Below are 133035 nucleotides of genomic sequence, written 5' to 3' on the forward strand. Positions count from 1 at the left end.
AGTCCAGGCCACACGGCCGCTGAGCGACACGCCCACGCGGTGCGCGTCTCCGGTACTGGGACAGCGACCGTTTTAAAAACTTTAATGCATGCAAAGCGGAGCAGGCTGGATGAGGGACGATGCGCCGTTTCGCGCACGCCTACGGTCCACGGATTAGCCAGGCACGATAGCGAGCTTTCCATTTCCTTTCTTTTTTTTTCGGCGAACACCACCGCTAACCGATAAGTGGGAGTGCTCATTTAAAGCGACGCCCAAAAAAAGAGCACGCGGTCGAGAAGCAGGAGCGATGTACGCGACCGCCTACCCGAAAAGTTGACGCGAATATACATCACACGGGGAGCTGCGATTACTTAACTTAGCTCGCGAGACAGGACTAACCTGCCCGGCATGCATCCGTCCCGAACGTCTCCACTTAGAGCGTCGCTAGTTTCGTCGTGGTCGTCTGGCAACATGCGGTACGATTCTCCAGAAAGCAGTTCAAATTAACTGACCACCTAACTCGCGCCCTACGCATGGAACACCCAACCCTACGCTTGGAAATTCCTTCGTGCAGCATATAGGGCCGTCTTTTCGTTGCGGCTTTCCTACGGGAGCTCCTTCAGAAGGAACAGGCATAGGCGATCTTATTCGCTTGCCATTACTTCCTCTCCATCTCCAAAGCTCGTAAAGGCAGCACGGGTAGCAAACCTTCAACGTGTACATTTACAGCTAGGAGCACTGCTATCCAGGAGAGCAGTCCACTCGCAAACGGACCGACGAATTGTGGGCAGAGGCAAAACAGAAATTGGCAAAGCAGGCACGGGGAAATGAAAACGTCGACGTCAAATGCATTTTATGCATTGAAAGAAGTAAAAGCCCAAAATGAAGCAATAGGTGCGTCTAATTTTTGGCCTCGTATAAAAAAAAAAACATCACTTGCACTCTTCACGACATTGTGCTGTTTTTATAGCACACAAGCTGCTAAGCTTATGCGCGAAACAGTTAAAAGGGGGCGAACTTTTTCTCTACATCCCAGTTTGTTTAGAACATTTCCCTTCCTTCAGAATTTCGATGGAGGCGATACTCTAGAGGCCCGTGTACTGTGCGATGTCAGTGCACGTTAAACATCTACAGGTGGTCGAAATTACCGGAGCCCTCCACTACGGCGTTTCTCATAGCCTGAGTCGCTTTGGGACGTTAAACCTCCATAAACCATAAGCCTTCCTTCAAAGACCAAGAAACACAGGACAAGAGCGTAGGGTGAGAAAGAATGTAAACTTTTTTTTCTCCTAGTTTTCCAGTTTTGCACATGAGAAAAAAAATGTGGTTTACTGTCAGCACGCCTGGAATGTTTAGACTTCACTTTTTTTTTTGTTCCGTGAGTCTGTGAGCAGGCGCGAGCGGGGCGCAGATATCTGTGCATGTCAGATATCGGCGCGTGGGCACGTGCATTAGCGCGCGCGTCGGAAGCGGGGCCCGGTTTACAACAATGGGCTCTAGGCGACTCTTTTCTTCATGGCTGGAAGCTCTTCCAGGTTCCCTCAAAAATTTCTTGGCATCACTGAAGCTTGACATTGACACGTCAAGCTTGACGTGTCAATGTCAAGCTTGACACGGCTTGACATTTTTTTCAGACGGCTCGCGAGGGAGAGCCAGCATGGAGCATGGAGGTGCATGCCACTTTTCGACGCCCGCCGCGGTGTCGATCGAGGTGGGGCTTAAGATGCCGGGTACACGACAGCAATTGTCAAAATGGAATGTCAGGCGGTCGGCATGGCAGGCACTGGCGACACATCAACGGTGTGTTCGGTGAAGGGTCATGGCAGGGAAGACGGTACACGCGGATGGCCACGCATCAAGGCGGAGCGAAACCGGAACGTATCGCTCCCCCCCCCCCCCCCCCCAGCTCCACCGTGGGAATTCCCGAGCGTAGTGATGAGAGGAGAGGGAAAAGGCTGAAATTCACAATTCGACTATAGACCTTTCCAAGAAGGGCTCCCTGGGCACTGCCATATTGTTGCCTGGACTGCAGTGGGCACCTCGCGCTAGCATGGTGGAAGCGGCGAAATGCCTCCTCTCTGGACTGCTGGAAACCGGTTCCGCCGCCGCTGGAAACCGTGAAGCTCTGCCCACATTCAGCCTCCGCGCACCGAATTCCTCCACGACGAAAAAGTAGCCCGCTGCTTACACGTTCCTCGTTACGTAAACAAGAAGCTTGTCACAAGAAAAAAATTATGAGCTCTAGAATTTTGATACGTGGATTGTTTGATATAGTCAGACGTTAAAGAGTTCTTTTCGTTTACAGTAGCGATTGGCCGGCGGAGTAACACAAGACGCCGCGGACCGCGGCCCAGTGTTAGCAACTGCTATTTTTTAAGTTTATACTACTGTAGAGGTAACTCAACCACCGCGGTGGCTCAGTGATTAAGGCGCTCGTCTACCGAGCCGGAGTACCCGGGTTCAAACCGACAGCGGCGGCCGCGCTTCGATGGAAGGCGAAATGCAAGAGGCGTCCGTGTGCTGTGCCATGTCAGTGCACGTTAAAGATTCCCAGGTGGTCAAAGTTATTCCGGAGACCTCCACTAAGGCACCTATTTCTTTCTTCTTTCACTCCTACCTTCCTCGCTTACGGCGCGACACAGGTGTCCGCCGAGATATCTGAGACAGATACTGCGCCCCTTTGTTTCCTCAAAAACCAATTTACCAATTTATAGAGGCAACTCAGCTTTGACAAGGCGCATTAGATTGGAAAACTTTTATTAGCGGCTTTAGTTGCAACACGGTTTGTTGATCTTGATAGGTGGCCGTCAGTGGAGACTGGCGCGACCCCTTGGGCTCTTGTCACGACCTGCACTTGGGTTTCCAGGTAGGAGCTGAGTAGCAAGGTCTCAAAAAAATTCTTCGCTGGACGATAATCGTGAAGCGGCGTCCTTTAACATCCCAGGCATACGGAAACTTTATCAGAGCCCCTTTAAAGACCCGTTCAAGTATGACGGTAACAAAATTGCGCAGAAGATTCAAAAGTTATCAAGCAATAGATAGCTTGAGAATCATAACTGCGGCATAAACTTAACCCCCTTTTGTCAGATGGGAAACGTCATAGTAAGCGTACAACGGCAAACGCATTGGGGGAAAACAAATCAGACGAGGCTTAAAATACTCAATGAACTCACAAAAAAAAATTTAAAAATTGGTGGAGCCCCAATGAGGTGAATGAAATTTAGGCAGATCAATTTTTCGGACACCAAATTCCCAGCGCCAGACAAGAAAACGCACAGGCAACGCACGCGTGTAATACAAGCGGCAACTCGGTCGCTCCAATCGCATGTGACAGTCACGGGCCTCTCTGGTGCAGTATCCGTTTAAAGTAGGTCAGCATCCGACTGCATGGATAATCAAAGGCACGGTCGACGCACAAAAACGACCTAACAGTGGCCACATGTACAGCTTGCGACACGCTGGGCAGGGCATGTAATTCAAAGGCAAAATAACCACTAGTCCTTAAAGGGGCTGCGAAACACTGCTTGGGGGGATACTGGCTATACTGCAGGTGGATTCTTTATGTCACACAGATGCTGACTTAAAAAGAATTACAGGAACGGGAGTTATTCAATGAAGAAATTTCAAAATACAAGCAAACAAAACGCTGCCCTCAACTCGATTTTGGCGGGGCTTCCCACTCCTATTTCGCTCTCCCTATGACGGCACCTGGCGCAACCAATCAAAACAGCCAGCCAGAGCACGTCGCGGAAGTTTGCACTCCATGGTTGCCTGCTCTCTGTAACTCGTTCTAGCTGAGAGGCAGCGTTGTTTCCATGCCAGAGCCCCTGGTGGCGTATATTTATTTTACTTGCTTTGCAGGGCTTTTATCTAAGACGAACAAGTTGTTTTTGTTGATCTAATATAAAACATCAACAGGTGAGAAAATGTGTCTATTTATTCACACAATTTGCAGTATATTTACTGTTTGTTTAATCATCAAGTTCGCGCCAGATGATGTCATATCCGCTGCTAAAACCCGCCACTGTGTGGGGACACCATCAGAGCAATGAATTTGTTTTTTGGGGGACATTAAAATATTAAAAAACGGAATATAAGCAGTATTACCGACGCTAATAGCACCATTGTAACTCACTGTATGCGATCAACAGAAAAAACAGTCAACTAAGATTGTGTTTCTGGGCCCCTTTAAGGGTAACGGAGTGGATTCCAAGAGAAGGCAAGCGTAGCAGGGGTATCATTAAGCAAGGACGCGATCTAGGAGCCTTAAGCGGAAACGACCAGTTCCGCGATCCTTCTTACACCGCAACCAAACCTCCGAGAAGGCCTACTCGATTTCATCAATCTACAATGGCAGCGAGCCCACCGTCTCCCACCGGGCTGGGTTCACCTGCGAAAGAAGTCGACGCTCAAATACGGTCCCGCGCAACCTCCCGTACATTCTGGACAGATCGTGCAAACAGACCCGGCCTCCGTCCTTCATTCGTCTCTGGGCCGCAGAAATGCCTTCCCGGTGACACCTGCAGCCACGTAGAAGAGCTACCCAATCCTCCGCGCGTGCAGCCGACTCCGCCCGCGTAAGGCATCCGCCCAACGGAGCTTGCTCTCGAATAACGATCACGACGGCAGGATAAAAGAAAGAGAGAGAGAAAGAGACAACGGTGACGACGACCGATGCGCTGGGCAGCACCGTTACGCGCGCGGGCCGAGAGCCGAGAATGATACGCCCACCACAGCACAACTACCACCGCGGCTCGCTTAGCAACGCGTGGTATAAAAGAGGAGAAAAAGAAAGGAAGGGGGGGGGGGGGGGGGGGACGGCCGTCGTTGGGAATGCAAAGCGCATCCCAAATCACCGATCGTGGGACGTCGCGTGGCTCGGCTGCGGTCAGCAGCGCGGATGAAACCCGTGGGCGGCGGCGGCGGAGGACTCGAGCTCCATCCACTTCGCCCAATTGCACCGACCGGAAGAGCGCGGTGAACCACCAGGCGGCGGCGTCGATTTCCGGTTGCGATAGCGACACTACCTCCCCATCGACCCCTTCGGTATCGCGTCATGGGATGAAATCGGCGCACGACCCGAGGTCACGCACGCACGCAGCACACTGCGAAATAAAATGCCGCAGAAAAGGCCGACGAGCAGCTTGCGTTTTCTAGGGCTTGCCCAATGTAGAATCGTCGCGAGAACAGGAGTCGAAGGCACTCGTGAACATACTTCGTAATTTCTTGACGGCAGGCCTTCGTCAACCGTAATGGTGGTGAACTCTCCGCCTGCCGTGGGATCTTCACAGTGCTAACGATTGCGCTGCACTATACGGATCGTGATGAGGAGAGCACACGGGATGACAATCTCATATTTATTACCATCGTTATTACCATGCAAAATGTACATCAGGAAGCGTGATTTAAGTCTCAAGCTGCGTGCTTAACCGAGCGATACGCTTCGGAGGAAAAGCGACGTCAGCATGAGCTCCCCAAAGGTAATTAGGCACCCTGACAATGAAAAAATAAGAAAAATGTTGTTTTCAAACCCTCGAACAGCCACCCTCTCGCATCACATTCACTCACTCTCACTCGCACACACGCGGGCGCGCCGAGAAAAAAAAAAAAGAAAAATCGGAGAGCAGTGAAGTCACGTTGCACCCTGCATAACAATAATACCCCCGTGCAGATAGGAGGAAGCGACTCGTGTCGGACACGAGCCGGAAAAGGTCAAAGACCCCGAATCATTTCCGCGACTGCAGAGCGCGCCGCAACGCGAGTGCGCACATGCGCCACGCCAAAACAGTGCGGGAGAATTAAAAAAAGTAGCCCCCCCCCCCCCCCCCCCCTTTTCCCATACTGTGTGGCTGTCCCAGCGTGGCATGTTTACGCGCCCTTGCGAGCGCGAGCCGCACTCGTCGATTCCCGACGGCACGCTAGTCTTGACGGTGAGCGCGCCGGCGATCGCTTCGAGGTCGACGGCGTACTGGCGAGCTCAGAAATCTTGGGGAACATTAGCGAGAGCAAATCCGAGAACAGCCATCAAAGGCCAGGAAGAGGTAAAAACATGTGAGAAAAACCGTCAAGGCCATCAAAAAGAAATCGCTAACAGGTACTACATCCTCCAGCCATCCCAAGCTTTATGGTTTTCTTTTTTAGTGACTTCAATAAAAGTTGTGCTCTAGTGACCATCAATGGTACCAGTCGAAGTAAAACCGACGCAGATACGCGGCCGAGGCGATGGCGCGGAGTAGTAGTGGTAGGCCCACGATCGTTGCTCAATGCTCGGAACGAAACGACGCAAGAGGATGCTCAGAATTAAAAAAGCGGAGATAACTGGTGACCTAAGCTTTTTCTCTTTTTCATTTTCCAACCAAACCCGAAACGATATAAATGCGCAGAAAACGTCACACCCATAGGTGCGCTGCCATGGGGGGGCTTCCATTTTTCCTTCTAAACGCACCTGCGCCCCATCGGCGGCCAGGGCACAAACAAACAAAAAAAAACGGCGGAGAGATAAAAGCCGCGCATCCTGGCGGCTTGCTAGCGAGACGCGCTTCGACGAGCAGTTTACGTGAACCCCCCCCCCCCCTCTCTCTCACAATAGCTTCTTTTGTATTTTTATTCTCCCTACCTGTTCCGAGGTCGGGAACACTACTCCCCGCGCCATAGATACAGCAGCAGATCGTGGTTCGGCGCACCAGCAAAAAACGCCGGTCTACGGCGCAGGTGACTCTTGTCTTATTTATATTTAATTCCCGGTGGCGCATCACTGGGGCGTACGACGAAAACGCGTCGCAAAAAAAAAAAAGAAACGCGAACGCCGGTGACAAAGCACGGTTGCAAACGTGATCGGAAAGTCGTCGCGACCCGATCGCCGCCTAATCGAAATACTTTGTGCTCCGCGCAAAAACCACCTGCACCTACTACCTGCCAATCGAGACAGAAAAATGCCCCCAAACAAGGCACGCGCGCAGTGTGCAGCTCTGAAAACACTGGGGCGACTCGCGAAGCAGTGCGTAGGCCCCTTGATTCCGCATTTCCCTTTTCTCCTCTTCTTGAGGCCTGTCACTGCGAAGCACGATGGAATAACACCCGTTTTGTGAACGGACACAGCTTAACTTCACGAAACGAAAAACGAAACAAAAGTCGTGAGATAAAGGAGGTATGAGTGCCGGACTTGCCCCAAACAGGCCGGAAAACTTTTACTTTTTTTTTAGCCTACCTGTCCGGGCATATCACCTCTCGCCACTACAGAACTAATTAAGAATCCAGTCAGCAAATAAAAAAAAATCCAGCGCAAAAAACGGAACGGACCCAAGAAGATCACGGCCGCGCTAACCCATTATCGCCAACTGGCCAACTCGGAATCGAGAGCAGCCCCAGCGGGAGGGGTGCGAGTACTCGGCGGCGAGATCCAGACAGCGGTGACGTCCAGACAAAGGTGACGTCACTTTATTCCAAATGCAGCGAACCCAAGCGCCGGAAACGGGAGGGAGGGAGGGAGGGAGGGGGGGGGGGGGGGCGACCCGCGAACGACACTACTCTCAGGGGTTGAGGAGTGTGAAGGATGGAAGAAATAATAAGTGAAATGAGGGCGGCACTGCGCGCACAGTGTATCGTGTAACGAGGCTCGGCAGGCAGCAAGCAGCGGCGGCACAAGTGCGCCCAGAGCGAGAACCGCCGGGAAAGGGAGGCGAGCGCCATAGAATAAAGGGGAGGGGGGGGGGGTGGAATGGGAGGCGACATGGAGGGCGCTCGTTGGCGTCGAGGCATTACACACCGCTCGGCTATTCACCTCCCTCTTCCATACTCAGATGTCTGTATTAAAGAACAAAGCGACGCATGCGCAAAAAGCAAAGCAGTGGGGCGCGGAGACGGTAGGTGCCCGTCGGAACAGAAGAGAGCGCGGCGCTGAATACACGCACCGACCTTAAAATGCGCGCAGCTACGCATCATCCGCCCTCGCCCCAAAACACACCGCCGCACTGACATAAGCTGAGGGGAAGAAAAACACAACACGCCATAAAGAAACCTAAGGGGGTTATACGGGGGGCCGAAATAACGAGGGCCATTCTGCTCGGCTCCCCGGAAAGAAACGCGCGAGCCACAGACACGCACCGCGGCTAGACAAGAGGGACGACGACATCAAAAAGCGCGCGTGCGGGTACACAGAGCGGCCGGGAAATCACACAGCGCGCGAGGCAAAGAAAAAAAAAAGCCGGGGCGTAGGGGGAGGGAGGGGGGGGGGAGCGAACACAGCCGGCGGCAGTCGACAGAGTACCGAGCACGCGGGGCTCGCCACGCCGCCGACGAGCACCGGGCTCAAAACCCGCGCCGCGCTAGAGCGCTCCGGGCGAATAGAAAGGAGGTCATCACGCACCCTCCTCATCCCGCACCCACTTTCAGAGAGACTGCCGCCCGAAAAGTGCGCTCCCCGCGGAACTGGCGAAAAAGCGGGCAAAGCGAAATCCAAAGCGCGCGCGCGCTCTTCAGTCGCCGCCGCGAGGTCAATCCCTGCGAGCCACTCTGGGGAGAGAGAAGAGCACGGGAAGAGTAGCGGAGGGAGAACAGCAGCAGCAAGCACTACAGAGCAGCGGCGCGCGGTGCTCGTACGCGGTGCCGATCCTCCCCCTACTCCGACGCCCACGAAATCACGCTTTCTCATTGAAAAATATCGAATCGCCAAGCGGCAGCGCTCTTCACGCACGAACAACACGAGAGAGACGGCCGGTGGAGAGGTTAAGGGTGGGGGGGAGGGGGGGGGGGGGGGGAGCAGCGTCGGCGTCGTGCTTCTCCCCCGCCACCGAGCGAGGGGCGCGCACGCGCTCATGGAAATTAGGGGGTGGCCGCTCGGGCCCGCGCGTTCTATCCATCCTCTTTCGCGACTAGAAGGCTGCAGCGCGCGGCTCAATATACGAGCGGAGCGCGGCTCGGCCGCTATTTATATCGCCGCGCACGCAGGGCCGGGGGGAACGGGGCCCAAACTCCGCGGAATTAAATAAAGCGAGGGCGGGTGACTGCCGAGGGGATGGAGACAGACAAGAGAGGGAGAGGAGGAGGAGACCGAAAACAAGGGACGAACGGGCCGAACCCATAGCTGGCGGGCTGCGCGCACAAAAGCCGCGCCCGCCAAAAAGCGGGACCGAGCACCCGAAGCGAACGAGTGTGGCGCAGAAATGGGGGGGGAGGGGGGTGCATGAACGAGGTCGTGCGCGCAGAAATTGCCGGACCCGCGGTGGCAACCGTAGCGACACCCGATTAGGAGACGCCCCCCCCCCCCCCCCCCCCCCCCCCTAGCCCGGGCCACACGGAGGCGAACAATGACAGCAAACCGAGCCTGGCTCCGAGCCCACTGCCGACGACGACTCCGGGTGGGGTGTCACGTAGGGAAAGGGAACGCCGGTCCCGCACCCTGGCGTCCAACTCGCCCATGAGAACACTATTAGCGCGGAGGGAAATGGAAAGAGGGAAGGGGGGCAGTCAAGGAGGAGGAGGACGCGAAGCCACCTGTCTTCAGCGCGGATCAGTATCTCAGTCGCGTGTGCGACATAATCCCGTCTCGAGCACCGATCTGTCAGAGCAACGCGCCGATCACGCTGCTCCGCCGGTAATCCGTACGAGATACGCCAGAGTTTGTTGACCGGGGAGGATGTCTCTCTCTTCCACCTCGATGACCCGCTCGTGCCCAAACATGTGACCAACTAGCGTAGACCGCGCAATACATCGTGTCAATCCGGGACTGTATAACGATGAAAGGTAAAGAGAACCGCTGAAAGCGGCTCGCCAACCAAGTTTTATTAACCTAGAACGTTTCGCTAGTAAGCCTGCCAGCAGCCTACAGCGAAATTCGACGCGCGAACCCTGTAGCGTCTCCAAGCAGGTCGGTTGTTGATGCACGCAACTCGCAGCGAAGCATCGCGGCGACGAACACAGGTTTTGAACCCTCGACAGATTTTCCGTCACGTGCGGAATGGAACTGAGAGAGTCAAGCGATTATCACGAGAACAATGATTCACGATGCTCGCCTCTAAAGCCACGGTCATTAAGAAATGCTTTGGCGCAACGCACAGGGTCACAGAAAAATGAGAGCATTCATCACGGCGTGCGGCAATGGCGCGCACACCAAGAACATTACTCAAAAGTAACGCTATACAGGTAAAAAAAAAGGAACAAAAGTACGCACGTCGCGCTAGACGCATTCATTCACCACCAGCACGCAGGCATTAAAACCAGCCTAGCGCCACAAGGATCACGCCCATGCAGATGCGACGCTCGAGGAAGAACAGCGCAACGAGGTCTTCCGCAAAAGTAACTTTCCACCGCGCCACTCCTCCCACGCTGCTACTCCTTTCGCGAGTCCTCGAAACACCCCAGGGAACGACGATTTCGCGCAGCCAACGCTCTTACCAACCCCCCCCCCCCCCTTTCCTCCTCCTCTCCTCTGTTTCTCTGCGGCCAAAGCATTAATTACACGCGCAACCCACGCCGCCGAACACGCCGCTCCAGTGGCCCGCAGCGGACTCCTCTACACCACACGGCGCCCCATTTACGTTCGCTATACAATGACCGATTTAACACACACGCCGTGTTCTTTCGGGACGAAGGAGACTGAGAAAGGGTAAAAAAAAAATAAATAGCAGATCCTCGCGCGGAGAAAACTGCAAATGCGCATCCGCTTTTGTGTGCATTAATGAGGCGCTCGCTCGTTTTCCTTTACCATTTTTTTTTTGTTGTTGTTGTGGTAGCGGCGAGACAGTGTGGACACCTTTGGACGCATCGTGTTCGTGTATAAGTACTCCCCACCCCCCTTCCGAAAAAAAAAACACGAAAGGGAGTATGTTACGAGCCCCTTAGGACTTCCCGCACAAGTGGCCAAGGAGACGTCCAACGACACCATGCACTTTGTATCCCGACGTAGTCTGGCGTTATACCGAACGCATCGGCTAAATTAAAGGACGCATTTTACCTGCCCGTTCGCGCCCGCTAACTACACTCGTAAATCAAACAAACAAACAAACAAAAGCCTCGTGCGCGCACCGGCACAAAATTTTAAAAAGCCGACGACGAAGCTCGCCCTAAGTGGCCAAGCTAAGTAAGAGGAAAATTCTGCATCGCCTGAAAGTCGAAGCTGCGTACGAGCGTGTTCGCGCCGTGACGGGACATTCAGACTGCAAGTCAGATTTCAATGGTCACAACTCCGGATTAATTCTGACATCCCGGAGTCGATTAACGCGCACCGTAATTCCAATACACGGACGTGCTGGCATCGTCGTCTTCCACAGAAACGCAGCAGGAGATCGAAACGGTTCTTGCCATGGCTGGCAGCTGGCGTAGTATACGCTGCTAGCCACCTATTGTCCATTCCTTCGCTCTCACCGCGGAAGGTGGCGTTCCGCTCTGCTACTACCTGCCATCTGCCCGGTGGCGTGTTACGCCGACTAGGCTGACAAGACTAAAACGTGGAATCCATAAACGGGCGCCTAAGAGCTGCGCTCTAAAAGGTCGGCATGTCGCTTCATCCGCCGGGCAGGCTCTGCTGTGATGCAACGACGATTAACGGGACACTCAGCACAAAATGAAGTCTGTCTATAGCCTCGTTTACATGAACCCGATAGCGGCGGATCGAGTCAGGGGATCGAGTTGAGCAAGGTCAGCCCAACTCTGCGCGTTTACATCAACTCGGTTTGAGCGAGTCGAGACCGGTTCAACTGCAGCGGCACCAAGCGTCGAGCAGCACAGCGCGAGAGGGCAGTGGCAGCCTCAAAGATTGCGGCGCGGAACCGCTGTCTCGGAAGCGCGACGGCGCAGGAGAAAGAGAGGTTAGCGTTTATCACCTCCCCTCTCATTAACCCGACTCTTCGACTCGATCCGGTTTACATGCCATCTGCCGTTGGGGTCGAGCGAGTCAACCCACCTCCTGCAACGGAGTTGACTGGACTCGCTCCCTCGACTACCGGACCCGACTTTGCCGTGTTTACTAGAACCCAGTAACTGGTTTTCAATTCAACTCCTCAACTCAAACCCGTCAAGTAAACGCCGCTAATAACGTTAGAATACCGCTTCCTAACAAGTATCTGGACCGCGCGACCGGCAAGTGAACCCGATAGCTTTATTATTAGCCGCCGACCGGAGTCCACACGGGAGGAGGTGAAAGAAGAGGAGTTCGACTTCCACCTCCACAAGTGTGGTCTCCAACTGGCGGCTAGTAATAAAGCTGTCGACTTCGTTCGCCGATCACGCGGTCCAGAGACTTTTGACCCTGACTGTACATGCCAAGAGAGTGCCACTGAATTGTTTTTTTTTTTTTTTTTCAAGAAAGAAAACTGGACGGAGCTGTCCTCGGTGATCCTCAAGTGCAAGCTTCCGCGCTTCTCTCTACCACTCGCGTTCATTCCGCCGGGGGCGGGGGGGGGGGGGGGGGGGGGGAGTTCTCAGGGTACCCGTGCCTCAGGCAAAACAGAAGAAAAAGCAAAGATGGGGGAGAAACAAAGCCACGCGAAAAACTTTGCGCAATTCTCGAACGGCCCAAAACGGCAGCACGACCATAGCAGTCGCAACTTCTCGTCGTAGAACGTCATAAAGGCTAAAGAAAGAGAAACTAAATACGATGGGGAGGAGTAAAAAAAAGTGGAAGAACAAGAGAGACGATAGGAGGACTGCCGACGAGTGCCTTCAACGGCCCGGCCCAACGCCGGCACGTTCAGCGAACAGGAGGAGACAATCGGGCAAAAAGAAGGGAACTAGAGGAAACGCGCACTTTAAAGGGCGCCGAGGCAAATAAACATCACACGCACCGAGGAAGATGCGGGCAGGGCAGAGAGAGGAGAGGAAAAGAGGCGGAGATGGAGTCGTGAGCGATCTCCCCTTCCCTCCGCGTCCCGGGCAAATAAATGATCAAAAGGAGGAGACGAGACAGGCCGCCCCGCGGCCGATTCAAAACGGCGGAACCTTGAAACGCGCAGCAAGGCGGCTTTTCTTCGTTCCTGTACATATTTTATTTTTCTTTCTTCCACCAATCCCAGCGACCATCCCTTCTTCGCTTCTTTCTTGCTGACTTTTTTTTAGCTGCGAAGTTGCGAAGGGACTTCAGCCAGACCGGCGCTCAGCTTATTTATTTTTTTATTTGTGTACGCACACGCAAAACCGGAAGTTGGGTGGTGCCGGCTCGAGGGAGGCAGGAAAGTAAATAAACAAAGCGTCGTCGGAAAGCGCGGCACCGCAAAACGAAAAGAACAGAGGCGGTCCGGGCGTCAATAAGAGAAGGGCGAAGGGCGAGGTGCTGCACTAACTAGCGCCCACTGCTACCCCACGGGAGCGCGTGAAAACAGTGAATCGTTGAGTTCACGATCCGCTGAGACTACATTCGTACGCTATACGGCCTGCACGGCGAGAATCGCAACTCAAATCTGGATCGCTCGGAAAGTCGGAAAATACGGGAGCGCCTCACGGTGCATAGCACGTTTCCCCTATGGCCATTTCCCGGGAATTTCGAAATCCATCTAAGGCAACCGGAATACTCGCATGGCTTCCCACTTGCGTTAACCACCCTTGCTCGTACAACCGTTCGCACCACCCCAACCGTCAGCGTCCCATTTCCCTCTTGTTCGTGGCAGAGGGCCTGCACTTCCTACAATCGGACCAATACTTCTAGCCTGCTACAATCACCTCCTTCTTTCCTTTCTACGTCTTTGCGAACTTCACGTCCACGACGACAGCGCGGACACCGAACGCTGCTAGACGACACGAGCGCTTACTAAACGGGTGACAATTTATTCCACACGCAGCGATATTATACACGGTGTGTGAGGATCGCGGGGGGGGGGGGGGGGGGGGGGGGGGGACAAAAACATAGAAAAGGACTGAAAAAAAAAAAAGGTGAACACTCGCGACACAAACGAAAGACGGGGAACAAACAGGATGCTTCGAGGCAAAACTCAATATTCTGGCGCCTTTGACAAGGACCTTAGTTTCGCGACCGACAACGAATTTAACATGCTGCGATAGCTTCCCCACTGCGCGCGCGCGAACCGCTTCCCACACATGCCATAGTGAGTCGGTCGGTCGGTCTCCATGAGCCACGTCGCGCTCGACTTCACACTGCCCGGCAAAAGGCGCGCGCTCGGACAACAACAAAGGTAAAGCAACCACTCCAAACAATTCGCAGAAGCGCGCGTCGGGCTATTCCCGGCAAAGAAACACCGGCTTCGCAGTCTATAGCAATCAAACTTTCACCTGCCACCGATGGCTCGCCGCCGTACACAGCATAGTACGCTGCGCGGAACACTCGGCCACGGTCCCTCCGGCACGCATTGGGGCATCCGGGATGCAACGGACGACGCAACACAAAAACAACGCCAGCACGGGCACAGGGTTTCAACCGACGAGCGCGCCGCGCTGTCCCTGCTGCCAGAGACGGATTTGCGCCCGACTGTCCTCTCTGCGCATGCGCAGTAGCATTCCCTCGAGCAAGGCAAAGCGCTTCGTCGCCAGCGTAGCGGCAGCCGAGGCGGCGCCACAGCTTCCGGGGCACGAGGTAGTACGTACGCCGGTATACGAAGTACGTACGCCCACGCGCGGCTCCAACGCCAGCGATGCCCGTGCGCACGAGCTGCAAGCGAGAGCGGACACATCGTGGCTCGAAGGGCTGCTAAAGCAGTCCTCGTCTGTGTCTGTACGTACGACGTTCGCGCGGGTATAATTGGCTCACAACATTAACAGGTCCCTATACCCTCAATCGTGACCCGACCTGTCGGAGACATGCAGACTTAGATATCGAATAATTTTTTTTTCGAGACTCCACATCTTCCTGTTGTACACAAAAAACAATTGCAGCAGCAGTTTGCGCCCGCTGAACGCCAAGGTCTGCTCCTCCGGCGCCATTGGCCGTCGGCTAATTATCCCGACGGAAGCACAGATCTAATAAAAAGAACGTTCGGAATGACGCCAAATTTCTCCGGGAAAGTGTCTGATCTCAAAAGAAACTTGGGTTTAATTTGTGTGGGAATCGAACCCAGGACCTACGGATTGCGAAAAGGGCACGCTACCCATAAGCTGAATGCGTCGTGGTCTCTGACTTGGTGCAATTGTCAGAGACATGGACTGATGCATACATGATTAATTACGAGTTAACTAATAAGGAATCAGAACTCAGGATAGAAAGACCGAGAAGGATGAGGGGGGGGGGGGGGGGGGGGGTCGAATAATGAGAAGGTAAATGCGGTATACGCGAGTTCTAGCCCTGACGCACGGTGACGCTAATACCGATCGCCTGTTACTACGAGCGCCAGAGGCCCAAAAGAAGCGCGAACGAGTGCCCCCAGTTGATAACAGTGCAATCCAAAATGAACAAGGAGAGTGGAGGGGGCAAAGCAGGAAAGAAGGGGTTACTGCTTAAGAGGGTTCACCAGTGGCAGTGTCCATAGGAAATACATGGGAACTTTCAGAAGCTATACCGTGTCTAAACATCGCTCGATTTTCATGAGGTTTGTGGCAGCTTTTTTTTCTTTAGTGAATAGGGGAAATGTTGCGGGCAGATTTTATTGTTTAAGTTTCATTTTTTAACCAATTACACGCAAAGTTCCAGAAAAATGGTGCTTTTAGATATGTCGAACTTTCCTGTCATCTCGGGAAAAAAACTAAGCCAAATATCAAAATTTCGTCTGCAACATTTCCTCCCTTTTTCTTTCTTGATTGTTAAGCCGCAATTTTCATCCATATCAAACCTATTGTTTGCGTTTTACAGGCTCTGAAAGTTGTGTATGTATGTTCTGCGGGAATTTGAATTTCGCGCTAAAATTTTACTAGTGCGACGTGGCTCCACCTGGCGACAAATTATTTTGTCGCTACTACACTCTACCACCAACTTCTTGCTTGTCTGTGTTCGTGCGCACACTTTTTTCTTAGAACCTGGACGATATTGATTTCTTTCTTTCCTTTTTTTCTTGTTTGGGCTGTATTTCGAAAGGATTTCTGCTTTTCTTTTTTTCTCGAGCTTGTGGTGCGAAAAGGAAGCGGGTTGCAAGGCCGCACCCAAAAGCGCCACCCTCTGCCCCCGCAGCACACACAGTAAGGCATTGTTGCCCCTGAAATGTTGCCCCTGGAGCGTGGCGTTGCTACTGCGCGTGTGTGAGTTGAGATGTCTTATATTGATTGTTTTTCGAATAAACGGCAGTCTGTCCTGTGTATTTGTGTTCTGGTCCCGTGTGTTCACTAAGCGCTAGCAAATATGATTCCAAACGCTTTCCAACTAGCCCAAGTTTCCGCTCAACCTGACGTTATTGGTTCATGTAAACAGAGCTAAGGACAGGACATGCTTCTGTAGCTATGTAAAGAAGGCTGCGCGGGAAAGGGAAGAAAACCAGTTATAAGGCCTTGTGCTAGGAGCTCCTTTCTTTCCTTTTATTTGGAGACTGACTACATAGGTGTTCAACACAATGGAACCTTTCTGGGGTAATGTCCTGCGGATGCACCAAGCCTCTCTTCCGCCATTTTAACCGACCGCACCTGTCTGCTCAGGCGAAACCAGTAACCCCACCCCACCCTACCATTGTAAAAGAATTTTTGCAGAACAGCCCAGAGGAAACTTAGGCGACCCAAACCGGAAACGCTAAATTGGTGGGTTACTGGGAAATGGTCCATTGTCTGAACCCCACATCGTTCTTCGCTCTATGGCTTGAGAGGGGTTAACTTTTGTGTGCTTCGGTCCCGGAAACCTTGGCCGCATATCTAGAGAAAGTTCTGGGCTCTACTTTTTGTACCCGGAAGAACGAATATTTTCGTGTCGCGGTGTAGTTTACACACCTGGAGGAGGAATAGAACTTACCGTATCCTTTTTAGGGTACTCAGGTGCTGCCATCTATCGACAGAAAAAGTTCAAATCTGAGTTGCCTTGTAGCTGGTGAGCCCTCTTAACGCCTACGCGCATATCAAATGCGCCGCCACGCACTAAAAAAAAAAAAAGAACAATAAACAGCGCACACGCGAGCGACATTTACTAGATACATTATACACATACGGACCGCTACGGACAGAAAGCGTAAAGGGAGCTTAAGCGCCGGCTAACCGAGATCGCGGCCGAAGCAAATGAGAGGGGATATCTCTGGTGTAATCGAGCCGCCAGCAAAAACGTGTCAATGGCACCGAACGTGGGCAGGGCGAGGCAAGCCCAGCAAGTGCGAGAGACCCCCCGGCTCAAAGCGGCAGTAGTCAAGACTGGCGCCCACGAATTGAGCTAATCCTCCTCGCCCCCCCCCCCCCCGGCAGCAGTGCTTGGCGACTACAGAAAGGAATGAGAGAGAACCACACAAGAAACTAAGCCATCGAATCTAATTTAACCAGCAAGTTAACGGGGGAACAGGACGAAAAATGGCGCGCAGAAACTGGCTCAGGAGGAGGAGGAGGAGGCACACGGGGCGCTAGCTGACAGCTGGACATTCACTCCGCAAACGACAATTTTTAAGCAGCCAAGGTGGAACGGAAAAAGAGGAAACAGGACTGAAAAACATATTTACAGAAAGTGAACAAACACCCACAGGGCCTAGAGGCACGAGACACCAGCCGACCCCACTCGGGCAGTGACCGGCTTGCTTAAAGGGACACTGGAGACAGATTGATTTGATTTGACTTATTTGGGGTTTAACGTCCCAAAGCAACTACGGCTCTGAGGGACGCCGTAGTGGAGGGCTCCGGAAATTTCGACCACCTGGGACTCTTTAACGTGCACTGATATTGCACAGTACATGGGCCTCTGGAATTTCGCCTCCGTCGAAATTCTACAGCCGTGGCCGGGATCGAACCTTCGTCTTTCGGGTCAGCAGCCGAGCTGCCAGAAATAACCACTCAGTCACCGCGGCGGGATGGCTGGAACTGTCCTCAGGTAAAAGCAACGCCGATGATGGCAACGTGCATAGAGGATGGACGCGGGAGGGGTATCTAGAAGCGAGCAGGAAAAAAAAAAAACGGGGGGGAGAGAGGCAGGCTGTTTGTATAGCAGCGGAAAAGTTTTTTTTTTTTTTGTACCTTTCCACGAAGGGCCACAACGAATCAAGGGGGAAGGAGTTGCACGAAAGGAAGCGTGGTTGGACTGGGGTGAAAAATAACAAGGCAGGTGTTTGGAGGGGGAAAAATCAGCAGAAAAAAAGAAAAGAAGAGAGAGAGAGAGAGACACAGAGGCCGCTTCCTGCTACCTGTCAATAACGTGAATTTCTTCACGTCATCTTTCTTGATTAGGGAGTCTTCCTCCCGGCTCTCCTCTCACGTTTTACAAGCGCCCTTTTCCGCCGAGACTCTCCTGAAGGAATGCATGCTTTACGCGCGGTGCAGCCACGTGGGCCGCAAGTGGTGGTGGTAGTGGTTTATTTAAAAATAAAAAAAGTGAAGCAAAAGAGTGTTGCCGGCCGCGAACTTGATTACTTTTGTATTTTGTAAATAGTGTACAAAGCTCTCCCCTGTCCTTTCTTGCTGTCGCTCCCGTCTATACTTCTCACTATTATCTCCCTTTCCTTTTCATTTCCGCCGGCTGCAGCTCGGGTGCTTAAGATATTAGATAGCAATTGCCGCGGCCGGCAACACTCTTTTGCTTCACTTTATTTCTTTTAAAAATAAACCACTACCACCACCGGCCGCGGCAATTGCTAGCTAATATCTTAAGCACCCGAGCTGCAGCCGGCGGAAATGGAAGGGAAAGGATAGTGAGGAGAAGTATAGACGGGAGCGACAGCATAATTCTGTACAAGTGGTTTTCAGTTGTGTTGTTCCTTCTTGGTTCCCTAAAGGGCTACTCCGGCGTTTTCTCTACCTCCTCAGATTTTACTGAAATTCTGATAGCAGGCTCTCCGCAGTTGCCTGGAGCTTTGTGCCAAATTGCGCAACGGGGCGGTGTTTTGTTGCATCCGAAATCATTTTTAAAATTACCCATTTCGTGGCCTCAATAGGGGAGGTTTCTACGGGCAACCTTGAGTTTTTCACGTCACTGGATGCAGGGCTTTCGATATTCGCTACGAGTTTACTGAACAACAGTTTTCTAGCTTGCTTTTGACGATTTCGGAGAAATAATGTCCCATATGTCACTTACAGTCGTCAGTTTAGCCAATCAACGCGCACACAATAGGTTTCGTGAGAGCATTCGCGATACCATAAGGCGTGGTCTGACATCACCGTTTGGTCGAAACCCAGTTTCGGCATCCTGGTTTTTGCCGTTTTGAAATACATAGTGTTTGTATAAAGAACTGCTTTCCGCAGCCGAGAAAACCGCGGCAAGTAACGGCGCAGTGTGGGAATACGGCCTGAATATTTCAGTGTAGGTAACCTCACGATGGGCTGTGACAATCACTGCCTAGGGCTTAGGACGCAAAGCACACAGCGGGCATGCGGACCCACTACGTCTTCAACAACAGAAAAATCGACGCCACCATGTCGGCGGTAACGCTCCGTAATAGCCGCGGTGCAATCGCGTCACAATCAGGCTTCTGCCGGCCGCAGAAAGCACGCTGCCACGGAGAATGTCGCCAGTCGCTGGCCGAAGCGAGGTCCGCTTTCGGTTCTGCTGTCTGTTCGGCGGCTGACCCACGATCACGCAGCAACATCGCCAAGACGGCGGGCACCAATTGCCACGAATTAAACAGCTCGCGGAATGTTTGGGCGGACGTCTTTATTCACAGAGAATGTGGACGCTTACGATCAACAAGACCGCGAAGCAGTGCCACCCGCTGGCGGCAACACTCCATCCTCTGTGAACACGCTTGCTCCCGCCGCCTCACGTGTCTGCCCATCGGCAAACACCCAGACGGAATCACCTATCGTTACCGCGCTCCAGACTCGCATTCTTCGCCGAACTGTCGGAGACTGACCGCGTCGCAACGACCTCCGCAGGACGACGACGCCTCCTCTGTCCGCGGGCGTCGCCACCTCTATTGTTCGGCAGCCACCTTGGAAACACGAGGCGGCGGTGGAAGCCGCGTAATGGGCGTCCGTCGTCGAGGATGAGGAGACGCGTCATCCGCCTTCGGCCAAGGGAAGGCGAAGAGAGTGGATGACGGCCGAGCAAAAGCGTGAACGTGTGTGGGCATTGGCGCGCGCCAAGGTCTTCCGGTGTGTCTGACGGGCTGGCAGGCACGGGGGCGGAGGAGGTGGCGCCTCGTCTCGTCTCGCTATGTCCGCGGACAACAAGCCACTACGCTCCACGGTGGTCTCGCCGGCGGCGTACATCGCGGTAAGCGAAGCCAGGTGAAGAAACCACTCTAGTGACTGACGAGACGCCGCCCCAACAACCACGACGGCGAAGACGACTCGACACTCGAAACTTAACGGCGCAGACCGCCACGACGAGGCTGAACGACCATCGGCGGCTCCAACATTCCAATCGGTAATGTCGTCGGCCACTTTAACATACAAAAAGAGCTAATCAAACAGAGCCCAGGTAAAAGTGGTTAAGTGCGTGTTGCCCGACAGCGGCAACGCCAAGGATCGCAGCGTGCGCGGTGGAGTGTGACAACTTTTGACGTGGCTTCTAGATGAGGTAGGGTTGGCTCGCGAGAGCATGGGCAAAACACCTCTGGAAGCTCTCGCATCATGCTCCTAGCTTCCATTTTTGTGCAAAAACTGGTGGGAAGTGTAGCTCGAGCCACAACCAAGCGGCGGCGGCGGCAATTCGAACTGTTGGCAGACGTGCCAGTCTCCGTATTAAGCGCACGATACGCCACGCTTCCTCCCAGAACTGGCACGAACGAATAGGCGATGTTCACAACGAAAAAGGTAAAGAGAAAAAACACAACCTGCAAATAAAAAACCGGATAAAGGAGCTTTATATTTTGTGCTCTCATGGGATAGCAGCAACACGAAGACTAAACCAAAGACCTTGAAAATAACGGTGGCCACACAATAATGCGCCTCGTGAATCTGACAGGCAAGGAAGGGGCAGAAAGGTTGGGGCGAATCAAATGGCAGTTACAAAAAACCGGGTAGGAAACAAACCGGAGCAATTAATATCAGGTATTCCTTTGGAAGTAAGGGAGGGGGGGGGGGGGGGGTGCATGTCATGACACTTGCGTACACGACGCAGATGCAATGGCAGTGGTGACATATGTGCTAAAATTTACACACGTGCAAAATGGGACTGGAGGAAGGCCAAGTGATGCTAACGAGCCGCAAACTGTCCGGCTGCCTCACCCAAACAAAAAACTTCGTAGAACAGCTTGCTATTTCAATATCTTGTAATTGTACATAGTGCACATTGCCGCCCTACCCCTATCTATGCTTTCTTCTATCGCTCCCCTTCTTTCCCTCTCCCTCTCCTTTCATTACCGCTAGCCGCAGCTCAGGTGCTTCAGGTTTCGATGGCAGATGCCGCGGCTGGCAATACCTTTTCCTTTCACTTTTATTTTTATTCACAATAAATAGCCACTAAAAACAACATCAGCAGCAGTTTTCATATGTAAAGTAAATAGCCTAAGGCAATATGACGGTTTCTGTCAACGCTGACGCCGCTCGCTTCACCAAGTCGTCGTCGTCACCGCTGAATGAACAGATATTAGTGTGGGCTTAAAAAATAAATAAGAAAAAAGTGCCCTGCCCGCACCGTCTTACGACACAACGGGCCGCTGAATGAACAGCGAACGAAGCTTTGTTAGCACGACTAGGCCCCAGGTTTAAAGCGTCGCCCACCCACAAGACTGATTCTGGATATTCCGAGAGTTGCTAGGGGGCGGGATGCTCTGTTCGGCCCCCATAGCGGTACAGCTCCAGGAAGTGGACGCTGCTAGATGAATCGCCGACTCCACGAAATGAATCGCCTCAACAAGTTACTACGGCTGCTCCGTTTATGCAGCACAAAGGCGGGCTAAATTTGCGAGAAATAATTAGGCGTATCGCTTTTCAGCCGCAATGGCGCTACGGGCGGTTAACGAGCCCCTCCCTGATTGGGTCAACCCCATATAACGCTCTACTCAAAACCGGCGTACGCAAGTGCAAAAATTGCGAGGGACTTTAGCGGCTAAAGTGCTGAAAGGCGAAAGCCTGAGTGCTGCATTCTGCTACGCGATTGTTCACTGCACATTTTGTTGGTGCATTAATTAACTGCCAATTAATGACGCTTAAGCTTCGCCTTTAGGAGTGGAACGCGACAGCGTGTTGTAGCGCTGCCACGGAGTCCATTGAACGCCACCACCCGTTCGGCGCGATGCCTTGTCCTTTGAACGCAACGCTTTTTAAGGAAAGTAAATGGCGCAGTAATTCTCTCTCATCTTGGTGGACACCTGAGCCGCACTGTACAGGAAGGGAGGAAGTGGAGTGAAAGAAGAAAGAGGGGCCGCAATGAAGAAAATGAAAATTGTATTTGAGGAAAGGAAATTATGCATTAACTGTCTCGCATATCTCAGCAGCACTAGTCGAAAATTGTATTTGACGAAAGAAAGTTGCGCAGTAACTGTCTCACTTATTTCGGTGGACACCCGTCAAAATTCGCGCGTGGTGACATCACGACAATTTGGACCAATCTGAAACTCGGAAAAATGCGCCTTGCTCGTCAGTAAATTGTTTTTTGAGGAAAGGAAATGTATCTTTCTCGCATATCTCGGTGCACACCTGAACCTCGCCGTAACGGGAAGGGAGGAAGATGGGAGTGAACGAAGACACCGTATTCACTAGACGCACCTTTGTTCATTCCAAACCATCGAGCTGGCATAGCGGAGTGGTAGCGTGCTCGACTCGCACTCCAGAGACCGGGGTTCGATTCCCAAGCTCGGCCGATTTCTTACTCGGTTTTATTTATTTATCTGGTCTGACTAGAAAGGTTAATTGGACTAATTGGTTAAGTAAGCAATTAACTAAACTCAAACTTACTTGGAGCCTCACTATACGATCCCTTTAATTGGTTGCATGGTTAGTAGCCAAAGTACAATTGGCCCCGTTTGAAATTCGCGCACTGTGACGTTACGACCGTTTCGACCAACTGAAAAGCGTGACATTTCTTGTCGACAGCTCCTGCTTACAACGATGAGGCATTAAAGGCTTCCGCCTTAAAAAGAAACCTACTAAGCTCGGGCAAATCATTCTCAATCTAACAGTACTGAGGAGAAAGAAAAAAGCGTTCGCACGTTCAAGGTCGCAGGAACCCCTTAGCCTCAGTCCCTATATCTCCTCCGAAGACGAATAGGCCTCCTAAGCCCAACGCGCGGTCCTGCCAGGATAAATGACCCGCCGCAGATACGAATCGCCTCGACCCAAGAGCAAGAACGCGGCTGGCCAGCGAAAGGGCTAGGCCACGGGGCGACAGTAGAGAGATGGAGAGGGTGCCGCGGGGCGTGTGCCGTAAGAAGCGTGGGCCGTTCAGAAATGCAGCGGCAGGGACGAACGGACACGCAAGGCGCGCGTAGAGAGGGGGGGGGGGTCACGCACATGGGCCCGGTCTCGGAGGCGCCGCCGCCAGCGACGGTAGCGGCGGTGAGCAACCCCGAGGAGAAGGCATGCCAGCGGGAGCGGGGCTTCAGCAGGAGCGGCGCCGCCCCTCGCGGCATCACGGAGAAGAGGAGAGGCACCCAGAGCTGAGGGGGGGGGGGGGGGGGGGGGGGGGGGGAGTGTCGGTGGAACAAGCGCGAAAAACGAGCGCCGCCAACCTCGTTTCCGCCTCGAAGCGGAGCCAAGGTACACACGCGGGGCAGGGCAGCCCTCGGGAGGAGGAAGGGGGAAAGCGTAGGCCGAGGCCGCCGGAGGCACAGTGCTACCTGCGCGCAACGCGAGCGAGCCGAATCAAGTACACACACACACACACCGAGAGGAGAGCGGAAGGGAGAGATCAAAGCAGGTCGCAATGATCACACACGATACTACGCGCGCGCGGGAAATCGGCCGATACACCTCACTCACCCCCCTCTTACACCCCTTAAAGCGCCTCAGCCTTTTTCCCTGGAAGGTAGGGGGGGGGGGGGGGGGGGGGGGGCAAGCAAACATGAAAATAAAATACGAATCACGGCGCGGTGAAGGACGCGGCGTGAATGCGGTTCCGAGCGACCGTCTTCCAGCGAGCGCAGCAGCTCTGGATGAATGAAAACTCGCTCGTAGTAGGGTGAGGGGAGGAGGAGACGGGGGCCCGGCCAAGGCCGAGCGCGCCGCTGCACTGCGAGACAGGCCGACGTGTTCGCGAGTGAAAAACGGAGTATTTGCCCACCGCCGACACTTGCCGTCCGCTGTAACCGCCGCCGACGATGGTACGGGACGTAGCGGCCAGCTTTGGAGAACCAGGCCAGTGGGTGTCGCCACACCCGCGCAAAAAAGAGACAAAGACAAATTTTTCTAAACGCACCAAGAAAGACTGTAGGCGAACAAACAGTGGCAGCCTTGGACCCGGCTATGCAAGCGCGTCTTCCTTGGATGCGCACACAGCGATTAGGCGCAGATTAATCGCACACAGCAGCGGAGCGCACGAGAGCGAGCCGATCACGAGAAGGCCGGAAGTAACAAACAACGTGTGCGTGGGCCCAGACCAATCACGTGGGCCCAAAACAAGTGAGTCGGGAACAAAGCTGGAAGCCAGCAGACCGATTTGATTTGCGCGAACGAATTCGAATCAGACACCAAGACCTAAAGAGAATGGCGCATGTTCACAAATCGTTCGCGGACTACGGGACATTTGCAAAGGCCTAAAGATACGCGGAGTACGGCACGTTATTCTTCAACTCTTAAAACTGTCGAATTCAGACGCTCAAAAAGTGCTGAAAGGTCACTGAAGCGCTATCGTGGAAGTCCAGCCAGTGGGCAATCAACGCCTTGCGGGCGACTCCAAATATTTTGAGCCGTTTATATCTAGTTGTCGTCCGTAAGTTCGAAAAATTGCGCGAAAAGACAAGAACTGATAAAAGAGCAAAGCAACAAAAACCAATACACAGCATATGCGCTTTTATCGTCGCCCGTCCTCGCCTCATTGCACCCTTTTTTATCGAAATTTATATCTAATTATATCTACTTTGGCCTCACACTTATAGACATTGTTTCTCAGTTATTGGCACATCGTACAACATCTTTAGTGGTACACACATTAAATGCGTTCGAAACTCACAACAGGGAACACACGTAGCTCAGCAGGAGTCCAATAATAATAATAATAATACCTGACGCCCAACACCACGGCACTGTGGGCTGCTACAACCCCCCCCCCTCCCCTCAACTTTCTGTGGTCACATGACCATAGAAGGTGCATTCTCAACAGCACACACATCCCAAACTGATACCTGCGCGGAGCATCTGAACCTCGCAGCTACCGCCATCTCCCCCCTCTTTTCCATCTTCGTGAACACTCCATAAGGCCTACGCTGTGTTGAAAACTGCAAAAGTGGCCGAAAAAATTGCGAGGACACTTTTGCAACTAAAGTGTTGAGAGACGAAAGCCGAGGACACTATGCCGTGACGACTTCCGGTGGCTATATCGATACCCAAGGTATACATCTTTCGGGGATCTTAAGTGTTAATCACGCTTAATTACACATTTTTCTATCTAATTTGACACAAATCCGACGTTCTTCCGACCATTCTGCGGCAATTTTCACTATGCCGTGACGACTTCCGGTGGACGTGACGTCACAACGTTCCCGTGGTTATATCGACGTCCGCGCTATTTCGACGCAATTTTGACATTTTTTATTGTAATTATTTAACTAATTATTCTACAGTCATCAAACGCTGCTTCTAGGTTCATTTTTTCCTCCTCTATCTGAAGCAACCATTCCTTTTCTCCTATCTTCTTTAGTTTCCGAGTTAACACGCTGCCAAAGGTGTGACACCCTCTGCTAACGGAAGACAGTATGAGCTCCATTGAAGACTTTCGACTTAAAGCACCTCCCACGCAAACGACACGGCCGCTAGCCGACGGCATGTGCGAACGAGGCATGGGACACCGGCCGGCGTGCACCTGCGGACAGGAAGCGGGCCGCGGCCGGTGGACGTCCGGCCCGCGGCACCGGAGGGTCGCTGCGTGCACAGGCCGACTGCGGTTCCTGCACGGCCCGCTGCGGGCGGACGTCCGCCTCGGAGAGGCGGGGGCGGCGGCCACTCGCCCATCTAGTGGTGGTGGCTGACGGTTCACCACGTCCACCGTCGCCTCTCGCGCGGACGGGCCGGACTCACGGGTACCCCACCGCGCGGACAAGCAAGGCGTGTGCGGAGGCACAAAAAAGAAAAGGAGCAGGGAGGGGTCACCCAAATCCTCAGAGGAGTAGGAGCAGGCGGCGTTTTACAACAGTTTCCTTTCAAATACAACTCAAACAAATTCCCAATCCAACATCTGATACAATTCCTATCCTTGCCGGCCGATCCCAGCAATGACGACGACTCGACTACACCAAAGAGCGAAAAGCATCGGGTAGAGGGAGCCGGAACAGGATGGCGAAACAAGAGGGCCCGCTTCGAGCTTTCCGACTTGCGTAGGAGCTCCCTAAAGATCACTCGGAAAAGATATTGCAACCCGCCCAAAGTGCAAATTCGAACAATGATTCCCTAATTACCGTGATTTAAGTGCCACGCCAGAATAGTGAGAAACAAAACTGACACTTTGAGCCCCCAGCTGGCTGTACAAGAATATGCCGATGCATACTAGGAGCCAGTGCCCATGATCCCGGAATCGGTGCAACTAAGAAACTGTACTAGAGCAAATAATAAAAAAAGGATATATATATATATATTTTTTTTTTTTTCACAGAGGCTCCACAGGGACGCTCCATGCGCCCACCCACCGTCACACACACGCACACAAAGCGAAAAAAAAAATAAAGTTCATTCGGACGATCTACGAGGCGTCGTTGTGAGTGCCGCCGGGTTACCAATAAAGCTCCGTGAAAAACGAGGCACTAGTAGCGCACCAAATACACACCCTGCGGTGGTAGTGCTAGTGGGGAGAGGCGAAAAAAAAAACCGAGTAGCGACTTCATCCTGTACTTTCACTCCTCGTCGCCCAAACACCCACGACGAGCGCAGTCGTCACGCGCTGCGGGGCCCGCGCGCACACAGGAAGGCGTTTTACATTCCAGCCGGCCTCCGTCACGCGATCCGCAACAAGCTGGAGCTGCAGGGCTACGACTACAGCGTCGCCCCGCTCTCTTCGGTAGTAGCGGGTGGTGAAGCTCTCGCCCCCCCCCCCCCCCCCCCCCCCCTCTCCCCTCCCCAACCCAGTGGCAGGCTTCCCTCTCTCAAAGGGCAGCCACGTCAGTGCGCATGGTCCCCGACTTCGTTCGCCGCCACAAGCCGTCATCACAACTGCACCCCCAGCCACATGCGTCAAGGGCAAGCACACCAAACAAGCTCTATCCGCTACCTGCACGATTTGTTACGAGTGGTGACCGCTCCTGCAGCTACGCACGTCAAAAAAAGACGCACGACCGCGAAACGCGTGGCTATACTTCGTGCCTCCGCATCAACGGCCCTTCGAAAGCCGGACAGTTCGAAGCGAATTTCTCCACAAGCGCGACCATCGCGAAAGGCATCCCCGCCTCAGCCAGCAGCAACATCTGTCACGATCGGCGAAAACGCGCACTGAGCCAAGCCTCCCTCCCTCGAAACGCCAGCTACACAGCTTGCGATCGCAATCGAAAAGAGCAAGCGCGGTCCCTATCTTAAACACCCGGAGAATGAATGCAAAGTAACTTTTGATGAGCGCATCAAGATTTGGCCGAACGCCCATCACAGCCGGGGGGGCCAGCCCGTTTCACGCCATCTCCAAACGGCAGGCAGGCAACTCGTTTCCAAGGTTCGCCAAGACGCCTGGCGACCTCAGCAGCCGAGGCGCCGCGGCGATATACTACGGCCCGTATACGATAGACCTATAGCTGGGACGAAATACACACGGAAGGCAAGCACGGCTTCTTCGGGTGCCGTCTGCCTCGCTTCTCGTGAGTTCATCCGCCGTTCAAAAAGAAAAAAAAAAAGAGCCTGTTCCCGAGCGCAACTCCTCACTCAAGGCCACGAAACCTTCGCTCAATTTCGGTTCCTTCTTCCCTTACGCACAGCCGCGGCGTGTGTCACTCAAAAGGGTGATCGAAAGGGCGCGCACATCGGAGACACGAGGTGAAGGAGCAGCGAGCACGACGGCTTCGCCCGCGGGGAAAGACAAAGAAGCCCGACGGTGGCAATTAAAACAAGAGGCTTCCCGCACACGCGCGTGCCCCGGGAGGAGAAGATGGGCTGACGCGCATCACCGAGAGATCAAGGGCAGTCGATCGAATACGCGGGAGGTGCGCGAACCCTTGACCTCCACGGTGCCCCCTTCTCGCGGCGGCGAGGTCGGCCCCCACAGCTTGGGGCACCACCACTGCCGGTGGGGGGGGGTGTAGGGACACCCCAGGGGCGCCGATGGGTGAGCAGCAGCTGCCGTGTCGGATCGCGGCCTGGCCAGCTGTTAGGCCGATGAGGAGGGGGAGGGGGGTCGCAATAGGGCGTTCGTATAATCTACAAGGCCGCTGGCGTACGCGCTGCAACAACCGGTCGACTGGCGCGACCACACCGGCTTCGACGAGGAGGTGGCCTGCCTGCCGCGGCTGCCGACATTGGTAGCGCTTCTCCCAAGGCGGAAAGCGGCGACCCCCGTGAACATTTAGAAAGCGTCGCGGCTCAGAATAATAACTCTGGTAATTTTTCTAGGAAGTTTCGATGAGGAACGAATCCAGCTTCATAAAGAAAGGCATGATATACACAGCGATGGATGTGCTGTATGCGACGGCCCAGTAGGCATACGCACGCCTCTCCCAAGCACATGAGGGACGCGATCAAATCACGGGTCAAAGCAGGACATCCAAAGAATGAGTCTAAACACTGGTTGATGGATTTCAAACCTTGCAATCTCGTGAGTGGCCCAGTGGTCAGGGTTCAAATACAGAGCTATCATAGAGTGCCTAATGCATGCCGAAATGTGAGAGCCCAGAGTGGTTTCTTCTCTTCTTCGGAACAGTATGCACTGTGGTGCACAGTAATGAGGCCCATTATCTGTTAAGATAGATGACTACAGATCTATGCCACTTGCATGACTGGAGGAAAAATAACCCAGCAAATAACCCTTGCGCTGGTTCTGACCTAATACAGTGACCACTTCGCAAGGCGGCACACAACTCTGGTGAAAGTGCAATGAGTGCAGTGCATTCACCCCGCGAGTACAAAAAAAAATCACCGGGCAACTGGCCATGAAAGAAAAAGCTTCAGCACATGGACACAGTGCTGCACCAGTGATAGATTGTACACAAATGTGACATGACCATTTTTATGTTACTCATTACCACACAAGACTGAAATTTTAAAAGGACACGGTCTCATCCTTTGTATGCACCTTATACACATCCATGTTAATCTTTGGGGTGCCCAACAAGAGTGCCACGCAAAGTACAAGCACACCACAACGCGGGCTGGTATAATATAACTTGTACAAGTGATTCCACGTCATTTCTGAATCTCCCACCACCACCACCGGAAAGTGATGCGTAGGGCATGACGTTGTTTCAGCAAATGGCGAAGGGCAGGAAATTAAGAAATGGAATCATTCGGGAAGGAATCGGTACATTACATCAACCCTACGCGCTTCCGAAGCCGAAAGGCACAAGCACAAGGCTAAGGCGGATGAGAAATCATGCAATTCCATGCAGCACTCACCCAGTGGACGTCCAAATCATCTGGCTCTATGACCTGTCCGCAAAACAAACGTCACAAAGCGGTCAAACACCCACATTGGCACCACTCAGGAAGCAAGGGAATGTTTCCAAAATGCTTTGCAGAGCGGCTTATGACAGACTGTGATTGATTTCAGTTTTCAGGTGTGTGTCCTGTTTGCCCAGATTAACCTGTGAAAAATTAGTGAAGTGCAGTAACTGGCCATAGAATGACACATTCATGGAATGCAAAGTGGAAAATAGGGGCAACCCAGAGAAGTGGTGCCAAACTGCCTGGCCAAAAGACAACATCCAACTGGCACAACGGAGCAGACAGCTGCCTCTTAATACAGAATTACAAGGCATTATGGGTAGGCATCGCTACTGTTCGTGGAAAAGCCAGTGACAGCACTACCACCATTTGTGTCAATATGCATTAGGAAATGACTAAAACACCCTAAGCACAATTGAATTCCTGTTTTTGGAAATATTTTTGAGCACACAACATAATGTAGAAGTAGTATCTTCACTGGTACAGTAGTTTTTAGCCTCAATACTTAGGAAAAGAAAGAAAGAAACAAAGGCTCAAAGGAAGCCCTTCACAGTTATGCAGTTCTACACACATGGCACTGTTACAATAAGGGGTAAAAATGCATGCTTTAACAAAGGCCACGGAAGTAATTAGGTATATGAAATAAGTCAACAAATCTTAAATTCTTAAAAAAAAAACGAACTTCACAACCAATCTGAGCCAATGGCGTCTGCAAACAGGAGCGTAAGTGCAAGCCCTTAGGCAACACAACTACTCGGCACTCGAGCCAAATAAGAAAGTATACTGGTTATAGGACAGTGAACAAAAAAGAAACAGAAAACTGTGAATGATGAGCTCCAAGGGTGAAGCTTTATGTCTGGTAAGTTTCAGCACAAAGAACCACTTCATGGATTCAAAGTACTAGACACTCCCGTGCCAAATGAAGTAGCACCTTAGCACTTAACGCTGAATACATGCACTGAAGCTATAGTATTGCTTAGCACTTGCATTACAATTAAAAGTATAACCCACAAGATGCAAAGCCTACTGAAAGAAATTTTTTAAAAAAGAAAAATATTTGCGTATGGAAAAACGCAAGCATATGTATGCCAAAACAACTTCAATGTAGAAGGTCAACCTTTTCCTGCATCCACTTTGTGCCAATAGTGCATGTATTTAACATGCTTGCTGTGCTAGTTCAGAGATGACACCCACTAGAACTGGACTTGCTTACATTATCGTCATGAGGTTATCAAGTCAGCATTATTGGTGTGTCAAAATGTCTTTCATCAGATAGCAATTATTGCACAAGTTGCGCTCGAACACAAAGAGGAGGGTACATCACTAATGGCACTGCCTAATTCTTTCTAGACGGCTCTATGATTTAACAACAGCTAGTTCAGAGCACCTGAGGTACCAACGTGATATGGTACATCATTAAGGTCTACTTCCAACCAACACAGGTGTACCAAGTGATAAGAAAACAACACACTGATGTTGCCTTCGTGAGTACTCCTTACAATGACAGTTACAAGGCTTACAGGGTGCCAGAACAACATGCCATCGATAGGTGCCTTTACATCTAAGGACCTAAAATCTGAACATGTTAACATATTGACTGTTCACATTCTTCATTTTTCACACTAGTCAATTCAAGCAGGGAGAGCTCCACCAGGAACTAACTATAAGTCTGAATGCCCAATGAAAAAAAAAAATTATGGACAGTGCATTGAAAGAATTAAAATTCGGAATTCCATGACACGACACTCACTAAAACACAAGTAGGTCCAGGTAAAAAAAAAAGCTATTTGCAAAGTGGTGCCCTAGCTTCAAACCTCTACAAACCACCCGAATAAGTGTATGCTACCGAAGATCGAAAGTGCACATGGCAATTATCAACCTAGTCAAAATTTCAAGATGAAAAAATTAGACATTCTGCAATATCAAAAGATACAAACATATTCAAGAATAAAGAGTTTCTTAGAGCACAGGGAACAGCTTGGTGGGGTTGAAAATATGTGCACAAGCCAATTACCAAAAAGTAAATCAACAGAGCTAATAAACGTGGACCTCTACAAACAGTATGAAAAAACTTACCCTTCTATAATACCAAAGTTAAATAAAAGATTCAGTAAAGCAGCTTCAGGTTTAGAAAGGCATGTAAAGCAAGTACTGCCACTGCCTAGATCATGCCCCAACAGCGCACACGTAAACCAGATCTAAAGCATCGGCAAATGGAATTGCAGACCAATTTTCCCGTGGGATAGAGGAAAGTAGCATACAAGCAAATTTTTCAGTTCGTATTCTCTTTTTCCTTTCGCAAAGAATGGCTCATATCTGCGACACCTTTCCCGTAAAATGCTGTTCTCAGCTGCGTTCCGAGACATGGGTGTGTGGAGCCCTTTTATGACCTATATAAGAGGGAGCGTGCATGTCAATCAAAATCGATGAGTGCATGCCTTTTCAAATTGTACCCTTGCACGGTTTCATCTTAAAAGGACACTGGGAAGAAGTTAACCAGGCCTGTAACAATAGTTTACTGCGTTCTAATTAAAAACAGGCTGCATTCACTCAAAGCAGCACACAAATATTACAGGCTGTGGGTCTCACAACACACATTCTTCACAGGCCTTTTCGGAATCAAATGTGATAGCCATGCCTAATACGATTTACAACAACAAAACTCTTACTCTCAAATTTCGGCCCTTGCTAGGGTCACTAGAAATCAGTCTCCTCCTTTGTTCGCAGGTACGTACACTTCGCCGCGTTTGGAGGAGGCCACACGAAAACGTGCGAAAGATCCCAAAGTGGTCAAAATGGAGCCCTCCACTACAGCACCTCTTCTGCTCTTTCTTTCACTCCCACCTTCCTCTCTTCCCTTAGGGTGCTATTCAGGTGTCCATCAAGATGCCAGACAATTACTTAGCCATTTCCTTTCCTCGAAAACCATTTTTCCACAGCAAATTGCTACATCATGCTGTTCTGCACACAAGAATGACACAAATTTTGACAGACCAATCCCAGCATTAAAACAAAATGTATTTTGCTGTTTCCAGTCAAAAATGTTACCTGGAAGTGATTCTTTCGTGCACAAACTCACAGAGCCAAAAAAAAAATTGTGTCCACACTTTTTGTAGCACCTAAAGTAGAATAAACTGGAGGTTTACTCACGTCTCTTTTCCTTTTGTTCGCTATACCTGAAAATGAACAGAAGAACAGTGAGACAGTGCTCAGCATAAAGCTTGGCGTCAAAGCTGAAGAACAATACTTACAATGGACTAAAAGAATAAAGCTAGAAAAAGGAGGGAAACAAACAAAAAAATGTTGGAACACGCTGTCTTCCCTTCCCTTTTTTCTTGTACAGCCATTCTTCACCTCATTCTATTGCCTTTCTTGCTTTTGATTCTATGGCTGTTCGCACTTAACGATGTTTTTCAAGCTTCAAAACAAAGAATATTGCGTGACAAAAAAAAAATGGCCAATTCTGAGAAGCTATCTTCTCAATAAAAGCAGCTGCACTTAGAGGCTGGCAATGAGACGTCGAGATTGCCAAGTTTTACTTCTAAATGTTTTCATTGTTTGTTAGGTTACTGGTATGCCCTAGTAATAAATACAAATTTGCATTATGAATACTTGCATAGCAATAGCTACAAATTACCTTAAGCAGCATTAAAACTTGTGTTTGCAACACAATCACAACAACCGTTAAGCACGGACCAGATGTAGCTCCCTCCAAGCTCCATTTTGGCCTTCTAACAGAACATCAAATATTGCACAAAGCACAGATAACAGTTATTGAGCACTACACTTGTCTATTTCAAGGTGATCACACTAAGTGCTAGTTATGCATGGCAGTAAGAAATATGATGCTAACCATGCCACCACATGCATTATTTTTAATAGCAGCAAGAGGAATAAAAAGCGAAAGGACATCTCTAGCTCAAAAGAGTGCTAGTAATAATACAATAAGAACTGATGATAGTGAATTTTTATGGTGCAAGGGAGTCTGTGGCCAAACAGCGCCATGACAAGGTATTTTTTTTTTTTCAAGCCGCCGCGGTGGCTCAGTGGTTATGGTGCTCGGCTGCTGACCCGAAAGACGCGGGTTCGATCCCGGCTGCGGCGGTTGAATTTCTTTGGGGGAGAAATTCTAGAGGCCCGTGTACTGTGCGATGTCAGTGCACGTTAAAGAACCCCAGGTGGTCGAAATTTCCGGAGCCCTCCACTACGGCGTCTCTCATAGCCTTAGTCGCTTTGGGACGTTAAACCCCATAAACCAAACCAAACCAAACCAAACAAGGTATTTTCGTTTTGCTCAAGGTGGGGTCAAAGACCCATTTCCCAAGCATTTCACCCTGATTAAACCGAGTACAAGGCCAGGGGAAGCTGGTACCCATTGTATCACCGGTGGGTACCCGACGGCACAATGTGAATCGTGCAATACAGTATTGTATTACACCATCCCTCACACTTTTCCCTCTGCCTGTCAGGTACAGTTCTCCCAACCCACTCGAATGCCAAGCAAGAACCACATGGAGAAAGAGCAACGAAGTGGTTCGCCTAGCTTTCACTCACTGCCCGTGAACAGTACACGGAAGAACAAGAGGGCCCTCACAATTTTGCCTGTGTTAGCTCACAAACTACACTTCCTGAAAAAAAAACTTGTTTTGCTTCATTCTTATGCCGTTTGCACACACTTCAGACAGATATTACCCACTGCATTACCATAGTGGTTAGGACACCTTGGTGCTGAGAGCAAAGTCTCGGGACTGAATCCCAGATGCATTTTAAAGAGACACAAGTAGCCGAAATTAATCGGAGCCCTTCACTACGGAGACTTTAGCGACCCACATGCAAGCTTCAAAACCTTAAACCTCGCATACCATGCAATCGCAGACATATTCCTCACACGCAAACTAATCAAGGTAGCGAGAAAACCCCCCTAGTCTCCGAAAACAAACAAGTGAGAAGTGAGAGATACGGGTATCGCCTGTTTTAGTGTGCCCACCAGCTTAGAATGTGCAGCTTTTCATATACCATATTTTCAGGGACTATAGTCCGCACCCAATGTATACAGTCTGCGGGGATGAATTTCGAGTCAAAAGTTTTTTTTGACTGTCAGCAAGCACTATACAGCCGGTAAGCAAAAATTTTGTAAAGCCGTAAAGCTCTGGGACTTTCATAAACGACATAGAAATCAGTTCTAAAATCTATCAAAATCAGTTTCACCTGGGGCAATACGAATTAAGCATGTAGGAATCGACGAACAGCTCATCTGAGTCCTCGGTGCCTTCAGAATCCGACACCGCTGTTGTAGCTGTTTCTTGTACGACTTTTGTGCTGTTGACGACAACTTGGATATGTTCTTTTGCAGCAATAGTACTAGGCATTAATACGCCACCCCTGGTGTCTTTGAACGAGGTTTTGCCCATCTGCTCAAAAATCCAAGCAGTGAAAAGCATCCACCACGAGCAGCATTCACTTGCACATCGAAATTGACTGTATATGGGACCTAATTTCACTATTTGATATATCACTGCAAAATGCCGCAGGTGGAATCAGATCATGTATTTTTTTTTTACTTTGACAGTCAAGATAGTCTTCTCTGGCTGTGAAAAACTGTCTTAAAAAATTAAACCATATATAGCAAGTCTGCTCCTACATATACTCCAGACCACATGAAATTTCAATGTTGACACATACACAGTCCGCTGATTACAGTCAGGAAAATACGGTACCGGTAGCTGCAACGTGAAAAGCAACCCTCAGTTTGCACAGAACGAATTCTATTATTTCCGCAACGAAGTCAAAACTTTCTTGTGGGTATTATCCATAGCAAAGGACCCTATTCAGGACAAAATAAAAAGCCTGTGTCTCACTCCCACTTATGGAGTAAGTAATGGTTAAATGTGCATCTCAAGTTCCCTTTCATATCGCTGCATTGCACTTCTGTGTGATCTCTGTTGTGCATGTGTGTGCTTCTATACGATCTGCAGTGAAACATTCGGCGAAGACAACATGAGGCTATGAGCCACATACACTGCGCACAATTAAAGAAAAAAAAACATTTACGGAAAGTTTTGGTATTGTTATACAGACAACTACAATTATTTTGACAGCACTAGGCACAAGCGGGTTCTTCCTGGATACAACAAACAAACAAAAAAATCAAATCATCACCTCTGCTTGTGTCCGGTGGTAGTAACCGCTGCTGAGCTGCATTGCCATATTGGAAGTAGGCGGGGTCATTCGATGCTATCGGTTCTGTACCAGGAAAGTTGCCGAGACCATCCTGCATCGCAAAAGAAAAGAGCATGTGGATGGTCGAGTAAAAAAAAAAAACCGAAAAACAACAGTTCAGAATCAGTGCGGATGAATTTGTGTTGAGAAAGCCAGGCACTTTTTCATGAGGAGGAAGGGTCCAAAGGATTCTGCAATACTTTATCCACCTTTCATGACAAAGCTGGAGAATTGGAGAGCATTTCAGTGCACATAAACGCCTCAAGTAAGACAGAAATCACAACTACAAATTTAGTTCTGCACTGCAAATGGCAAGGCAAGAGGTGAATGAACTCCTGAGCATCTCATGAAATATCACTGAGATGGAGACAACATGAACTAACACATTCAAGTGGCAGTAAAATGACATGTGGCCACAATAATCTGTCCACACATGTGCATGACGTTGAGAACCGTAGGGCACAACAATAACCGCAACACATTAGTGGCCTATATTCAGGTGTCAGTTTCTTCGTCGGCTTTGTCCTCATCAATCACCGCCTGCACTTTTATACTCAAAGGTTTTGCCATTTTAATGAGTCTGTCCCCACCTTTATAAGCACAACAAGCAAGTCAACGCAAAGAATTTTTTCTTCCATATCAAAATAAGACCCCCCATAACAGAAAGAATTAGCTTCTCCCCAGTTTATTCAACAACATATTATAGAGGAAGGTGCGTATCATACCAGCAATAAAAAAAAAATGATGCCTGCATTATGGCAACTACAACACAGAGCCATGGTTGTGCTGACATAATATAAACTTTTAGGGAACTGTCTGGCTCCAAATGCTTGAACAATTAAATAAAAAAACAGCTGCACTAATTTTACTCACTTGTGAGAGTAAGCTATAGTAGTTTGCCAAGCACACCTTCTACAGTGCCAGGACAATCCCGATCATTTCCACAGAGAGCTTGTGCTCTCAACAGAACCTTCGACAGCCCACAAGACCTACGGTAACACGGCAATTTCCGCAGTGATCAAACAATTCGTTACCGTCTATGAATAACTAGGAAGTAACCTACGCTAATCATCTAGTCGGGGGTGGGCCTAAGTCATTATCAATCGTAATTTTGTTCCGCAAGTTGTAAAGCTGAAGTGTTTTTCTTTTGAAGCTACCAGCACAGACAACGGGTCGCACTTTTCACGAGCACGACGTTTTAAACTTGCTATAATGCGCAGCAAAGATTGCAAAAACGAAAGGAAAACACTCACCGGTTGTAGCGCGTCTTCCCCTTGTGTGGCGTAAGGCATTCCATAAGGCATTTCTCGACTTTTTTCTGAAAAAGCAATTGCGGAACGGTTTCGAGTACGTACTCGTAAAGGCTAGACAGACGTCTACGGATGTTGGTGCAACTACAAAGCAAATTCGAAGCTATGCGCAGTGACCGAGAATGTTAATACATGATGCACTTTTCATTCACACAAAAATTTGCGCTCCGATCGCAGCGAATGCAACACCGTGCAAACGCATGTACCACTGCGAGCACGAGGCGTGTTTGTAGGACGCCGCGAGAAATCGGCCAAGCGGGCAATTGACAAACAATAACGCCCACTCTTTTGATGCGATCCTACTACTCTAACAAAAAAGAGTCAGCATGCGACACACAGGCGCATCCGTACGGTTGCGATCAACGCCGAACGGCTAGAAAAGTAAAGTCTACGGACTGTCAAGTGTAAACAACAAAACCCTGCACCAAACACGCCATCCACGCGCACAAAAGATGCACCAAAACAAAACAACGCGATCAGTAACACGCACACGAAAGCATTTTCCTTTACACGCCTAGCTAATGCGAACCGATCAGAAAGCTCCGCGCCAAATAAAAAAAAAAGTGTGTTTCGCTATCCACTGTCTCCTCCAAGCGGTGTTGGGAGATCCCGACACGAACAGCCGACCTGACCGCGTATCTACCGAGACAACGTCACCAGATGACCCGTTCTTTGGCTGAAGCCCGCTTTTCTAGACAAAACCCCACCTAACGCACCGATTCGCGATGGTTTTCTGCGTCAATTAACAGGTTTTCCTTCGCTAATACGTTCGTTAAGCCTCACTGGTGATGCTTTTGTCCGCAGAGAGCGTCTTCCTAGCAGGCACCGTCCCTCCATCTCTACAGCGGGTTGCGCTCATCCGTTAAGGCATGCCACGGAAATATGAAACATTCGGCTACTCACCAGGCTGTTTATTCGCTATCTTATTGAAACAATTTTGAAATACTTCATACAAATGCATTGGCTCATCGTCGTTTGTCGCCATGATAACACCAACATTGACACTCTCGACCTAAACAAGTGCGAGAACCGTAGTAGAGGTCGCTGCTGATGGAAAAACGTTCAAAATGGCGTCAGAAGGTTTTATTTAGTTTCTATTTGTAATGCGGTTTCGGTTCAGCACATATTCAATAACATTGTTCGCAAATTCAGTTTTAATTGCAATAACATCACTTTATTGTAATTATAAGTTCATTATTTTTTTACTTTCACAAAACACATGCAGTGTAATGAACGTTCTAAAAATTTGCAAAACCTATAAACACTTCAAATAAGCAACTACCCAATAATTTCAATACATACAAATTAAATTGTGTTATAATATAGTTAAAAATGATAATAAAATTTTCACTCAAAGAGTAAGTAAGGCACAAGCTGTTTGAGGACACTGCTCACCACACTACTTGATGGACATGGAGGTAGGACAAAACTCTGGAAAGTTTACTAGCACGCGAGACAGTCCAGAATTACATATTCAGCACTTAAGAATTCTTTTAAAATTCTCAATTCTTACCTCCTTTCTCACTATTCTTTTTTCTTTAGCTGGATACAGACATTTGAGATCGTGATGCACAAGATAAGAACCACTACTACTATCAGCATCATCATGTTGCTTCAGTCTTTTGCATTGCGTCGTTGGTCTAGGAGCATCGGTGCGATCGGTGCATGGGGCAGCGGACTTCCAAGACATTTTTATCGTGCAGGCGATTTGCCACTGTGGTGTCTTCGGGATGCCTTTCTCTGATGGATATGAATTTCCAAGCGACAGCGATCTAACTGTTGAAGAAGTCAACATATCGACGCCTGCACTACGTGCAGGAGCATATCACTTTGGGAAGTACTGCGATGAGCAGAGCAAGGTAGTGTCGTGCACCAGCGGTTTCGCGTACGGTTATTAATCGCTAGAATTCTCATAATATAACCTCAAAAATCAAGCACTTTATTTTGCGCACTCTGTAGGTTTTATGGAACCTTACAATTCTAGTCGTGCAATCCACGAATACATAGTTTGCATTAAACGTGCCATAACGGCCTTATGTGACCTTCCGCTTTACGAAGGCCGAAACCGGTATATTGGTACTACGTCTAGGGCTTTTATAACAGGCAGAAGCGTTGAAAATATGGTTTTTAACAGAGCAAAAAACTAAGCTTAAGCATGTTCGAACCTTGGCGAACGATTAGTGGTCTTGCCGAAGCGCATGAGGGGATGTTTTTTGAACTGCCATTACCTGAAGTGCTCTTCTGCGAATGAAAATGCCGATGTGTTCATTTTTTGAGCAAGTGTTGTGTGACGACACGTGCGAATGCACCGAATAGTCATGTTTCGCTTACATCTCCGCACATAACCAATTCTGTTCATTTCCAGGCTCACCACAAACCTGAGGAAGTGAAGCGATCTTGATAAAACTACGCATGCTGTTAACGCTAACCAAATGTGCTATGTATTATGCCATTCTCTGTTTGTGCATGCAAATGTTCCATAATATTCTTTCTTTCATGCCACGCCGACAAAGAAAAAATTAACTTCTAATGTTATTTCAGTGATGGCACTTGAAAAAAAAAATTGTGTTTGCTTGGATAACATGTTCTTGCCATCATCCCCAAAACTCATTCAGTTTCAAGAAATGTACTTAAAAACTGTTAACTGTTGCGCTAGTTTGTATTTTTTACTTTGTTTGTCTTCTTGTTGTGTTGACCTTTGCTTTAAGATAAATAAGATGAATTTCAAGGAATATATGATGTTAGGAAATCAGTTTTTACTCATTTGTATCCATGGGAACAGCATGCAGAATGCATGCCTGTAGTAGCCAGTTTTGAGCTTATACATTTACAGGACAGGGTTAATCTGAGAGATGTGGAAGAGGCCCTTGTCCTGCAGTGGGCACAGTCAAGCTGATGATGACATTTATTAGCCTTTACAAAACACATGCCAATCCTTGTAAAATATCTGTGGCATGGCGTTCCACCTCTGTTGAAGATATTCGGAATGCTTTCGTTATATTCTTATTTTTAATTCTATTCGAAATGCTTGCAGGGCAGCGGACTTGGTGATAACTATAATGCACATGTTTGGTTTTGGCTGAAAGAATTAAATGCAAGACATAAATGATAGCTGTTGAAAATGGAAGTCTTCGTGTGTGACATGGTTACAGAAGTTTATTTTGGTAAGGTGATGTCAACAAGCTTATAGTTGTTCTTGTGTTGTCTTCTTTAGGAGTTTATGCTTTGCCGGAGGGAGGAGAATGATCCACGAAAGTGTCTTGCCGAAGGTCGGGAGGTCACCAAGTGCGCCCTGGATTTCTTTCGCAAGGTGAAGAAAGCTTGCCGCCAGCAGTTCGATGACTATGCACACTGCCTCGAATGGAGCAGCAGTGAAATGGAATACCGCCAGTAAGTTGATCTGTACCAAACTTTTGAATAGAGAAACCTTGAACAGCCACCGCAGTGGCTCAGTGGTTATGGCGCTTGGCTGCTAACCCGAAAAATGCCGGTTCCATCCCAGCCGCGGCATTTGAATTTTGATGAAGGCAAAATTCTAGAGGCCCATGTACTGTGCAATGTCGGTGCACGTTACAAAACAGCAGGTGGTCGAAATTGCACAGTGCACTGTAGTGCAGTGAACACTGCACTGTAGAACAGTGAACAGTGCACTGTAGAACGCTGCGCGCTGGAAAGTATATGTGGTGGGGAGGCAAGACGAAGACAGAACGAGCGTTCCGGCGACGGCGCCACCAGCAACAACAGAGCAGCCACCGACGCGCGTCACGCCGTGCATCCGCGGCTCCATGAATTCGGCCACCCCTCAACCGGGGACAGGTGCACATGTCAAAGTCTCGCTCCGTGCACTGTGCTGGAGACCGGATGGTGCCACAGAAAGTTCAGCGAACTTCACAGTGAGGTCTGGTCATCTTGCACCAATGGTGCATGGGCACCTGCATATATCTGTCATCAGTCTATCATTTAAATGTCATCAGCATGAAATCTCGTTTTATTCAAATTACAACCAAAATTTATTAAGGCAAGCAAAAGCAGTGCTCCTAGTTCCTTTAAAAACAGCTTACTTTCAATGGAGAGTTTGTCTTTTGCTCAACCTACACTTCTGCTCTTATGCTGCCTCCCTCGCACCACACACACTGAAACTTTATAGTTCTGTATGACCTGTAAGGGTTGTGAGTGCACTAAGGGAAGCTAGTGGACGCTGAATAATTATCACAGGTACAGAACTGCCAATGTAATGTTAGCGGGAACCTGGGAATAAGGGCAAGAGCAGGGTTGCTTGGGCAGTGTGACTGTACTAGAATATGCTTCAGTGGAGTCATACTTGCAAGTGCTAAGGTGAGGCTGGCATACTAGTTTGTTGGACAGTTAACCAACCACAACATTGAAGAATGAAATTCTGGAGACACAGAAGCAGCGTGGTCTCTGTGGACTTTTCTTCTTGGCACTGCAAGGTTGCTTAGTCATCCGTGTTATTGGTTAGCCTGGCATGTGCTGCTGATACCTGCACACTGCACTTCCTTCTCTGTCTTGCCTGCTTATTCACTCAGATACATGAAATGCACATGAAGCACCTGCTGTGCCAAAAAGTTCGACATGTCGCACATGCCAGTAGTTATTGCAGAATACCTGCTCGAGCAACTGATGTTTTTGTCAGAAAACTGTAGCCTTGTGCAGAATATGGTACAGTCTTTGTCGAAAGTTTAGAGCCCAGGAGGTTTGCTTCTAAGCCTTGTAGTGTGACTCCTGAAGCATTCGTGGCAGCCCTACCCATTGGAGAAGACAGGACCAGAAATCTTTTTACCTTCAGGAAATTTGGAGCGCTGGAGATGCATTACGAACCACACAGTGTGGCTCAGAAGCAAACCCCCTGGGCTCCAAACTTTTGACAAAGGCTGTACCACCCTTTCTACATCATGGGGAATGTGTGTCAAGGCTCTCCGTTTTTCCACATGATTTGTTCTTTCCATTGTGTTCCGTTAACAGGTGTACTGAAGGGAAGATGAGATGGTGGCTGTGTCGTCAAGGTTATGCTTGTGCGTACCCTAGCCTGGAGGATGTAACCACCCGATGCAGTGCAGAAATAAGACAAGGCAGCTTTGCATTGCTAGTCAGTGCATGTAGAAGAAACCACCATTCCATTGAATTCATGCGGTTTATGTGTGTTTGGTTGAGCATTCTTTGACCTTTGAGCCCGACGGCCTAACTTGGGTGGGAGGTGCTCTGTCATGTCATCTGTGATACACTGACAGACAACCCATGTTCAGTGGGCCACTTCGATCTGCAACACCGCTGTTACTCAGCACATCAACCACCATCACTGAATGTGCGCTACACTGGAAGTGCCAATGTCTCTGAAAGAGACCCTCCGGCATTTTTGGACTTGCAGACTATTTGTTGCAGTGCCCGAAAAACACTGCCTATGTTGCTATTTTTCTGTTGCTGTATTAGAATGATCGATTATGTTTACACTGTTTCTCCATGTGTTTAAACTTCTCTCTGGCACAGCTTCGGCATGTGTACTTGACCATGGCCATGTTCTGGCTGAAACAAAGGTTCATTTCTCCAGACATTCAAGCCCTGTTTAGCATTGTCACACCTTTCTGGCGACAAGCTAAGAGGGTGTGCGACATCTCGAAAAACAAACAATGGACATAAGTTTTGGGTGCCCCACTGTTGGCTATGGGTCCCAATTCAGAAAGAGCCCAAGTCCCTGGAAGGCATCGGACATCTTGAGCATTTGAAGATGTTTGGCATGTGGTCGTTAGAATTCGTGTGACAGAGAACTTTACGCAGTCTACTTCACAAGAAGCTGCTGATTGCCACATTTGACAATACTATCACTGCCAGGGGAATGTTGGCCTTCCATCAGGAATTCCGGAGTGTTTTTTAAAGGACCCAAGTACTCGTACAAGCCACCATATGAAGACACCAGCTTCAAGCTTTGGTTCACCAGACATTGAAAATTGCGAGTGTGCCTCAATAATCATGACCGACAGCATTGGAGTACCCATTGGAGTAACCAGCAGACACTGGTTATTATTTTCACATGTGCTTGTCAGCATTGTATTGCCCTGAAAGTAGCAGCATTGCGTTGTGTGGCTTACGAACATTATCCAAGAAAAATCACAGTTTTGATGGCAGGTCCATCTTTTGTTGCTCAGCACATTGGCATATTGAGATTAAATGTGCAGTGACCAGAACTTGGCCACCCTTGAGACTACAGAGCTGACAGTACAGCATACCACTATCATGTGCGGGAACTTTATCACTCAACGCATTGCTAAATGAATAAAGTCACCAGCACTCCGGTTTCTGTGCTTTTAGGGCTTGCTTTGAAGCCACAGTGTTCATAGTATCCTGCTGTGCTTTTATATTGCATGTGCCCCTCTCTTCATCAGCTGTGAGCTCTAAATTTGTGTGCTACCTCAACTTACTTGTCCACAACTTTGAAAAGAACACTAGCCTATGTTCTCAATTTGAAGTGGTGAAATGGTGATTGTAGGTGCTGTCTAGCACAGTACAGATCGAAAGAGTCAAATGCTCAGTGATGTGATAGCTGCGCCAATTGCGCCGATGTGCGCCAAAAGGCAAAACCTGCTACATCCTGCTACATTTTTGTTATTCTGCGCCAAAGCTGCGCCAAACGCGTATTTTCACATTCCGAAAGCGAAACTAATATCTCGAGGTTGAAACGTCCATGTGCCCCACAATTGCGAGTGACATCAATCCTCACGTCGACATCGATCTTCATCGCCATTGCACACTTCGTGTGTAGGGCAAGTCGAACTACCGGACAATGACGTGCTTGGAAGGCTGCAGCACAACAAGTGGGCAGACCTTGCTTGCTGAAGGGAAAACAAGGCTTTCAGCTGCTGTTGACAAAATGTCGCCTAAGGCAGCCAACTAGGCAGTATTTTGCAGTTAAAGACTGAATGATGTTGCTCACAGAAAAAAGGCACAGAATAGGTCCACTGCTTTTTGATAGGCCAAGAAGCCGAAAAGTTGTGCTGTCGAGTACATAATTATTATTCAGTTCGAAACGTTGATAGTGTTTTCTCATTGTTTTTCTGTAAGCTTGTGATCTGCATTCTAGTCATTTTTAAATAAAAGTTCCAGTGAATTCCTTTTTGTCCATCTATAACTGCTGTCCTATAGGGGCTTGGCGGCTATAACACAGGGCTGATCTATACTTGGTCGCATAAAAGATTACATGACACTGAAGTTCTAAAATTAGTTATTTGGGCCAACATATGATGTTTCACAATTGCCTCTAATTTAATTAAATTATTGCCAAAACCACGATCTGATTATGAGGCACGCCGTAGTGGGGGACTCCAGAATTGGACCACCTGGGGTTCTTTAATATGCACCTAAATCTGAGTACACGGGTGTTTTTGCATTTTGCTCGCATCGAAATGCCCCTAACATCCTATTGAACAGCACCTTTTTTGTTCCGCCGCCGCGGTGGCTCAGCGGTTATGGTGCTCGGCTGCTGACCCAAAAGACGCGGGTTCGATCCCGGCCGCTGCGGCTAGAATTTCTTTGGAGGAGAAATTTTAGAGGCCCGTGTACTGTGCGATGTCAGTGCACGTTAAAGAACCCCAGCTGGTCGAAATTTCCGGAGCCCTCCACTACGGCGTCTCTCATAGCCTTAGTCGCTTTGGGACGTTAAACCCCATAAACCAACCAACCAACCTTTTTGTTCCCAAAGGTTTCCTCCTTATTTTACTATTTTACTTCTCGCAAAGTCAATTTTTTCACTTGGCAATGAGCCTTGAGCTGCTCCAAAAGCTTGTTTCCCTGCTCCAAAATTCACTTTTGGCTGCTCCAAAAAAGCTGCTCCAAAATGGCTTCAGCCAATCACATCACTGAATGCTCAAGTGAGGCATTTGACTGGAAATAAGTCTGCCACTCTGCATCGGTACAAGGCACTGAAAAGCTGCAGTTCACTGGTGCATTAATGCCATATGTGTCTTGCCATGTGCTCCCAAGTGTTAGAGAATAGGCTGATAAGGATTTCATAGCTTCAAGTAGACATTTCAGTGTATACTACTGGCTTCAAATTAAGCTTTAAGAACAGTGATGTGAAATTATGCTGTGATTGATAACACATGTTAGGTTTCATTTGCGGTGCTTTTGTTTTTCGTAATTAGGCCAGAGCGTCAACACAAGCAGATTAGGGAAACAGGGCCAAATACTTCGGTAAATACTGCGAAATCCACAGATATGCGCCTTTAATTGTTGAAGCAGAAAAGAACACTAGCTTCATAAACTGGGGAGCTGGCCATTCAGTGTATTCAGATAAGAAAAATGAACTAACATGTTAAATGGCATGTACCATTTCTTTTGCAGTAGACGGCATGTGATTGAATTCTGTGTTTCTGCCTCAGAGCTGACAGTATTGCCGATAGCTAATTGGAAAACAGGAAATGTTGTTTGTTTTGGGGATTTATGCAGCACAACACACATGAAATGTTCAGTTTGAAGGTTTGTGCTGCATTTAAGCATTTAAGAGATCATATTATGTTATCTCATATCTAGTTGAATTGTTTCTTCGTGACGCCGATCCCACATTGAATATAAATTATGACATTATATGTTGCTTGCATGTGTGCAGCCATGCAGGCAAATCACACATGCAAATTGTGGTTGCAGCTTTTAAATAAACAATTTGTTTGTTGGCTGTGGGGTAAGTTTTTGTTATGCTCCCATGTCTTATGCTTTGTGGGCAGGTATGCATAGTTAATAGAGGTAGTGCTTTAAATTTGGCCACTTTGAGCAGTAGTTTGCAAGTGCAAATTTTTATTGTATGTGGAATGATTTGCTGACAGAACTTGGGCAATTGAGTAAAGTAATGACTAGCTAGAGAGAGTAGTTGTGGGCTAGTCATTCAAGTCAACATTGTGTTTTGTTTAATGACATCTCTTCTAAGTCCTTGTCATTTGTAGGTCCTACCTTACCACTTTGTCTGGTGTAACCTCAGTAGCGTATAATGCAATGCTATTCTGGTAAGCCTAAAAGAAGTACATGAAGATGAATAGAACCGAGAGCGGAAAGGTCAACTAGGATTATTGGCCGCTGTGCTGTGTAATAATACGGCACAAAAGACAAAAACACAAGCAGTGGAGGGCTACATAGTTTTTGGAGTAGGACTTCCAGCCAGTCATATCACATTGCCATCACTCATATCCTATTAAATATATAATATACTATTAAAGCATATAATATTAAATGCCTTTGCATGTGTGCTGATAGCACCATGCCACCGTTAAAGAGATCTTGAAGGAAGAAGAGCTCACATGAAAGGAGGAAGGTTAATAGGGACTAACTACATACTTGGTCCCCTGTAGTAATGTGGTGAGATAGAAGACCGATGTGCCCAGTGCAAGCCAAAAGCATTACTAGAGTGTGTATTACTTTAAAAGTGTTACTAGAATATCCTTACATAGGTTCAGAATAGTTTTCTTGTTTACATTGATACCTGTGCTACTTTCGCTAAGAATTGGGGAGCCTGAAAGGACTTTAAATGCCAAGCATTTAGAACACCTTCAGGGCGTACCAAAGGAGCATGTCAAAAGGGCATGCGACAGGGACAGCCAGTCAGTTTTTTGTGTTTCTCTAAGCAGAAGACACTCCAGTGCTGTTGATTTTTCGAAGAGTATCTGCCATTTCGGGGCCCCTTATTCCCAATTCTGAGTTAGGTTGGATCTTCCTGACTGAGTAATCTTTCCATTGCAGCTGCCGGAAAACTCAGGCTGCATTGGATGGCTGCATGCTTGACCAGCTGGGCATCGAGCGCCCACATTTAGGCTACTTTTCAATGCCTCGCATTCACCACACTGAGCGGCCGAAACCAGAGAAGGGCTACCGTGACAACTACCCTCAGACGCCCCAGCTGGAAGAAGACTTCCCAAGGCAGCCTGCCAAGCATGGCACGCGTTCCCTGTTCTTTTCGTAATCACATGCCACGGTTCATGTAGGGTAACTCTTTTGCCATGTTACTTGGTAGCTGTAGAGAGTATGGCCATAAAACTTTTGAGGTTGAACATGATTGTGCTTGTGTCATTATTTTTGAGAAGTGGCGCAAGAAAGTGTTTTTTTTGGTAATTAGGTAATACACCGCTGTCACACAAGTAATTTTGATTCCACTTGAGTTAATTAACACTGAACTCATTGCAGACCCAACATTGTTACATGACCTTCTTCAGTCGCAATTAACCCCATTCCTGCTTGACACCTAGCCAGTTCCCAAAGCTCAATCGAGATTTTCAGTCAGAAATGAGGAGCTGCTACCGCTACCCTCATGGTCAGGAAGCGTCACTAAAAATCATCGACATACAGAAAAATAAAGATATTACTTGGAAAGCTGTAAAATTAAAGACTGTTTATTTTGATTAGTTTGGTTTGTTATGTAGAGTTGTGTGCACACTTTCAATAGCAATTTGGAGGTGAACGTGGAATTAATAATTTGCCATACTGCTAGCTAGCACATGTTTTCTAAAATTGCACGTTATTTTTATGATCAGAAGTGCTTTTATTTTGATTTCATCACAGACTCATTTGCTACAGCCTGTGCCATTATTACGGCAGTACCGCCTGTCATTATACAGTTGGTTTCCGTAACGCCTTCGGCAGCGAAGCACTCCAGGTGAAGGTTGCCAATAGGCTTTTTGTTAGTTAGGTTGGCTTCACCACATGAAAACAACGTGGCATGAAAAATAAGTACAAGACACCAAAAGGCACCTGCAAGCACACCCTACATTCACCTCATCACACAGTTTCACAGTGCCAGCGCTGCCATCGGGTGCCCAAGACCACGCAGTCGAACCTTCTCTGCGCGCAAGAAGTGATCCAAGAGCGCCGTTAGGACAAGCACCGCTTGCAGGGGCACAGTGCGTCCAGTATATTGAAAGACCAGAGAAATCGGAGTTCGATATACAACCAGACTTGTATATACTTTTACTCGGGATATTCAAGGGTGTAACCTGGGTGTTCGTTAGGCAATAATATGAAATATTGCAAATATTACAAATCTACTCCACCTTGGGGGATTCCCCTAAATATTTGACCAACACAGTTCCCACTTCGAGTTATTGATCAATTCGCTCTCGCCCTACCATAAGCTTGCCGTCCCGGTTAGCCCAGTTGGTAGAGCGACTGCTCATGTTAAGCGGTGGTCCCGGGTTCGAACCCCGGACCAGGACGAATTTTTCTTTAACTACGAAGTTTCTGAGAAAGCTGTATAGCTTTTCTATGTAGCCGTATGGCTGCGCTCGGGTGGATGCCAATGAGTAAATTACTCCCTTATTACAAATCTACTCCACCTTGGGGGATTCCCCTAAATATTTGACCAACACAGTTCCCACTTCAAGTTATTGATCAATTCGCTCTCGCCCTACCATAAGCTTGCCGTCCCGGTTAGCTCAGTTGGTAGAGCAACTGCTCCGGTGTAGCGGTGGTCCCGGGTTCGAACCCCGGACCAGGACGAATTTTTCTTTAACTACGAAGTTTCTGAGAAAGCTGTATAGCTTTCCTATGTAGCCGTATGGCTGCACTCGGGTGGATGCCAATGAGTAAATTACTCCCTTATTATGAAATATCCATGTTCGGTATATTCTGGCGTGACTGTAGTATAGCTTCTTGGAGAAGCAGCATGAAAAGCAGGAGCTTCCTGATTAAAAAGTGCTTGCTCGCATTAACAGTGGTAGCAGCATGTATTATAGTTGAACCTCGTTATAATGACGTTGAAGGGGCCCGGTGATTACTTCATTATAGCCGTAGCTTCGTTTTAGCCCATTTGACGGAGCTTCCAAGGGGAATCGTCATTTCTTTGTTGTATCCATTATTTCATTATAAACCATTTCGTTGTAACGAGGCTCGACTGTAGTATGAAAATTTAATGGTGTGCCTCTTCTGCAATACAGCTCCAATTTTTTGGCGTGCTAGCAAAACGCCTCAGGCCTCATGTTTTAATGCCATTCACACGGTGCCACGTGTTTGCCTCATGATGTTCAGTGTAATGACATTTGCAATTTAATGAGCTTTGCACAACTAATTCACCTTTGAAATTCATGTGTACAGTACTCCTGGTATCCTACATAGAACCGCATTGGCTTCCTCTGAAACATTGTCTTTCCAAGTTACAAAGAGCTTACTCATAAATGTCAGTAAATGTCAGTCAAGTTTTTTACTTATTATGGTGCTAGTCTTTGCAAAATAATTTTGATGCAATTGGATTTCAACTAGGTTTATGGGCAGATTTTGAGCTTGGGAGAAAATTGTCTGTTTGGGTGAAAATTACTAACAGAGTCAGGGCATTGTCAATATTATGGCATGATAGTTTGACATGGATTCTGAATGTGCTGCACCTGCTTTGAAAATAATTACATGAAGGAATTCAATAATTTATTGGGTCACTGTGGCACAAGGCCATAATGTTTTGTAGCTGCCTTTAATACTGTGAAGACTTCACTTTTTGTACGGCGAAACATATAAATGAGGCATCAGTGTTGATAGATAGGTTGCAATGCTTAAGGGGATGGTCAAAATTCTTAATGCTAATTTGTCATAGGGTTTGTACTTTTATGAGAGGGCTCTGTGGGTTCAATTAATGGTATATTTTCCACCCTGGAGAAATCAGGTGCTCTGTGTTATTCTGTAATGGGTCTTGGGGCTGCTGTTGTCAGTGAACTGTTGCTGCAGCTGTTAGTTCCTGCTCTACTGGTGCAGTCAAAATTTTGTTTGACAAAACTTGCTATTGCAAAATTCATGGTTCAGTAATGACCAATATTCTCATTTAGATAGCCATGCAAAAAAGTACTTCCTCGATTCAGCAACAATTTTAATTTACCGGTGCAATTCACTCCTTGATCAAACTTTAATGAATTAATGACATAACAATTTGTTGATTGAGCGTTAGGGTGTCCTAATGTGTAACTGGAATAGCTGACTGGTACTGACCAGAGCCAAGCAGTCTTAAATGGCTAAACTTTCCCTCCGTTTATAGAGTTTTAGGGAGGCAAACACTTAACTCTAGCTCTTCTGCCTGCCATGGTTTTTCTGGTCTTGACTGCCCACTTAAGTCTCTGTGCGATGAAAGACGTATGGTGTTCACCAGTTCTGAAACCCTTCAGTGGAGAAGACGCAAACAAGACCCTCCAAATTTTCTAGTGCCGTTTTGTACGAATTTGCATCAACCCTTACGTCCCACGTTCAGCATTAATCAGGTCTGTTTTCTTTTTCTGTGCTCACAGCCTATGTTTGATCTGGTAGAAGACTTTCCAGGTTTCTGTCCTTGCTCACACTTACACAATGGCTGTATTCGGTTCTCATGTGTGCTTAAAGGTGCTCTGAAGAGGATTCTGAACTTGTCTTTTTGCCGCGGGAACTCGATCTACACGTTCCTAGCATTCTTAGAAACTGCGACTTATTGCCCTGTGTGGCCGATTTCCCTAATTAAATCGAATTGACGTTCGGCTCCCGCCTTTATTTTTTTAATTCTGCCTCGTACGGTGGGTGGAGTCGACCAATGCGTGAAGTGCCTTTCAGCCAGCTCCGTGGAGGCTTTGCTTGCGCTTTATTTTGTTTTTTAGGTTTCCATGAATAAATAGCTTCATTCGCAGATAATACAGCCGCAAAATAAACCCGCAGAAATAAAAATCGGCGCGGACTATTTCCTACTACGGACTACTACGTATTACTCCGCCGATGGCAGAGCGGCAAGCCGCCACGGGACTGGGTGAAAGGCACTCCACGCGTTGGTCGACTCCGCCCATCGTACGAGGCAGAATTAAAAAAAAATGTCGGGAGCCGGACGTTTATTCGATTTAATTAGGAAAATCGGCCACACAGGGCAATAAATCGTGGTTTCTAAGAAAGCTCGGAACGTGTAGATCGAGTTCCCGCGGCAAAAAGACAAGTTCAGATTCCTCTTCAGTGCACCTTTAAAGGGGTGATCACGACCCACCACGGCCACCAAGTGGCTGTAGTGTCTGTCTAGTGTGCCCAAGTTCGCAGAATCAAATACCAGCTGTGGCAGCTGCTCTTTGATGGAGGAAAAGCACAAAAACATCCATGCTCTGTGCGATGTAAGTGCACATAAAGATCCCCAGATGATCGAAATTACTCCGTAGCAATCCACTACAGCACCCCCCTAGCCCATGTACTGAAATGCAGACAAGACAGCTGCAACAGGAACAACAAAAGCAGAAGATATTAGTTAAGGGGACCAAATACTAGATCATTTGATATTCACTTCTGTGTCATGAAGGCCACTATGTGGAAGTGTGAATGGATCCAGCCTGTATTTGCTGTCCGGCATCTGTTGCGTTTGTATTTTTGTTCTCAAATTATAGTTGTTGTGTTTGTTTCATTTGGTGCTGACAATTCATATTTTGGATATTAAATCCTATATACTATACCACCACAAGAATGGTGATCGCTGTGTAGGCTGTGCTCAAAATGCTTTACAGAAAGTATGGCAGAACATTCTCCTAAAGATGAGACCCAGGCGGCTTGCTGGCTTGCTTTTTTACCAAGCATGTTTTCCCCATTGCACACTTTTCGTCTAAAACGCGCATGGCGTGTTTTTTACTTCTGTAACTGCTTTTCTGCTGAGTTGCTCCTGAAAAACCTTTGCTGACTGTCGGGTCTCTATCAGAAAATTGCACAGTTAGTATTAGAAGTGAAGAGCATCCTTTCGTCCTCCGCATTGTACTTTAGATCGCTCAGGTCCAGCCCTCCCCTTCTAGGGAAACAGCCAGTCAGGCACCTCACAAATCAGGCACTGGCTGCCATAGCACTGTTCCAGTATGCAGTGTCTGCTGCTGCCTTCGGTCATATCACAGAGCTGGTGGAATAGGCTTCCAGCACTTGGCAACTTCTTCAGTATAACAGTCGTTGAAGGGACTTTCTGCAAAGCATGGTGTGGTGTGATGTCGCTCAAGAAACCTTAAAGGTGCACTGAAGAGGATTCTGAACATGTCTTTTTGCCGCGGGAACTCGATCCACACGTTCCTAGCATTCTTAGAAACAGTGACTTATTGCCCTGTGTGGCCGTTTTCTCCAATTAAAACGAATTAACGTCCGGCTCCCGCCTTTTTTTTTTTAATTCTGCCTCGTACGGTGGGCGGAGTCGACCAACGCGTGGAGCGCCTTTCACCCAGTCCCGTGGAGGCTTTGCTTTTGCTTTATTTTGTTTTCTAGGTTTCCATGAATAAATAGTTTCATTCGCAGATAATATAGCCGCAAAATAAGCCCGAATAAATAAAAATACGCGCGGACTATTTGCTACTACGGACTACTACGTATTACTCCGCCGATGGCAGAGCGGCAAGCCGCCACAGGACTGGGTGAAAGGCGCTCCACGCGTTGGTCGACTCCGCCCACCGTACGAGGCAGAATTTAAAAAAATAAAGGCGGGAGCCGGACGTTAATTCGATTTAATTGGGGAAATCGGCCACACAGGGCAGTAAATCGCAGTTTCTAAGAAAGCTCGGAACGTGTAGATCGAGTTCCCGCGGCAAAAAGACAAGTTCAGATTCCTCTTCAGTGCACCTTTAAAGACAATAGCAGGGCACTTGTTGTTAAACACAGCTGCTCAACAGATGCTTAAAGTTGCCTCTTTGTCTGGCTATTTTGCTAACCTTAACGGCCGTCCTTCCTTTGAGCTCACTGCTAGCCGCTGGCTCTGAGTTTCCCATTCTGGGATGGGGTGGACATTTATGCTCATCGGTGGACATGCACTCATGGCTTCACGAAGCATTGTGGTTTTGTGTCTTTCGGTTGTTCCACTGTTTGCAAAGATATGTTGTGAGCTGAAGACAGGGCTATAACTAGGTGCAAACTTAACAGAAGCAAAGCAAACTTTGCAGTCCTGCCTGTGCCCAGACCCCTGAAAGCCGCTCCATTGAAGGCTGTCGATGGTAGCATCTAACAGTTTAGTCTTTATATTCTTCACTTAACATCAACAGTAGAGCCTCGTGAAAGTTGTACCATATTGTTCAACCACTAGGTGGCTCAGTTCCATTTTTTAATAAGAAAATTGCAGTTGCTTCAAATGTGACATAACTGAGCTATATATTGTGTTGCACCATTAGGTGCTAAGTTAGCCACAGGAAAGATCTTTCGTGCTACACAAGATTGCATTCGGCTAGTTGCTGTGAATATTCGATGCTTTCATTTACCGATGTCAACAAGCTGGACTGTTTTCGTGGTATACTAGCTACTGTATTTTTTTCTTAATTAGAAACAAGCTACAGTACCTGTCTTAACCATTATTATTCTATATGTCTGGAGCTAACCAATCAAAGCTACTATGAAATCCTGCCAAAAGCACAGCTGCCATTGCATCTTGGCACAGTAAGCATCACTTTACCTCTCTCTACATTTTAAGAAAAAGTGCTAGTTTCTGCTTGTTTTTGTATTATACCTCGACCTGAATAAGGCTACTTCACATAATTAAGACCATTAGATTCCGCAAAAAATCACGAATTTAGGCTTTTTTTATGAAATTTTGTGTTGGCAACCAAATTTGCATTTTTTGATAGAATTGTTGTTACAGACATCAGTAGGAACGACAGAACGGTGAGAAAATGACTATTTGCCTTATTTGCATGAATACAACAGAAAAGGGGGGGGGGGGGGGGTTTGAGACCTCGGGAAAACTTTAAAAAATATATTATTACAGTTATAACGAAATCCCAAACCATAGCTGGAGGAGGATCCGCTGGAGGTCAGATTTTTGTCTGAAAAAAGGCTGGAGGTTGCAAGTGTGCCTGGACTTAGTCAACAATCGCTAGTCCTAGCTGCTGAGTGGCCGGTGTACCTGAAAACTGCTCGAGAACTGAATTCCAGTGACACGCATCACATCGTTTCCATCCAAGCACGATGAACAAGGTGAAGATTTCGATGTCCTATCTTTCTGGGCTGGAATGAAAGTAACCCCTACACACTCTTCCATTGCAGTCATTGTGGATGTCTTGTATTTAACAGTCGCCTTTCTTTGAGTGAAGGTAACACAAAATCTTACTTGATGCTTAGTTACAACAGCCACCTTCAATTTTAGAAGACAGACCTCTGCAGCTTGCAAGCAGCGAGCTCAAAAAATAAATATGCATGTTTTTTTTTTCTTGAGATTTACGTTTCCCACAGAAGTTCACAGGTTCTTAATTCTGCATCTACAGAATTTCATAGTTTTTTATTTTGCATCCACAGAATTTGGAATATTCCAACACTGATAATTAGGGGCCTTGGGTATAATACGTGCTGCAATAAATATACTGTAGCTTGTTCTTCTCGTTGAAGTGGCATTTCAGGAGCAAGGGTACACACTGTCTCTTTCGTCTGCAATGTTTATCGAAGGAGTCTAGCCAGATGTGTCATGGGACATGTAAAGTCCATGGCAAACATGTTCAGGCTGCTTTCCAAATGCCTTGGACTATTGCCAGCACATGTAGTAAGGCTTCTATGACGCTCTTGCTCCAAAACTGCAAAAAGCGATCTGCTCTCCTTTACTTGCTTTCTGAAGCCCTCGCTTTACATATGCACTACAAGACTTCACTGAAGACCTTGAGATCTGCTTTGATCATGCGAAGTGGACCGTGTACTTTTAATGAAGAGCATTATATATGTGTCCTTCTCTCTCATGCCTTTCGTCGTCTTATGCATTGATACATGCCTTTTATAACAAACCGTGGTAAACTCTGCCCGGCTCCCTGCCCTGAAGCAGAGTGGTAGATTCACTCTGCCATGTCAAGCCATCTTTGGATTTGGCAGGTCTGAATTTGTATTTTTTTCACTGCATTATTATGTTGCTGCCTCACAAAGCTTAAGTTCTTTTCTGTGAAAGTCCCAAGAGGAGCATTTATTTCTTAACCCGTGCATTCATAATCCAGTGAAAAGTAGAAAAGGTGCTTGATGGTTACATTGTTTGGCTGTTAAGCTCGAGGTCATGGGATTGAATTCCAACTTAGGTGGCCGTCTTTCATTGGAGACAAAAGGCAAAAAATCTTACGTGTTGAGTAATGTCAATGCGTGTTAAAGAATCGCGGGTGGTCGACATTAATCTAGAGCCTTTCACTACATTTCTTACAGCCCATGTGCAACTTTGGAACAAGCTACATACTATACCGTGCAATCTTCAGCACAGTATTGTAGCTTCAACATGTGTTGCACATGTGTTTGATGAGTTCTGTTAACTCTCATAACACTTCATTGAACTAATGCAACAGGAATAGGGTGCGTGATATGGATAATTACTTGTGGCCGAAGATACCTTGCTCTTTCAGCCACTCAGTAACACCAGTGTTATTCTGGTGTTACTGAGAAAGTCAGCTGAATGAGTAGCATGACCATTTTTAATTCTGTGGGCACTTCAGTGCCAAAAAGAGGAGCGGGTTGGCTGTCACGGCTTCTCAGAGAGGACTTTCCCACTTTTGAAGCTTGAGGTACCATATTATTTCTCCTACCATTAAAATGACAAAGTCTCTGCCATTTTAGTTTATTTTGAAAGTGCACTAAAAAATCTCTTCTGTGTTATTACTGTGTTGATGCTTGCGATCTTCTTTAATTTGGTGTCACTTTTTGTGGTGTGTGTTTCTTCATAAGTCATCAGTTTTGTTGTTAGTCTTATAAACAGACAAGAACTCTGGAGGCAAATCAAACTTTCAGGCAATCAGAGTTTTAATCAGATCCATTGTGCATACTCACACGAGAACTTTTGGTGTGGTTCTCACCATGTAGGGATGTACAAGCAGTTTTTGGAGGTCATTTAATGTAGTTCTCCACTGTGAAGTAAAGATAAAGTGTCAGTGCTATGCACATAAGTAGAATTTTAAGTGGATTTCATAGGTGTAGAGCAAGAATGCAGATAATTGTAATAAGAACAAGCCGCTCCAGGCACTAGCTACTACTTGGATGCACAAGCTTTTGGTATTATAAAAAAGCCCTTTTAATTAGTCCAAACAAATATTCGCCGTTTGCTTGTGAGGATGCAGTTTTACTGCATTTAGCACTTTAATAACAATGGTGTATGAGTTATGCAGAAACCACTATGGTTCGTTCTAGGAAATATATACACATGAATAACCACTAAGAAAACAGATACTGGGATGTCATTGGGCATCCAGTAAAAATGGGTTCCAGTAAAATGGGTTCCAGTTTTCACAGATTGTGCTTTTTGTTGTGCACAAGCACCTTACTATGCACAAGTCTGTTAATTTGCATAGAGATATATAAAGGACCCTGAAATGATTTTTATGATCACATTCTAATGCAAGAGTTCTGTAGAGGCAGTCTTTGTGAGTGTATGAATCAAATTGAAAAGCTCTGCACAGACCCTATAATTTAGAAATGATTTTTAAAAATTGCTGCTCGCAGTCGATTAGGGGAACACTTCACTGCGTGTTCTTAGCCTTCTCATTGAGCATGCCTAAGTTACATCAATGGGATGGGGTGTGGCAGGGTGCAGTCCTAACCTGCTTTTCTTCCCTTGTGCGTCGGTGTGTATGAGCTGATGGGGGGGGGGGGGGGAGAGCACCATGTCTTAATCTATGATATCTTTGGTGTTAATGATGCTAGCTTAAAAAGTTTTGCAGTGTGGTAATAAGTGATGGAGTACTGATCATTTGTGTGCTTTTCGTAACCTCAGTAAACATCTTTTCAGGGTCCCTTCAAAGTGCGCAGATTTAGTTTAAAGGACTATAGACACCTCATTTTTGTTGCATGTTTTCTTCTGTCAAATTATGCCTTAGACAGAATACATGGATCACCGCATGGTATCCGCATGGTATTTCTACTCTCATGCTGTTTCGATTTCAGTTTCATCAACCGAACGATGACCGTGACAAACAAACCTGCAATATAGATGCTGATACATAATTTAATGCACTACAACCCTTAAACCAGCCTGCTTCAAGAGCCGGAATGACAACAGGCGACACAGATCAGCAGTTATTGCCGTGTTTTTTTGTGCCTCACATGACCTACACTCACAGCCATTGTTTAGTTAATGAAACCAAAACAGCGTCAAGAAGAAATTCAAACATAGATTATTTAGCGGTCTTAGGCAAATACCACGTGGTGATCCATGTAATCTAATGTCTAACACATCATTTGAAATAATAAAACACGCAAGCAAGAATTTTTAGACACCAAATTCCTTTAAGTCCTTTAAGCATTTTATGCACTTCAAACATCTATGATCAGCTGTACTGTTAACTATGTACTATTCCTGAAGATAAAAGTAGCCACCTGATTGAGCATTCACTTGAGCTTCTACACCCCATCATCAGCAAGTAAACTTAAGAAAGTCTGCTTGCAGTACAATAGTGAAATTTTGCATGAAAATGAATTTAAATATTGCAGCAAGAGTGGCAGGGTAAATATACAAAGCACAAATGGCAGGAAAATTGTCTACCTGGCTGTGGTTTCCATCCAACGGTCTCCCCAGCTATTTGGCTGTTGAGCCAGTTCTCTAATGGTCGGAAGTACTTTCGAACAGCCTTTCCCGATAGCTGGCTAGTTCCAGCCAAAATTTGGAGGACGTCTTGCCATGGTTTGCTTGCACCGAGCTTCAAGCTCTTTCTGTGGAACAAAGAAAGTCATTTTCACATTATGAGAAATCAGGTTAAGCAAGACAGCCAAGTGGGCAAGCTTGTATTGTTTTATACTTAAATAGCTGAAATCAAAAGCTCTGTTGGTATCCATTGTCCCCATTGTTTGCCTCTTCCTTGTGAACATGCCTTTCACACTGAGTGAGAAATGTGGTGCTCAGGGACATAGAAATGTAATAAATAGTCATTAGCAGTTCAATCAAGAGACGAAGTTAAGATATGTTTATGAGCATCACCCCCTCACTACTTCATACGTTGATTTAATGCCATAGCGTGTGCCTAGTGGTGATTGGGGCCCCAAAAACTTTTGACGTGCAACATTTAGCTTACTTCAAGATGTCTCCGATTTTCTTCTTGCCATGAAGCTGGCAGTCGATAAGATCCCGTTCCCTATTCTGTGTGTCCAGCTCGCACATATATTCAAACATCTGGAATGTCAGGATGATGGATACAAACTTCCTGAAACCAAAGCATGTAAAGCATTTCTGTACTGCTATAGATGCTTTTTGCCACCCACTTTGCAGCAGTGTGACAGAAGCTACTTTATTGCAATAAGTTAACATAGATAATCATTGACATGAGCAAAAGGTATTGCCTTGGAAGGCAGGAAGGCAAGCTAGTTTGCGTATTTTGTTGGCCACTTAATCTTCTCATAACGATTGAGCACACCCTAAAATTCCAACTGATATGAATTTAATATTTGTTGAAAGGCAAGAAAGTGAAGTCGCAATTCTTTCTTCTAGTTCTTACTTTCGCTAAAAAACCAGAGCAAATGTAAACAAGGTGTGCACATCTGGAAAGGGTGCTGAATGAATTTTTCGAGGCTGCAGGTGACAGTGTACATATACTGAAATATGTAGATAAGGTTATCTGAGCAATATATTTTTTTCTGATAGTTTGTGGTAAAGAAATAAATTTGTCAGAGACATTTCAAAACTAATGCTGCACTGAAAGCCTCATCAACTGTTATTGTTTTTATGCTACTATACTGTTTTTCTTGTTCATCTTAGTCACAGTAATGTTGTTAGATGAAGAGTTGTGTGGCAGCTTGACAGTTCTAAAAGCGTCGCAAGTGATGCCAAAATTTCATTAGGCCATTTGTGCTTTTTGCACAAAAATTATAGTACTTGACTCAGGTAGCCACAGCATAGGCATATTGTCAGTGATTTTGCAACACCTTCAAGCGGCCAAGAAATAAAAAACACATGTAAAGCATCTAGCTGCTGTACATTGTTCATCTCCGTTTAACTTAAGTTTGATTGATTGGAAATATGTTTATTCCACTTTGTTCTGTCTAGAGATGCTGCGGTGCAGGAACTTACGTGCAACATGGTCCAACTTTGGTTCATTATATGTGCAGTGAAATCCTTTTCAGGCAGCACAGAGTTTTACTGCACAAAATTTAGAAGTAAAAGGGATGCCTTTCATGTTAATTCAGGCTTGCATATGTGGGGACTCAATGATAAGCCAAATTATGCAGAGACTGATGAGAAGGGCAAATGAAAGTTAGTGCATGGTGTACGTACTGAAAGAAAATGTAACATGTGCTTCACTCTTGGTGGATAGAAGCTGCATGCTGCACTTGAAAAGATGTTCCTTTTTTGGACTCACCCTAAGTAAGGGACATGAGCAAGCACATTGGGATCCACACCTGCATCAAAGTCTTTTGATCCTCTCTTAACTGGTGGAGAAATTCCTTGGTATAGGGTTCTGCATAGGAATGGAAGAGATACAGGTATTATGACATGTAGTGACTGCAGTACACAACATGTATGCTGTGCATTCTTCTCTTATCTTCAGGTGAACTTATCATGCAGAAAGATTGTTGCCATTATAGGACATCTCTCTTTGCAGCTGACAGATAGATTGATTTAGATGATATTTTACTTCTCGAAAATTCTTTCCTTTCTTTTCTTTTTTTCTTTCTTTCTTTTCTTTTCTTTTCTTTCTGACCAGTTCAGAAAATTTTGAAATGACTCTGATTAAGCAAATTATTCCTAAAACATTGCCCCAACATCACGTTTGAGGGTCACACAAAAGTGGATATAACTTTTCTTCGTTGAACAGCGCACGAAAATGAGGATGGATAGAAATTAACATAGCAGCACTGTGTGTTCCTGGAATGCATCCTAGGCCAAGTTTCCGCATAATACATTTCACCTTGCTGTAACTTTGGTAAATCTTTGTGATAACGGTCGTTCACAATCACACAAAATGTGAGCTCCACATTTGCAACATATATATTTTGCCCTGTGCAATGTAGCCAAGCATATTTTTGGGCAGTAGGAGATTGTTCGATCACATACGAACCTGACATACAGCAGTATGCATGTTGCAACAGTGTAGCCACCATCAGTTCATTGTGCCATTTTTTTGCCATTTGAAGGAGCAAAGTTCGTTGCTGAAAGCTGCATTCTATATTGAAAACCCTTTGCACTTGCTGAAGTCCTGCTTAATGCAGTAGCAGCGTAATCACTGATGCTTTTCTTATTGCGTGGTAGTGTGAATTCTGCTGATAATTCTTGTCTTAATTGTTAAAAACACAGAAAGAAGCAACCCTCAGACTTACCTGTACTTCCAATACCTTGTGTTCATTTCGTCTAAAGGTATGACTCCTGCAAATATTCCTCCTCTCCACCTGTCAACTAGGAATGCATGAGATAAGAGTGGAAGGACGTGCAATGCCATCTTCAAGAGGTGTCGTATTTGATCTGTGTTGAGCAGACGCAGACAAAACATTGCAAACTTATGTTAACTGGAAGGGCGTGAAGTGGTCGATAAAAATCTCAGTAACAATATTTTTTCACTATTCGTCAGCAAGGCAACAAAAATCAATATTCACTATTTGTAATAGACGATGCATTTACAAAAAATTCTGTTGGGTAGCGTGGTTTGAGTGAGAATAGGTTCGTACCGCATTGTTTACTAGAGATGAAAGGAAAAATTCTCAAGTATTTGTAATAAAGACTATTTGTAAATATCTGGATTACGAAAGCAGGTGGGTTCGAGAAATTGTTATGTAACAATTTATTTGCTGTTTGTCATTACTCCTGCTCTTCAATTCTGTATGTTCCAAAAGCTGTACCTGTTCTACGCTGTTCATTAAATATGTCCTTTCAGTTGGATTCAAATAGAACATTTATTCATGTCACCAAACTGTTAAAGGCATACACAAAGAACTCATGATGAAGCTTCATGTCTCACTTGTGCCTTGGACAGATTCTTAGCCATCATTTCATAATTTGTTGCATGTTCATATATGGGCCATAACATAACCTTTGAAATCAGCTTCTCGAGTGGCAGATAACAATAGGTAGCTAGTAAGAACTCAGCATTTGATGACTGTATTTAGTACAGTTATGTGGAATGAACCACTGATCACAAACATTGTGTTACGAGTGTTATATTTCACATGTGACAAAGTTTCCAGGAAATTATGTTGTGTATTGCTACCATCATACTGCATCAACAAAATATTTATTGCTGAGGAATTGAAGTTATGTGGAGTGGAGTTTAAAGTGAGTTGTGTGCAGTTTATTGTCCTTATGTTAAAAGATTTTCACTAATGAGTTGAAACTGCAGCAAATGCACCACTAAAATATTTTTGAATCGCAGTCAACAGTCATTGCTGCGTCTTCACAGTTCACCTAAACTATAGCATTTGGGTTATAACTTTTCTACTCTTCTATTGCATCAGTAGTAAATAAATTCAGACTGCGAACACGTGTAGCAAAACTCTACCGCTTGTGGTGAAAAGCATTTTGAAGAAAGCTGTACCTTTGATTTTCTAATCTGTGGGCAGAAAAAGTAAGTGGTGGCAGCTTTAGCTTACATTCTGAGAATGGCCTAAACTTGCATATGAAAGTCAGTCACATACATACGCATGTGCAGATGGGGGAAAGAGAGGCAATGGTAGCCCCAGTCGGTACTAGGGAGGGGGGGGGTCAACTTTTGTCCGCTATTGTTCTCTTCTACCCAGAAGACATGAAGAGGCTATACCATGAACGTCGCCCCCCACCCCTCTCTCCTATGGGGAGACCTGTGCATGCCTATGGTCACATCTTTCATGTGCATAAAATAAATGCCTTCAGTAGCATCATAAAAAGTACTTCAGGAACCGAGTTACTCAAGACATCTTGCAGTGAAAAAGAAAATGTGGCCATCGCTTGAGGATTATACCCTTATCTTGATGCTGCCAAGCCTTGTATATATATATATATATATATATATATATATATATATATATATATATATATATATATATGGAAAAGCATTGAGACATACACGGCTGATATGTTTTGTTCTCGTTCTTAGTGAATCTTCTGTTGCTCATCGCTGTGCACGTTACCAAGCGAAATGAAAAACCTAGGATAGCAAAAACATTGTTCTACTCGCCATAATTCTTAGGTAGAATCCCAAGGTGCTGGAGTTGCTTTGGTGCTGATGTTGCTAATCCAATGAAGCCCGTGACCCCATCTCTAAAACCTGCAAACAATATAAGTTGTCTCCTACGTAACACTGAACATTATAAAAACATTATAAAATTCCCCTAACCGATCAGATCACAACCGATCAGGTCACCCTATTTTGGTTTGGTTTGGTTTATTGGGGTTTAACGTCCCGAAGCAACTCAGGCTATTTTAAAAGTCTCAAATGTTAAAATTTAGCAAATAATGTTTCATGTTGCACAGTGAAGATTAGTTGAAACATTCCAACTGAACATTGTGCTAATGCTGTGTTTGAAATGTTGTTTTATGTTAAAGTTGTAGCTACCGAGGAAAAAAAAACATGGGGTCCAAGTGGGCATCCAAATATGCATCTGGAACCAATTGGTTTCAGTGGTATATTACTGAAACCAAATGGATGTCCAAATGGACAGTTGGGATGTCCAGTTGCTTCTAATTGTGTATTTGGAAACAATTAAAGCCTATAAGAATATTACTGTTGGCTCCCAACTGAAGTGGCAACTAGCTCCTATAGTGTGCCACTGACAAGAGTGCATGGCACATAACTTATAGAAACACTAGAAGCCTGAAGAGGTCACACAACACCAAAGTGTTCAATATATGCACTGAGATAACTTTTTCTTGGGGCTTGGGCTTATATACTACATGTATGGCCGTGGCGGTTGAATTTCTTTGGAGGAAAAATTCTAGAGGCCCGTGTACTGTGCGATGTCAGTGCACGTTAAAGAACCCCAGGTGGTCGAAATTTCAGGAGCCCTCCACTACGGCATCTCTCATAGCCTTAGTCGCTTTGGGACGTTAAACCCCATAAACCAACCAACCTATACTACATGTATTGGACCCTCCTACTGAAGCCAGCAGCACTCGTCCATTGAGCAAGGTTGTTCATTTAATGATGACTGCAGTGAAGGTCAAAATGACGAAAACAATTCAGCAGATTAAGCTCCTAATATCTTTTTTCGAGAACATAATTAGTTTGCTGTTCTGTGTTCGTAGACAGCAATTTGCTGATCCCAGTCACAGAAATCATTGCCTTCCAATTCTGCTTTCCAGTTTGAGGCTGCAGTTGGGCGGTGATCCAATTTTATATTCAATTGGAGTCAATTGGAACCAATTGGAACCAATTGGAAGCTCCAGTTATAACCGTATAGGACTAACTGGACTGCCAAACGGGAAGTATGATCGGATTCATGTGCCCAATTGGCTGACCTACTGAGTCCATCTGATTCCAGTTGGATCCCAATGGAATGCCCATTTGGACCTAATTGTTCTTTTGCCTGGCAAGAAACAACATTATAGACTGTAATGCTATTAGAATGTTCAAATCACGACCATAAAACCACAGTGCCAATATTTTCAAGCATTGTGTTTGTTTGTGTGATAATTATGTTTTTTCAACTAGTGAAACTTTGTTCGGAAACTTTGCATGTTACCCATCCACCACTGCCACTCATGACACCGTTCACGACTAGTTGTATGAGCTCCAGGCCTTGCTATTATTTAGGAGGTGAAAGGGAGTTGCAGGTATTAAGTAGTCTTAGAATAGGGTGGGACAGGCGGGGCACCAGTACGCATGCACACGTTGACCTCGTATGCCCCATGCTCTTTGCAAAGTGTTGATTGAAGTTGTGACGGAACATAACTGACGGGTTCAATCCCAGCTGCATTTCGGTGGAGATGAAATGCTAGAGGCCCATGCACTGTGTGATGTCGCTGCACATCAAAGGGGCTCTGAAAGGGGCTCTGAATAAAGGTGCGGTATTCCTGGGATGGTAAAGGACACCACTCCATTGATATCTTCCAACCAGTTTATTTATTGCGTTTTGTAGAAGCTGAGTTATCTGTAGTCAGAATTTTAATATTAGTGTCTTCGCATCTTTTCCCCTCTGCCTGCCCCATCACCGACGCGCATGAAAATTCTACGGGAGGTGGTGTTTCTTGACCCGCTGGAGCAACGTTGCTGACAGGGCACGGCCATGGTAGCTGCACGAGGCCTGAAAGATTCTAACCAATAGTCACCTCTGAACAGAATTACACATGAGAGTGTGACAGCGAAGGATGCGAGCATGAGAAAATTGCTGGAAAGGACTCGCCAAATTGCGTGCGGTTGTGGGTTCTCTGCTGTTTGGCTCAGGTGTTCATGACAGGAGAATGTAGTGACTGAGCGAGTTTATGTACACCCCTCAGAATGTTTTTCAGAGCCCGTTTAAAGAATCCCAGATGGTTTGGAGCCCTCCACTACAGCGTCCCTCATAGCCTTAGTCGCTTTCAAACGACTTCTGCGTGGTGTAAACAGTGTGACGTCAAAAAGGTGCGGCCTGATGAGCAAAATCGTCCACCTTTGGTCTGAACTGGTTTTGCTGGTGTCGAGCGCTCCCCCGTCGCCGTTGTTCCCAGATTCGAGACACCTCACAGCCTTTCTTCTCCCAGTGAGAGCCCCATCGGACAAAAAGCACGTGTGCTGATGACATAGGCCGGGAGAGGTCTGGTCTTACAGGTTTGCTTGACCGTTAGCAAGGTGTTGGATGTGAGTTGCGGTAGTATTTCAAAGAGACAGATCCTATTAAGTAGAAAATCTAATCTGGCATCGTCAAGTTGGCAGCGAGCGAAAAATCCCGGATTGGTTGGCTGGCATGGCAGCTCAGCGCAACACGCAACTGATTGGTGTAGTGGCCCTGGCATATGGACGCCACTACACCTGTAAATGCGATCTACAGCAGGTGTCACCTCAGATATTTAACGGCAAAGTTCGGCTAGTTGAAAAAACATCATTACTGCGCAAACAGTGGAAAACGTTACAGACACAGTGCTTGAAAATATTTTGCATTGTTTTATGGCTGGGATTTGAACGTAACATTAGAATTCGTAATGTTGTTTTATAGTCACAACTTTAACATGAAAATAAAATTTAATTCAAACTATTAACACAATGTTTATTTTGAACATTGGATTAGTGCTTACCACGCCACATTAGCATATTTTTGTTATTTTTAGCATTATAATGAGGTTCCAATGTAACATATGTTAATGCAACTTACGTAACACTTTTATAATAATCCAATGTTCGATGCTACTTGGATAGTTTTCTGTGACCTCAGTGTCTATGCGGCGCTGATCAAGTCACACACACAAAACTGCTGATTTGCACTTGCCTGGTGAGGGCCCATCTTGGAACACTTTGGGTTGTTGTGAGTACATGCGTTTGTAATACAAATCCGCCAAAACCTTCGCGACTGAAAAGAGATCCTTCGTCATCGCAGAGCATCCTGTCAGTCTGTGAATAAGAATTTTGGACTTGTTGATGATTGAATACAGGCACAATGTGTGGTGTATTGGTAACAACCAGCAGCATGTACCATACTATGAAAGCATAGTGAATGCACAGTAAACACATCTCAGCTACAAATCACAGAATTTAACATCTTTTTTTTTTCAAAGGCAGAGCATGAGTAGGGCCACGAAGGAGTTTCAAGTTTGTACAGCACGCGAGAAAAGACCATTTTTTTGAACAAGTACAAGTACTGAAAGGTGGAATGTTTAGTTTCTGATATGTTCTTATGATGATGGTTTAGAAATTTTAAACTAACGTGCGCAACAACTTTGAACACTCGGTGCAACGAGAGAAAAGTGGAGTAAGCCCCAGGGCAGACAGATGAGAAGAAGGCGAAAAATCTGTCATATCAGGGAAATATAAAACGGACAGTCTTTTTCAGAACCGATTCCAACTTGTTTCCATCCAAAAACTTTTGGAGATTCCATACAACGCAGGCATATTCGGCCGGGGTTTTGAGATATTTGGTGGTAAACACTGATTTGAAGTAGTAAGTACTGAATGCAGATGCAATAGACCGAAAGTCACAGTTGTGTAACTCCTTCATCAGGAGGGTGTCCGAAGTCGTGCTACAGGGCAGTGCGGGTTTCCAAAACTTACGCTGGTTGCTTTTCAGCAAACTGCTCAAAGTCACACTGCAATAGAAACCTTTGCAGTCTTGGTTTTAAAGGGGCTCTGAATGGGGCTCTAATAGAGCTGCCAACATTCCGACAAGAGGACTTGTCTTCATCGGGGCACAGCGTTCATCATTGGCGGGGTTTAAATAGGGTCTTCACTGCGAGGAGAGGCAAGAGTCTCCCTTCCCATCCTAATGCCCTTTCCACTTCACACCCTCCTCCCACTCACCGCAGGCCCCCCTCAACAGCCCTGGAGTGACCGGGAGAAGAATTGCTATGAGCACGGGTATTGGAATCTGTCTTGCTCTTGCTACTTTGGGCTTGTTTTATTCCAGAAAGTTAACTGAGTTTGTTTGGAGCTAGGGCCCTGGGTTAGTCTTGACAGCCTTACTCAGTAGAAGGCTGTTAATGCAATACATCAGCTGAGAGTACTGAGAAACAGATACAAAATCACATTTAGTACCATGTGTATGAGGAAACAACAAACTCAATGTGAATGCTCGAGGTAACATACCTGTGTTGAAAGCAAATGCAAGGGTGAGCATTCTGTCACTACTGCTACAGCCTCGCCCACTAAAGGATGCAATTAAGACACCTCTTCTTTTGTTAGGTTTTTTTTTAACCCGGATTTTTTTTGTTTAACTCGGTAATGGGCTATTATACATAAAGCTGCACTAACATCTTACGACTCAAAGCTGCAAGCCATTGGCACTCTGTTCGTTAGAGGGACACTAACCATGCTGAATCATTTTGAACACGCCAGCTCAGCAAGCACATCGAAAAAGGTTTACGTAAGCTTTACTGATGAGTTAACTATTCCTGTGCTGTTCGCTTATGAACTAAACCATCTTTCGTGCATTAAGCAATGGATAACCATCTTTGTAACAACAAGCAGATTATCGCAGAAAGATGCGTCATTTCTCTTCTCTTGCTGCAATGTGCAACAAAGCTCTTGTCACCTGTAGTCATCGCGTATTGTGTAAAGTTTTGGAGTACAGTGCGTCGATCCCTTGTCCGACTCTGTGAACCGAGAATTGTGCCAGAAACTTGCTGGAAGAGGGTTAAGGCCCAAGCTATGCATGAACTTGGCGGCGAAACTCCACGTTGCATTCAATTCTTTTTCCTGCAAAACAACAACAAAGAAACAGAGAAATTGGCCATTTTTGTACATATCTGAATCAAATGGACAGCTGTTCTAGTTGATAAACACTCGTACTTAGCTATACAGCGCGACACAACAACAATGGACGGCTGCAAACTAATGCAGCCCTATGTACATAATACCAGCGAAATTATGTCTTTCACAGCCTGTTTTGAAGTGCTTGATGGTAAAACATTTTGTTTGCCGGAAAGAGCTTGGTAAGTGGTTGCGTTAAATTTGTCAGCCCACTCCACCGCCAGAACTTGCGTTCTGGGGTCAGAGCTAGACAGCACGGCCTCCCACCGCTCAAGAGAAGGAGCGGTAGTTAGATCACCCGAAGGTGGCTCTATTTTACAAGCCCACAGGATGTGATCATAGTAATTGCTGAAGTAAAGGTACATATTGCCACCTAGTATTGCCAGGTGGCGCATACGAAGTAGGGCTCGCGCCGTGTGGAGTCTGTCGCTGTTGTTGCCCCAACTTGCCTGGCCTTCCCTTTCGTGCCTACTAATAAACCCCCCTTCGTCAGCAAGTACGTTACAGTCTGGTGTAGGCGCTGGGTAAGATCCCTGTATATGTCTAATACTCCTCCGCATACCCTGGGCTCCAGTCCTTCGCTGGTGGACACCCCTGTGCACCGTGCTAGCCGGAGAAACCAAGGCCTACCTCCCGAACACGGGCTTTTGGAGTCTGCAAGAGCACCCACCCATCGACCTGTTATGCCAGCTGCAGCCTACTATACCTTGCAGAATCCGCGACTGCCCAAACCATTCCATGGCAGTCAGCTCGAAGACGTCGAAGACTGGCTGGTCGAGTTTGAACGCGTGGCCTCGTTCAACCAGTGGGACGACGTAGCCAAGCTTCGAAACGTCTTCTTTAGCCTGGAGGATGGGGCACGTACGTGGTACGAGAACCGAGAAGATGCGCTAACATCATGGCATGAGTTCCGCCGACGCCTGCTGGAGACCTACACCAGCACGGATCGCCGAGAACGGGCTGAACGGGCTTTGCAGTCTCGCATTCAAATGCCGAATGAGTCTGTAGCCATGCACGTGGAGGATATGACTCGGCTCTTCCGGCGAGCTGACCCGGCCATGCCCGAAGAGAAAAAGGTGCGCCAACTCATGCGCGGCGTCAAAGAACAGCTATTTGCAGGCCTCGTGCGCAGCCCACCATCGACCGTCGCTGCAATATTACATTTTGAATTTCATGCGCTTTCTTTAGAACCAGTAAAAGGACCAACATAAGCTGTACCTTTTGTTGCATATACTTCAGCCAGCTGTTTCGTAAGGTGATTTACTTTCATACTGACACTATATATATTGTTGTGTGAGCTACACTGCCCACAGTCTCGCCGTTTCGCGTGCTCTTGCACGACCATACTGCGCATGCGCGAGGAGCAAGTGACGTCACTACGCACAGCTGGCGTGCCTCGCCGCGCGCAACGAACACAATGAACGCCGGTGGCCTATGGCTTCAGCGCCGCGTTTCTGGGACAACCTTGTCAATGCCTGCAGCTTACATCGATTCAGGCGTCCACTGAGCCAGGGCGCCATTATGCGCATTTCCTTTCCTTAAAATGATCAGAGTGTAAAACGTGGTCAACGCCAATCAACACAACGAACGCCGAGCTAAGCCACTGTCAAACCACGCAGATGGCAATGCGCAATCGCTACTTCGCATCAGAGGGGGAGACTGTCGGCGAGGCGATGGAGAGCGCTCGGCGGCGGTTCTGGCCAACACCCTCTCTCCGGCGGCGGCCCCGGCATTGCCCCGGCGCTCCAGCTGTGCGCCGTGTGAAGTCACCCGCTCCTCGCGCATGCGCAACTTGGCCTTTCCAGAGCTCCGCGAAATCTTTCGCAACAAAAAATGCTGCAGACTAGGCTACACGGCTCTCGACACGAGTAAGTTTGTTTTCCTCGACTAGGATCGACACCCAGTCTTTTTAAAAATTTGGTGACATGTACTATGGGAACCCTCCCAGACAACACAAGTACATCCTCAGGACGTCCTGAGGATTAATTTTTGAGGACATTGTGTTGTCCTGAGGACGTCCTCTTCTAATCCTCAAAAGGTCCTCATTTAGTCCTGTTGTCCGGCCTCAGTATGTCCTCAGGACATCCTCAGATTTCCTCTGGAGGACTTTCTCAGTCTGTTTTCAGGACGTCAGACGATGATGTAGCCCAGGGAATGTGAGTCACTGCTTTCTTAATTATTGTAGGCAGTGTGCACAGGGGTTGTGAAACTGCTTTCTTCGTGCTTCTTTTGTCTAGTATTTTGGCAAAGAAATTTTGCAAAAGTTTCGCATACTCAACAAGTAACTGGTTCATTCACAATATTTGTTGGCAGTTACAGGTTATTCTACATGCAATATTTTCCTACAGCAATGACTATATAACTCTCACAGGAGTTGAACTCTGTCGCCTCAGTGGAATAGCCAATCCAACAAATTTCCCAAAAATTTGCACACTCCAACCCCATCAGAAGCATGCAGTACATGTGACCAGGTTTGCAAACCAAAATAACTTAAGATATCTCCTGAAGGCACACAATATTTTCAGTCAGAATGGTTTCCTACATTACATCTCTATTGTACACAAGTATCTTTTAATAAACCTGAAGTTTTTACGAAATGAAAGCCGAGTGCGAGAGATAAAGCTGGTTTCATCTCAGTTCAATGCCACAATGTTGTCCTGAGATAGGACGTTTATAGGACATTTTAGAAATTTTCGTCCTTGAGTCGTTCCGCGAAGTACAAACTGAGGACATCCTGATGAGGACATTTTGCCGTGATGCCCTCAAAAAGTACTCAGAATGTCCTGTTCGGGATGAGGACGTTTTGACCATTTGAGGACGTCCTCAGGACGTTTGGTGTTGTCTGGGCTGTGTGTGCTAATGTACGCTTCTAGCGCAAGGCCTCTATTCATTTTTACTTTTGTCGAATTATTTGTAACTACCAACTCGCGCTTCTCAGCGCGTTCGCGTCATTGTGGGTAATCATGTCACCCCGAACAAATTGTTTTCTTCGTAAAAGCTGCATGCATTGATTCTTTGTGTTATATTCACTGCATATTCGAATTTTCAGATGATACGAATCTTCAAAAATATTCCCAACGGAAAGTATCCCAGTCAAAAAAAAACCATTGAAACCTTATGGATATTCCAAATGGAATCAAGTGGACATTCCCATTGGTTCCAATTGGATTTCCCAATTGGAACCAATTGGTTCTAGTGGTGTTTTTGGACACCCGATCAATTGGACCCAACTGGACTGGCCAATTGGACCCATTAGGCCAGGCAGTTATTTCACCTAGAAAATATTCACAAAATATGTTATGTTCATTGAGAGAGGTAGCTAAATGTTTGTGAATAATATGCTCTAGAATCTTGGACAAATATTTCTACAACTGAACATATAATATACAAAAGGAAAACTCATTTATGAGGACCGCAGGGAGATGTTGTGCCTAGTGCCAATCAACATATTGTTCTACGGAATTGAGATTAACACGTTTTTATGGAAATCAAAGTCAACAGGCACAAATACATCACACGCAAGCAACATTCAGGCACTGTAGTAGCATATATTAGCTCAATATGTACATCCAGACAGCATACTTCTGCTCCAACTTATATACCCCATTTGTGAGGATCTCGTGCTGGGGCCAGTGGCGCTTGCCCACTGAGCACAGTTATTTAATTTAATTTCAGCTGCAGTGGTTGTGCAGATGATGAGTACAATTTAGTAGGTTAAGCTGCTAATAGCTCTTATTATAGGAACCATATTGTTCTACCTTGCTTGTCAAAAATGCAAACATTCATTGGAAAAATTGGGTGCAGTTGGGCGGTCCAATTGGATGTAATGGGTAAGACCAATTGGGCCCACCCATTGGAAACCCAAATGGTCCAATTGGACCATCCAATTGGAACACCATTCCAGTTGGAAACTCAACTAGTCCAATTGGAGCCAGTTAGAAATCGAATTGGTTCCAATGGTTTTTTTTTTTTTTTACTGGGATACGTCACTCGCAGGGAGTTGCGATTGGTGGCGGTACGAACTAGTCCTCCCATTTTCGATATCGGACATGAAACAGCGAGGCGCTGGCGATCAGCCTTTAGGAGTTGGCCACAGCTGGAGGGAGTGTAATATATCTCGGGTGCCACATTCATTCTGTTGCCAACGACAACCACTGGCACAAACAGCGTGCATGAACGGGAATTTTGAAACTTTTTAGTGGCAGAATTTATGACAGTAGCCACGCCTTGACGATGGCGATGAAAGGGTCATCCACGCACTCTTGGGGTGAACACGCAAGCAAGCACCCGAATCGCGCTCTGCGGCACGCCAGAGCATCCGGCGCGGCCGCGCATTGAAGCGATCGAATGGCCTGCGTAGTGTGCGCGGCCGAGTCGAACGTTCTGGAGAGCCACGAAGCACAGCCATGCGTTAACGTGTTCACTCAAAGAGTCGACGACCCTGTACGTATACGTCCTTCTCCAGTAATATCCCGGGCGTGCGCCAAGCCTATTCCTCCGCCATTTCTACAAGGCATGCCTTAAACTGACGGACGAGTTCACTGCCTCGAGGGGCGTTTGTCCTACCAACGTCACGACAAACTGTGGCACATTAGAAACTGTTGGCCATGCCGCGTACCGTCTACCGTTACTGCCAGCCTCCACTGCATGCGCATGCGCCGTGGCGGCTGTGCTGAGCGAGGACGGTGGTCGGTATACGCCATGTGCTAAAACTATAATTAGGTGCTGGCATCTATTAGCTCCACGCACGTAGTCACAAGCACCGGTCTCGTGAGAGCGAGAGAGAGAATGAATTCACTTTTATTGTAAAAAAAGGAAGCGCGGTCTGGTAGGGAAGCCTCTTTCATGGGGGGAGGGGGGGGGGATATGAACTCAGACGGCTCACGCACACCTACTGTCACTAGACGAAGCCAGCACTGCTCTTAAATATTGCCTTCAGGTAAGCCAAAGTGGTTGTTGTAAACTTATTTGTAATGACTATGCCCTTTCGCATTCCTAGCCGCAGGGAAAGCTTATATTTCAGACTGGCGGCTGCTATAGGGACGCGCTACTGGACTGCATTCAGGTGAATCTGAATGTGACAGTATAAACGGCGGCGCATATGGCTAAATGTGCGCTCCTTAGATGCCCTACACCGTGCCCTGACCGCCATGCAGTAGCTTGAGTTGTCTCTAGAGAGCGCATTTTTTGGCGCTCTAAAACGGATGGCTGGGCAAGGTTGAGGGAGCAAATTTCTTTGCGAGCAGCGGAGGCTTCCTTACCCGACAGCAGTCGACAAAAATAAGCAGGAATGGGTTCTCTTTGGCTAGGTGCTTTTTTTCTTGGTTTAGATCACACGAATTTCTGATGATACGAATACATTCCACCTTCCCTGGGAATATGCGTATCGTCGGTCTGCACTCTTCTCTGATTGAAGTTGTCAGGGTAATTTACTGCTCTGTTTCACGAGGTAGCTAATTATATGGACAAATTCTGCAATCAAAAGCAATACTTGCTGGCGCTGACCGTTGACAATTATGTTCATACAGAAAAGACATAGCCAAGGGCGTCCGCAGAATTTTTTGCAGGGGGGGGGCCCCGTTGGTTGTTGGCGCCGGAGGGGGGGGGGGGGGGTATGTTCGTAGCAAACAGGCACTATTTGCGGAGTAAATTTATTTATTTATATATAAATAAAAATTAAACAAAATGCACACATGAAAGAGAAATGACAAACAGCAAATTAAAGCGCGGCTAGGAGAGGTACATTGGAGTTTATCAACGAAGAAACAATTAAAATTAATAAAAAATGCAAAAAGATACTATCACTTCGTATAGAAGAGTGCTCAGTCTTGCTGCATACGGGTTCTCGACTCACCCGGATTGATGACCAGCACACAGCACAACATGTTCACAAACACGCAACTACAGTCACTCAGTCAGTCTTCCTTGAACAGCAACTGTAGGCGCCTCGGATTTTTCTGGGCGAATTGCGTAATTACACGTGTGATAAATTCACTTCTGTGCTTCATTACACGCTCTCGGTGCACACTCATCATACACATTGATTGGAAAAACTGTTGAACGCGTACGTTGAAAACAAAAGATGACTATATATACAACGAAAACTTATTTACATGATAAATGCACGCTCGCAGCTTCATACACCTCGCTCCATCTTGCTCGCGCATCCGCACAGTCGAACAACCGCACACACACTGCTCGCCGCTCGTCGTTTTCTCGTCCGCTGTCTTGGTTGTTCTCAGCTTCGCTGACAACCGGGCACTAAAAATACCGAAGCACAAACACAGAGGCGCGCACTTGCCGCAGTATCCCCGAATGCGCACTTTGGGGGTGAAAGGAACGCCGCGCAACTTCCGAGGGGAAGGGACACTCGCCACTCCGGTCGGAAAAATTGTTTTTGTGTTTTTATGGGGTTCAGAGCCCCAAAACGACTCAGGCTATGAGGGACGGAGTAGTACAGAGTTCCGGATAATGTCGACCACCTGGGTCTCTTTACCATGCACTGACACGCACAGTACATGGGCGCTGTTGTGATTTGAGGCCCAGCCAGAGGTGACAGGCGAGCCAGGCAGGCGCCATCGGGCTGCGTTGACCAAAGGCGCTGGTTTTCGCAGAAGACGCAAAGAACGCTGGTGTGGGGGCGCCTCTGGAGACTGCGTCGCCGTGAACAAAAGCAGCTAATCCCCTTTGCCGGAGATTCTGAAAGCGGCGCTTCTACCGAACTGCACTCTCCCGTGGATCGGAGGAGAGAGCGAGCGGCGGCGGCGTCAACTCATCGCCCGCTTGCCCCTGAGCAGCCCGACAAAGCGGGGGTGGACACGGCTGATTTGTCCTTCCCTCCTGAAGAATTCATCGGTGGCCGGCGTAACGATAGGCGAAAACAAGATGCCCCGTGCACTGTCTGCCTCCGTGTCGCTATCTCTCTAGACACCCATCTCAAGACGGCTCGAAACACATGCTCGCCGGTGCCGCTGTATGTCTGCAGCAGGTCGCCCTTCAGTAGAGCTAACGATGGCGTGGTTTGAAAACGGCGGAACGACGCGCTCCCGGACGCGGCATTTCGCAGATGTGACCCAAAGCGTGGAAGCGGGGCTGCTTTTACCCTTTTGGCTGAGCGCACCACCGCCCCTGGCGTGCGGCCATCACTCACGGTTCGAGTGAGTGATTTTCCAGGGGGGTGCAGCCGCCCCCCCCTTGCCCCCCCCTCCGGACGAGCGTAAAAGGCGAACACGGACGTGGTGAGGCAACAGGACCGGTTTTCCTGTTCCCTCAGCGAAAGCGCTCGTCCTATTCCCCAGACCACGTTCGTGTTCGCCTTTGTGCTTTATCGTGTCTTTCCTGAATATGCACCAACAGGCCCATTTACAAGTGCTTCTCAGTACACACAGACCCTCAAGAATGCCTAACTCTTTCAGCATACCTGTCAAAACGACCAAACATCGCACACTTAAAAAGTCTGGTGAACATTCCCGGAGCTTATCGGCAAGCTGTACGTGCACGTGCAAGTGGATGTAAAGCAGCAGCATCACGAAAACTTTTGCATTGCTCACTAGCAATAAACTTGAGAGCTTTGCACAGCAGCGCATACAGTGTTGTCTCTGTGTTTTGCTTCGCGTATATGCGACGGTCGTTTGAACCCGGCGCGTCGGCCGCCAGAACGTTCACCTCTCTCGCGCAGCTGGCGGAGCCCAATTACCGCGGCTCCCTGTATCAACGGACATCCCGCGATCAGACATAAAAAAAAAAAACAGAACTGCCGTGTTCAGAAATACCGGCCTGCTTGTTCATGCCTTTTCGGCTCGTGGCGCTGCAGTTCTGCATGCCCTCATTAGCTGTCCTTGTCTTTCATTTGAGTTTACGTCATACGTCGGCGGCATCGCTGCAGGCGACGCCGGATAACCCTTTTTGATGTGTTCAGGTTAACTTCTGATTCGCCAGGTGGCGTTTATTCAGAAGTGACATCCATGTACACGTCGTCTTTCTCTTTATTTTTTTCGTCTTTTAGTAGCGAAACTTTCCGAGTCAGTTTGGTCGCTGTATAAATTTTCGATTTCAGCTGAAGGCGTAGGCGGGCTCAAAACAGTCGCAAGGTTTTGGTGCCTGGCTTCAGACCGGCGACGTCAGCTCGTGCTTCCCTATGTGCTAAACGCGGCCAGAAGATTACGCGAGACGTATAGGCTTTGTCAAAAGTAACCAAACTGTACGGTTTGCTTCTAGCTCGTACAGTGGAGCCCTTACAGCATCCCTGAAGCTGAAATGGTCGTTAAAGGTAAGGATTGGGGGTCTTCTTACCTTCCAACACTTTTTGATCTTTAGGAAAGCCCCAAGGGATCCACTATACAAGCTAGAAGCAAACCATGCAGCCTGGTTACTTTTGACAAAGACTACGTACAGGGGCAGATCAGGCAGGTCTTCGAACAAGCCCAGCTTTGCGGGACATGGCCGTTTAGTTCGGCAGACTGCCACCACGGGCCGCTTCACCCTGAACTCCTCCTCTCTCTTTCAATTTCCCTCTTCCTGCCTCGCATAGCCGCACGCGGGCAGACGGGAGGCAACACCGCGGCGGCGGCAAGGGGGGGGGGGGGGGGGGGGCGGTCGGGTGAACCTTTGTTCGGAATACGTTCAACATTGTGGGAGGAGGGGGGAGCAGGAAGGGCTCTGCGGGCGAAAGAAAAGTATCAATGCGGCGTGAAGCCTTCTCTGCGCCTGACAAACGCATGCTCAGTAGTCGGATACTGAGAAGGGCGCCTTGTGGGCAGAAAAAGAGGGGACAGAAAAGGCAAGGAGGTGGTTGACGGGCTTGTTGAATCGCTTGAGGGGGCGAGGATGCTTTCCGCGATTCTTTCTGACGAGTTGTAAGGTTTCCAAAAGGTGCCTCCAGTATGTAGAGGAAAGAAAAGGCTACATTCCGGTAGAAACATGACGCAGTGATACACAGTGTGCCGTGTCTCTCCGGCGCCGTATTTTTCGCTACACACACGCTATGCTACACATACGCACGCACACCCGCACGAACGCAAGCTCGAGCACCGAAAGCACACGTAGCGTGCGTCTGCATATCTGCGCCGTGTCATGTGGCCGATTGAGCAAATATCGCACTGGCAATATGCGCCGAATTTTGAGAAAACAACTATAATCGCAAAATCAAGAAACAAGAATGTAAGAGAAATATTGTTCGCCTTCTTTATGGTGACAGCGACTGAGGAATAAGTGAGAACGCTGTCTGCCTCATCGACCAAGTAAAATTATAGTAACAGAAATCAGAGAGTGAAGGAAAACGAGGAATTCGTTTCCTACACTCCGGCCATGCGATAAAATGATATATTTCGTTTTTGTGCGATGCTGTTCACTTGTGGCCATGAGTGTATCGTTCAAGCGTGTATTAATACAGGCATGCATTTCGAGACTACACCTTCGACTTGACGCAAGAAGTCACCCGAAAAAAAAAAGTACATATGGAATAATTTTATGTTTCATCGTGTTTCGAACCTTTTTTTTTTAAGTGCGCAACCATAAAAGTGTGTGGCTTTGTGAATAGCTCGACTGTAACCATAAGTCACCAGTGCATGTCTCTAGGAGTTATTTATACTTGCAAGAATTAGCGCTCTACCCTGAGCGGCGGGAAGCGACTGCATCATGGCAGAAAAGCAACACGAAAAGTCTAGAAACGGAGCCAACAGACATGAACACTAAATGGATGGCCTAGGCCCTACAGTAAAGCGGAGTTGGCGACATGAATGGGAACAGAGGAGGAATTAGTAGTCCGAAGAGGCGCACTTTCGCCTGGCTCCCCAAACGCCACGACAAAGCGACAGCGGGCCGGGGCATCTGTCGCGGTGAAGAGGCGCCGAGATCACCTTCGCAAACAGCGACCAAGAGCTGAGAAGTAACGTTCATTTCATGCAGTAGCGTTTCCAGCATGTAGTCTAGCCAAGCCATCACCACACACCCTTGGACACCTGGCCATAGAAGCCCGAACACTAAATGAGGTTCCTCTTGAAGTTTCCCTCACGCGGAAGGCATCCGGGACGACAGCACGAAATGCAAGCGCAACGAAACAAATTCATAAAGATTTCTGTAGTCACAGCACTCAATATCTATACATTGCTACAATACACGGCACACTACGCATGCATTAATGCAATGTAGCATTAATTTCTAGATGTAGCACGGATTGGAACAGTTTCTAATGCGAGAGCATTATACTCCTGTCATACTGGAGCGTTTAGTGCCACTTTCAACAAGTGAAATTTGCTTAAAGTGTCATTTGCGCACTGTCACACGATGAGCTTTGGTGACACTCGCTGCAGAACGCACTTTCCTCGTAGTGAGTTTGGTGGGCCCCCTCAACTTGGACTGGCAAGGCGAGCGTGTAGCCTCAACAGCATGTCTGCGGCATTCAAAAATTTGCTCTGAGAATTAAAAATCTCCATCTTATTTTCATGATTGCGCCTATTAATGAAAGCTTGTTTTAATTCATATGCAAATACAGATAATGCGGACACTTGAACAGCTGCTCTCGCTTTGCTGATGACGGCGACCCCCTTCCGCGGTAGGCCTAATGAGTCCACAGGGTGTGTGTACGCAATTTCGGTCATTGGGGAGAGCGAATTCTCAATTTTCAGCGAACCCAAATGTACAGGGAGTGTAGTTTTGCCAAAGGTGACCTGAAATCGACTGTCGCTTACATTACAGGGCGCGTATGCACTGAATGGGAAGCGCCGTTGGGACTCGGACTGCCGCTCAATGTTTTAGGCAGCCAGTTGCAGTCGCTGCCGTCGCTTGTGGATGACAAATAAGGCCGTTTCAATGAATGCGAACGATCACCGAATATGTTTCTGCGTAAACTGATTCAAAATGAGGTATTCGTCTCATCGGAGAAAGCAGGGGGGATTACCGCGAAGCTCCGGTCCTACGCGATGATGTCACCAACCAGGCTACCAAGTGTTTCCCAGGCGCGCAGTCGCATCGGCGCTTCCTACAGACTTGTCGCACTTTGTAAATAAGCAAGGGTACAACCGTTACAAAAATGAGATTAATTAAGATAACTAATGCGCAGGTCGCGTATTATGCCATGCAAACGAGCACTATCAGTTTGCGCATGGCGATGTAAACAAGAGTACTGGAGTGCAGTCGTCCTCATCGGTGCATTCCTGGGCAAATTTCGCGCTTATGCGGTAAATGTTCAGTCATGTACTGTGGTCTTCAAGCACTCATTTAGCGTGTACACAAAATATTTGCTAAAAAATGAGCAAAAAAGAAAGCGAACAACACACATGAAAATATTACATCTCCGAATGATTGTCTTCGGCTTCGTCACTGACAAGCCGCAATTAAACTACTTGTTTTTTTTCGGCTTGTTACTGTTTTTTTTTTTTTTGTTCTAACCTCTTTCTCCTCCAAAGAAATTCAACCACCGCGGCCGGGTTCGATCCCGGCCGGGTTCGATCCCGGCCGGGTTCGATCCCGGTCGCGGCGGTTGAATTTCTTTGCAGGAGAAATTCTAGAGGCCCGTGTACTGTGCGATGTCAGTGCACGATCAAGAATCCCAGGCGGTCGAAATTTCCGGAGCCCTCCACTACGGCGTCCCTCATAGCCTTAGTCGCTTTGGGACGTTAAACCCCATAAACCAAACCAAACCTACTTCCCTTTCCATTAAGTCCTTTCTCCTTGTGACCACGCTTGCTTTAGCCATTTTAATTGTATAAGCACTGAAGTTGTTTCCATAGGGCGAGTGAATGGTAATTACGATTGTTCTCTCTGTCCTCACTCGACTGCAATTGTGTATGCATTTTGTAACTTTTATTGGTTCAGTGAATTTTTTGTCTTTTTATTCTGCCTTACAACAAGCTAATTCCATGTGCTCTATTTACTTTGGAAGAGTGGAATTTAATTGATCAGGTAGTATAGTGTACTGTACTTACAAAAAAAAAAAACAATGCCACTGTACCGCTGTCTAGTGCTCGGGGGCGTGCGGCTCTGTCAAGCACTCATTTATCACATTTACTGCCGGCCTTCACTGTTCTGTACTATGTGAGACACGAATAAAACCCCTATTGTTATTAAAATCAATGTCCACAGAACCGAAACAGTCCGGCGTTGCTGTGGGGGGGGGGGGGGCGAAGCGATGGCGACGGCTGTTGTTCAGTGCGGGCTGTGTTCGAGCTTCGGAATCGGAGGCATCCCAAAATCTCGAATGAATTCGAGGAGCTCCGTTGACTGGACTGTAACTCAGCCGAATGCTATTAAAATATTTGTTTAGCAGCACAATGCGGCAGTCGAGTCGAATGACATCACTTGGAAGGCGTTCGAAACTCCCGTGTAGCAGGGGTATTACTTGTGATGCTTGTTGTCGTTAACACTTGTTTAGATGTGGAAATAAATCTAAAAATTGACTCGGAGTAGTTAAATTTGCGAAAAAAAATGTATTTTGTAGGTATTTAAGTGAAATCAAAAAGAATTTCTCAAAGGTGCTGCAACATGCCTCGCCACTGCCATCATTTCCAAATTACACTCCTTTTTGCCGTGGAACAGCGCGCTCCGAAAGTGTCGTTCGTTCAAGAGCAGTGCACTTCGTGAAAGTGTCACTGAACCTGCCTGTGTGACAAGGCACTTGGCTAGTTATGCGAAAACCCCGACGTAGCCAGAAAGCCGTGGCAGGCCAGAACTACCTAGACTGGAAAGGCATGCGTGGCAGAAACGCTGCACGCGAATGACGTCATCATCATCAGTGCGACTCTCCCCTTCCGAGAAGGGCAAGACGACTTCCGTGATGAATGGAAACAGGTTTAGGGGCGCCCCGCCGCATTCCTGGGGTCGTTATACAATAACCCTCACTCGTATAACAAAGCAGACCAGGCTCAAGATGGCAGCGGCTGGCCCCTCTGCTGCAGGCAGTGGGCGAGATGCCACTTTACCGCCTGACTTGAAGTGGTACATGTAAAAAATTGTGCGTCGCCTCTGCGAGATAGGCTAGGAAATACGATGCGCAGCAACAACTCCCAGCAACAACTCAGCGAAAAGCAGTCCTCTCGCAGTTACACATCATAAGAATGACTTAGGTGCCCCCATAATTTGTTCGTATGTTTTTTTTTTTATTATACCCCTCATTTGCGGAGAAGGGTCTATGAGCACACGGTTTGCTCTTCAAGACGCGAGGATTGTTATCCATTAAATGTCTTTTCAATGGCGCACTCGGCTATGCATTGTGCTATCTTTATTTGTGTGCATCTTTTTTATAAGATAAATATTCCTCGTTCCTCCAAAGAGGAAGAGATGAAGGCCCAATGAACGAAATCCCTTGTGGGAAGTGCCTGACGACGTGGACAGAAGAAACGAAAAGCTGAAAATAGAATCAGCGCAAGAACTACGTTCAGAACTTCTTGAGGGAGTGCAGGGAGCTACCGGTCATCCAGACTGCACCGACCACAAAGGTACCCTGAGAACACGACCGAAATTTAAGTCCAAGTTTTAAGTACCATCTCCAAGGGCCCTTCCTGGGCGTACGCACCCAGCGTCTACGCTCTTGGCGTACGCCAGAACCAATCTGCGTATGCGCACTGCAGGAGACGTCAGTGAATCTCGGCGAGGCGCCGATATCTGTCCGTGCTAGATATCAGCGCCAGCGCACGGGCGCTCGCGCACGCGTCGGAAGTCGGGTCCGGTTTGCAACAATCGGAGGACCACGGGAGTCTCGGTGACTCCTTTCTTCATGGCTTGAGCCTATTTCAGGTTCCCCGAACTTTTCTTCGCGGTTTAACTGGTCCTTTCAGCGCCCCCCCCCCCCCCCCCCCCCAACCCCTTTTCTTCACGGCTTGAAATTCTTTCCCTCGACTAGAGAGGGGGTACGAGCCAGCACCAGAGACATGGAGATGCACGCCCCTTTTCGACGCCAGTGCCGGCACACGCCAAGAGCGCCGACGCTGAGCGCGTACGCCCAGGATGTGTCGTTGGAGTCGGGGCTTTACACTGTTGCAATCCACTCCTTCGCTTACCCAAACACAAACAGTGGACGAAATTCCGAGACCTGCCTCACGCTCCGCTGAGCGACTCGCGGAAAGGAAATAGGGAACAAGTGAGTGCATGGTATGTCTCACAACAACACAAGGCGTCGCTACGCTCCTTCAAGAGCCCCTTCCCCTCCCTCCCGCAACCGGTCGCCCCCGCACCACGTAACAATTGTGCCGTAGAATGCCCAAGACTCATTCCTTCCTTTCTCACGCGCAACCAGAGCCTCCACTGCGCATTTCCTTAACTGCTGAGGTAGGAACCAAAAAAGAAAACGTCCACTTCGAATAGACCTCTCCCGGCACACGTCATCGGCGCACGGGTATCTGGTGTGGCGGGCAAATCAGGGGGCTTCTGACCTGGAGGGGCAGCAGGTGCTACTCATACCCTCTTCATACCAAGGCGTCTCTAATCGGTAGAAGAAAGGCGGCGGGCGGTGAAATGATCGACACATACAAAACCAGTTTAGAAGCAAAAGTGGGCGATTTTTCCCACAGACACTTGTCCAATTGACGTCATGCTCTTTTTCCAGGAGAGTTTCCTTTTTTATTGCCCATCCTAACATATGTTTCCAGTTTTCATTCTTTTAAGATTCTTAACATAGTATTTGTATTGGCTTGGCCAGGACTGTTTAGTTGTTCATTTTCTTCCCCTTCGACATCCTTTGACCTGGCTTTTCGCGATCAATTTTTTATTCGTTTTCATTGCATTTTGAGCAGGAAGATGAATCGTAAATGAAAGCTGTGAGCGATAACGCAACTAATCTCCTACACTGGTAATATAGAATAATTTATTTTAAAAAAATGATTACAGCACAGCTTCAAGAGTACAGATGCAAACGTTCCCCAAAGGAGGCCCTCAAGCCAATGGCGTCAGCCGATTGACATGACTTCGCGGCTAATCCTGTTAATCTGCGGTTAAGCCTTTTGCACCTTCCAGCCCCCTGCAATGTAACTGTTGGAGGTGCGGTGGGATTAACCGCGGCCCCATGACAATCGGCTGCTGCCATTCGCTAGAGGGTCTGCTTTGCCGGGCATTTAATTGCCGCTGAATTCTTGAGCTGTATCGGACTGTATGCAATCTCCCAAAAGACAGTGCAGTGAAATGCTACAGCCGCTATACATACCATTTATAACTGCCATTTGTAAACTGCTTTCTTGCAGATGCCCATATAAGAGCGCTTTTTCGAAGGACAGAAGTCGGCAAAATTAAATTCCCCACTTTCTTCGCAACAATTAAACAAAGTTGGTGGTATCTAGTGGTATAAGAAAACTTTGGTGGCTGAAAAGCGCAGCCTCATTTCTGCAGTTATAGCCCACTGATAGGATCCTGGCTATACGTCATGCATGCATATGACAGATGTTTGAATGAAAGAGCACCAAAACGAAGTCGCCTATAGCTCTTAAAAAAAAATGTACGAATGGTTATAATGCGTGAAATTGTTCATTGATACTAATATATTTTCGAGGTCTTGAAACGAGAACTCTTTATTAAAATCGGCTGACAAAAAAAAAGGTTCTGAACACAGGTTAGAACCCCAGGTCCAAACCCCAGTCACCTTATTCCGACAACGCTACAAATCACTAATTTTAAAGCATCACAGATGGAAGCGACAGTTGGCCTTCTAATCAGAGGCCATCTGCTTCTAGACTTATAATTCTCTATTATTTCCGATGGCATGTAATAAGCTGGACAGGTAAAGAACGTCTCTGAGTAAAGCTCCATCAAACTTCTTACATCAGCACTATAAGAATAAACTCAAACACCTCCATCCGACATTACTTTTTGAAGCCGGCCGTTTGGTTGCCGCTACGCTCTTCCAAAGTAACATGAATATCCAAATTCAAACGAGCTAGCTCTCATACCCTATTCTAACATAATCACAGACGCAAATAAACTATTTGAATAATAGCACTGGGGCTGAAAATTCGCGAAGTTGCTCCACTACAAGCATTATGAACACCCACAAATACTTTTTGTAGCTACGTTAATTTTCATCCCAGTAACTTTCTTTGTTTAAAACTCCGGTTCATGCACTAGGTTCGAACTCTCGCACGGGTTCTTTTCTATAAGGCATACGTCTCCTGACAAAAAGATAATCATCAAAATGGACGGAAATTCATCGCTTCGAACTATTTCTGCAGCGTAACTAGCTACCAGGCGCCATCTTTCATATGTTCGGCATTACCAGGTTTCAGATAAAAGGGCATCGGGAAGCTTCTGGATCAAAGCTATGACAGATCGACGCACACCATTTTAAACAGCATATGTTAGGGTACCTAAAACCCAGGGTCGTTTTCGATATCTATCTGTGTTACGGCGCTATACAGTTTTAAAGTTTGAAAAATGGGCAAAATGTGGCCCTCTCCGATAGGCAGCATCGTATAATATTCAAACGCACTTAAAGAGCCCCAGGTGGTCGAAATCTCCGGAGCCCTTCATTACGACGTCGCTCATAGCGCTTTGGGACGTTATAGCCCCATACCCCATAAACCAAACCATCATATTTATGTCTCTAGCAAGCGGTGCGTGTGCCGGTGCTGCATAATACCTTCGGAACCACTCATACATATGCGCGTGTCACTGCACTGTTGTAATTAAAACGGTGCAACACAGAAAATGTTCGACCCACTTAATCATTTATGATCATCGTTCAGGGCTTACGTGTCTTTACGCTCGTCTATGAAGCAATACCATCCAATGTACCCGTTGCCCAGTATGTATGGAGCCGCACTCTTTCAGCATACGTAGTAGTTGCATTCATGGTTTCACTGCTATGCGTAATAGGGTCAAGGCGGTTGCATACGCGGGCGATATCGCTTTTTTCCCCGCACTAACAAGCATAGCAGCAAAAACACAGTGTCCACGATAAATATGAATTGCTCTAAATGTTCGGGTTTATTATGCGCGATCATAAGGCCCAACCCCAACCATGCAGTTATGCCAGAATAGAATGCTTCTGCGTGCTGCCTAAATATCTTCGACTTCCACTTCACACACATGAATTTTAAGACCGCATTCCTGGAGGGAATAAGTCCTTGATCGTCATGCTCACAACCCTGAATATCTACTCAGTTTTTAGCAGAGCTCGTGCCTGTGCCACGTTTTTCTAAGCTAAAATCGGTGTGTATCGCAGGCCCTTCGCGGCGCTAAGCATCACATTCGATGCCATCACCGAATGATTGCGCCTTTTTATATTCGAAGCAAATCTGCACTCTATCGCGAGCGCGGGCGCTCATGCGAGACAGTCACTGAAGGAGAAGACGAAGACGTGTGGATGGCTCGAGCATCGCGTTAAGTCCAGTAAAGGGAAGCGAAGGGGCGGACGTCATGGCCAGGCTCACGAAGAAGAACGCCAAAGGGGTGCGTATTGCGGGTCTTCGTCAGGCGATGGCACAGGGCAGCACCGAGAACCTCTGGCCAACCCTGCGGAGGGCCTTCCTGGATATCCAGCAGAAGCGGGCCACCGGCCGCCGCTTCGACGAACTGTACCGCTTTGCCTACGACATGGTGGCGCACAACGAATCGGCGCTCCTATACTACGGACTTCGCGAGGCCGTGACCGAGCATCTGGTGAACAATGTGCGGCCAAGCGTCTTGGCCTCTGCCGACGACAGTTTCCTGCAGACGCTAAATCAAGCCTGGAGCGACCACCAGGCGAGCATGACCATGATCGTGGACATCGTTCGGTACCTGGACAAAGTATACGTTCCAAAGAATAACGTGGACAGCGTGTACACCCTGGGGTTGATTCTGTTCCGAGACACGATAGCCCGCTACAATGATGTACGGGTCAAACTTCGTGAGATCCTGCTGTATATGATAAGCCGCGATCGCGAGGGCGCGATGGTCGACAGGCCATTAGTCAAGAACATCTGCCAGATGCTGATAAAAGTGGGCGTTGATTCAAGGTCTGTCTACGAGGAAGACTTCGAGCGGTCGTTTCTGGACGAATCGGCAAAATTCTACTCGCTGGAGAGTCAAAAGCACCTGGCGGATAAGGACGCGATAGCCTACATTGGCATGGCGGAGCAGCGCATCGCCGAAGAGTCCGAGCGGGCAAGGCAGTGCCTGGATGCTTCCACTGATGGTCCCGTCGGGCAGGTGGTCTTCCAAGAACTGATCGCGAACCACGTGAAGGTCATCGCGGAGATGGAAGGCTCAGGCGTCGTCCACATGTTGGAAACCCAAAATTCGGAGGAGTTGTCGCGCGCGTTTCGGTTGCTTAGTCGTGCTGAGAACGGCCTGAAAGCAGTTGCACAGTGTTTGAGCAAGTACCTTCGCGAGCAGGGCAGATCATTTATGCCGCAAAAGGGTGACGAGGGAGACCCAATGCATCTTGTGAATAATGTGCTGTACCTTAAGGACCGTTTCGATCACATTCTGGAAAGCTCATTCAATAACGAGTACATTTTCAGACAGATGATGAATGCTGACTTCGAGTACATCCTCAGCTTATCCAACAAATCGGCCGAGTACGTCGCCTTATATGCGGACGAGATGCTGAGAAAAGGGATTATAGGAATGACTCAGCAAGAAAAAGAGCAGGTCCTGGACAATATTGTCACCGTCTTCAGGTTCTTGCCGGAGAAAGACATTTTCGAGCGCTACTACAAGCAGCACCTGTGTAAGCGGTTGCTGCTCAACAAGTGCGCTTCAGAGGATGCCGAGAAGAGCCTAGTCTTCAAATTCAAGATTCAGTGTGGTTGTGTGTATACCTCAAAATTTGAGACTATGTTCAAAGACATGTCTCTATCGAAAACAATGACAGAAGAGTTTAAAGCCGCTGTGGCTTCCAGTGGTATAGATCTGCAAGGATTGGACCTGCGTATGCGCGTGCTGACAACGGGCTTCTGGCCTTTCCCTGCGGCCTTACAGCAAAGCAACATTCCCGCAGCTCCTCATGACGCTTATGAGACGTTCCGGAGTTTCTACTTGGCCAAGCACTCGGGCCGACTGCTGACACTACAGCCGCAGCTGGGCTGGGCGGACCTGAGTGCGGTGTTCAGCGGGCAGGACCAGCCGTCCACATCGTCAGCGCCCTCTGTGGTTGTCACCGGGCCGCGGACATACATCGTCGTGGTGTCGACGTACCAAATGTGCGTGCTGATGCTTTTCAACAATCGCGACAGGATCACGTACGAGGACATTGCCTCCGAGACGGCCATCCCCGAGAAGGACCTGGTGCGCGCCCTTCTGTCGTTGTCAGCAGGCAAGGCCACTGAGCGGATCCTCAACAAGGAACCTGAGACAGATGGCATCGAGCCTGGCCACGCGTTCACCGTGAATGAATCCTTCACATCTGATGAGCGCAGGGTAAAGATCCAGCCGGTCGCGACCAGCAAAGAGAGGCGCCCGAAAGATCACGAGAGGGTGGTGGCCAACGTGGACGAGGAGAGAAGGTTTGAGCTGGAGGCCGCCATAATGAGAATAATGAAGAAACACCTAAAGTTATCACACGACGAGCTCGTCGCCGAACTCATCAACCTGCTGCGCGCTCGGTACACCCCTAGCCCCGAGGCCATTAGGAAAAGGATCGACGCCCTCATAGATCGGGAGTACTTGGAGAGGACTCCCGAAGACGGGGAAGTGTACGCCTACATTCCATGAAAGAGCATGAGCTCTTCTACCACCTGGCAACAAAATCCTCTTCGTATAATAAACGTAACGGATATTCGTAGTCAGCTTTTTCATTTCCTGAGAGCCGCTAGATGAAGGAGCGAGCGCACGTTGATCTCAAGACACGGCGATTATGCGCAAGTATGCACTGCAGTTGCGGCACACGTGGCGCATTCATTCCACGATTCACGGCAGCTTAGTGAACAACGAGTACTCTACACGGCTGTGCCGTTTTTGAACCGAAAACTGGAAAGCTAAAGAAATATAAGAAACGGCTTTTAGTGCTACGACGCATACTTGTAGACAAAAGCTGGTAGCGTACAAAATGTTGCCAAGCTGGCCTTCTACACAGCATTCAACATGCAACACGTCGTCAGCGTAGGTGACATCGGCCACGGTACAAGAAAATTTAAACTCATGCGTACGTCTGGCCCAGAAAAAAACTTGAAAAAAAATTTTTCTTTAAATGGGTCACATTAAAGTAAGAACAAAGAGGCATTTTAAATTTTAAGGTGATACAAAGGTCTAAGAAGGAATAAAAATTGAGCACTACTCTTGGCGGAAGCTCGATGCGCTTGGGAGCATTATACTTCTTAGCTTACTCGCAGATTAGTTGCGGCAAATACATTGGTATCCTTGCACCACACTGAAGCTCATTTCAACAACTTGATTACGGCTTGGCTGTTTCTCGCATCACGATGGTGTACAAACGTAGGCTGCTTGCTTTGGTTAGGCTTTTATCAAATCGCCACTTTCCGGCAGCGAACACCGCATCAGACAGCACTGCCACTACGTGCAGTAGACCTCCCAAGTGTCGAACCTCGCAGTTTCGCTGAACCACGTCACTCGCTGGTCATCTGATTAGATAATAAAAAGCGCGGAGCGTTGCTTGACGTTCGCAGGTAGCCATGGAGGAGTCGCGCGCTGGAACGAGTGCTTCGGCTGTGTATCGCAGACGACTGATTGGATCTGCTGATTTTTATGATCAAGAACGTCGACAGGGCACGTTGGCGAAGGGTAGAGCGAGGAAACGCGCGAAGATTGATGCAGAAACCGATGAAGAACGAGGGGATCGTCCGGAGAAGCACAGTTAAACTACAGCAAACCGTGTCTGACCATGCTTAATCGAGCTTCCGCTCTGTAAACTAGGGTCAGCCGGGTTAAACCGTAGCCAAATTTTTTGTTGCGTCACCGATGTTCTCAACGCGCTGTTTTTTAATGTTCATAGTCATCAGCCTAATGGCCACAGCCAAGGGTTCTAGAAGCGCTGGTCCAGAATTCCGGGTAATGAGAGAGGGACGTAGCGAACTGCCAAGTACAGTTTGTACATTACCGAAAACTCGTTGTCAGTGGGGTCCCGTGATTTGGATATTCTCCAGTTTTTGTCATCATGTTTTCCGTTATAGTAAATGAGAGCTCCACCCGGCCGGGGCACATGATGTACGCTGCCATTCGACGAAGCCGAATCGGTGGACATTGCGACGTTGGTAGAATTCGATCCCTCGTCAAAGCCGACCTTCTTCAGGACGTTTGTCCAGTCCTTTCCCACCATCTCACCTAAACAAAAAGAACAAAAAAAGAGATCAAAGTCTCAACGTAAAATGTCAGCGACGAATGTATACATAGGGTATACGATATACCTGCACATGGCGTCACGTAAGCAGCTGAAATTCAAGGCTAGAATCTCAAGACGATAGATTGACAACACGTAAATACGGTCATATTGACGTCTGATGACGGCAGGTTCGTATTTACAACGTCCACTATTCTTCGATGCTACGCCTGATAAGACCAAGTGCCCTCTTGACTTACTAACCTGCAGCCATGCTGCATAGCATTTGTAAAAGGCGAACTCATCTGAAGCCTCTCACTTTTTTCCACAAGCGTAAATTTTCAAAAATAGCTTAACTGTTCTCTGAAGGAGGTTACGAGAGTGCTTTTTAGTACAACACTTCTGGCCGCACTCACCAGGTTTGCATAAAAACAGCGCAGTACACGGGACCAAGAAGAGAGAACACACAGACACAGGTTTCAGCGGTATGTGTGTGTGTGGTTTGGTTTATGGGGTTTAACGTCCCAACTCTACTCTCTAGCTCTAGAATTTCGCCTCCATCGAAATTCGACCGCCGAGGCCGGGATCGAACCCGCGTCTTGCGGGACACCAGATCATAACCACTGAGCCACCGCGGCAACGGCGGTGGCGGCGCGCGCACGCGTGTGTGTGCGTGTGTGCGTGTGTGCGTGTGTGCGTGTGCGTGCGTGCGTGCGTGCGTGTGCGCGTGTGTGTGTGTGTGTGCGCGCGCGCGCGCGTGCGCGTGCGTTCGTGCGTGCGTGCGCGTGCAGCAAGTAAAATTCAGAGGGCACTTTAGCTTTCTGAAGTGCTGCAAGGTGAAAGCCTTTCCTGGCGCACTGTTTGTTTCTACTTTTTATTTTTCATATTTAATTTTTTATTTCCTTTTCTTTCTTTTTATTTTATTTTATTTATGAAACCCATGCATTCATTATGTGCGCCTTTATTCATGCTGAAGCCCGAGCTTTCGTGTCGGAGTGGTAGCGACTCCCCTTCTAATGCCAAAGGCCCTGGTTCGATTCCCAGCCTCGACACAGGCTTTTTAAGGCGAAAGCCTTGAATGGCTCATACTGTCGTGACCAAGACGTGTTAGCAAATTTTCCTGCGTTTCAGATTGGTCGAAATGGTCATGACGTCACTGCGCGCGAATTTGAACGGGTGTCCACCGAAATATGTGAGAGTTACTGCGCAATTTCCTGTCCTCAAATACAATTTTCTACTGGTGTCCACCGAGATATGTGGGACAGTTACTGCGCAATTTCCTTTCCTCAAATACAATTTTCATTTCCTTCATTACGGCCCCTCTTTCTTCTTTCACTCCACTTCCTCGCTTCCTGTACAGTGCGGTTAAGGTGTCCACCGAGATGAGAGAGAATTACAGCGCCGTTTCCTTTCCTCAAAGAGCGTTGCGTTCAAAGGGCAACGCATTGCGCCGAACGGGTGGTGGCGTTCCTTGGACCCTGGCAGCGCTATACAACACGCTGTCGCGTTCCACTCCTAAAGACAAAGATTAAGCGTCATTAATTGGCAGTTAATTGATGCACCAACAGAATGTGAAGTGAACAATCGTGTAGCAGAATGCAGCACTCAGGCTTTCGCCTTTCACCACTTAAGCCGCTAAAGTTCCTCGTAATTTTTTTAAGTAGTGACGCCGAAACGCGGACACACTTGCTAACACAACTTGGTCACGCCTTAAAAAAAAAAAAAACAATCTAGCAGTAAGTTGTCCCCGCGGCGGCGTTCCCTACGGCGTCATTCCTAGTGTTGTTGGACTTTGCGTGTTGTTCATCCGTTAGCTCACGTTCAGCAATCGACAACTCCGTCTATGGCCTGGGCAAGCAAGGGTTGCTATCCAACTTCACTTCTGTGTGACGCATACCGATCGAGCGCTCTTCACAAGTGTGACGCAGACTACGTCCAACGTATACCTCGACGGCTTTCAGCGCCTTTTTTGCTACGATATTATTCCGGGCTTCGTGTGTACGCTAGTTCGTTGTTGTTATTATTAGTGAGGTATAGTAGTGGTGGTATTTAGTAATTTCGAGTACAGCATAGGCGTACACTACAGCCCGTCGAGCGCGGCGGTGGAGCTACCACCGTGACCACGTGACAACATGACGTCACAGCAGAGGGGAGATGGGCTGCCGGCTCGCGCGGTCGGCCGCGGCGGTGGAGGCTCCACATCAGAGGCGCGGCGGCTGACCACGTGACAACATGACGTCACAGCAGAGGAGAGATGGGCTGCCGGCTCGCGCGGTCGGCCGCGGCGGTGGAGGCTCCACATCAGAGGCGCTGCCTGCTGCTGCTGGGGGTACATCAGTACAGTCTATAGGGAATGGTGGCGGTGGTGGAATAACTAAGGGTGTTTCCAATGTACTTTCCATGGGTGCCAAGAATGCTGTTGTAGCCGGTGCTGGGGCAGCGGTTGTACACTCTGCATTGAATTCACCGATGATCCCGTATATAGCTGCCACGGCAATCCTTGCTACACTTCTAGTGGTTGTATTAAAATGACCAAGTATTCAACCAAGGAAAGCCATATATTACCAAGCCTAGCCATCAATATGATTCGCATCTGACTAGGCTTAACCTTAGCTAAGCCTCAGCCATTTTTTTTTCAAGCAATGGTGCCGCAGCTGACAGCAGCGTACGTGGCGGTCAGTCAGTCGGAGCCAACAGCATGGGAACATTTCCTCTCGCATACTGAACGGGGAATAGAAGCAATAATTATAAATCTGTTAATGCGCGTTCCATGGGCAAACGCCAGCGCATGCAAACGCGCGGGCACAAACGCGAACGCACCCGCGAACGCTGTAGGGAAGTACTACACGCTACTAAGCGAACGCTAACATTGCAGCAATTGAGCCTTCCCATGTTACATTGGTCTAAATATGAGCCACTATAATCATACTCCTGCAGCCTTCTTTGTATTCTTTGTAGGCGTTTATTTGCTATTACATGCGTGTACGTAGTGCATGCGAACCTGCGGTCGTCTGCTCTACCTCTGCACTTTGGCTGTGGTTCAACGCGGCAGAACCGAGTAAAAGGAACGAAAAGCTCGCTGTGCCTAGTTAAGCAAGGTTAGGCACTGTTTTACTAGTTTTGCCTCGGCTTCGCTTCGCAAAGTTTTTGTCAATTTGGCGTCGAGTCTGCTTCGACTTTCCACCGATTACAAGCAGTACACTCTGTGCAAAACAACAGTAACATATGATACATTCAAGAACACAGGTACGAAAAATTTGTACTAATTATATATTTCGCAGAGACATGATTACACTAAGATTGCCACATTAGGTGTCAAAAAAATAGTCCACCTCCTCGCCTTCCCGCGACATGAAGTGACTGAGTGAGCCCCAAGGAATCTTCGACCGCGACCGTGAAGAGACCTCATGCCTAGAGCTCACATGCCGCCTCCACGTTACAGTAAATACCGCTGTACTTCAGGCCCGGGCTTGTCGTCGCCAGAAGGTACCAAGAGTCGACCATGACGCCCTTGATCCGCCGTGCTCTTCTATGGTGAGGAAGCATGGCTTGCCGCGTTGCAAGGTCGACGTCAGCGTTGCGTTCGCCGCCATGCACAGCTGACACGGAAGCTTGATCAAGCGTCTGCCTGGTCTTGGAATGCTCAGAACTGGCGGCGACTCATTCCAGGCCCCTTAATTACTCGACGCCGTAGCCTGCGGGATGGCTCGAAGAGTTCCTGTGGTGGCGGATGGGGGCAGAGCGGCGAGTAGGGGCCGTTCGTGGGGTGCCTCTACGCCCGATGGTGGCGTAAGCTCTTGGGACTGCTTGGTGACTTGCCCGTCGTGATGGACGTTGCTCGCGTGCCAGACAGGAGGAAGGCCGCTATCCGCAGCGGCCTCTGGGATGTTTTCGGCCTGGGGGCCTCCTCCATAGCCGCCTCGAGGCTGTTCGCTGTCACTCCGATGGCACCCTTCGGGTCGCTTCTGCCTCTCCTCTGGAAATGTGGGCGCCAAGCCATCGGGCGGAAATGCTTGGGGGGATGACTCGGCCGACGTGACCGACGTGACCGTGTCCGGTGCAGTTAGGTGTGCGTCAAGGTACCGCTGGTCACCAAGTCGGCGTGGCTTCCTGCTCCGACAGAACATGGCGTCTCTGAGCCGAGGTGTCGGCGCGTGGCGTGGCTCGTTCGACCGGCGCGTGGCGTAGTTTGATTGGTGGGGTACTGCTGCAGCGCCGCTATGGCCGATCCGCCCTATGGCCGATGCTCACCGCCCGCGTTCCTCGACAGGCGGACGCACATGTCGCCAGCCTGCCTGCACTGTCTTCACAGACGCTACAAAAGGCCGAGATAGGCGGTGACTTCTCGGCGTTTTCGGCTGTCAGTTCATTTGTTTTAAAATGTTTCATATTCGGCGCTGTGTTTCGATGTTGTGCTTTTTTTTGTCGTTTAGCTTTCACTGTATTACCCCTGTCCTGCTTGAACCTACAATCGTGATCCGCAGTATGTACTATCCGGCTCAGTATGACCTGCAACGCGTTCGAAGTCACCCAACTGAGGTTTATATTTTATTCCGAATCGATACGTCTTTATATATATATATATATATATATATATATATATATATATATATATATATATATATATATATATATATATACGAGAAGTGTGCCATTTCGCATAAGTTGAGAAAGGGGGAAAGGAATGCTGGAGATAGAAAATTAAAAGCAAGTGTGAAGACCAGTTTCGCTGAGGTAGTCGCAGAGGTTGACGCTGAACTGATCGCGGTTTCACCACAGGCCGACCTCCCTGGTCAGCCGTTTTCTAATAGAGCCATCGCTGGGCACGTCCACAACAAGTGCCGCACATCACAAATGTACGACTTCACGAGCAGTCGTCTAATACGGACAGTCTGGGCATTGTCTGTTTTATTCAGCAGCCTAATGCGTACATTTTAAGCACCGCTAGGGCCGCACTGCTTCGTGAACTTTGCTTGTATACGACATATTGTGCATTTCTTGGTTTTATGGTTTTATGGGGTTTGACATCCCAAAGCGACTCAGGCTTTGAGGAACGCCGTAGTGAAGGGCTCCGGAAATTTCGACGACCACCTGGGGTTCTTTCACGTGCACTGACATAGCACAGTACACGGGCCTCTAGAATTTCGCCTCCATCGAAATTCGACCGCCGCGGCCGGGATCGAACCCGCGTCTTTCGGGTCAGCAGCCGAGTGCCATAACCACTGAGCCACCGCGGCAGCATTGCAGCTCGTATGATCGCCATAGTACCAACCGATTAAAAAAAAAACTACGAGTTAACATGAACAATGCAGCGAAAAGCTAGCTGTTCCCGTGGCGGCTTTCCCTATATAGCGCCGTTTCTACCGATCTTTGACTTTGCCACATGCTGTTCGTCGGTTACCACACTTTTAGCAATCGGCGGCTGCGTCCATGGTCTGGGCACGGCTAACTCTAGTCCGTATCCTGCGCTCTTACTCTTCGATGTTCCCGAACCTATGGAGTTCTGGCGACGATTTTCGGTTTGACTGGTGGCTTCATGTTCTGCCTTACGCACAGTCTGCGTCCCTTTTAGTAGACCGCTCGAGCTCAGCACTTCCCGGCGTATATTTCGACACCACGTTGCAGCTTCTAGCTTTTAGAGACAATGCTCGCGCGGAAGTATGGCCACAGACTTGCATGCAAGGTGGGCACACACACATTACCAGGAAACCAAGTGCTGCTTTTCCAACCTCACTTTTTACTGTGTGATGCATCTTGCTCGAGCGCTCTTCACAAGGGTGACGCAGACGATACGTACAGGGTGTACTATAAACGTACCTAGATGGCTTTCAGCGCATTTCTTGTCACGATATATTTCCAGGCTAGGTGTTTGTGCTGGTTCGTTGTCGTATTAGTGAAATAGCAGTGCCGGTGTTTAGTACAGTATAGGCGTCGAGCTGTCATTTTCAATAATCGTGCGCAGCTGAGAGCAGCGTACGTGCCGGTCAGTCAGTCGGAGCCAATAATGGGAAGATCTCCTCTCGCATACTCAATAATGCAAATCTGTTAATGCGCGTTCTATGGGCAAACGCGAACGCACCCGTAGTACTCCACTACATTGCACTTCACTACAGCGAAGTATTACACGCTACTGAGCGAATGCGAAGAAACATTGTAGTAAGTTAAGAATTGAGCTTTCGCACGTTACATCGGTCTAAATATGAGCCACCATACTTCTGCAGCCTTCTTTCTTCTTCCAGATTAGTGTTCTTACGCTTTGGCACCGTACCAGAGAAGGAAAAGAAATTTGCTCTGCTGTTCTGAATTGCTACCAACCTGCCTGCAATGAAACACCAGAACAGTATAGTACATAGGCGCTTATTTGCTACTATATGCGTGTACGTAGCACATGCAGACTTGGAGTCGTCTGCTCTGGCTCTGCACTTTGAGTACAAACAATTGGCTGTGGTTCAACCAGGCTGAAACTAGTAAGATCAGCAAATAGCTCGGCCTCGGCTTCATTTAGCAGCGTTCATGTCAAGATTTGGCGTCGAGTCTGCTGCATCTTAGTACTCTGTGCAAACCCGAGTAACGTACAGTCGGGGACAAAAGTCTCCGGACCACGTGTTCCTCAAACTAAGCTTATAACTCTACTATCGGACAGCGGCAGAGGCCGCACTTGTAGAGATGAAAGAACAAAAATTTGACTTTTACCTCCACAAGTGTGGTCTCCAGCCGCCGACTAATAGCAGAGCTATCGGCTTCGTTAGAGGAACACGTGGTCCGGAGACTTTTGTCCCCGACTGTACATTGGGATGCGTCCAAAAACACAGGAACAAAATATTTCTACTAATTATTTAATTCGGATAGAAACAACTACACTAAGATTGCGTCGTCAGGCGATAAAACGACAGCGTTATGTCCACCTCCTCGCCTTCCAGTGACACGAAGCGACTGTGTGAATGGGCCCTAAGGAACCTTCGACCGTGAAGAGACGACCTCAGGCCTAGAGTTCACGTCATGCCGTCCCCACGTTACCCTTAATAGCACGGTAACTCGAGGTGGGGCTTGTCATCGCCATAAGGTATACCCCGAGTCGACCATGGCACTCTTGATCCGCCGTGCTCTTCTATGGCGAGGAAGCAGGGCTTGCCGCGTGCAATGTCGACGTAAGCGTTGCGTTCGCCGCCATGCACAGCGGACACGGAAGCTTCATCATGCGTCTGCCTGGTCTTGGGATGCTCTGAACTGGCGACGACTCATTCCAGGCCCCTAAATCACTCGACGTTGCAGCCTGCGGGATGGCTCGAAGAGTTCCTGTGGTGGCGGCTGGGGGCAGGGCGGCGAGTAGGGGCTGTTCGTGGGGTGCCTCTATGCCCGATGGTGGCGTAAGCTCTTGGGACTGCTTGGTGTCTTGCCCGTCGTTATGCACGTTGCTCGGGTGCCACTCAGGAGGAAGGCCGCTATCCGCATCGGCCCCTGGGATGTCTTCGGCCTGGGAACATCCTCCGTCGCCACCTCGAGGCTGTGCACTGTCACTCCGGTGCCACCATTCGGGTCGCTTCTGCCTCTCCTCTGGAAATGTGGGCGCCAGGTCATCGGGCGGAGATGCTTGGGGGGATGACTCGGCCGACGTTACTGTGTCCAGTGCAGCTAGGTTTGCGCCAAGGGACCGCCGGACATCGGGTCGGCGTGGCTTTCTGCTCCGATGGAACATGGCGTCTCTGAGCTGAGGTGTCGGCGCGTGGCGTGGCTCGTTCGACCGGCGCGTGTCGGAGTTCGATTGGTGGGGCACTGCTGCAGCGCCGCTGTGGCCGGTGCGCACAACCTGCGTTGATGATGATGATGTCCTCAAGCTTAATGGCGTTCTTCGATAGGAACGGACGCACATGTCGCGAGCGTGCCGGCAGGTCTTCTTAGTGGACGCTATGAAAGGACGAGACGGGTGGTGACTTCCCGGCGCTGTCGGCTGTCAGATCACCTGTTTTAAAATATTTCATGTACGGCCACGTGTTTTGCTTTTGTGCACCTTCGTGTTGTTTTGCTTTCGTTGTAAGATTCCCGTCCTTTCTGGGCACAAAATTGTGATTATTCTTACTGTGGAGCTTCATATTGTCAGGGACGGATGGGAAAGAGTGTTTCGGCCAATGGTGCTGCTGTGATAGACGTTGTTGTTGTTGCGACTGAGAGAAGGATGAAAAGGAATGTGCACGGGACTGCCGATTGGCTCCAGCCGAGCCACCACCGCTGCCGCGTGCAGGTAGAGAGATAATAGATAAGAGGAAAGAGTGAAAGAAGAGACGCGCGTCGCAACAACCGCGTCTGCTGAATCGAAGGCGATAAAAGCGCGTCTCTTCGATCATTCTAGCTAGGCCTGACAGAGTCGTGAACGCCAAAGCTGATAGACTTGAGCGCTGCAGAATTTTAGTATTTCGTTTCGCCGTGAGGAACGCTTCAGGACGATGGCCGACCACGGAAACGGGGAGGGTTACACAAAGCTTGTACTTACATATGTAACAGTACCCCGCGAACTCTATCCGCGTTTAGCGATTTGAATCGAATGGAAGTTGTCAAAACGTCACTTCTGTAGCTTGAAGAGGCGGCTGCCGGGTTTAGTGGTACAACAAAACTCGCAGAAAAATAAAGTTTTTGCTGCCGGTTTCTTTTTAACGAAAAATCTTGTCGTATTCTTCAGTTTAAGCAGCTGAACTCTCGTTTGCATCAATAAGTGCAGCCGCAAAATTTTCGCTCATTATACCCTCGACTAAATCCATAAAAACATACAAAATAAAAATTAGCTGCGGTTCAACTACTGCTGAACCTGGTTATGGAACGAAAGCTATGGCGTATCCGGCAAGTATAAGCGGCTTGGCGTCTGTAATGTTGACTGCGTTCCGGACATTGACTATAGGCAGCGCACCCACCCTGCCACCCTGGCAGGCGGCAGTTAATGGTTGATCATGGGAGTTAGCTCACCACATGAACGCTGCGGTATATTGGAGCAGTGCCACGTGTCTACCACAACGTTTTCAGCGCTAACGCATGCAGCCCACATCTCTCTCTCTCTCATCACCCCACGTAACACGATTCAGGTGTCCACTGACCCAGGGAGCCATTACGCGCACTTCCTTTCCTTAAAATGATCGGAGTGTAAAACGAGGTCAACGCAACGCCAATAAACACAACGAACGCCGACGGCCTATGGCTTCAGTGCCGCGTTTCTAGCACAACGTTGTCGATGCCAAAGCATGCAGCGCACATCTGTCACTACCCCCACTTAGCTTAAAGCACTATAGAGGGGTCCACTGTTCCAAGAGGGCAGTTATACGCCTTTCCTTTGCTTTCCAAGCTCCCGCTCCATTGCTTTCGCAGCTTAAAGCGCAACTAGGGTGTCCACTGCTGGTTACAACGGACAACGGCGACGGCAACGCCACAAACGCAGAAACGGGCGCTAAAGAGCTGCACTCAAAAATCCTAAATGACGTCACCGTGGCGTTGAAGAAAAAATCTCTGCCTCTCCCGTAACCGAGAGTAGAGTAAGCATGAAATGTTTACGGGCCTAATGTCATCTCGGTGGACACCCGAACCGCACCGTACAGGAAGGGAGGAACGCCACCACCCGTTCAGCGCGATGCCTTGTCATTTGAACGCAAGGTTTTTTGAGGAAAGGAAATGGCGCAGTAATTCTCTGCCATCTCGGTGGACACCCGAACCGCACCGTAAAGGAAGGGAGGAACGCCACCACCCGTTCGGCACGATGCCTTGCCCTTTGAACGCAGCGCTTCTCCCCCGGATCACGTACGACAACGAAGTGCAACATGCAATTTATGTGGTTTTTGCACGCGTTATTAGAAGTCGGAAATTATAATTCCGTGCGTTATCAAACCCACAGCTCCACTGATATCTTGATAAACATTGAGAAGGCACTGGCAGCAGTTATTTTTTGTCTCGTTTGGAGACCAACCAGCGCTTGCATGCCGGTCGCGTAGGAGGGCTTACGGAGTCTCGTTAAATCTCGCTAAGTCTCGTACGGTGCCCGGATGTTCTCGTTTCAGAGCCCGGATGACTGGAATTCAGTGCCCGGATGAGTGGATTTCAATGCCCGGATGACTGGATTTCAGTGCCCGGATGACTGGATTTCAGTGCCCGGATGAGTGGAATTCAGTGCCCGGATGACTGGATTTCAGTGCCCGGATGACTGGATTTCAGTGCCCGGATATCTGGATTTTAGTGCCCGGATGACTGGATTTCAGTGCCCGGATGATGGCTCTCGGTCTCGGCGTGACGTCACCACACTGCCGACAACGGGGGCTAAAAGCATTTCATGCTTAAAAATTTATATAACACCTACGAGCTTCCACCCCCACCCACCCTCCACCCTCGTCTTACCGCGGCCGCCAGCCGCCAATGCGCACGCGCAGATCTGCGCATGCGCACTAGCGGCTGCGGTAAGCGACACACAGTATACTTTACACTTTGCTAAAGCTATTAATTACATTATATATTTTATTTCACAGTTGCAGTATTATTAATTTTTATTTTACATTACATATTTTATTTTACAATATCAATGTTATTAGTTTTTATCCTAATTAGTTATATTTTCATACAGTTACAGTTTGTTGTTTCTACTTATTTTATTATTTTGTTACGAAGTGTTCTGTTTTCCGCAGTGGAGTCCTACGGAAGCCTTCCCTTTGTAGTACGTGTACCCGTACAGTACACGGGCGTTTTCCCACCCATTTCTCCAACCTGGGTGCAGTCTCCGAGGTCGGGTTACTAGCCCGTGCACCTGCCCGACGCAGTCGCGTAACGCCTTAGCCACTGCGCCACCTCGAAGAGTGATTACATGTAGTGTGAGGGCGCCTTATATATGTATGAGGTCCAGGGATAAGCTACTTTAGCTTATCGCTAAAGGTGAAAACTAGGCACCCGGCGATCGAAGCACGAGGTTCCGTAGGGAAGGTTTCGCTTCAATAAAACATTAGTAGACCCAAGGCTACCCGCTCAGCGCATTAAGCTAACTGGCATTATCGGCAGAGAGGTCAGGAGTTGCATGCCCATTTTGACGGTTCACAGGCGACCACCCGATTGGGCGTGTCGCAGGCCTGTTTTGGCCTTTCTACGCTCGATCACGTGCACACTCGGCCTTCTACTTGCAGTCTTCGGTTACATCGCGTTACCTACACATTTCACAGACTCCAGGGCCAGCTTGCACGAAGCAACTATGGTTCTCAGTTTTGTCTTATTTTCCAGAGCGGTAGTACAAATACACACTCTGAATGGTCCCCTGGACTAAAAGTTGCACAGAGCAACTTGACGAAGGTCCAGGGGCCACCTTACAAGACAGCAGTCGACATAGATTAACAAAAGAAACTGCGGTCGTCAAAAAACACATTGAAAATATATGGGTAATGAAGCAGGTTTCAAAAACATACACACATAGGAAACAAACAGTGGAACAATAAAAAAAAATCATTTGTTGACATGGAAGCACACGGACAATGACAATTAGTTTAAAACTAATTGGCTGCCTAAACCCTGCGTTGGTTTTTGGAAAGGAAAGGCGCGTAAGTATCTCACTCGGTCACGGGACACCTCAATCACACTGAGGTGGCGGTGGTGACCACCTGAAGCTTGTGGGGTTGAAATTGGGGGAGATAAATCCGTTCTCCCCGTTTAAGCGCGGCTGACCCAGTTCAAAACCGCGTGGACCCCACCCCGTGGTCGCGTACGCTACCGAGCGCACGCCGACCACGGCGGGCCTTGCTCTGCGGGAACAAAGGAACGACACACTGGCTGACACAAACGAGGCATTTATTGCTATAACAACAATAACGCCAGCTAGCAACAAAATACACTGAGGAATCGAGGATGTCCGACTCACCAGCACGGTTACGAGCGAATGTTCGCCCACGGTAGGGCCGAGGGAAAATCTCCGAGGCCGGACGGGACGAGCTGAGGGGAACATGTTTCCACACGAGGTCGCCGCCGGCGAAGAGCGGAGCTTTGCGCGTGAACGTCCACACGCTATCCCGGTCCCAGGGAGAAGAGACCCGGCTATCCCCCACAGGGAACTAGTGCGTTACGGGAAAGCGAACGCAGGGGACGAAGGCGTCCCCACAAGCTATTGCAGCTTTCGGTGTAAAAGTTAGCCGAAGATGGGTTCGAACGTCCGTCCATTAGAGCCCCAATATTACACTAGCCGCCACTATAGTCTGCAAACTACACTCACCATTGCAATACAACTGTCATCACTACTGGTTTTCCAGACGTTACTGAAGGTAAATTTGGCATGGGCTTGGCAGAGCACGTGGAGAGGACACGCAATGCGCATAACACATGACCGATGGTCGAGATAACAAAACTTTCTAAAAAATTCAGGGGGGCACTTTGTTGATCTAAAGTGCGGTGAGGCGAAAGCCTTTAGAGCGGTGTTGCTGCTTGTGTCACTGATGTGTGGTTAAGATGTTAATTAAGTACACAATTGTTTGTGAATCTTAAATGCTGGAGACACTGGTGGGCGTTAGGGAGGCATTCGTCTGATTCGACGCCTTTTTACAAACACTGTCCAGCGTCCTAGACAAGGAGAACTACATATAGGTTGGCAGGAAGTAGCGTAGCGTTTTTTTTGTGTGTGTCTATCCCCCTCCCCCCCCCCCCCCCCAAAAAAAAAAAAGGCTACGCTACCTTCTGCCAACGTATATGTAGTTCTCATTGTCTAGGACGATCAATATTCAAAGGATCCATCGGGTATTTGCTGTATTTATTTGGGCGTCAACATGGGAAAGAACTAGTCGAACAAACTTATTCTTGCCCGTGAAGAGAGGAGGTCTCGGTCTTGTTCATTTATTTGTACGACAAATCGTGTCCCGCTTTATGTTTCTTCGCTACCAGAACGATATTTTTCTTCGCACAGTTATGCAAGTTCGTCTATGTCGATTGCTACCAGGAGTTGTAGTATGCTCTGTTGAAAACATGCGTGGTACCGTGAGAGGTTATCTGCGTGAAGTTGTGCTTGCTTATAGAGTGTTACAAGTGCGATTTTCAATGCAGTACCTCTCCTATGTCACTAGAAAAAATCTGTATAAAGATTTAATTGAATCAATGCTCCCTGTACCCATTTACCGATTGTCAAACTGCGGAGGCCCAGGAGCAGATGTGCTCAAAAGGGTTAAAAGAATGCCAGTTTACCCATCTTTGAAAACTTTCTTCTTCAAACTTCACACCGGAACACTGTCGGTCAAAACATGGATGCATGATAAAGGACTATTTGTCCCTTGGTCAACAGATTGTTTTCTATGTAAAAAACCTGAAAAAATAGATCACGTGTTTTTAGATTGTTGGGATGCGTTTTTCTTCTGGGATGTGCTTCAAAGAACCTTAAAGGGTCAGTCTACTGAATTTTATCGACCATATTTTCTTTGCGGCAACCGATAGCTCTTTACTCAAATTACCGTTTAGCCAGCTGTGGTGCCAAGGAGTGCGGTAGAACATTTTAAAATAGAATATATTAATGTGGGAACACATCTGTATGAGATGGTAGTCTCATCTGGCAACCATCTGGATTTCCGCCGCGCGGCGACAAACATGGCGGCGCCCATCGAAGCCGGACCTCTCGCTTCGGACTGAATTCTCGTTGTTGCTGCCTTTTTCAGTGCGTTCACTGGCCATAAATGGGGCGCCTGTCTTTCGCTTCGTCTCATCTTGCCGATAAGAAAACATATAAGAGATAAATTTGCTTTATTTTAATAATTAGAGTGACGATTCTGCCGCTCCTAGGCTTAAGTGGAGAGTCGGTTCGTTTACAGCTATGGTTCCCGTCCTGACGACCAGATGGCGCCACTATAGGCTGAGTTTATTTTTGCGTCCCTGCTAGCATACTCTGAACTAAAAGTGGAAATGTGCCTGCGTTTTGCGTACGTGTAACTATAAATATTCATGTGATTTACAGAAAAAGCGAGCGGTACGTCTTCTACAGTTTACTAGAACAAAACGTGCGTTTCTCTGTCATTGGGGCATACAAACGGTACGTAGTATATTCACTTATGCTACTACAAAAAAAGACTACCACTTTCTTGAACAAAATGAACGTTTGGGGTCGCCACCATGCATTTTTACGCGACTTTTAACGCCGAAATAAAATATAAATTCCTGCCTAAACCGGGCGCAGATCCCTCGTTATTGATGTTATAGGGTGCCAACTACCAGAATATGCCATTATTTATACACTCATCTCGGTGAGTAGACTGACCCTTTAAGGAAAGATTTACCGCTACACCCGCATGGCATCAGGTTCTTACCGGTAGGAAAACAGGACATCCCTTATGACACTATTATGCTCCTTGGCCTCCATAGTTTATGGAAAACAAGGACACAATTCAACAATGCAGAAGTAGTTGTGAGATATCCACGCGAGCATTTCATTGAAGGTGTCATACGTCTGAGGGAAGTGTATCAGGCACTGCCTGATCAGCCAACTTGGTTAAATGTGTTGGATGACTTGGTTGAACTGAAAAAATTTTAACCTGCCGTGTCAGTGCAAGTGTTGCTGACATGTTTTACTTCTTTGTACCCGTTGTGAAATTGTAATAAAGAAGAAAAAAGGAAGTAGAAAAGGAAGAAAAAGGAAGGAGAAAGAAGAAGACGTTGTTCGAAGCGGACGCGTTCCTCGATTTTCTCCGCACAAAAGGTTCAATCAGCCTCTGGCCGAGGTACTGCTCAGGCTTTTGCTGGCAGTAATGACTACCGTATCGTTCTGCCCCGACTCCCAACCGGTAAGCTTGTGACCGACTCCGTTTTCCTGCATGCAGATCTTGCCGGACGCCCGTACAGGGCACAGGATTTCAGAGACTCGCTGCGGAACGTCATAGACCTCAAAGAAATTAGCTCCATCGGACAATTCCAGATGTCTCACGTCTGGATGGTGACTTGCAAATCTGCGCAATCAAAAGAAAAGCTCGTGTCGTGCGGCGATCTCTTGGTGAAGAGCCGCCGCTGCGTTGTTGTTGACCCGGAACCGAAGGAGGTGAAGCTGAAGCTTTTGTGGCTTCCCGAGCGCTTGGAAGATTGCTTCATCCGTGAGGCACTTCAGGCGTACGGGAAGGTGACATCTATCTCAGCGGAAAATTGGAAAGTCTCAGACATGGAGCAGATGAGAACTCTAAGCCGTGATGTCGTCCTGTCTCTTGCTGATGGAGTCGGGGTTAGTGATGTTCCGCATCAGCTGACTGTGTGCGGCGTTCAGAGCCTTGTTCTAATTCCGGGCAGACCACCTCTGTGTTTACGTTGCAACCGTGTTGGCCACATTCGTCGGCACTGTCGTACGCCGCGGTGTGACGACTGCCGGCGTTTCGGCCACACAGCGGAGGAGTGCGTCGTGACGTATGCTGACAAGCTGCGGCATCGTGTGCGGCCCCCTGACGACGCTCTACAGGAGCACATCATGGACGCTACAGAAGTACTTGACGCGACTGGGGATTTGCCAGCCGCCGTTGTAGCTGAGCCTTTGAGTGTCAGTGCACCGGTTGTTCCCCAAAGTGCTGCCGCGGAGTGTAAAGAGCCGGCGGATGACCATGCAGCGCCGCCTCGGTGTGAGGCGCCGGATTCTGCTGCTGGTGGAGAACCAGTGGCCGTCCTTGAGGCCACTACGGATACCACAGCGGACACTTCGCTTCCTCCTGTCAATGCTGGCCAGCAGCTTCCGGATAAGGGCCTTCTTCCAGCGGACGCTGAACCTGGTTCCGCAGACGAGCCGCTTCAGAAGCGCCGTGCGTCCTGCGCTTCCGAAACGAGTGGCGATGAGGACCCGGTGCGCAGCACTCATCGCCGTCGGCGTCGCGCGTCGAGGCACAAGGAGCAGTGCCGACGTTCGCGGTCCAGGAGGCCTGGCGGTGGTTCTCAGGCGGCATCGCCGTCTACCGACAAGAACAGGGAACTGTAGGCATAATTAGTTACAGTCATCATGGCTGATTCCGCAGAGTTAGTATTCGCAACACTGAATGTACGTGGCCTTAGGTCTCGCCAGAGGCAGGTGCAACTCCGCCGACTTTTCTGCAGCAGGCACCTTGATGTTATCGCCGTCCAGGAGACGAAAATTGAAAGTGAGGAGGATACTGAGGTGGCCCTGCAGCCCTTTTTATCAAAATATAATGTTCTCGTAACGCATGCTGTGGGCTTGTCGGCGGGTTGCTGGTTGTTTCTGCGCAAGACACTTACCTGTTCGGGCTTGACCTATAATGTCGATAATGAGGGCCGGTTGATATGCTGCGATTTTCTTCTCTATGGAAAGCCATGGCGACTAATGAATGTCTATGCATTTAATACTGTGCCACAGCGCATTACTCTTTTTGAATGCATTGCCAGCTTACTGGACTGTGACCGGCATGTTGTGCTAATGGGTGACTTTAATTGTGTGTGCAACCCAGCTGATCGTGCCGGTCCTGATACACCCAGGGACAGGAGCGGTGAATTTTTGTCTGTTGTTACGGAAGATGCAGGGCTCATTGATACCGGAAGTTCATGTCCTGGTTTCCGCTTATTCACACGCATTCAGGGCCATTCTCACGCTCGCCTAGATCGAATTTATGCATCTTTTTCACTTGTCTCCAGAGGATTGGTCTGTGAGACTGTACCAGTTTCGTTCTCTGATCACTGCATGGTGGTTGCTCGCCTCGGAGGCAGTGTTTGTTCAAAATTTAGGCCGAAATGGGCGCTTTGGAAGCTGAACTCTTCAGTAATTAATGATGAAGAGTTTGTAATTCGTGTCCGCTCGCAACTGGAATCCTGTCTCTCGAGCAAGATGCCGTTGTTCGCCGCTTGGGAAATGTTTAAGCAAGACGTGCGTGCTACAGCTATAGAAATTGGTTCCGTGCGGTCCTTTCACAGGAAACATCAGGAGCAGACACTCAGGAAAAATTTGTACAATCTGTATGAAATGGAATGCGAAGCACCTGGTTTATATACGGATGAATTAGCTAGTATCAAAAGTGAGTTACAACGATTTGATGCAGAACGTTACCGGGGTGCCCGTGTTCGATCTCGTACCAAGCGTGATCTGCAATGTGAGCACCCGACACGACAGGCTTTGCTTGATGAGCGCCGTCATGCGACTACGAAGTTTATTTCGGGGATGATGTCCAATGGCAGACTAGTGTCCAGTACAAATGAGGTGATGACCGTATTTGTAGATCATTACACAGACTTGTTTAGTGCTTCACCTGATGTGCATAATTCGGAAATTTTGGCGTATTTCAGCACCTTATTGAGCCCTTTATCAGAAGATGATTGTTCTGTTATTAGCGGCTCTTTCACGCAGGAAGAGGTGGAACATGCAATTGATCAGTTACCTGTCTCAAAAACGCCTGGTCCTGACGGCATTTCAAGCGAATTTTACAAGGCTTTTAAATCTATTCTCACTCCTGTCCTGCTGCGGGTCTTCACAGTGGGGCTGGATATAGGAGCCCTTCCTCAGTCTTTTACAAAAAGCCACACAGTCCTAATTCCGAAAACTACTGATGAAGGAAAACTGCGCTCCGTAGAAGGTTATCGGCCCATTACATTGGCAAATGTGGATTACAAAATTTTTGCTAAAGTCTTGTCAAATCGCCTGCAATTTGCAATGTCGGTACTCATTGGATCTCACCAGACTTGCGGTTTGAGAGGCCGCTCCATTCAAAGTAATGTGCACATTGCGCGGACAATACTTGAATATTCCTCCAGCTGTCATGAGCAGCTTGCCCTCCTTCAGATTGACCTTGCGAAAGCATTTGACCGCGTTCGCCATTCATTTCTGTTTTCACTTCTAGAGCGAGCAAACGTGGGTTCTACTGTACTTAAAGGGGTGCAGCTTTGCTACAGCAACTGTTCAACACGATTGATCATTAATGGCCAGCTCTCGAACCCTGTGCCAATCCGCTCTTCTGTGAAGCAAGGCTGTCCGATGTCTCCTCTGATTTTTGCTCTTTACCTGGAACCGCTTTGTTTGAGTGTTTTGCGTAACAGTAATATCCATGGGTTCCCTATTTTGGGTAATGAAGTCAAATTGCTGGCATATGCTGACGACCTTGCATTTTTCTGCGTTGACAAGCCCAGCATTGATAATGTGTTGTCCACAATAGATCAATTCGGCATCGTTTCTGGTGCTCAAATGAATCGCTCCAAAAGTTCTGGCCTATGGTTTGGTTCATGGGGCACAACTCCACCTCTGTACGCTGGCATAGAATGGTCTTGTGTGCCTCCTAAATATCTTGGCGTTCCACTTCATGCCTACAAATCCAGTGCCCATTACTGGAGAGAGCGAGTTCCGGCTGTTGAGCGTTATGCTCAGACATTTGTACCGCATCGCCTCTCAATTTTTGGCCGAGCCCAGGCTTGCAACACCTTTCTGGCAACAAGAATTTATTACGTACTCCAGGTCCTTCACTGCGCCAGACATTACATACAGCGTTTCCATCGTATATTTGCGACGTTTATTTGGTCCTCCAAATTTGAGCCCATGCGGCGTGATAACCTTTTCAGGCCTGTTTGCGCAGGAGGCCTGGGCCTAGAGCACCTGTATGTGAGACAGTTGGTTGCCCGTTTCTTCTTTTTTCGTGCTTGTTCCCTTCCGATTATTAGAGCATTCTTGCAGGTTAACTTCATGACTTTACTTCCGAACTTAGTAGTTTCTTCCAATTTTACTGAACGACCCCGTTTACTAGGCTTTATGCAGGAAGTTTATGCCTCCGTGCGTTTTCTAACAGTTCGGTTTTCAAATGAGTACTTATATTCTGTTTCGCGCAAAAATTTGTACAGGGATTTGATATCCATGCTCTTCCCGCCCCCACTGTATCGTTCCGTCTACGTTGGGCTCATGGGTCATGATGTTTTAAAGCGAGTGCGTAAAATGCCAATTTCTCCTTGCACCAAAACATTTTTCTATAAATTACACACTGAAACTCTACCTGTCAAGACGTGGCTCGATAGGAAAAACATTTTTGTGTCTTCTGTAAACTGTCGCTTGTGCAATGTGCCTGAAACAATTGAACATTGTTTTATAGACTGCAAAGACGCGATTTTGTTTTGGGATGTGTTGCAAAGGACGCTACAGAAAGATTTTCTCCTAAATTCCTACAGTGTGCGCTACCTTGTTGTTTCCCAACCTGACTCGAATCCTTATGATACGATTCTTCTGATTGGACTTCATAGTCTTTGGAAAACACGCATGCAAGATCGCAACGTTGAACCTGTTGTTTCGCCCAGAATTCACTTTAGCCGAATGTTGCTGCAGGTAACGGACATTTACAAAAAATCGGACTTTGTACCGGATTGGTTTCCTCTCCTGATGCGCTGTATATCTTTACCGGCCTTTTAGCTATAATATGTTACTATTATGTTTCTGCCACCTAGCGCCTACCTAGGTGCTCTGTAAATAGTTGTTTTTGTGTGTGTATATGCACACACACATATGTATATATATGCTTTGTATACAAAACCATGTAAATAAATACCATGAAAGAAAAAAAAAAAAAAGGGAAGTAGCGTAGCCATTAGCACGCTCGCCTGGGGAACGGGAGAATGGTGGTTCGAATCCCATCGTGTACAAGGATTTTTTTTTTTCTGGTCTGACTAGAAAAGCGTGACACCTCTGCTGACATCCTACTGCTGACAACCTTCTGTCTACAACGATGAGGTATTAAAGGCTTTCGCCTCAATAAGGTGACCGCTGCATTCGCATGCGGGACAAGGCTCACTGGATATCTTTAGGAAAGGCCTTGTTCATGATGTAGACTTAGGTGGGATTATGCCGGACATTATTACGTCGCCTACTAGGCAGGGTCGACCGGGGGGTATGCGTGTTCGCCAAATGCAGCCGGTACAGCCAGCGATGACAGCGCCGCCCACCGGCAGGTAGCAGCCACCATTAAGGCTCGTTATAAATATTCATTCAGAACGACGGCTTGACATCGCCGCTATGGCGCAGTGGATTAGAGGCACGTGTTGCGTATGCAAGGTCGGCCGTTCGACTCCGCTCTCTGTACCGTAATTTTATTGTTCTTTTTTATTTCATTTCTTATTTTTTTTCCCCTTTTAGGTCGCAAATCGTGATGCTTAGTGGCATTTAACGCCGTTTAAGATTTTCAAAACATTTTCTGCATACTTTTACACAGATTATTCACAGCGCTGGAATATCAGTTTTGAATTTAAACTAAACATTACATGGTTACTAACAATAGGTTGGTATAGACTTTTAACCATTATTTAGGGAATAATTATCCCTTTTAGGTAAGCCGTTGTGACAATCTTCAGTCACCGTGATCAATTCACCGTGGTTTCAAGCCTTGTGGCTGTACAGGCTGCAGTTGGCGAATACGCGACCGGTACAAAGTGAAGGCACGAACTGACCACATGACGTGATCCGATCACGGCAGTCCAGACACAACATCACGCGCTGCTGTCTGCGTCGCAGCTCTGATGGTGGTTTCAACACATGCGGCACTATCAAGACTGTTCATCATCAGTGCTTCTGAAGTTATTGATGGTGATGTCATGTGTCTAAGGTGAAAAATTAGAGATTACTGCGGCGACCCGCATTGGGAGAATGCGAAAGCTTTGTCGCTCGGCTCTTATCGCCTCTCCTTGCCTCTTTATCATTTTCTTTTGTTTATTAATAAATTTAACGACCTAATTAGCGTACTACTCGTATGCTTTAATTAAAAATCAATTTATTTACTCTGATTATACCTTCTTTTATCTCAACCGTCTTGGTTTTTCAAATTTGGCGCTATGGTTGCTCTCCCTTCCATTTACTATATCCGCTTTCAGCCCTACTCAACCGTCCAATGGTTGCCGATAATTAATTAACTAATTAATCTATGTCAGTGAAACCTTTTCTTCGATTAATTGTTCATTTCAATTCATTTCGCTTTCAATTAATTTCAAACTTTATTTTCACTCCTTTGCCTATTTTTCTACTGTTTCACCGTCCACGGCTGTTTTACCGCCCACTCCCTATATGAATGTCCGCGCTATATCGACGTTTTTTCGAAATTTTTGGCTCTAAATAATTAACTAATCAGCCTATCGACATATGTTTTTTTTTCTTTTTGCGCAGCATCCTCGCACTGTCCTCTATCGATCACAATCATTCGTTTGACGCTACCTCTTCTGTGAACGTCACAACTGCTGCGGGTACGTTTTGCGGACACGTTTTCGTGACACGACCCCGCCGACACAGCCTAGAAAAGCTTTCGCAATAATTAAAATTCAGGGGCACTTTGGCTCTCTAAAGTGCTGCAAGGCGAAAGCCTTTCCTGGCGCACTGTTTGGCATTGACTGCGAGGCTGTTTGTGCTGTACTAGGGCTTTATTTGACTACACACTTTGACTACACATTACAACTACACATTTTGACTGCCGACTTTGACTGCTTCTTTAGCACGACTCTCTCTCTGCTTCGATGAGTTCGGTTGTATCCATGGCTCTGTTCGAACTTCGCAGTAATGAGGTATGTAATGTGGTCACCCACGGACGCCTTACGCCCCCTGTCGGAGCGGACGACAACTATTTTTGTTAGTTGTCGTCTGCTCCAAAAGGGGGCGTCAGGCATCCGTGGGTGACCTCACTACTTCGAATCCGCGCACTCTGACGTCATAACCATTTCAACCGACCGAAAAGCGCGACACCTCTGCTGACAACCTTCTGTCGACAACGATGAGGCATTAAAGGCTTTCGCCTTAATATATTCTTGCAGCAATGTGGCGTGTCTCAAGTGAGCTCTCGGTTTTAAGCGGATTTCTGTACCACGTGCTCATACCTAGAAGGTGGGCTGGAATCGTGCCGTCCGTTGGCATGATGGAGCCGTATTTCTCACGCAGAAGCTTCCGCACGAAGGCGTGTAGCTTCATGTAGAGCGGGTACACCTCCGCCCAGGCATCGATAACTTTTTCGCCGAATTTATGGTCTCCGAAGCGATCGAACCACTCCTGTGACACGTGCTCGAACCCTGCGCATGCGTTTGTGAATCGTTGTATTGCGGCCCACGAAACATAATTTCTTACCAGCAACACGGTTGAGATTACAGTGGTTCCGAACCACCAGAGAAACATGCAAAAAAAAAACGCATAGTAACCGCATTTGCATAAACTTTCACTGACGCAAGACTGTGACGGGTTAACGACGTCACACTGTTACGAAACTGCGGCGTGCGAAAAACTGCTTGCTGTGTTCAACATAGGCGCGCTCTTATTGCACACGCATTGAGGACGCATGTAAAGGTAGCTCTTATAAAAAAGGGAACAGTCAGTTTTCACACGAGAACGAACTGTGTTGTTACTTCTGCACCGAAACTGAAATCGCCTCATGGACATTTCAGCCCGGAGGAAAATTATTCGTGAAAGGCGTGGCTGCCACTCGTATTTATGCATTAATCAATGGTTGAACACGGATGATGTGTTCCCTTTAATATTAGAACTGCCTGTACTATTGGGTTAACGATTGCGCGTTCATTCTTTTCTCAAGTTGTAGACGATCTTTTGAGCACTTTGCGGTGTTACGGTGAAATACGAAAGGGAAGGATAGTACGTGCTCTAGCCAGGAAATACTTTTGAGAAAAAGTGCTCGAGTGGTTTTACGTAGACAAGACAAAATTGTAAGCGAATAAAATTAATAGTAGTTTACATCCTGTCCGCTGATTTCAAGTGAGCATGTCTCTTAACGAGGCACTCCAGTACTTTTACGTGAACGCGTTCTTTTCTCGGCTCCAGAGAAAAAGCTATGCATGTGCTTTTCCAGCTGTCTGCTGTTTCTTAGCGCGTGCTCGGTACACAGTATAGTTTTTAAAAATAGCTTACAAAGAAATACGGACTCCCCGGCCGGGATGAAACTTGCGGTCTTGACCACCAATAAGGTAACCAATTAATACCATACAACCTATCTGCATTACATTGGGACGAAACAGTGACAACGATAGTTGCAGCGTACTGAAGGGAGCTTGCAGAGGATTTATAATCACCAGCGGTAAACAAGCCACCTAGTAAAAAACAAACACCACTCTCTCTAAACAAAATGGCAAATAAACTACCAAAGACTACCCCCGACCCTACCCTCGACCCCCTCCACCCCTTCTGGCGCGAAGTAGTGACGACGATAGATGTATGAGCCCTCCTCTTCCATTTTTTTCTTCTACTTCACCCTTTGAAATTGTTATCAGCATACAGGGTGCTTCACCTAAGACTTTACACAATTTTTAAAAATAAGCTTTTTGAATTAGAGCGCTTTTTTTTCAGCATAACATTGACAGCGTTGTAATACAGCCAAGACGTGCCAACCAGTAGGCTGGTTAACTAATCCTGAATAGTTGATTTTTTTACAGCTACCATTAGTATAGTTAATTACTACGAGGCATGCTGCCCACAGTAAGCAGTATCCATACCAGTTTTTAGAGTTTCGAAAACGAGGTTACCTTCGGTGCTGCTGCCCAGCAAATTTTGGCTGCATTGCGCCAAAATACATGCGCTTTCGAGAGGCTTGCAGGCAAAGTAACCTCGCCAGTGCACGAAACTCTGAGAGATAGCCAAAATTCATAGGGCCAAAGGACCGAGGGTAACCGCATTTTTTAAATTCTAAATATTGATAATAATATTACTTACGGTGGGCTACACGCCTCCCAATAATTAAGGAGCCCAACAGTAATAGTTAGAAAGTTAACTATTCAATATTAGTTAACCAGCCTGCTAGTTATCACGTCTTACCTGTATTCTGATGTGCTACACCGCTACCAATGCTATGCCGCAAAAAGCACTCCTCCAACCAAGAAAGTCTATTCTTAAAAACTGTAAAGTCTAGGTGAAACACCTTCTATACATGGGTTAGGCCCACTTAATGACTCTCTCACCGTCTCCCACGGCGGCCTTTTTGGCGAGGGGTAGGAAGCCGATGTAGAGCCGCTTCACCTTGCCGCCCAGAGTCGAGTGCCACGCTTCCCAAGCTTGGGCCAGCTTCGAGTAGTTATTGGAGTTGGCCATCAGACTCTGCAGGTCTGTTTCATAGAACACACGAAGACGTCAGGAGTCCTTCTTTCTATATACACGCTCGCGTTTCAGGAACTGAGTTATTTCTTCTCTCAAATGGCTCTGCGTCAACAATGGAAACTTTCGAAAACACATCAAGCAGAAGCTTATTTACCTCTTTAATCGCATAGAATCAAAAATATATTAGCCGAACGCTGAGAAGGCAGCACAGCTCTATTTTAAATCGATACGGAAAACAGCAGTTTCCGGCGCAGATGAAGTTTGGTTTTTATTTCTGCAGTAGCACAAAACTTCGTTCGAACATAAAAGAATCGACAGAAATGCCTCTGTTACTTGACAAGGCTTAGCTGAGTAAAGGTAGAAACCGACATTAATAGAAGAAAGCTAGAGTAATGCTCAACAGCTTGGCAAGCGAGTTTAGTGTTGGCTGTGTGGTGCTGTAAGTACAGGCGGAGTCCATCTATCCAAGCCAAGCTATGACCACAGATCTCGTCTATGAGAAAGACATTGCCGGAACAATAAGAAGTTAATGATATGCATTTGACAGGCACTCTCGAGTTGTAAGAAGCAGCCTGCCAATATTGAATGAAGAAGAAGTACGAAACAGTTGCATCCCTTTAGTGCTCACGAAAAGGGTGGAATGATTGACGCAGGGATTACAAAACTAACTCTAGTTATTGATATCCTATTAGAAATCAAGATTATAAAACTAGCCTGCGGGCATGTAAGGCGAAGAAAAAATGGCCAGCCGTCTATTAAGGTAACAATCTAGATACCAAGGAACGGTAGCTTGTCTGCGAATTTTACATGCCGGATAAAATGTCTTCTTTCTTTCTCTCTCTTCCAAAGGAACAAAATCTCGCCAGAGGCGGAAAGAAAATTAGGTGAGTAGACGAGATAGCGAAATTCACCAATATGTCGTGATCATGACTGGCTCAAGAGAGGGCCGATTCGAGAGAAACGTTTGTCTCACAGCCGGAGTAGCATGGTTAAAAGTGGGGATGACGCTGGACGGTGTAATAATCCTAACAGTGAACCCCCTTTAGCAAGATGTCGTCTTGCAGAAGAATGGAAGAGGAACGTGACACGTCAGGAAGCACATCTGGGTCATTTACCTGGTTTAAGTCGTAGCTTAGATTTGCCACCGAGGGTGACTGTTGATTCATGGAGCATTTTCGTCATGTTCTTCAAATAATCCATAGCCTGAAAAGAATGATGTTCGAATGAGTTTTGCAAATGGACGCGATAGGAACACTGCCAAGACATGTTCAAACACTAACATTGCGTATTTCGCTTAAATAAAAAATCCTGCCGTGTGTGTGTGTGTGTGTGTGTGTGTGTGTGTGTGTGTGTGTGTGTGTGTGTGTGTGTGTGTGTGTGTGTGTGTGTGTGTGTGTGTGTGTGTGTGTGTGTGTGTGTGTGTGTGTGTGTGTGTGTGAGAGATATTAATGCTGAAAAAATGCTTTCGTAATTGACGAAAGTTTGTCAGCCGATGCAGTAGTAGTGCATCAGCGTTGTATAGAGGCCAGAGGATTAATCTAGCATCCCAAATAGTTAATAAGCTATTTTAAATGCATTTATTGGAAATAATTATTAGCCGGAACAGTTCATAAGGCGACACTGGGGAAAAATTCATGAAATTATTGTTTTCGGCAAAAATCGATTATCCTACTATTTCTGGCTGCGTTGATGTTTGCCCGACTGTAAAAGATGCATTTATCTCTAAGAAAATTGCGTTTAAAAATCCTCCCGCAAGTCGATTCAAACTCGTGGAGTGCTTACCGAAAAGAACGGGTTCACATTGAAGTGAATGGCGGTGTAGCGTAGCCTCTGTGATCCGCGCACAAAAATTGTCTCAACGAACGCACTTGCGAAATTCTCCGGTGTGTTCGGGACACCTCTATTTCGTTTTTTGGTCTTTTCTGTATTCTAAACAGGAATACACCTATATGGGAATAAAAAGGGAGTAAACTCTCCTCTCCAGCACTCCCTTTTATAAAAGGAAGTGCGCTAGAATACGGTTTACTCCCTTTTTATACCTTTCCGTGCTGACAGTAGCTCATAAAAGCTCCGTTTCCGGAGGGAGCGGTCTCTTTCGCGGTGCCCTCTCGGTACAGACGAACTTCTCTTCGTCATCAGTGTGCTTTTGAGCATTAATCGCTCGTGTAAACGCCGCTTTAGGGGTTTCCCAGCGCCCAACCCGAGACTAACTTGCCGAGCTCTGCACCAGACGGCTCGCTCTGTTTAGGCTTAATTCTGTCTTGCTTCGTTTTGGGCCGCACTGCAGTTGGTGCAATTTATGGGGAAATCCCATATTTGTCATCAATTAATATTCATTGCATGCTACAGAAACCTGTTTATTTGGCCAGACTTCCTATAGACAACTACTATATTCGTGCTGTCTGTCTGTTTGTGTGGCATTGAATTTCATTTCTATACTTGTACTGTCTTTTCGAGATTGGAATAACCGATTAAATATGATCCGTCATTGCGTACAAGTAACCACCGTTTCTCGTGGTACACATCACATTCGTTATTTCTCCGTGTGGACATGCATACTCCTGTTACAGTGATGGGTCGTGGTGTTTTAAGAAAAGACATTCCAGGCGCCGGTACGAGTGCATAGAGGGCAATTATCCCCGTGCAGAACAAATGCCGTTACCTGGTTGTAGTCTTCGAGGCAGAGGTTGCTCAGTCCGACTTTAGAGATGCGAGCTAGTGCTCGCACCATCTGGTCGTTTTCGATGCTGTCACAGCTGTACCGCCGAGCCGCCGTAGCAATCACGTCGCTGCTTTCGGAGGCCACCGATTTTACGTGATTCTGGTAAAAATACGAATGGGTGTGACCAACAGTTTAAGCATTTAGTCTCTGTCAGAATGTGGTACACGCCTGTCCGCGTGTGACGCCTTCCGGTGCCAGGTGGTGCGGCTTCAGTTATAGCTGTTTGATCATAAAAATTGCGAGAACACTTTGGCAGCTAAAGTATTGAGAAGCGAAAGCCGAGGACACTATGCCGTGACGACTTCGGGTGAATGTTACGTCACATCGTTCCCGTGGCTATCTCGATGCCCAAATTATACATCTTTCGGGGATCTGTAGTGCTAATTGCGCTTAATTAAACGTTTTCCCAATCCGACGCTTTACCGACCATTCTGTGACAATTTTCACATGTCATGACGACTTCCGGTGACGTCACACCGTTCTCGTGGCTATATCGACGTCCGCGCTATTTCGACATTTCGGACTATAATTAATTAACTAATTACTCTACAGTCATCAAACTTGCTTTCTAGGTTCTTTTTTTCCTCTTCTATCTGAAGCAACCATTCATTTTGTTCTATTTTTTATTTCCCGAATTAAACGCGTGTGACACATTTGTTAACGGACGACAGTATGAGCCTTGAAGGCTTTTGCCTTAAAAGTGACTTGTCTCAGTTGCCACTCTCCGCGTGCTTGCGGATGTCCCGCCAGCTGTCCTACATATCGCCATTATCTTCTGAAAAGTGTTACTTTTTTGTTACCTTTACTTCTTAATTTATCTCTCGGATAAGCATAGATTGTTGTTAATGCGTCTGTTTCACTGATTTTGTTGCCAGGTGGTTGGGCGCTTATCAACAATCTAGAAGCTTGCAAAAGTTGAACACAGTTTACGTTGTTGACCGCGAGCGTCGCTGCAGTTCGTACACACCGGAATTTCAACTCGATATCATTAAGGCTCCCGAACTGCAGAAAATCCAGTGTCAGCGTTTGTCGGCATTGTGAGCGAATTCGTATGGCCCAGCTGCAACCAAGGTCACGCGATCTTGTAGCCGTGGACAACCTGGTTTAGGCCGATTCACACGACGCTCGTGTTCCTGTCTGTTCCGTCCCTGCAAGCGCTCGTCCCTGTCTGTTCTCTCTGCGTCCATGTTGTTTTAGCGCTTCGAAAAATGTCAAAACACGACGGTCCGTTCGCCCGCGGCCCGCGCTCTACGTGTTCATGCGTCACCACACTGAGAGGCGCGCTGACCAGGTCGCGGGCTGACAGCGCGCCTCTTAATGTGGTGACGCATGAACACGTAGTGCGCGGGCCGCGGGCCAACGGACCTTCGTGTGAATCGGCCTTCTGTTGCACGATGGTGGGACCCGGAAAATGCTCACCAGCTTCGCTGCGTTTTCTTTGGTCCTATTCGTGTGGTAGTGCCAGCGGGCTTTTTCCACGGCATCGCCGAGCTCTTTCAGTGTCTGGTCGGCGGCTTTCAGGAACTTCGAGGCGACTGCGTGGTCACTCGAAATGGCGCTTGGTTTATCGAAACCTGCATTGTGTTCGGACTGCACAGGGCGTAAAGGTTACAATTAACTGACTCGTAAGAAACTCATAATCTAACAGACTATAAAAAAAAATTCAGGGGGCACTTTGACTGTCTAAAGTGCGTAGAGGCGAAAGCGTTTTCCGCACCACTTTGACTGCTTCTGTGGCACTGGTGGCGTCACATGTAATTGAGTACTAATTACTAAGTGACGACAAATCACTAATTAATGGTTAATTACTGATTTGTGCCTGAATACTAATTAGCTGCTGATTGATGACGCTTAAGCTTCGCCTTTAGGAGTGGAACGCGACAGCGTGTTGTAGCGCGGCCAGGGAGTCCACGGAACACCACCACCCGTTCGGCTCTATGCCTTGCCCTTTGAACGCTTTTTGAGGAACGGAAAGGGCCCAGTAATTCTCTGTCATCTCGGTGGACACCTTAACCGCACCGTGCAGGAAGGGAGGAAGTGGGAGTGGAAGAAGAAAGACAAAGATGGCCCGTAATGAAGAAAATTAAAATTGTATTTCAGGAAAGGAAATTACGCAGTAACTGTCTCATACATCTCGGTGGACACCCGTCAAAATTCAGGGGGGCACTTTTTTGACCTAAAGTGCGGTCACTGATGCCTCTAAGAGTGGAACGCGACAGCGTCTTGCAACGCTTCCAGGAGTCCATAGAACGCCATCGCCCATTCGGTTCTTTGCCTCGCTCGTCGGTAAATTGGTTTTTGAGGAAAGGAAATGTATCAGTCTATCATATCTCGGTGGACACCTAAACCTCGCCAGAAGGGAAGGGAGGAGGATGGGAGTGAGCGAAGACACCGTATTCACTAGACGCACCTTTGTTCTTCCCAAACCATCGAGCTGGCATGGCGGAGTGGATAGCATGCTCGTCTCACACTCCAAAGACCGGGGTTCGATTCCCGAGCTCGACCAATTTCTTACTCGGTTTTATTTATTTATATGGCCTGTCTAGAAAAGTTAATTAGGCTAATTGAGTAATTAAGCAATTAACTAAGCTCAGTCCCACTTACTTAGAGCATCACTATACGATCCCTTCAATTGGTTGCCTGGTTACTAGCTGAAGGCCCCGTTTGAAATTCGCGCACTGTGACGTCACGACCGTTTCGACCAACTGAAAAGCGTGACATTTCTGTCCACAACTGCTGCTTACAACGATGAGACATTAAAGGCTTTCGCCTTAATATAGATTTTCGTGACCCCGTTCTCAGAGGCGCAGAACCCGACTTTCCGGTCACATGTTCGTCGAGTGAAGTCTGGAGCCGTGTTTTATAGCGATCTAATTTTCATTACATTTGGCCGTGACTTCAATCATAACGAAAACATTAGGATGTGGGGAAGTATAAACAACCGGTCACAGTAATAGCCTTTCTGGTCGCGGTGACGCCGCTATCCACCCCATCAGTCGTTGCATCCAATTCGGCCGAGTCGCAGTGGCCATGCTGAGCCAATTTATGGCATAAACACCGCACAGTTTCTTTTCCGATACAGAAGTAGCGCCGATAAAGCTCATCGGGCGTGTCGAACATGTCGTAGTGCTAATAGAGTTGCTTAATACTATCTACAGGGAAGAGTGGTGCCACCGTCTATGTGATCCCTCGCGGGAATACCTGGATAATGAGATTTCGCTTGCTGCTTGGCTATTGTGGGGTGAAAAACGTGGGTTCTGCCTCGAAATCGGTTTCTGCGATGCAATCTGCTCTCTTCTGTGCGCAGATGTATTATTTTAATCAAGGACATCGGACATCTTGACAAGCTCTAATTTCCCCTTGCATGTTTTCCTCAACCATTCTTCACGCAGTGAACCATGTTAGCCCATGTGGCGGGCTATGCACTTCATCATTTCATATTGTCACGTAGTGGTGACTGCAGTCCGGCGAACAGGAAAACAGCGAGAATGTAACGAAACTCTTTATTTGGGCTGACTTGCGCCCGTAAAGAACTGAATCACTCGGCGGCGGCGTAGCAACAAGCGTGCTCGGCGGTCGTCGAACAGAATGCCGGCCGCTGTCGGCCGTGCTCTTTTTAAAGCTGATAGCGAACTTTCGAGATAAAGCTTGGAAAATTACTAGAACACTCTGGAACCACGTAGAGTTGGCTCCACCTGGATACGATCGATCGAGATAAATTTAGGCGCGTCTTGAATCACAAACAAAGCGGCGTGCCAGCAGCTTTGAAGAATGAACAAACAAACCCTACAAACATTCGCGGTAATATGAACATCATTACTCGCCGCTTCACCTAGTACGCATTTAATGGCGGCGTTTCATCTTCTCCCTTTTTTGCTTTATTTTTCCTTTTATACATCGCTCTTCTTCCACCTTTACCTCCCAAATTCCCTTCCCCATGTAGAATAGCATTTTTCAACTTAAAACAGTGCGCAGGGACAGGACACAGTCGAGAAACACACAGACACAGCACTGACTGTGTCCTGTCCCTGCGCACTGTTTTAAGTAGAAAAATGAACCAACTGGCCCCGCTACTTCCCATGATAGAATAGCATGCTAGCGATTTTTAGACGCCGGCTAAATTCTCCACTTTTTCATCAAAGGGCTTCTCTCTCTTTAATAAAGTCCAGGTTTCTTGGACGAAATTTTTTAATATTGAATATTATAAGGTAATTTTATGGAAATATTGAAGGTAATGGTCGATTCTTCCCATGCGTAGCAAAATTTTTGAAATTTTTTGCATCGCTCGCTTAGAGTATTGACTGCCATAGAAAACCAGTGCGAAGCGTTTTTGACGATAGCGAAAACGTTAATAGGACAAAAAAATGCAAGCCTGCATGCTGAGAGGAGATCTGCGGATGTATTCATTATTGCAGTGAAATCTTATAATATATCAAAAAAATGCGTTCATGAACTCTTTCCCGTTCAAAAATACTTTTGTGCGTATTTGCTGGGTGTGAAGGGGTTTTTCGCTCCCTCAATGAAGTTAACGGAAGTGAAAGTTCTGTGCTAGGCTGACATCGAAATTTGCAGTCTTCCACTGAGGTTTGTCTCACGAAGACTCGTATTGTCACGGCTTAACCCACATTTTATGCCCAACAATCGCGAAGCTAAATGCGAAACCAAATTCCGCGGCATTGCTGCTCTTCTCCACGGTGGATGAATTATCTCAGCTACACTTTTCCTCCTGGGTAATATTGAGAAACTCTACGGCCATACACTGTCATTTGTAGGCATCGGAACCGGTCCCCGAGTGTGACATGGGTGCGAGGCGCGTTTGTACAAGTAAGTACCATCATCAACATTTTATCTGCCACGACCAGTGAGACGTCATCCACCACGGCTTATGTCACCAAGAGCCACGAGTAATGGCAGATAACCAAATAAAACGAAAATGAAATCAATCATCCTCAATGAAGCATTTTCGGTCAAAAAATGCGCCCCAGAACAGTATGCCTACCGCATACCTTTTCAGATGGCAACGTAAGCTAATAGGATTTTGCAGATATTAAAAACTCTTGGAACACAAATCAAGTTCAAATAATTGCCTTCGTAGATCTAATCTAACACCGAAGAATGAAGGGGATGGATTTATCCACAGCAGCGTTTTTATTTTCACGCACTCGGATATTATACTTTGTAGAAGGATTGACCGGTTTAAATGCATGTTCCAGGTCAATGAAATCGCGGATTGAAACAATGTCGAAAGAGAGCTCAGAATGAACAGTTACATAAGTCTGAACTGAAAAAGAACAGGCGGATCTCATACAGCTTTTGTGGCGAGCGTTGTTTACATGTTAACATAGGCAGCATTTGACAGTGCCACCACTAGGGGCTCTGCTACTCGTCGCTTTCTCCACCTTTGGCGCGCCCCTATCCGTGTGAGAGGCACAAACACTTGCGCGAGAGCGGAGTTCGAAGGAATTCGTCAATAAACACTGGGAACAGGGGACCCTCCCGGACGACTGGCGACATGCGGAAATAGTAATGATTCCGAAGTCCGGAAAGACTCCAAATCTGGAAAATCGTAGACCCATTTCGTTAACATCATGATTGGGAAAAGTGTACGAGAGAGTTGTGCATCACAGGTTGCAGACCCACCTTGAGGACAACGAACTCATGCCGCACACTATGTTTGGATTCCGAAAATACCTACCAACACAAGACGTTCTCCTGCAGATCAAATAGGAGGTGCTTAATACCGTCCCAAAATATGGAGAAAACATCTTGCTCGCTCTCGATCTTAAAGCGGCCTTCGACAACATCAGTCACAGGGCTGTGCTGGAGGGGCTCAGCAAACTGGGTTGCGGGCAGAGAGTATTCAACTATGTGAAAGCCTTCCTGACTAACAGAACCGCTACCATTAGAATAGTAGGCATCAGGACTGACACCTTCAACACCCCCAAAAAAGGAACATCGCAAGGCTCTGTGCTATCCCCTATGCTTTTTAACATTGCAATGATTTGCATAGCAAGGACGCTCGAAGAAATTGAAGGAATCAGGCATGCCATCTACGCAGATGACATCACAATCTGGGTGACGAGGGGAACCTTAGGAGAAAAACAACAGCTTCTTCAGCGAGCAGCAGACACGGTCAACGCATACGCCCGACACTGCGGACTTGCATGCTCCGCTGAAAAATCCGAGGTGCTCAGAGTCTACAGAAAAGGATATGATCTGCAAAACTCCATAGATATCTACATAGGGGAAACGAAGATTCCGGAAGTATCGAAAGTTAGGATCCTTGGCATGTGGATCCAAAGCAACCGTCGTATTGATCACACGATCAGACAGCTAGCAAATACCACAGCAAAGATCGTCAGCATGATTGCAAGAATTTCCAACAGAAGAAGAGGTATGAAGGAGGAGGACACATGTAGGCTAGTACAGGCCCTCGTGGTCAGTAGGATCTTGTACGGCGTCCCCTACCACACACCGCTCGAGCAAGAAAAGGAGCAGTTAGAGGCAATTCTTAGAAAAGTATACAAATGCGCTCTCGGACTGCCGGTCACCACATCGACGGGGAAGTTCCTTAATCTGGGCATAAACAACACAGTACAAGAACATATCGAGGCCCGCCTTCTCACGCAGAAAACAAGACTGATGCTGTCCGAAATGGGCAGACACACGCTGCGGTTGCTGGGCATGAGGGACGCTTTGAAAGAAATCAACAGCACAGCGAGCGTACCAGATGAAATCAGGAGGATCATTGAGATCTGTCCGATTCCGAAAAACATGCATCCAGATATACATAAGGCGAGAAGAAAGGCAAAATCCGAATTCCACGAAAGAAGCTTCGCCGGGGCAAAATACGTATTGTACGTTGACGCAACCACATACAGACGCCGATACGGCTCGGAAGCCAGCGTGGTGGATCACCAGCTCAGGGAAATCAACTGCGCTTCGATAAAAACCAACAACATCCTCGAGGCTGAGGAAGCAGCAATTGCACTCGCCATCACCCAGCAGGGTGACGAGCCCCATGCACACATCATTACAGACTCGCAAGAGGCGTGCAGAAGGTACAGAAGTGGACGCATATCCACTGCAGCCATTCGCATACTCAAGGCGAGGACAATCACCTTTACGAGATGCTTCATCACGTGGAAACCAGGCCATGAGGCTGTCAAAGGGAACCAACGTGCGGACGCCAACGCCCGAGCATACGCCAACCGGGAGGCGCGCACCGAAAGGGAACTGGACGCAGTCACTAGACGGTATGGAGCCATCTTAGAACACCAACGAGCCCTCAGGAGGACCTACCCTCCTACCCACAAAGACCTTAGTAGAGAGCAGTCGGTTGTCTGGAGACAACTGCAGGCTAATACATATCCCAGTCTGAGTTTACTAAGCAAAATCTATCCTTCCACATATGACAACAAATGCCCGCTTTGCGGTGAACACCCAACGCTTTGCCACGTTACATGGGCCTGTCAGAAAATGCAGTCAGCGCCGATAAACAGCACACCAACACCGGAGCAGTGGGAGGCTACGCTGTCCAGCTCGAAGCCTGAAGAGCAACTCAAGCTGATCGACAGGGCTCGCAAGACTGCAAAGGCCACTGGGGCTCTGGACTGAGGGCTCCACCTACGCTGAGAGAACCCTTGAGACAATAAAGTTTTTCATTCATTCAATCGAAGGCAGTTGATAGCAACCTGCAGCCTCGTCACAAGTTCTTTAAAACCGCATTACTCGACAACGGTATATAAAGTTGACATCGAGTGCCACCATATAGCGGCCATTTTGTTATTTAGCCTTCACGTCCTTTTTTTCTCACAGGAGCTCTGTAAAGCCCAGTAAGCCTCATGCACTGTTAACTGTTCCGTTAACTGATCCGTTAACGCCGTGCCCTAACACCTTCTTTTAGTTTTTGGATGATGTAGTCGCGGCCATAATAATGCGGAACGCGCTTCGGCAGCGAAGCTCTTCTCACGTTTTCTGTCACGCAAAAATGGAAAGAACCTTAAAAAAGATGCCCAGGCTTAGCTTGGTTAAGCCAAGAATGCGTTGCATACTGCGCGGTCTTTTTGCGCGAAGTATTGCTTGGCGGCACTCGATTTTCTCAGCAGCTTTTCCTCCGTGACATATGGATGAATGGATGGATGGATGGATGGATGGATGGATGGATGGATGGATGGATGGATGGATGGATGGATGGATGGATGGATGGATGGATGGATGGATGGATGGATGGATGGATGGATGGATGGATGGATGGATGGATAGGAGCGCCCCCTTTGAAACGGGGCGGTGGCAACCGCCACCATGCTCAGCCGTTCTTTTTTTTTTCTTTTTTTACGTGGTTTGGTGACGTCACGTCACCACGTGACGTGACATCAGCAAACCACGTGACGTCACTGCCCGGCCGCGCCCAAGGGCTGAACTGAGTGATTGCAATATGCTACGCATAAAAATCTCTGCCTCTCCCGTAGTAGTAGTAGTAGAAAACTTTTATTGAGATCTTTTAAGAGATTCGAGGATTCGAAGCCTCCGTCGTCTTTCGTGGCGCCGGCGACTTGAGGCTTCTCTTCAGCAAGGTTGGGCCCCTAGTCCAGGGCTCCACTGAGTCGCGCTGCATCAGTAGCGTGCCGCACTAAGGCCCTTTGGGCCGCGAGCTCGCTGCTGGTGAGCCGGCTCTCCCATTGCTCCGCACTCGGGAATTCGTGTTGGTGGAATGCTTTATTTCGTTCGCACTCCCATGTGATGTGGTATAGTGTGGGTGTGTCGCCGCACCAGGGGCAGTTTGCTCTGTATTGTGTTGGTGACATCTTGTTATAGATGTACAAGTTGGGGAAGGAGTTTGTTTGTAGCCTACGCCAGCCGACTGCTTCCTCCCTCGTGAGGGCTTTGTGTGGTGGTGGGTACTTGAATCTAGTCCCCCTGTATAGTTGTAATGTCTCTGTGTATCCCCCCTCGCATGCTAGTAGCTGAAGCTCCAGAACATCTGACATGCCTGCTCGGTATGTAAGCCCTCGAGCTAGGCTGTCTGCTCTTTCGTTCCCCGCTACGCCTGCGTGGCCTGGGACCCAGATTATGTGTTGTATGGGTGTCTTCTCAGCAGAGGCTGCTGCCCCACTGATTATCCTGAGGGCCATGCCGCTAATTCTGCCCTTCGTATAGTTTTTACACGTGTCTTTCGAGTCTGTTAAGATGTTTAGGGATCGGCCTTTCCTATAGCCTTCTGCTACCGCCAGCGCGACGGCAATTTCCTCGGCCTCCGTTATGCCCACGACCTCCGCTGAGGCGCATGTGGCCATGTCTTCTGTGCTATTAACTACCACCGTAGCGGCTAAGCGCTTCCCTGCATGTACGTACATGGAGGCGTCCGTATAGACTGTGTTCTCTGATCGGCCTAGCCTCCTTTCTATCTGCTCGGCCCTTGCTTTTCGTCTGTCCTCGTGTAGGTTAGGATCCATGTTTTTAGGCAGGGGTCCTACATTAAAGGTCTTTCTAAGGTCGTCCGGTACGTCCTCTCCCGTAACCGAGAGTAGGGTAAGCATGAAATGCAGGGCGATGCAGAAGCGTACGCGGACACGACGAGACGCAAGATGTATATGCAGCGCGGTCGAAACTGTAAAAGAAATCTAGCCACCACGGCGACGCAAGTCGGCACTACACCGTTCCCAAACATGTACTCGTCCTAATCTTACGTTTTCGGCAATCTTTACTAATATACGCAGTTTCATCCCGAAGCGAGAGCTCGTGTCAAACCTGGTGTTATCATCTGATAGCAACTTGCTTATATTAACAGAAACGTGGCTAACAAATGACATTAGTGATGGCGAGGTGCTTGCTGATCTGCCAGATTTTTCTGTCTTTCGTTCAGATCGTAAAAACGCACGTGGTGGTGGTGTTCTGATAGCGGCAAGCAACCACTTATCATGCACTGCTCTAAACATTTCATCTGACCTTGAATTAATTTGGCTTATCTGTCGATCCGCACCACATTCTGTTCTGCTGGGTGTCTGCTACAGGCCGCCACACAACACTCCCCATTTTTGCCGCCAGCTGAACGCAACCTTGTCTAAATTAACCTCGCGGTATCCCAACGCTCACATTCTCCTCTTCGGGGATTTCAATTACCCGACTATTAACTGGCATAACCCGGTGCACTCCATAGATAATCGAGCGGATACAAGAGAATTTCTTGATATCTGTTCGAATTTTAATCTTGCCCAACTTGTACTAGAACCTACGCGTGTAGTAATGGACACCGCAAATATTTTAGATTTAGTATTAACAAGCCATCCTGAAAGTTTCTCCTTCATGACTTACTTGCGGGAAATTAGTGACCATAAAGTCATCCAAACAGTCTTTAATTTCAAACCAATTCCTCGCCACAGTCCAGGAAAGACAATCCGGCTGTACGATAAAGGCAACTATCAAGCAATAAATAGCGAGCTGCACGCCTTCTTTCCATCTTTTAACGCAACTTTTCAAAGCAGATCTATCCAGGAAAACTGGTCGATATTTAAGCAAAAGCTTAACTCTCTGGCAGATAAATACATCCCGAAGACTACTTTTCATGACACTCGAAACCAGCCTTGGTTCACGAAGTCACTGAAAAAACTCGAAAATAAAAAGAAACGCCTATTCCGCGCAGCTAAGGCCAATCAAAACACCTGCTCATGGGACAAATATTAAGCCGCCGAGAGCTCGTATTTATCAGCTGTCAAAAACGCTAAGCAACACTTTTATCACGACGACTTGTCGAGAATCCTAAAAAGTAACACAAAAAAGTTCTGGCAAATTATAAACCTTAGTAATACGCATTCAGTTAACCTGAATAAAGATTCAGGAGAGCCGTTAAGCGATACTGAATGTGCTAATATCTTTTCAGTTGCTTTTTCCTCTGTCTTCACAAGCGAGCCTGATGCGCCCTTACCTATTCTGCCTACAACCATTCCGCACACCATGCCTGTAACCAATGTTTCTGCTAACGGAATAATGTTCTTAATAGATAAAATTAAACTTTCATCTGCAGCAGGCATTGACGAAATAAATTCTAAACTTTTAAAGAACACAAAGTGCATTTCTGCCGAATATTTATTGTTACTGTTTGCTCAATCACTCTCCACAGGCACCATACCTGATGATTGGAAGAAGGGAAAGGTCGTTCCAGTCTACAAATCCGGTAACAAAAATTCACCATTAAATTATCGTCCTATCTCGCTCACAAGTGTACCGTGTAAAATCATGGAGCATATCATCTACTCTGAAATCATGCAGTTCCTGGATGGTAACAAATTCTTTCATCCTGCACAACATGGATTTCGCAAAAACTATTCCTGTAACACACAATTAGCACTCTTTCTTCACGATCTGCATGCGAACCTCGACTTGAATATCCAGACTGACGCAATTTTTTTAGACTTTGCTAAAGCATTCGACAAAGTTTCCCATCGACGTTTGATGCTAAAACTTTCGCAGCTGAACTTGCATCCTAACATCTTAAAATGGATTGAAGCATTTCTAACGTGTCGCTTTCAGTCAGTTGCTGTTAACAACCAGTCATCTCCTTCTGCCCCCGTAACCTCAGGCGTACCTCAGGGCTCGGTCCTAGGTCCTCTTTTCTTCTTAATATACATAAATGACTTGCCAGAACATATATCAATATCCGTTTATTTGCCGACGACTGCGTTATCTACCACTCAATAACTAACACTTCAGACCAAAAAGCCCTTCAGGATGATCTTAACCGCATTGAAAAATGGTGCGATGATTGGCTAATGACACTTAACCCTAACAAATGCAAGCTTATTTCGTTTCACCGCAGACTTAATCCGTTGTCATTTTCCTATAGAATTTCTGACATTCCAATAGAGCACATTCATTCATATAAATACTTAGGTATCACTGTGTGTCATGATTTAACTTGGCGGGAACATGTTACTAATGTTATTTCATCTGCAAACAGAACCCTTGGATATCTGAAGCGCCATTTACGCCACGCAACAAAAGAGGTCAAATTACTCGCTTACACATCATTGGTAAGACCAAAACTAGAATACGCATCCCCCATTTGGAGCCCCCATCAAGCATATCTTATCGATGCACTTGAAGCCGTGCAAAATCGCGCCTCCCGTTTCATTCACTCCCAATATTCATACGAAGTCAGTGTGTCATCCCTGAAATCACTGTCCAACTTACGAAGTCTTTCTTGCCGTCGTCGCGTCGCAACCCTATCTCTTTTTCATAAATTTTATTACAGCTCACTCGGCCATAAACCATACAACTGCGCACCTCCGCCGCGCATTTCACATCGCGCTGGTCACCCCCTTCAAGTTACTCGTCCACGTGCCCGCACCGTAACCTTTTCCACCTCCTTCTTTCCACGAGCCGCGTCAGACTGGAACGGCCTCTCCCACTCCGCTGCTGCTATCACCTGCCCATCACTCTTCAACGCCAACATTGAACTTCATATGTCATCATGAAAAAATGTAACAATTTTTGATTACCCCACCCCTTATGTAATACCCCGAAAGGGGCCTTTAAGGTAAATAAATGAAATGAAATGAAATGAAATGAAAAAGTGCAGAGGCGAAAGTGTTTTCCGCACCACTTTGCCTATGTAACACTGGTGATGTCACCACTGGATTACGTCACACATAATTGATGACGAAGTAATGACAAATTACGAATTGTGAATAATTACTGATTAATTAAACAATACTAATTAACTGCTAATTAATGACGCTTCAGCTTCGCCTTTAGGAGTGGAACGCGACAGCGTTTTGTAGCGCTGCCAGGCAGTCCAAGGAACGCCACTACCCGTTCGGCGCGATGCCTTGCCCTTTGAACGCAACGCTTTTTGAGCAAAGGAAATTACGCAGTAATTCTCTTTCATCTTGGTGGACACCCGAGTCGCACCGTACAGGAAGGGAGGAACACCACCACCCGTTCGGCGCAAAGCTACCGGCGCTTTTATGCCGGTCCTGTAGGAGGGGTTAGAGAGTCTCGTTAAATCTCGTTGGGTGCCCGGATGCTCTCGTTTAAGCTCCCGGATGTGTGGAATTCAGTGCCCGGATGAGTGGAATTCAGTGCCCGGATGAGTGGAATTCAGTGCCCGGATGTTGGCTCTCGGTCTCTGTGTAACGTCACCACACTGCCGACAACGGGAGGTAAAAGCATTTCATGCTTAATACCTATGCCCCCCCCCCATGCTAGTTTTTCGTTCGGGCTTCGTTTTACGATGATAGCACATGCAGAAAACAGTTTTCGTGAACTGCTCAATATTTGTTTGTGAATAATCCTCAAAGTTTAATTTTCAACACTTTGTATAATTTCTGCAGACTTTAAGGTTATATCGCTTTTTGAGTGAATAATTATGAGACGGCCGTTAGTGCTCTGGTATATCAGGGTACGCGTGTCTATGAAGTGAGGAAAGAAATCACTATGGCAGTGCTGTGGAACCAAGAAAACGGCAGATCACGCTCATCGCAAATCGCAAATCATGGTTAATCTTCGGAGGAAGTACTCACAAATACGGCAAGTTGTGTTTAAGGCCAGAATTTTTTCATGAAACAGATGTTTGGCAACAAAGGAAAAAAATTTGTTTTCTTTCTATGCGTGAATACAATTGCAAGAGGCGTTATTCAACAAATCAATAAACATGCCCAGCAATTCTGGACAAAAGCACTTTTCAACAGGAAACCGTTTATGAGCGCACTTTTTTTCATAAAATGTAAGATTTCACTATAACACTCAATATATCCGCAGATCACATGACGGCAGGGGGTGCACTGAAGAGGAATCTGAACTCGTATTTTATTGCGAAAGCAATACTACTTTCACTTTCAAGCCTTTGTGGTGCGACGGCGGTGCACATGAAATGACCTTTCGCATTACCTCTGTGTGACGTCGCGCCGAAGAGCTGGGCGACCATCTCACGCCGTCCGTGTGCGACGGCGGTGCACATGAACGGCGGCCTGACTGGACTGGATTGGACTGGACTGGATTGGACTGGATTGGACTGGACTGGATTGGACTGAACTGGATTGGATTGGATTGGATTAGATTAGATTGGATTGGATTGTATAACCGATGTATCGCCACAAGTCTAACCACAAGCACCACCACCAGCTACACTACCAGCTGAACCATGGCGTAGGTAGGGATATTGCTTTCGCAATTACCGGGCTTAACCAAGCTAAGCCACAGCGAATTTTTTACCGCTGGAACTCGATCTACACGTTCCGAGCGTTCTTGGAAACTTCGAATTATTGCCCTGTGCGACCGATTTCCCTAATTTAAATCGGATTAACGTCTGGATCCCGCCTTTTTTTTTAATTCCCCGCAAACGGTGGGAGGAGTCGTCCAACCTTCCAGCCTGTCCCGTGGCGGCTTGCCGCTGGGCCATCGGCGGAGTGATACGTAGTGATCGGCGAAAGCAAAGTGTCCACGCGTATTTTTATTTCCGTGGGCCTAATTAGCAGCTATGTAGTCTCTGACTAGACCTGTTTATTCACGGAAAACTAAAAGAAACAAAAGAAAAGCGAAAGCAAAGTCGCCAAGCGACTGCCTGAAAGGCACTCTACGCGTTGTTCGACTCCTCCCACCGTATGCGGGGAGAATTCAAAAAATAAAGGCGGGAGCCGGACGTTAATTCGATTTAGTTAGGGAAATCGGCCACACAGGACAATAATTCTATGTTTCTAAGAATGCTCGAAACGTGCAGACCGAGTTTCCGCGGCAAAAAGACGAGTTCAGATTCCTCTTCAGTGCACCTTTACGCTATCGCCAAAAGCGTTCCCCATTGGTTTCCTATGGCTGTCTTAACTACTCGATGCGATCGATGGAAACACTTTAAAAGAAAGATTTTGCTACATATCCGAAGAATGGACCATCACCTTCAATATTTCCGTAAGAGTATCTTACAATTTCTCAACTTTCAAAATTTTTGTTCGGGAACGTTGGTCATGGGTAGTTTATTAAAAATGCTTTGATGCACAGGGATCAAAGAGGAGGATGAATTGGAAATCTCAGTTACGCAAACAGCAATAATTAAAATATGTAATTAATGCGATGCATGCGACTTACATTGCCTTCAATGGACGAGATGAACGCAGCAATGATAATGACGCACAGCATTGAAATGTTCATTTTTGACTCGCTGGTAGCTGCCAGTTCATCCGTGGCTTCCCGACGGACGCAGATGGCTCCGAGACCGGCGATAAAAATCACGCAGTGAATATCGAGACTCAACCCACAATCAGCAACGACAGATTGGAGCGGTAGACAGCGGCAGACAATGCCACGTCAGTTGAGTATCGCAGTATAATTTGAGGACCAGAGCTGAAAGTGAATATGAATGCCAGGAGATTGTCACAGGGGGGTGCGAAGCCTTCCCTGCTGCACACGTTTCCTTTTGTCTTCAGGAACACCTGTGTTTTTAGACTGAATGGAAAATTTTAGGTCGCCCGAGGCAATGAATTTCTTTTATTTCCTTTATCGCAGATATGCGCCTTACAGGTACGCTGAATTTTGACTGAAAAGCAGCTGTCAGCCAACAACTGCCACGCGAAAGCAAGCCACGATGCATGTTTTCGTTTTTATGGGGATTAACGCCTCAATGCGGCTCAGGCTATGAACAACGACGTAGCGGAGGGCTCCGGATAATTTCGACCACCTGCCGTTCTTAATAATTGTGAATGTATCAAAGAAAAAAATTCTTACCTCCGCATATGCTAGCTCGAATACTCGATTCAAAAGCCAATATCAGATATTGGTTAGCGCCTCCACAGTTGGGATAAAAGTAGGTATACGTGCGTGAGAAAACCTTCACTATCGTTGGGAGACCGTGAGTTTCCATACCTGATGGCCGCGGTTCGAGAATTTCAACACGTTTCTACGAAAATAGGGACGGAGGAGGTGGCTATTATTATTATTATTGCGGAAATGGCATAAATACGTTTGTGCGTAATAAAATTTCCTTTGTAAAGCCAGCGCTGGTGGTGTCTTTACGTCTTTCGTTTTCGTTCTTTCGTACTATCTTATAATAGAGCCAAGCCAACTTACCCAATTTTTTGATCTTGCTTTTCTGCTGTTATTCTCCATTGCTCTAAAGTCCTGCAACCGCCAGGATGCGAAGGAAAGGGCATTTTTTGTGCCTTATAACACCTTCAGTACTGTAAATGCTGATAATGCATACTAGCTCTTTGATTTGAAATCATTGAGAGCGATTTTGTACGAACACTGTACTTATTGCGTTCAGCGTTGTATAACTATCGGTTTCCGCATACATGAACTAAATTTGTCCCACAGTAGAAGGCAAGGAAATCATCAGCCTCTGTTTCTGTCCTCTCTGCGGTGACCCCAGCAAAACGGCAGCGCAGCCTGATGCCTGGCGATCTTTTGGATCGTTCGGCGTTCGTAATCAGCCAAAGAGATAGTTTGTTAGGTCATAGTAGTGTTTCGTATTTGCTGTAGCCTTTTTGCAACAGACGGTTGTCACCAAACTCCGCGCACTTTTACGCGTAAAGCTCCCAGACACCCTTAGAGCGTGTGGGGGTAGTGGTCTCGGACTCAAAGGAGATGCCCTCGACTCAGCGTGGCAAGCTCAGCGGAGACCAGCTACCAAGTGACTAGAGGCTTTTGGTCGCTAGGTGCCCAGCTTTCGCCGGTCGCAAGCCAGAGAATGGGTCGGAGCCGAAGGTTCACAAACAAAACAAACTTTATGCAGCAATGAGACGATACAGAGGATTTCACAATCACTAGTACAAACACGTACAAAGTGATTAACAAAACAATGCAACTCGTGCAAAGTTAAACTCGGGAGAGAATACAATACAAAGGCAATATTGCACCTAAAGTGCACTTACACAAGATAGAGGTAAACAAACAAAACAATTTGTTTATCGATCACTGCGACAGTCCGACGACCACAGGTCCACGAAGATGCCGTCCCTCAGACTAGAGCACGCTGCCTCGTTGGTCCGGTGCTGGGCGAGTGGTGTTCTCCCGGGAGTCGAGCGGGCGCGCTTCGATGAAGCTTAAACGGCGGCTGGGGCTAAACTGACAGCGGTCAACGCTCTTCTTTTATAGGCTTGGTCCGTGTCTGTTGGTTCTACGCGCCAACGTAGGCGCGCACATACACAGAGTGTCGGCCGTGCAGTCTCCTTTTCCTTCTCGCACCGGCCGCGCGTCCTCGTCGGTCAAAAGCCGGGAGTTCCGGGAGTCTGGCGTGACGCCGCCGCCGACGTGCGAGTGAAGAGGAGGGAGACATGTCTCAGCGCACGCAAAGCTACCCCTTTGCGCCGGTTGGGTAGAAGCTCCTCAGACGTTCTAGAAAAATCGACGTCGTGGCTGACTCATTCTCTCCGGTGAGCGGTGGGGGAGGGGCCAGCCACGCACACAAGGCTCGCTAACCGGAGTTCTCTTCTCCCCCGTTTTACGACCCGCGCTGGTGAGATGCGTTCGCGCCGCGCTGTTCTTGTTTCTTTGCTTCAGATGTGCGCCGAATTTTGTGACAACGGTATGTATGAGACTGCAAAGACTCATCTGAACTGGGATTTACTACGTTACTAAAACTGCAAAAACGAAAGAATTAGCGCAGCTATACTGCCGCAAAGCAAAAGTATGCAAGTTCCTCAAATGTTCGCTGCCGATCAAAAATTCCTTATGCTTCACGTGAGCATGACTGATGTCAGGTAGATGCTCAGTAGTTTCCTTGTTTGACATATACTCTGCCTTAGAGGACTTTTCTAAGCCAATTAAAGGTACAAAAACGGCAACTCTCCCGGATTACC

General features: G+C 47.5%; 5 protein-coding genes and 1 pseudogene across 12 annotated transcripts in view; 4 read left to right on the forward strand and 2 right to left on the reverse strand.

The window, feature by feature from the left end:
- Positions 1-38192, reverse strand: part of da (transcription factor daughterless) — a 146132-nt gene extending 107940 nt beyond the window's left edge. For 7 of the 8 annotated variants that reach the window (XM_089548206.1, XM_089548211.1, XM_089548210.1 and 4 more), the window contains exons 1-5: positions 38061-38192; positions 37101-37165; positions 35788-35899; positions 32779-32804; positions 29581-29613 (exon numbers count right to left, since the gene is read on the reverse strand). In XM_089548206.1, the coding sequence (XP_089404332.1) occupies positions 29581-29613; positions 32779-32804; positions 35788-35899; positions 37101-37165; positions 38061-38142 (318 nt within the window). In that variant the 5' untranslated portion in view covers positions 38143-38192. Of the gene's footprint in view, positions 1071-29580; positions 29614-32778; positions 32805-35787; positions 35900-37100; positions 37166-38060 lie in introns of those variants that run through there. The other variant, XM_089548212.1, reaches the window with a different exon arrangement.
- Positions 38193-38792: 600 nt separating this feature from the next.
- On the forward strand, positions 38793-47203 carry ND-19 (NADH dehydrogenase [ubiquinone] 1 alpha subcomplex subunit 8). The gene is made up of 3 exons (XM_089548214.1): positions 38793-39016; positions 40372-40547; positions 46896-47203. The coding sequence occupies exons 1-3, from the start codon at positions 38888-38890 to the stop codon at positions 47113-47115; spliced, it is 525 nt and encodes a 174-aa protein (XP_089404340.1). The 5' UTR covers positions 38793-38887; the 3' UTR covers positions 47116-47203.
- Positions 47204-55720: 8517 nt separating this feature from the next.
- LOC149339424 (angiotensin-converting enzyme-like) lies at positions 55721-119188 on the reverse strand. The gene is made up of 15 exons (XM_089550921.1): positions 119168-119188; positions 116669-116839; positions 115190-115348; positions 113643-113730; positions 112392-112535; positions 110313-110501; positions 88320-88543; positions 67143-67306; positions 65388-65509; positions 62165-62254; positions 60339-60480; positions 59381-59479; positions 58100-58228; positions 57574-57740; positions 55721-55942 (listed from the first exon to the last, which is right to left on the reverse strand). The coding sequence occupies exons 1-15, from the start codon at positions 119186-119188 to the stop codon at positions 55923-55925; spliced, it is 1929 nt and encodes a 642-aa protein (XP_089407047.1). The 3' UTR covers positions 55721-55922.
- LOC149339425 (cullin-3 pseudogene) lies at positions 84747-87021 on the forward strand (annotated as a pseudogene).
- LOC149339426 (uncharacterized) lies at positions 103294-104651 on the forward strand. Its single transcript, XM_089550475.1, has one exon. It carries the CDS (start codon positions 103426-103428, stop codon positions 104458-104460), a length of 1035 nt encoding a protein of 344 aa, XP_089406601.1. The 5' UTR covers positions 103294-103425; the 3' UTR covers positions 104461-104651.
- A 2835-nt stretch (positions 119189-122023) lies between the features above and the next one.
- Positions 122024-122866, forward strand: LOC149339427 (uncharacterized). Its single transcript, XM_089550476.1, has one exon. It carries the CDS (start codon positions 122024-122026, stop codon positions 122864-122866), a length of 843 nt encoding a protein of 280 aa, XP_089406602.1.
- The last annotated feature ends 10169 nt before the right edge of the window (positions 122867-133035 follow it).

The sequence above is a fragment of the Amblyomma mixtum genome, chromosome 6 (assembly GCF_055824585.1).
Source record: "Amblyomma mixtum isolate Tamu chromosome 6, ASM5582458v1, whole genome shotgun sequence".
Classification (NCBI taxonomy): Eukaryota; Metazoa; Arthropoda; class Arachnida; order Ixodida; family Ixodidae; genus Amblyomma; species Amblyomma mixtum.

Excerpts from the sequence above, each read along its gene's own strand:
- ND-19 (XM_089548214.1), top strand. The coding sequence starts at position 38,888 with ATGCCTTTCTCTGATGGATATGAATTTCCAAGCGACAGCGATCTAACT. Across the intron at positions 39,017-40,371 it reads ACTGCGATGAGCAGAGCAAG|GAGTTTATGCTTTGCCGGAG; the intron begins GTAGTGTCGTGC and ends TGTCTTCTTTAG. Across the intron at positions 40,548-46,895 it reads AGTGAAATGGAATACCGCCA|CTGCCGGAAAACTCAGGCTG; the intron begins GTAAGTTGATCT and ends TTTCCATTGCAG.
- LOC149339426 (XM_089550475.1), top strand. The coding sequence starts at position 103,426 with ATGTCTCACGTCTGGATGGTGACTTGCAAATCTGCGCAATCAAAAGAA.
- LOC149339424 (XM_089550921.1), bottom strand. The coding sequence starts at position 119,188 with ATGGGGAAGGGAATTTGGGAG. Across the intron at positions 115,349-116,668 it reads AAGAAAACGCAGCGAAGCTG|AATCACGTAAAATCGGTGGC; the intron begins GTGAGCATTTTC and ends TATTTTTACCAG. Across the intron at positions 55,943-57,573 it reads TGGATGGAAACCACAGCCAG|TGGAGAACTACATTAAATGA; the intron begins GTAGACAATTTT and ends TTTACTTCACAG.
- LOC149339427 (XM_089550476.1), top strand. The coding sequence starts at position 122,024 with ATGCATCCAGATATACATAAGGCGAGAAGAAAGGCAAAATCCGAATTC.